Below are 144,179 nucleotides of genomic sequence, written 5' to 3' on the forward strand. Positions count from 1 at the left end.
CCCTTCATTTTCTATATGCTCTCCATAGACACAAAGCAGACACTGCATCAGAACAGATGGAGCTCTGATGTGACCAAGAAGAGCCTTCTGGAAGTGTGGCTTTTTTTCCTTGCCATCAATTTCATTGTTAAAAATAGCGCTAAATACTTATTTGTCCAGAACTAATAAAATAAAACAGACAGGAAAATGTCATGTCCAGCAGTTTGGGTTTAAGGGGAGTAGGAAAGTGCGTAATAATAATAATACCAGCTGTGCAGTCAGGAACAGTTTACAGGCTACAGTAATGTGCAGGAAGAAAAGAGCCCCATAATATTACGTATTCAATATCATCATTTTACAAATTGGTTCAAATGGCCAACTGTTGATCTGGTGCATTGAAGTGTTGGAACAAGAGAGAAAAAAAACAGTCTAATTAATGCTTTTCTAATTAAAACTATTTCTAAAGTGTTAGACTTTGATTTTAGATTTGTTCTAGGATTCTTTCACCTTTTTAGGTCTGAATTTTCGGCCCAATTTTTTGCTTGAAATGTTTCGGTGCCATATATTAAAAAAATAATTAACTGATGTTAACTATATGCTTGTCTTATGCTAGCTCACTCGTACATACACTGATACATTTGATGTCATAATAATGCACACAAAGCATTTTCCTTCGAGTGTGACAAAAAGCAAAAACGTGATAGCGCTTCACGAGTCTAGACAAGAGCATGCAAGATTGGAAGGAGGAAAGGGGACTGTCTGTGAGTCTGTAGCGTCACTTCCAGTTAGATCGGGAAAGAAAATACACTCTTTTGGTGTATTTTTGAATGATAATTCATACTAGAATTCTCTGATATTAAATTTCGGCGCTTCGTTTAGGAGATAAAGGATGTCAGATCTGCTAAAATTATGTAATGAGAGTAAACCTCTCTACATATCCAACCAGTGGATTATTGTGTACTGTTTTATCAGTCAAGCTTAAGATATGATAAGGTTCGGACATTTGGTGGCTTGTAAAGCATCTACTCACTCATTTAGGCAGCTAAGAAGCCACACACAAGGAAAAGACATCATATCACATCATCAAATTTCTTTTTTAAGCTACCAATGAACAGGTTTTAGATATCAGGTAGTCATGCTGGAAACTCTGAATTCTTCTTCAGTAACTCTCACACAGTACTTTCTCTTAGTCAGGGTCATGATGGACCTGGAGTCTATCCCAGGAACACTGGGTATGAATTGGGAATACACCCTGAATGGGATACCATTCCAGCTCAGGGCATCAATACATACACACATTCATTTACACCTCAGGGTAATTTAGAGGGTAATATCTGCCTACTGGTGTATTTTGGGAGGTGGAGCAAACCAGAGAACCAGAAGGAAAACCCATGCCCAGACACAACAACTTAACACAGACACAACAGTAACCTGAGCTCAGGATCAAAACAGTGACCCAGGAGCCTTGAAGTGGCAGCACAACCCACTACACCAGTGTGTTACCCCTCACATTTACATGTACCTTTTTTTACTTTTCAGTTTACTGTTTAACATTTTGCAGAATCACATTTAACTCTTTTTACCCGAAGGCAAAAAATGGAATTTGCTCCTTTTTTCAGCATTGAATTTCTTTGTCCTGTCAGTCTCCACAGCGGTGCTTTCCTGTTTTTGGCTAGCCAATATTTTCATAGGAATAGTTTCAAAAAGTTTTTTTACATAAATATATTGATATCTTTAAAATATGTGGTGATATCGAACCCATTTCGGCTCTCTGAGATCCCTTGAGTGCTTGTTCATAAATAAAAACTGAAGGTGTTATCTTCAACCACTAAAATTCTGTGTAAGGTTATTCCAACAGAGGTAAAAAAAAAAAAAAAAACATCTCGCACTGAAAGCCAACAGGAAGCCTGACTCATTTTATATCAGACCCACACCAACAGAATAATACATTTCTTTATACTGATTGAAATTGTCCAATAAGTCGTTATAATATCACTGACAGGTCATATTTGTGCCGGTGTACTGTTCAAAAAAGGTTAATGATATGATGAAATGTTTGCTAGTTAGATAAGTAAAAACATCAACCAGTTGACTACAAGTCTAAAGCGCTTCATTACTTCATTACTTAACCAAACAGCGTTGATTCTGCTTTACACCAATTTACTGTCAGTTCAATAATTCACGGCTAGATGAGTTTATGGCCCTGTCTGGGCAAGCTGCTAAATCTGAATGGCCAAATAACAAGATTTTAGCGACGGGCTTCTAAATTACCCTGGGATTTGTCGCTGCCTGTTTGTCAGTTGGCTTGTGCTCCAGGTCATCGGTGGCATTTGCTTGTGTGTCCCCTAATTGCTGAGTTGCACACAGACAGATGAGTGTTGATGCCTGATGTGGTGGACGATGGAAGCACTAATAATGTGCTGTTATCGGTGCAGGAAAAGGGAGCGCTAGGTTGCAGAGTCACACACTTTGAGTTTCCTCCACTTTTAACAAAGCATGGAATGGAAATATCAGCTGTACAGATTGTGTGTAAGCTGACCAGTGTACTGTGATTAGTTAATGTTACAAAAGGAAGTCAGTTTTGTGGTTTTCAGAGAACAAACAGTCAAAGAGAGAAAATGAATTCTTTTTTTTTTTACATGTCAATATGCGTTGTGTTTAATGTCGCCAAATCTGAAGACGCTTATAAACAGATATTGATATTTCTATCAGGGCACTTCTTAAACCTGGTCAAAAGGTGATCAGCAGCTCTGATTCACACATTCAAATACAATGTTGTTTCTATAGTAACACTGAGGCTGGAATAGTGGATAATTGTTGATACGGTGATGCTTTCTGTAACAAGATGTTTATTTGACATTTATATGAATAGTCTTCACTGTGAGTGATTTGTAATGAGTCTTCAAGACAGGACTTTTTGAATTCTGAGGAATCTCAGTAACAAGACGTGGGTTTTCAACAATTTTGAGGAATCTCAGTAATAAGATGTGGGTTTTCAAAAATTTTGAGGAATCTCAGTAATAAGACGAAGATATTCGACCACTTTTACTGAAATTATTTACTGATAAATTGTAAGATGTGATGTTCTGTCATTTAAAAGAAATAACTGTTGGGAAATTGCCGTAATGTAAGAGGAATAAAACACTCCAGAGCATCCTGCTATATGAAAATAATCTGTTCTGCACTGGGCAGTTGTGATTTGTGACTTACACATCAACAACTGTAATGAATATTATACCAGGAATGTTTAAACCCTGTTTCCTCTAGTGTGTCCGATCTTAGTGCTCGCTGATTGAAACCATATCAATTCTGTTACTTTGCACTTGTTTCCATTTCAGCTGGTAAAATCGACATGCTTTCAAATGTGGTTAGTGGTTTATATTAAAGATAATATATGCATCTGCTTACAAATCACATTATTTCCACATAGTATAGAACCTTGATCCTAATTTCAGGAAGTGAGAAACTGGAGATGTGAGATGGAAGGAAGCCTTGTTCATCCATTAACATCACACCAACAAAGCTACGGTTCAATTTTTTAACAATATTCCCTCAATCATTTCCCAACTAATGAAGCAGCAAATAGGATAACAAGGCCCTGTAGATTTGTAGGCCGTCACTGGAAATTAACACATTTACGAGCTCTGTCTATATTAAACAAATCATTGATTTTATGTATGGGCGTTATAACACCATATCCTGGTGCTTACTCCTGATTGGACGTTCCAGCTGTTCAGTCTCCGCCCACCCTCCTATGATCGCATCTCTTTCATAGAGAGGAGGAAGAAGAGAGGTACCTGGCAGACCACCATGGCGAGGAAATGAAACCATTGCTCCTCAAACGGCATGGCCCCCCTTGGCTGGACTGTAACACACACACTTTAGTTATATATGAAAGCTTGGTGTGTGTGTGTATGTAGTTGGGGTGGTGGGGTGTCTGGCAGGATTCTGCCATTTTTAGAGCCCCTTCCACTTCTTGCTGTTTGATCATGTTGCACTGCCTCACTTAGAGATGGCTTCTACTCTGCTCACTTTCTCTCTCCATCCTGTCTGTGTTCTATTCTGAGCCCCCCTGCTCAGGCAGACACACACAGCTGGATGGTGCAGCAGACCTTGGCGTGCTGCTGGGAACGCTGTGTGTCTTTGGGTCTGAGACTAAGATAAGACGGGAAGCCCTTAATGTAATTTCAGCGGAGGAGGGCGATCTGCCCCATGCAGCTCCCACGCTGGGCCGGGGTTCCTTTAATGTAAGGCGGCCTCTAAAGTGCACTATCACATCAGACAGGTGGCGGGAGGGAGAGACAGAAAGCGAGAAAAGAGAGCTGGAGAGAGAAAGTACAAGTAAATGAGTCACAATAGAGACTCCCACTTGGACATACTCATTAAATCTTTCTCTCTCCCACTCTGTTACACGGACTCCATCCATTTCTCCTGACTTTTGCGCTTTCCTTTTCAGCCGTTAAACGGAAATATTTCATTTAAGTATCCATCAGAATTTTTTTTGATGCCAAATCACATCACATTGACTTCACATTCCAAGACTTGTGGTCAGTTGGTCACACTAACATTTCCACCACGGTCGAATAGTGTTTTTATTCTTCTGTGCAGGAATACACCATTTCATTTAACACGTCTTACCACCCTGTACGCTTCCACCGCTAAGTGACAGAAATGAATAGCCGTGCAAGACATGCATCTGACAGACAATAATAAAGAGACATTCGTCATCCCCCAGCACTGCTGTATCACAGGGGCCATCTTTTCTCTGACTCCTCTAGGCCCGGAGCTGCAAAAGTAATAATTAAGACACGAGTGATGGGTTGAAATAATGTCTCTGTTATTAAAGGTGCCAACTACTTCTAAACAATGTCTTGCTCAATTATTGTGTGACCCTTCATTATCTGGACATTTCAGGAAGTCAAATAAATTGGTGACATGTGTGACTCTTTTGAGTGGTGGGAATTTTGATGGCTTGCTTTGGCTTTTAGTCGCTTTTGTGCTGGTGTTAAGTGAACATGGAAACAGATATTCAAGGGTGGGTGTTGCTGAATACAAGAAGGATAACATGTTAACAACTTTAAAAGGGTTGTCACGTTTGATTGACTGTTTTACAGGCCTGATGCTACATGTCCAATGTAGATAGATAGATAGATAGATAGATAGATAGATAGATAGATAGATAGATAGATAGATAGATAGATAGATAGATAGATCTAGATATAAATATATCTATATACAAACAACAGAAGCTCCGGCCCAATAGAATAGACATTTTCCCAATCTGCAAAAGATAAGGAAAGACATCAGTCCAATAGACAATAACATCAAACAAATGATCATACTTTGTTTCTTGGTTTTATTACACTGAATCCCTATGCTACTTCATCGATCTAATGAGCTGTTAGCACATGAATGGTGAAGTGAGAAGAGACTATTTGCAGATGAATGAGTCCCTCCAGCTACTGCAACTCAACTTTAAATTTCCAGCGCTCTTACCTTGCTTGTAATGGAGCCATCTTAGCGTGTTTGTTATCTGATAGAGTCTGGAGAGAATGTAAAAATGCTCTAAATCAAATGAGAGAGAGGGAGAAAGGGAGTATGTCTGCTTAAGCCTGGGTAAAGGGAGCAGCCTGCCAGCCCTCACCAGTCCATTTAGAAAGAATGTTTAAGAGACTGAGGCCTGAAATTTGATTTTGAATGGAAAGGGACCTGAGCTGTGGATGGCCTTTTTCCTCCTCATGCTCCTGCCGAGGGCATTAACAACACAAGGGAGTGCTAATGGTTAGAGGCCTGTGTGTATATCTGCAGCATTTTAGCATCACCATGTACAAAAATTCCTGCCAGCGGCTAAATTTCACCTGTGTAAAGAGGTTTATAAAAGGCCAAACCCATAATTAGGTTACATGGTAAGTTGCATGCTTTGAATGTGACTAAACTGCAGTGTAGTTCAACCTGTTTCCAGCAGGTGGATGAGATTGATGAGGGAGTTGATTTAGGAAACTCCCTCATCCCAATCCACACTAGGGTACTAAACAGTGTGTCAAAATAAAACAGCTCCACAGATGGCTAAATAATTTTGACATCTTGCTCTCAGACGTGGGAGTACAATGAGCTGAATCAGGCTCAGCTCTTTTGGTTGACCATTGGATATAGTGTATTTATTTTTTTTTTTATTAAAGAATTTATTATTAATTCAGATTTGTACAGTTATAGAATACAGGATATGTAAATGTGTATGTCTTGCACAGCATATCCATGTGATTCAGTGAGAGAAGCGCCTAATGATATCTAAACATTAGGACGCAAACATTCGGAAATTATTAAATAAATACAACAAAAACAACAACAACAAAGACATTACATGCTTTAGCTCTTACAGTATGCATCTCTATACAGTTTTGCAGATGATTATTCGAACAAGTGATTTTCGCGTCTAGCTCATGTGCAAGTGGTCAAATAAGCACCAACAATAACGTTATGTTATTTGCAAGACAAAAAAACCCCAAAGTGTCCACAGTGTCGAAGCGTAGATGCTCGGCCCACGCGCTGCACTAGCGCACACTAGCTTTGAAGCACACTTACCCGCTTCCATGTGCACTCCGCGCGCCATTGCGCACTTTAATTTCTTCCCGGACTTTATTTCACACATAGTGTCTTCAGCGTCGAGGTTTCAGAGAGAACCTAATTCGCCCCCAAACGGCCCCGAAATCCCCTCGGGGAACACGGTGAAAGGAAGGAAGGGGGGTCGGTCTGATGGGGGGAGTGTTGAGAGAAGAGGAGAAGCAGGTCAGTCAGTGAGCGGATCGGGCGCTGAGCGGCAGCACTGCACCTCCGACACAGCGCGCCAGGACCGTTAACACATCCACCTCCCTCTCTCTCTCTCTCTCTCTCTCTCTCTCTCTCTCTCTCTCCGTCTCTGTGTGTCCGTGCAGTTTACCCCCTCATCGATACGTGCAACTGATACTACCCGGGAAAACTCGACCTCACACGGCGGTCGTCTTGGCTGTGTGCGCGCGCCGCAAACTTTTTCCTCGCATGCTCCTCGGCTCTCCCTGCGCCTGGCACGGACCACGAAAAAAAAAGTTTCGCTTGTGCGGGATAAAAGGACGCCCAGGACCTGCCAAGGAATTACTTTATACACCGTAAGTGCTCTTAAATGCTTTGATAGAAATGTTTTGCCCTCGACACGGATTGTTTTGGCGATCTTGCGGTGTGTGTATGTGTGTTTGTGTGTGTGTGTGTGTGTGCGTGTGTGTGTTTGTGTGTGTGATTCTCAGTGAACTCGCGCTCGCCGAAGTGTCGCGTGTCTGTGTGGAGTTTAACGCGAGTGAGATTAGTGAGTTTAACGCTAACGCAGCACTGATAAAAAGAAGTTATTACCCATCTCTGAACATTCAGAGACGTCTTAATAGGTTTCTAATAAACATCTGTATGCTTAACATCTGTGCCATGCTAATTATACCTTTTATCGGATATCCTTTTCATTCGCGTAAAGAGACTCGCTTATGTCCTTGATTACATTTTAATCAATGCTTTGATTAAGGACCAATCCCTGATTTACTGTGACAGTTAAACACTAATATATTTAAACAAACAAATAAACACACACACAAAACATAGTAATGGAGTGAGTTTAAAACTCTCAATCTGTTTTTTGGTTTTTTTTGAAAGACCCAAAAAATTGAGCAACACCTGCACGGCCTCCTCTGCCATGAACTGACCGCAGCATGGAATAAGTTTACTCATCCATATGTAGCATTTCCCCCTGTGTAAAGTAAAGTAAAGTAAAGTAAAGTAAAGTAAAGTTCAAGATACAGAATAACAAAAGTACCCAAAAGAGCAATTTATCACCCCGAGTTATTTAAAAATAAAATGTATTTTTCCCGGAGTAGCTGCTAACAAGTAAGTCATGTGTGCTGGAAGACGCGTCAACTTTGTTTTTGCGGTACTTTTTTAAATACAAAACCGCGCTTGCTTGCGCCCACACGCACTAACACATCAGTATTCCGTCTCGTAATGTTTAAGAGTCTTAATCTCTATAATTATCCAGAAACAACGCACAGTGCCATTTTGATGAGAGATAGTGGACGGGAGAAGCAGTGATCTTTTTTTATTACTGACTTTACCTCTCAGGTAATTAAGGCGCACAACAAAAATGATTTAAATAATTAAATAACTAATTTTTTACCCTAGGTCTTAGCGCCACAACGCGCGCGCGCACACACAAACACACACACACACACACACTCGTAACCATATACAGTCATAAGACTTTTAACTTCCTTAACTTCACCCTGTAACGGATTCTTGAGTTTGGATGCGCGCTTCATTAGGACAGTAGGTTTAGCGCAAAGATGGAAAACCAAGTCAAGTGCTAGTCAGCGTCAGGAAACACCTGTTTAAATAAACAGGATAATTACTAGCATTTACATCCTGCTCACCAAAAACGAAAATAACAAATTACACGCTTTCTGTCTTTGTAATCAACGATTAGTTTCTCACAGCACATCCACACACAGAAACTAAATCGCCTCCTCAGATCTAAATTCGATAAAAATTGGTGTAGGATTTTAAAATGATTTTTACCAAAGTGATTATGTGTATTTAATATGTCTGAAGAACAAAGTATACTGATTTAAATGGGCCTGTGCATAGCCAAAGGGCAAGATTATTTGGATTATTTTTAGTGTATGTAATAAAAGAATATCTTTTCGAAGTTTTTTTTAAGTACATAGCAAGCAAATTAAACTACAACTGTTTTTTTTTATTTCCATCCAAGTAGCCTGCATATTTTTCATCTCCTAGACAACTGCATATTAATGAAGTTTATTAGTGATCTCTCAGCACACACAAAGATTTAATAATAGTTACAAACAAACAAACAAGCAAAAGAAGGACCGGGGTATTTTATTATAAATATACTCTCTTACATATAATGTGATTATGAATATATTATAACAATATTAGCTATGAATGCACGTGTTCAAATAAGGCTTATTAAACCAATTAAAAGTACACACGTGTTTAATATTTATTCCTGATTATTATTATTTATTTTTTTTTAAATCATTCTGTTTACTTATCCTGTGTGATTTAATAATGTTCGCAACAATGCCTTGCCACATCATTTTCTCCCCTTCTTGTAATTTCTGTTTGTGGTGCGCTTCATAAATCTTAATGATCCGCATGGAAATGTTTATAGACCGTACCGAATAACGTCGCTTCAATATTTCCCGCTATCCTACACGTCCTGTTGGCTGTTTAATCTCAGATAAATTGAATAATGAAATTATGACACTCCAAGATTAATGTGTTTATTGACACTTGCCGCACTGGTCAGAGCTGAATTATGTGATAAATATTGGAAGATGAACTTTGCCTTGGAGAATAGTGCACAATCAATTTTTTGTGTGTGTATTTTAATGCATAAAGTCTGCGCGTTATTAATTGCAATTCAATTTACACATGCGCAATCGGTACAAGTATCACTGAACTTACGCATTTACGCACTAACGCAGGCTGCTGGCCAAAGCGAACTTTGATTACACAGATAAAATAGACATACTCATTCCTTGTAAACTCGTGCTCTTTTTTTTTATCTCTCTCTCTCACTCTTTCTCGTTTTTTTCACCCAAAGCTTGTGCGCGTAATTTTAATGACATACTTTCCCGAATGTATTTAATGTTATTTTCCTTCACCGGCATATCTTTAAGCATGGACAGGCAGGAGAGAGACTACACGCATGCGGACAGGGAGAAAGTTTATTTATGCGCGTTAGGATTTTCAGCCGCGCTTCTTTCTTTTCCTTTTTTTTTGTTTGCATTGATCCGAAGTGCGAGCTGAAGTAAAATAAATGCCGGTTCCAGTGTCCCGATCGATGCGTCAAGAGTTTATTTTAATCTGGATTTGTGGGATTTAAAAAAAAGAAAGAAAGAAAGAAAAAGGAAAAAAATGGCGTAATGAAGAGCATCCATTCCTGTTCACACAAGGATGAAAAAGAGAAAACAATCAAGCAGAAGCCACAGTGGCAGAGAAGTGTAGGAATCTTTGCGCGAATATATTATAGACTTGGTGCAGGAGTGACAAAGACAAATCCATCTGTAGCGGAAAGTAAATTAAGCGCAGATTACTCAAATGTACCGGCTTCATTAGTTCTCATCGACAAGCTCGGCTTCTTTTTTCTCTCATATATTAAAAGCAGACAACAGCCCCGACTCTTACACAGCCGCGCATGTTTGCGTGTTTTCCTGTGCTAATAAACACACAGCATTAAATGAATGTCGTTTGCCTGCAGATGGTGGCATGATTACAATTCATTTCCTACAGATCATTAGAATTTGGTCATAGTACACAAACAGGCACAGAAAAGGTTATTTAAAACTGCTTAAATTAACTGGAAATAAAATCAAAAGTGAGAAAGATGATGGTGCCAAACTCATCTGACCTGATGTTTAATAAATGAATAAATCTCTCCCAGGATGCGTCCAGGTTCGGACATTCTACCAAAACCACTAAATAGTTTGTAAATAAAAATATATATGTATATATATATTCATGTTATAGCTAGACAAAATATTAGGAAAGGGGAACAAAAATCACCGTAGAGGCCAAATTAGTACGCTGTGTTCTCATGGGTCTGCGCTGGTACTGAATACTATTTAGTAAGGTAATGTGCGGTTTGGGACACAGCCTATAACTCGCCCTAATTTGTCTCTTATTATTTTGGAGCTCACAGACACGCCTGATCCGTGTAGCTTTTCATTTCTTTGCCAAGCGGAACATTTCAAATTTTATGGTGCTGAAGAGCACTTTGTTTGCTTACAACGGGCGTCTGTACCGCACTCATTCTCATGCTTTAGTTCTGGGAAATACTTTCATTATTGATTTTTGGTCCTTTTTATTTATTTTGCAATTTATAAAGACGATTTAAAATGATTTAATAGAATTCAAAATTTTGTTTGATATGCATATGTATTATTTTATAATAATAATAATAATAATAATAATAATAATAATAATAATAATTTATTGACTGTATTATTCGTTAATCAAGAAATCAAGAAATGCGCGTTCACCTAAAATACAAAGCGCATTTCCCCCCTGACCAAATAATACGTGAATGAATAGCTCCTTTTCTTAATTCGTAAGTCCTTTGCATTTTGCAGACGATAAAATATTGCTTAAAACAACTTAGTGCAATTGCAGAACACGATAAAAAAAATGTAATATCCATAAACATGTCCCGTCTTTTGATTTGTAAGAGTCATTATGATCAGTAACTGAATGCTGGAAAATATTTCTCTCCAGAAATGTTTCCAGTGAAATCGAAAATCATCATGTCCAAAATCCTAAATTCGTTTTCACAATGAAGGACTTATGTAGCTTTATGTCTTTCATAAGACGCTAAATTGAAACACTTTGTTGTCACATATTGGATTCAGTCAGGCAGTGAGAGCACATCAGGTTTTTGGAGCGAGTAAGTGTTTTGCTTTCCCCTCTCCTCTAGTCTCCTAGTGATGTGAATGTGAGTTTCAGTGCTGGAGAATAAGTTAATTTTGCGCTCTCTCCCCTAAGGCATTAGCAGTGCATTTGGCCGAGATCGATCAGAGGCAGATATCTATCAACTTCTTCTTCTTCTGCTTATGACCCTCCCAGAAAGCCTGGGACTGGCCTGTCTTGCCAATGGACACGTTTGCAATGTCATTTACTCTACTTCATCCAGTATATCGTCTACATCTTATATTTAAACCACATCCTGTATATATATGGGTGCATCTCGCTGAAAGTTACGAGCTGGATTGGAGTGAATAGTTATGGTTGCAATTGCTTTAACAACTATCACTGCAATGTTGAAAAGCTGTAACACTTTGCTGAATCACCAGATCTCTGATTCTACACATAATTAATCATTAATATTGGCTGAATGTTTATGTTAATAGGAAATGATTGGCTCTCTCATTATGCATGTGTTATGGAGAAGGTTTCAGTAGAGAGCTAGATCAGTGTAAAATCTCTCTCTCTCTCTCTCTCTCTCTCTCTCTCTCTCTCTCTCTCTCTCTCTGTGTGTGTGTGTGTGTGTGTAACACATTCATGCAGCAGTGGCCAGTGGTAGGGGTGGGTGGGGTGACTTCTTTGTAGTCCAGTGCTGGCTCAGAGCACAGAGGAGCCAGACACCTTGCAAATAATCTGGGCTTAGTGAGGAATTAGTTGGCTCAGGTGGGTGGGATGAGACAAACAGTCCGCCGTCCGCTAAAACGAATAGCCGAGGCAGGACAGGAAACTTTGAAAATCATTTTGTTCACAATGAATCAATGTTGCCCAGCGAGCCAAGCGCAAAGCTTTATTTGAAAAAGCAAATCCAAGCTCAGCTCCAGCCTCATGTCACTTCTGCTTTGTCACTCGCTGAGTAAACTGTGCAAATTTTGCGAGCAGAGGAATAATAAAAAAAAAGAGTCAAACTTCAGAGCCCCACTTGTGCTTATGCACATGGCAAGATCCAATAAAGGAGTGATTGATTACTGCTATTTATCGCCAGCTTTTATTGTGTGTCATACACTGGGGGGAATTTATTTGTTGATAGTGAAGTGGAGTGGTGAGGCGCAGCTTGCACGACCAGTATTGATCTAGTTTGCTGGTTGTCCAAGTGTCATTATCTTTCGCCCGCGCGCGCGCGCTCTGACATTAAATCTCACTTTCATGTCTGCCGAATGCAGGTGGCGTTTTTCCTCTTCTTCGTCTTTTATTTTATTTCTCATTCTGCAGCTGAGACACATTATCGAATTGTCCCGTTTTAGATTTCATACTGAAAGGGGGGGAAGGTCTGATTCCAATTCTGCAGGATGTACGAGCTGCGTGCTTCTGACTGGCAGCCTGAGCTGTGTTTTCAATAGCATCGACTGCGTTCTGTCCTTCGCTGCCTGTTACTCGTGATGCACAGCTTTTCCCGCATGCATCTCTCACTGCAAATATTTGAAGCTGACAGAATTGAAGCCAGCATGCTGGAACAGGCGGGCGAGCTCCATTTCAAGTGTCTCTGTTAAGTAGCAGCTCGAGTGCGGGCTGTGGGAAAACACCAGTTTACTCAGCAAGGTGATTAAAGAGCACGATGTGCTGGAGAGCCGTTAGATAGTCAAGACAAGTTTTCAAGAGCAAAGCAGTTTGCTTAAAATGTGCTGCCTCGCGCTGGTATCGTTTCCTGCTACATTGCTTAAGAGCTCTCCATTTCAGCTGCCAGGGTTTGCGTAAAGCTTCCAAAGCCCAGTTTTTTTTTAGTGTGATGGAAATATTCACATTGTTATATTTTGCTTTTAATATGCTATGACTTGAAAATAAAAATACTATTTGGGGGGTAATAGAGCATGTTTGGATCTGCGGTGTTGCTAAACATTGTCCAGTAATTGGCGTGAAATCTGTTGGTCATGCGCATGCTTCGGCCCCGTTGCCTGTTTTGTCTTTTTTTTCTCATCTCCTTGGAGACTGGGAAACAGTGAGTGTGTATGTGTTCCAGAGGGAGAGTGACTTGAGTGTGTGTGTGTGTGTGACGGTTTTTTTTTTTTGCTGGGTATTGAATGACAGTGTCTGCCCTGTCCTGTAATAAAATGTAAGAGTGGCGCTTTCACGCTTGACAACAATCGCTAAACATACTGACAGACAGGCAGCCATGGTCTGAATGACATTCCTCAAGTAAAACCCACATTCTGGATCCTGGCATGTCGTCAAAAGCAGGCAAACGTTTGTTTTCGATGAAATTGAATTCATCTTCTCTGCTCTCCAGAGCGCACGGAGGAAATCTATTCTTGACGTCTTCCTACTTATCTTTATTGTGTCTTCTGAGCCGCTTTTGTCTTCTGAGTGGAATATATATATATATATATATATATATATATATATATATATATATATATTACATTTTATATATCACCAGGGATGACACTGCACTGTAGGAACAATAGTGTTTAAAAAGATACCCAGGATTCATGTGTGAAATGTTGTGAGAGTTTTACACATTTTATTTTCAGAGCTCTGTTAGAGTAACCTGTCCAGTATGAAACACTGGTAGTGTGAGGGTTTGGGACATGCATGATGATAATGATTAGAATAAATTACGAATGGAAATGAATAGGAAGAATTGAAATGATGTCGGTGTTGTTGTTGGGATCTGACAGTCTGAAATATGTTTGGAAAGAATGAAAAAGAAAGGGAAAGGGTCAAGAAAAGCTGGCCAAGACTCTCTCTCTCTCTCTCTCTCTCTCTCACACACACACACACACACACTCTGTCTGGCGTGTCAGTGTGTGTCAGGCTGACTCACCACTCCCTCTGGTTGTTCTGGGACACTGGGCTTCTGTGTGTGTGTGTGTGTGTGTGGCCGGGGTACCAGGCAGACAGACCAGTCGCACTGCTGCTGCAGAAAATGATTAGCACATCTGTACAACACTTAGCCTACTTATTACCCCCCATCTCTCTCTTTCTCTCTCTCTCTCTCTCTCTCTCTCTCTCTCTCTCTCTCTGTCCTGCCATTGGGGGATATCACATGTCCGTTTATTGGATTGTCAGTTTCACACTGCCTGGCTGCACTGATGGTAATGATAATAAAATTGAAATATCCAGGTACTTACCACTGTATTACCTCGCTATCAACACCCAGACACACTCATTTTTTAGCACTCTTTCCGATAGGAGAGATTCGATACAGTGACAAACACGTGGTGAGAAGCGAGAGAGAAAGAGTGTGAGGAACAAGGGGTTTGATAGCGATGCATTTTCAAGGTGCCGGTTAGATTGGGCAAAAAGACAGCGGGTAATGTGATTCTTGGGCATCCAGCCAACCCCGAGCGGTGTAGTATAACCCATTTTCCACAGACCGGAAAAGGAGCACATTCCCCTGCCATGTATGTGATAATGTAAAGCTCTTTACAGGACCACAGTGTGTGTGTGTGTATGCATGTGCTAGAAGATTTGCAGATGTTCAGATCAGGTTATAAAATTGATTAGAATGAGTGTTCTGGACAGCTGATATGTGTAAAAATGCCCCAGTGAACTCCCCAGGAGCTTCTTTGATGCCGCCTGATTTCATAGTTTTGAAGTAGCAGAGCAGTGAGACAAGACTAAAGGCATGTCTACGTGAATTACAACACAACACGGAACACATTTTCCAGATGGATCACCTCTCATATCAAGTGTTACTTTTCTTCCTACTTTTTGCGCGGCTCTTAAGTTCGCAGAGCCTTCAATACATTTCCGCAAACTGCTCCCTGAATTATTAATTGGCAAAATATCTCTTGTGTTATCATCGCTGTAGTGCATAAGCTCACCTTTGTAATTAATGTATAGTGCAGTCTTAGTATTCAGCCTTTAGAATAATCAATTCATGGTAGTCAAGCAGTGCATTGGGTTTGGATAATTACAATCAATTACCAATTCCGTGTAATTCCATTCCCTGGCTACCTTGTAATAGTAGATCACCTTCAAGTCACCCCATGGGGATTTGGAATAGCATACATTGCTCACACACACACACACACACACACACAAATGGGCAGGATTTCTAAAAAAAAAAAAAAAAAAGTTCTTTTGACTCATTAAATCCACTCACACTTCGGCCAGTCGGCTCATCTAATCCTCACAGGGCTCTTGGGCCGTTAGACAGCACCAAGGGTCAAGGGGTGAAGTGCGACTAATTTATTCATTCAGTCAGATTTCCTGTGCAGATGGCAGGCAGATATGCTATCACTATGAGAATCCCATTGGTGGGGAGAGGCCTGCTTCTCTTATCTGATCTGAGCGGCGAGGACTTATCAGCCTCAGACGCTGCTCCGCTCCACCGCTGCTGAGATGGAGGAATAAGAGGCTTATATGTGATTCGGCCGTAGATCTGCGGGAGGAAAAAAGTTTTCGGCGGTAGAAAGTTTATTTTTGAGAGGCTGTCAGTCATTCAGGTCATCTGTGTGGATGTCAGTACAAGGTCAGAGCAAAAGGACGTAGGACACGTTGTGACACACTTTATGTTCAGTCCATTCACTTTTATTTATTAAGTGTCATTATTTTGTTTGTCTTTAAATTGTGAGAGTTTGTACTTACCACGTGTTACTCTCTTTCACAGGACGAGCCCTGTCGAGCTTGAATTGCCAGCAAGAGGCACCCATTCTAAGTATAAAGGACGGACCCAATCGGCACCATACTCCCCATACCATTCCCCCCCGCTCTTTTCTCTCCACCCCTCCCCCCTGCCCCACTGAGCTCTCCGCTCACCCCTCCTCCTCCTCAACCGACACCCCCGGCCAAGATGGACCTTCACCACCGAGCCGCCTTCAAGATGGAGAGCTCATCGTATCTCCCTGGTCCATTGGCGTCTCCAGCTCTCATGGTGCTGGCGTCAACAGCCGACGCAAGTCGCGATGCCTCGGCCCCGTGTCAGCAGCCGCGGCCGTTTGGCGCACCAGTGTCTGTCTCCGACAAGGACGTGCACCTACCTTTCGCCAACGGCTCCTACGCCTTCGCCTCCGTCTACCACCGGCAGCCTGGCTTTGGTGGCCGTGACTTTGCTCCATCTCTCCTGCACCTGCACCACCAGTTTGCACCACCTGGCCTAGACTGTCCACCATCCATCAGTGTGCTTAACCACGGTGCTGTTGGAGCCTTCCGGCCCTTTGCTTCACCACCAGAAGAACGTGATGCAGCCTCAGGGGCCTACCAATCAGCTTTCACTCCAGCAAAGCGCCTCAAGGGCTGCCTGGAGGCAGAAGCGTCTCCACACCTGCGCTACTCAGACGCTGAGGGTAAAGAGTATGACTACGGTGGCGCCCACGTGCCCTCAGGCTCACCCGGTGCCCTCAAGGCTGTGGAGGATGCCGGAAAGAAAATCTTCGCCGTCTCTGGCCTGCTGTCCGACCGCGAGGCCTCATCCAGCCCAGAGGACCGCACTGAACGCTGTGAGTAGCTGCTTTCCTCTTCGCCCTTCTACCCCACAGTAGCAATGTTCCATCATTCTCAGAGAGGGATTTTTTTTAGATTTTTAATGTACACATGCTTTAAATTGCCATTTATATTTAAAAATGTTTTACAGCATTGGAAGCTGTTAAACTCTTAGATAATTAAGAATGCATTACAAATTACACAATAAACTACAAAAAATGGAAATATATTATTAAAACAAGATTACTACTACTACTACTACTACTACTAGTAATAATAATATTAATAATACTTTAAGGCAAATCCTATCACACAATGTATTTCAGTGCTTTTTTAAACCTCAATGAATCCAATATTAAGTCAAATCTGGGTTGATTTTTGTGCAGATTTCTCAGACAATGCTTTTAACAGCAATCAGCTCTGAGCACCTCAGTTTGTTCATATGACACATTAGAGCAGGATTGTATTGAGACCGTGTCCGTGTCACAGCCAGAGTGGTGCTAATGTTTGGACAGGGAGCCCTGGTGCTCCTCCACCTCAGATCAATCCCAGAGATACAACTCATAAATGAAATGGAGGGGTTTTGTGTGTGTGTGTGTGTGTGTGTGTGTGCACGTGTGTGTAAAAGAGAGGATGAGTGAGATGAGAAATGAAATATGAAATAGGGGCTGTGTGTGTGTGTGTGTACATTTCAATCCATAAGGGATCTACAGGAAGGGAGTTCAGTGGTATTACTGAAGGCAATCCGTCTTTACTTCTCTTACTCAAATACATTAGGAATTACAGTGAAAACACACTTGCTGAGGTGCACACACACACACACACACACCACGTAATTCTATCATGGCGGCTTATTACCACTTTTAGTTTTGGAGAAAAAATGGGGACCAGGTCAGAACTGTCATAGATTCTTATAATTATGTGGGATTTTATACCTCACACACACACACACACACACACACGCACACACACACACACACACACTTTCCTTAGTAACTACCCCTGCCCACGTTTAGCTCACCTGCTGACAGAAAGAATGTCAGTGTGTATTTAAGTGTGTGTGTGTGTGTGTGTGTGAGAGTGTAAGTAAAAGCCTTGTCTCATTATTGCTTGCTGTCCTTTTTTCTCCCCTGCTACTCTTTTGCTATTTTTTTGTCAATTTTTTTCTGCTTCCTTTTTCTCTCACTCTATATTTCTCCGTCACAATGTTCCTGAACTCCTACTAATTTCAATCATTTTACTTTAGGGTGTGTTTACAGTTTACACACACCTCCTCTGCGACAGGCAGGCAGGTCAAGGGATGCAACAGAGAAAGAGAAAGAGAGAGAGAGAGGGAGAGATGGAAACACCCTTGATCGAACAGATGAGAGACAGAGGCAGTGAGCTGAGACTGATCGGATAAAGAGGCTGGCATGCAGGCAGGCAGGGATGTGAATGACACCCAACGACCGAAGTAGACAGGAAGGAGAAAGAGAGAGAAGAGAAACAGACAAAAGGAAGTGTCTCATCTAGGATTTCTCCTCTGAGAGGGTCTTGTTTGATTGAAGGCGTGTTTTAGCTGGTGTAGTTGCTGTACAGAACGTTTTTTTCCCCCGGACATGTCCGTTTGGGTGGTGGGATTATGACGCCTCAGCCTGGGCTCAGATTAACTGTGAGATAGCTGCTAATTCCGGCCTGTATTAATCTGATGCTCAGAGTATGCGATAAGGGGCAACACGAGAGGGGATTAAGGAGGGAGTAGAAGAGGCACACAGCCCTTCTCCCTTCCCCGACTTGGGAATACGGCCGAGGAGAAAATGAGTATGAGACTAAAACTAGTGCTCTCGCCTCACTCTGTGCTTCTCTGTCACACACACACATGCGTGCACACACACTATTTTTGTGCTGTATCTAATTAGATTAAACCTCAGACCCACCAAGGGCCCTAATGCAATTGAGTTTCTAGAACCCGGAGTCGAAGAAACTTAAATTGGGTTCCCCTTGACTGGGTAACTTGCTGCTCCTTGTCACATTGTGAGTGGTATCCTCTCACATGCCGTGTGTGTGTGTGTGTTTGTGTGAGAGAGAGAGAGAGAGAGAGAGACTGAATCTTCAAATCTTTCCACCAGAGAGCACAATGAATAAGCCTCTCTACTGTGAACCAGGAAACCTTGCTATAAAACCCCATCATGGCAACACCACAGCTGATAAAGACTAACGTGACAGGCTTATCTTCGCTCTTCGATTGAGCATTTAGAATACTGTACTAGAATATTTACTTCAAAAGTGAACTTTTCTCTTTGCTTTTCGGTTTGGGTTTTATATGGATTCCTATTCTATACAGCACATACTGTATGTGTGTTCTATGTGCTTCTGGTGTGTGTGTGTGTGAGTGACAGCTGGCCCTTGTTTGTTTGCCTTTCCCTCCCCGCACGCATTTACACCACAGAACAGAGCATTGAACCTGACCCAGACCCATTGGTCCACTTCCAAATCTCCATCCTCATGTCTGAGAATAAAAAAACAGAAAAGTGAGAAACTCAGACGGAAACATAGAAGAGAGGGAGCGCAAAAGGTATGGAGAGAGGATGATAACACAAAGAGATAAAAATGAAAGAGCGGAGGGGGGACAGGCAAAGGGAACGAGCGATGAGCTGAAAGGCAGACAGCAGCTGCCTTCCTGAGCAGTCGAAATAAAACGAGGGGGGGGGGGGTCTAGAGAAAAATCCTTAAGACAACAGTGCGCAGCCACGCAGGCTTCCTTCCTGACGTGACCAGGCCGGGAGCTGTGTGGGCCTGTCGCTATAAATCCCCTGCTGATTTACGGGGTAGCTCCACACTTAACCCCCAGTGCTCCATCCAGACTGGATTTATTTCCACCTGAAATCTGAGTGATTGTATTAAAAAACAAAGAAACGCTCATTTTTTTATTATTTTGGGGCATCACACACATTGTAGTTAGTAAGTAAGCCAGCAGGGTCGTGATGCACAAGCATGGAGATGCATTTCTGTACTTATTTCTGCACATCGTCTCTCTGCCACTTGCGGTCGTCCGTCAGCCGCTGGCTTTGAGCCTTTAATTATCTGCTGTTGCTCTCCTCTCTCTTGCCTCTCTTTCTTTCTCTCTCTCCTGCTCTTTCTCTCTCTCTCTTTCTGCCTCCTCAGTTGCGGTGATTGATTCCTGTTTTCATGTTTTTCGATTCGCCGGCGTATATCTTTTTGGAGAGCGTGTGGTTATTCTGCTGTCTTCTTCTTCCCTTTTTCTAACGCTCTGAAGAGCAACATGCGCTGACAGCTGTTAAAACACACTACTTTATTTATTTCTTTTTAGATATCTTCCCCCTTTTTTTCCTGTCTCTGTCAAACAACAGATTGCACCGGGGTATTTGTGTTTCCTTTGGATGCATTAAAAAAAGCTAAGGGAAGGGCTCGCGTTCGCAGGCAGGAGTGATAAAAGTGATCAGAAAAGATGAAAGAAAAAAAATCCCAGTGAAGGAAAAATGATGTTGCTGTATGTCTTTGGCTGTTAAAGAGTTGGACCTGTGTGGAGTTAAACATAGTCATCCCTGCAAAGTTCTTTCTCCCTCTCTTTTCCTCTCTCGCTCCCCTGTCACGGTCTAGTGGTGAGGTTAAGTTCAGTAAGTTCAGTTCTAATAATTAAGCAGCGCTGCCTGTGCTTTCCCAGATGTTAAAAGGCTTGTCCTCACATGTAGTCTCCCCATCAGCTCCTCATTCCTCCTCTCCTCTCATCCCTCTATTCTTTCCTTGTCATCTTCTCCACCCCCTTTCTCTCTCTCTTTTTTTTGCCCTCAGCTTCATCTACCATCAGTGATGGACACAATCAGGGGCTCTGTGACTTTGTTTATCTCTCCATCTGTCCCTTTAGCCCACTCACATTCCCTCTTTCAGATAGAATGAATTGAAATTGGACAGAGCAAAGTCCGGTTTCATTTCTTTTTGTTTTACAAGTACAGCAGTTTTCTCGTGGCAGCTCTCGAGACAGAGATGTAAGCTACTGGGGGGTTTCTGTTACTCTATCTGTGTCTTCGCCGCTCTGGGTGGCAGGGGACAGCAGGTGTCAGTGCAGTGGCCCATAGCTGTGTGTGTGTGTGTGTGTGTGTGAGAGAGTGTGTGTGAGTGTGAGGATCATTGGACTGTGCCATTGTTGCAGCATGACGCAGATCAAGGATTAGCGCTTCCTGCCTGTGCTTTGTTGGCTGCTACACTCGAATTGGACACAGCCACCGTTTGGGAAATTAACAGGGGAAAATGAGATGATCACATGCGTCCTCGCTGGAGAAACAGCTGGGTCCTCCACACAAATACAGTAACACACACACACACACTTTCGGCACACAAACATTTCAAATGAAACCAGGGTATAATTTGTTACTGACACTGTTGCTGCATTAGGAATTATACCGAAGAGTTCTTTAGCGCTTTTACATATGAGCCGAGCCGAAATGGTGTGTAGTGTGTATGGAGGGGATGTACACACACACACACACACACACACACATGCTGCTCTCCCAGACCTTGGATCAGCCTTGTGCTTTCCCATGATCCACATTTTGGGATCTCCAGCAATGTCAGTGAGGTCTTATAAAAGTGTCCACCGGGTCCAGTAGAAACCTCGCAGCTGGTATCACTTCCGTTCTGTTGCTGTTTCCCGGGTCACGGTGTCATAGTGTCATGGTGCCATGGTGTGGGTTCAGGGTTCTGGGCCACTGACAGGCTCAGGGACGGGCCTCAGCATCAACAACCCTGTAGCTGGTGGTTTTCCTCAGGAGAACACCCTTCCCTAGCGTTATTTCCCTCTCTCTAATGCAGATGTGTTGAAAATCCTGTTCCCCTAGAGTGCCTTAAAGAGGCAGGAGATGAAAAACCTCACTCACTGCTAACTGCTCCACCACCCAGAGCTGAGCACACAGACTCACACCACACCATCTCCCTCTCTCTCTCATTCTCTCCATTCATCTCTTCCTCGTTACCTTTCTCTCTCTCTCTCTCTCTCTCTCTCTCTCTCTCCCCACCTCTCCACACACCCGTAATCTAATCTTCTCTCCGTTTGCGAGCGCAGTCTTCTGTGACAGACTTTTTTTTTTTTTCCAGAAAAGCCGGCTCGGCTAAAGGACACAAACATATTATATATATTTATTACTTCCCTTAAAAACATGAATTATTTAATGGAAGTGATTACCGAGTGCAAACCTCAAGGAGCGTTTAGAGGCTGAATGTTGTCCCTTTTTTTTTTAAAAAAAAAACAAAACAACACAGTGCACGTCTCTCCGCTTGAGAGATCAGGTTATGGTGTATAGATGAGCCGTATTAGCAAGCAGAAGCGTCTCTAAACTCGTACACCTGTAGATACGTGAGCCTGAATGCTTCCTAAGAACACGCTCCATTATTTTTAAGCAGTGCATTATTACCAGTGTAGGAAAAAAGAGGCCCAGGAGGATCTATATGAAGTTCCTTTCTCAGAATGCCAATGGCCTGCACGCGCATTGGAAAGTGTTGCCACTTCACTGTCACTCTCTGTTGAGGTGCTCGCAGCAGCCTGATTAATTATTTAGCTGCATGTATCATCTATTTACCTTAGTAATCCATCTGTCAGCACGCTTATTGATCCAATCCTGCATTCTAATTGTGCATCCTCTCAGCGCGGCTAGCTCATATTTAAATGCAGCGCCTGTCACTGCACCTGTCTGTTTCTGGGTGCCGGTAGCTGTTACACTGCCTGTTAGCTGTTGGAAAGAGTGGCATTGAGCTACAGCTGGCTTGTAGAAACGAGAACGTGTGGGAGTTTTCTCTCTCTCTCTCTTTCTCTCTCTCTCTGTTTCTCCCTGTCTGTTTCTCACTCTGTCACTCTCAGGTGTGACCGCATTGTAACTTCTGCCACGGTGCATGTGGAGATGTCGCTCTATTCTGAGTGACTGCGGTTCGGAGCGAAACAGAGACATGGAGGGAAGAGAGGGAAGAAGTGAAAGTCAGGAGAAAGTATGAATGAGGGCATCTGTGTGTTTATTTAGGTGCATGTGCACTGTTTTTCTTCTCTTTTGCTTCCCTGTTTCAGTCCTGCTTCTTGTTTTCAAGTCCCTGCTAACTTTTAACTGAGCAGGAGTCTCTCTCTCTCTCTCTCTCTCTCTCTGTTAAGAGAGTGGTAGCAGCCTATTGCTGTGATTGACAGGTGTGAGACGGCAGGCAGTTAAGAACCCAAAGCTGCTACTTTTTATGAGGGCTGTTTTGTGTGTGTGTGTGTGTGTGTGTGTGCATGCGTGAGCTGAGGTACTTAAGAAGCCCCCACTCCTAGTCCGCTGGCTCAGTTGTCTTCTAACAAAGCTTTTGACATAATTGAATACAGCACCTCATGTGGTGAAGAGATAAGTGTATAAGTGTGTGATTATGTTTGTGTGTGTGTGTGTGTGTGTTCACGTTTATAGTAAGCGACCCTTCTTTTCAAGTGCAGTATGTACATGTGTGTATCTCTACGTGCGTAGTTAAAGATGTGGGAGCTCACCCACTAAGTTGATGAGCCCATTCCTCCCTGGGTCTAATCAGAGAGGACACGTGAGCTCCCAGCGTGAGCCGACGTGCAAATGCAGCGATCAGTAAACACTCACTGAGTTAATGACATCAATCAATGGCCTTTTAAAACTGCAATTTGATAATTACAATCATCAATGCCTGCCACCGTATACATTACAGGCTCTCTTCTCGGCCGTTCCCTCTCTCCCCCTTTTTACTCTCGCTTTTATTTCATGAGAATGGATCTGAGGCCCTATTATCCTGTCAGCGGAGAATGTGTTGGAATCGAACTCCTTGCATGTAGGCTATCATTTTACAAGAGCTGCTGCATTCGTCAATACTTAACGTCTTAATATGGCAAGAATTTAAGTGAAAATGGGCTTTAGGACTAAAATGGAACAATTTGTAATATGGAATATGGTTTCAGCTGTTATTATTGTTATTCTGCCCCTGTATTAACAATTACTTTTGTAACTTTAATATAAATCTAGAGGGAAAGGCGGATGGGGAAAGAAAACAATTTAACCTATTCATTTTAAACATCAGAATTCCAAATGACACTTTACTTATTATCCTGACGGTTATTGTTTTCTGCTGCCGGTGGGTCCTTTCTGCCTGGGTGGTGTAATAGAGGCAGTTGTTAGGACTGCCGTCTGATCTGTATGTCTGCCTTTTTTCTATTTCTGTCTCAGTCTTTTTCAGCTCCTTCTGATTGGCCGAGCCATGCTCAAAGTTTATTTTCACCACACATCAAAGACGGTGTCCACAGCCTGACCACATTGCTTTGCAGGGGGCGTAAAATCTTCTTAACCAGAGACTCCCCCTGCCCCACTTTAGCCCTATCAAAGCCCTTAACTGCCTCTTTTCAGTCGGCCATTTTCAGCCTCTGAGGCCCCGGGGCCTGCTGACCCGATCGGAGATGATTTCATAGCCGCAGAGCTGAAAATTGCCGGCGTCAAAAAAATGACACCTAAACGTGGTAAATGGGGGGCTAATCTGGAATTCTGCTTTATTGGACGCAATCCTCCCTCTCTTCTTCCTCGATCGCATGACCTCTCTGTGTCGGTGAGTTGTTGGGAGTTAAGCTGCCTTTCACACTTGCTCGCGCTGCTCTGCAGGTGCTGTTTGGATATGGGCTGTTTAATATCACACCCCCGCACCAGAATGCACGGCATCCTCTCCTTGTCCCTACAGAGCAGAAGAGTGCAAATCTGCCACTTCTCCCAACACAGATACCCCTCTGACCCCCATTCAGAGATATATTGATTTTTCAAAGCTCGGTCTAACACTGAGCAGATGAAGGGGAGGGGGGGTGTAGTAATGGTGGACGCTTGTGCTAGGCACACAGCATGATGCTCCTCTCTGTGAATTTAACACATCTCCCGCATGCTACTCACACTGACATCAAACAAGCACAAATAATCAAAAGGCACCTGGATCATCTGTAGACCTTTAAAGACACTCTTGCTGTCTCTGCATGAAACACAATTCAAGTGCATTGAGCTGATGTGTGGGTCAAACAGAGTTGGCTTGTTTGTCATATGTTGCAACTATATACTGTGTGTGTGTGTGTGTGTGTGTGGGCCCAGTTTGCTTTGTAGGGGTTTTAAGGTGGCCTGATCCGCACCCTTGATGCATGACTCTTTTAACTCGTGTTTACTAGGGAGCTCTCAGAGCCAAAGGAAAGATCCATGGAGCAGAGAGAAGCAAAATAAAGTGAGCGCGTACAAACAAACTGCGTCGAGGGAGCGTGGCCTAGGTCTCACTGCGTGAGACCATCCTTCAGTGCGCTGTCCTAAGCCCTGCTCTTACCTCTGAGAAAGAGAGAGAGAGAGAGAGAGAGAGAGAGAGGGCGGCTGGAATGGAAGCTTGTTTTCTCAGTCAGACTTACCAAGTTGAACTTCACAGAGGAATGTTTCAGTTCGTTTGCTCATGTGTTTGCATTTCATGCAGTGATGCACAAGAGGGAGATGGGATTTGTCTATTTCTTTGCCAGCAAGCAAGTTCTTCCCCATCTTCCTTCTCTTGAGAGTTTTGTTTTTGTAATTATTATTGTGCTATCAGATGATCAGATCAGATCAGACCACAAAGATGTGAGAAAATCTCTCTTTTTGCTCATTGGCCAGACACAGCTGCTACTATACAGTAAAGTCCAGGAACAGCAGAAATAGCACATACAGTAACCCGTGACAGTTCTGCAGTGTCACCAGAGCAGCTGCAGGCATGTTACAGGCTGGTTGAAAAACTTAGTTTAGTGTTAAATCAACCAAAAGCCAGGCGTCTGTGTTCTTGGGGGCCTGAGGTTTGCTCAGGAGTGCAATGATAGGATCAGAGTCACAGGGCAACCTGGGGCTGTGAGAACAGGACTGAAGTGACCTCCACCTTCTCACACAGGCTTCTTAGATTCTGTGGTGTGAGGACTTCAACCTAGAAAAGAGCAAGAGAAGCACATGTGCAGGTGAAAATGGAGTTCACACTCAGTGTGTGTCTAATACATGATATATATTTTGGAGTGAAATAAAATAACACAAGGTTTAGAGTTAGGTATGTCCTGCTCTGTTTCTTTCTAAATTCATAAATTATATCTAGAGGGTACAAAGAAATGTAGTGTATGGCCAACTTTATATAGTTATGTCATCTATAATGAGGACTTTATCCTCTGCACAGAATGTTTAACACTAGGAAGCTGGAATTGTGGCACATTTGACACAATGGAGGATTACAGAATGCTGACATAGGGCTTGCAAACAACTGCAGAAAAATTTACTCATGTTATCCTTCATGCAGGTTTGAGACCCATTATCAATCTCGTAGGCAAAGGAAATTGAACCCTATTTTTTTCTTTTTCCGTTTTGTTTTGCACTAGAAAACATGCTCATGCTTTTAATGTGTGCTCAAGGTATGTCTAACCTCAGGGGGTCTTTCTCCTATAGGGTTCTGGCCTACTGTGTGTTAATAATATTCTGTCGATAGTGTGACGTGATGAGCGGGCCTGTCTGCTCTGGACTGTCCTGCCCTGTCCTCACACATCCATCAACCCAGGGCTCTATGTCAATAACCAAAGCCCATGCTAATGGTGGCATTTAAGCAGTGGCCCTGACAAATGAACCAGCGCTGTTCTACAAGGGTTAAATATTCATCATGCTCATCGAATAGTGGAGGTTCTGTCTGCATGTGCTGCACTGGCCTCGTGATGGTGATTCGCCTCTGGATGTGTCGCTGGAGCTCAGAGCTCTGCACACTACATCGCTCACTCTGACCCCTGTATCGCCCCGGAGCACTGGGGTTAAACATACTGTCTGCTTATGGCAAGACAAATGTGATACAGGGCTTTTTTTCTTCTTGTGTCCCTTTTAAAGGTGATCTTCTTGAAGGCAGCATGTAAACACCCACGTAGATGCTTGCCCTTGTGATCTGACTGAAGGGTTTTTTACAGTCCAGGACCTCAGCTTGCTTCAGTACATGGTGCATGTCTGTGTGTGCAACGTGAAAGCCCCCGGCTTTCTTCTGACCACCATTCCACTCGATTTCAGTGCCCCCACCTCAGCTTGTCTCTCTTCCCTTCCTCCTTTTCTCCTTCTTTCTTATTCAAACTGTCCATCAGTAGCCTTATAAATAATTCATTGCTCTCTCCCCGATGCCTTGTCACCTTGCCTTCTTATTTGCCACCTTGTCTCCCTCCTCTCACTTCCCCTGCACTGGCCGCAGCGTAGCGGAACACCCCAGGAGCCGACGAGCCTCAGACCACACACACACACACACACACACACACTATCTCTCCCTCTCTCTTTCTTTCTCCTGCTCCTCCTCTCTCACCCCGGTACACCCCTGGCCCAGTCAATGGTCATTGAATCAGAAAGAGCTTCCTCTCTGTTCTCCGTTTATACCTCGCTAATTAATAGTTTGTCCTTTTAAACCGTCCCGTTCCTTTTAGGTCGGTGCAGTCGCTGGAAACGCTTTGGCAAAACCCAGACAAGGAACTGTGCATACCTCCCTCTCACAGACTTTGTCTTTTCTTTCCTTCTCCTAAGATTGAAAGGCAGAGATTTTATGTAAAAAAAAAATTTCAATGTTAGCCAGTGCTGGGTAGCTTCCGCTTTTAACTTTCTCTTGAGTTTTGATTTAATATGGTCTGTTACATAGATGAGAGCAATCAAATGACATGGGTCTCAAGAGAGCTGTGCAGAGGGCAAAGCTGGCATAAGAGCATGAAACATGCTTCAGCTCAGGACAGGAACAGGCCTTGACCTGGGTTTCGACATCCCTGCTACAGAGACAGAGAAATGCAGCTTGTCTTCTTCTTTCTGTGTGTTCTTTACTAATTCAAATCTGATGTGTATGTTTTGTGAAGCAAAAAAACTACCAGCATAGAAAAATTATATGCTATTCTAACCTATTCATTATTTGAGTGCAATACAAATAAATTTCAGTAGGGCAAAGAAATAATTATGACAAATGCTTTTTTTCTTCTTGGGTTATGTTTAGGGAATTGCCGATATTGAAGGCAGATTATTATGATCAATTCAAAGAAATTCTTATGATAAAAAAGCAGGAAGCTCACTCATGCATGGTGTGTGTGTGTGTGAGTGAACAGATATTGGAATTCAGCAAAGAGTGTTGTATTCATGAGCAACAGCCCTTTGGAGACTTTCAGTCCATACAGAGTAAACATGCTCTCTCTCTCTCTCTCTCTCTCTCTCTCTCTTTCTCTCCCTCTCTCTCTCTTTACACACACACACACACACACACTGTCTGCACAGAGCTGTCTTGAGCAGTGAGGGCTCTGTCTGTTGCACGATTAATACGTATCAAAAAATGTCCCCTCCACTTTCGCAGGCTGCTCTCCACTGGACTGCAGAATCAGCAGCGGCTCCTCAGCCCAATGAGAAAAAGATCAATCAGGCAGCTCTGTGATGAATTAGAGACATCAGCAGCCAGAAGGGAGGCAAGATCCAGCTGGCAGAGTTCAGGAATATAGGGCTAGGCCATCGTCATACACTCCCAACACACACACACCCTCCCACACACACACACACACAGTGATTGTTTCTATGTACTCATATTCACTTAAAAATAAGGCTAGATGACAGAGTTTATACTTATATATGTTTATCACGTCTTAGGTCTTGGATATTTCTTTAGTTACATTCAAGACATACATTTCAGGATAAAATGTCTTAGCCTTCAATACCCTTGCTCTTCACATAGGGTGATTTTTGCTTTTAACTCCAATTTTTTGTATGGTTTGCTTTGGTTTCATACTGTTCTGGCTGAATGTACTACATCCACTATCTCTCTCTGTCTCTCTCTCTCTCTCACTCTCTCTCTCTCTCTCTCTCTCTCTCTCTCTCTCCTCCGATAAATTCATTGTAACAATGACAGCTCCCAGTTCCTGGGCCACCCGCCTCATCTCACGGTGACTCAAGTGACAGCTTTAAGGCTTGTTTTATTTAAGGCCGCCTGTAATTACACGAGTTTTTTAGCATATGTACGGAGAGAGATATGATTCATCTGCCAAGTGGGAGCTGGTAAAACAGAGAGGGAGGGCGAGGGAGAAGAGATACGCTTCAGCAAATAAAAAAGGAGCATGTGTTGCTACAAAACGTTTCCCTTATTATGTCTCATTAGAGGCAGAGCCAAGATAAGGGTAACACAGGCTGTGAATGAGATCTATTGCCTCGTGAGCTGAAAGCCTGTGACTGAAGAAAAGCCGATATCTCCAACCCAGTGTGGGGGGCCGTTATTGTACACGTTTGAACCGGGGCAAGAAAAATGGCTGCCCTCTTTTCCGGTTCGACCCTGCGGTGTGAGAGAGAACAGATAGTGCTTAGCAATAGCGAAGGCCCCCGTGCTAATTGGAGGTGCTTTTATCGGGAAGATGTGTGGCGAGTTGGGTGAAAAAACTGACAAGCCCGTTAATCCAGGCCTATTGTTGGCGCTACGGGAGAGCCGTGTTGGACAAATCACCCGGGGAGAGTGCCATAAAACTGTGCCTCGGCCACGCAGGGTAATGGGTTATGAGCTACAGCGCCACTCACCACGCGAAGGAAAGCCACCATCTCCCTGCCGAATAAATCAACAGCAATTAGGCGCGTGCACTCACGCGGGAGGCGCGAATAATCATTAGCTGTAATTATCTGGAGTGCTAAATTACTACCTGTAGTCTGTGTTTGGTAACCGAGGAAGAGAGAGGTGATCTGAAGAGAAGCTACCGATGGTGGCTGTTATAACACTTCATTTCCAGTTTCTTTATGACACCAACAGGTGATTTCTAATGTCTGATTATATATGATCCTGTTTAATCATTTACTACAGAAGTTGATATGAACTGTTTGAGAATCCGCTCACAGAGACACGTGGCTACGAGCACACAACACAGTGTTTTAGGTTGGAGTTTCTGTCTGAAGATCATAGTAAGATATTGGAAAGCATTGTTAGATGGAGTAGGCCAGGCAGAGACATACATCTGTTATTCTGTTTGTTACACTGAGACCAGCAGGAAAGCCTCTTATACATTCAGAATCTCGTTTTGTTTCATCGTCACCATATCAGAGCCTTTGGTTCATGGGATGAAGCTGCATAAGTAGCAGCACCCGTGTTATACACTTAGCCTACTGACTATACACATTCGATTAGTGCATGTGAAACCCCTGAAGCATGTGCACAAACCTGAGCTCTGACAAACAACTCGTTGGCCAAATGATTTAAAAGGGTGGCCTTCTGCCACCTGGTAATTTGGTGAAATTAAAGCTTAATCAAGCATAGTGGAGGACAACTCGTGAATAATTTAGCAGGGCGGAGAGACAGAGAGCTCGAGGGACACCAGAGAAAGAGAGACAGATCCAGTGAGTTGAAACTGTGAAGAGATCACGCCTGCTCTGCTGGGTCCTTTTTTTTCCTGCCTTTGGAATCGATGGATCTGACATCTCGTCACAAGCACTGGTGGAATTAATACTCAGATTCAGAGTGAATGAAACAAGGGCACTAAGTGGCTCGTTTTTCCAGTACTACAGCTGAAGATGGCACAGATTTATGCATTTCCTAACAATGAATGGATCCAATACAGCTCCAAAAATACGAGAGAGAGAGAGAGAGAGAGAATACGTAAACACAGGGCAGGCCAAGAGTGACAGTCACGAGGACAGGATTTGATTTTCGCTGCTTAATAACTGCTTATATTTCCAAGCGATTTTCAGGTGCAACCACTTTGCCTGTATAACTTTTAATATCTTGTTTCAATTTCCCCCGCTTTGATTTATTTCTCGTCTCTGCAAAGTGTTTCATTAACACAAAAGCCATTAGTCATTTGTAATGAAACACATATTTGCACTTTTTTTTTCTTTCTTTCTTTTTTTTTACAAATTGAATTTTTAATCGGGCAATGATGGGATGGATAAAGTAAACACTATTTGTCTTTGAGCTCTTTGCAGACGGGCAAGGTGAGATAGCCCCTGGGTCAGAATTAAGATAGAGTCCTGCGGGTAGGAAAATGATCATTATTTGGCGATACAGAAGTGACAAAAGGACAAAAGGACAGAATGACATCACTTTGTCCTTAAGATGGACTTGTGCTTGTTAGTAATGATCAGCTTATCTCTCTGTAAGTTAGAGTCAAGTATGTCTTGGCTGGATGTGCAGCATGGTTGTGGTTTTCCCCTCTTCATGGACCCCTCTCTCTCTCTTCTGCTCTCTCTCTCTACCTCTCTCTCTTTCTCTTTCTGTTCGACCCCGTACTTGGGCAAAAGTGCTAGAATGAACTGCAGGCTCCGGGCGAGAGTGTGAGAGTTGGGAGGCCTCTAATGGAAATGAACGCCGCGCCGCGTCGCGCCTTTTGTGGCGGCCCGCGGACTCAGATTTTATTAAGTACTCTTTAGAGAGAGAGGGAAACACAAGAGGGGAAAAGTCACTGCACCGCATGTTAATTAGGGACGCTGGAGGAGCTGGCGAAGAGAGGAGAGTTTGTTAGAGGAGAAAAGGGAAAGGGGGGGGGGGCTTTGTCCACTGCGCTTTTAAGAGGAGGGGAAGACTTTTTGCGTGCAAACAAAAAACAGATTTGCTCGACTGGGCTTTCAGAGGGAGAGAGCGAGAGAAAGAGAGAGAGAGAGAGAGAGAGAGAGTTGTTTCACCATGTGCTTACCTCACTGGCCCCTAAGACACTTTGTCACTCAGTGCACACACATCCTGCTTACATCACATCACATTTAAATAGAGAGACTTGATGTCCATTCAGTGAAGTACAGATGCCAGAATGTGACATACCATTATTCTGTATTAAAGCTCTTGCACAGCCTTGCTCACTTTGCCAACTTTAGCGCCTCAGATGGAGCTCAAATCACTTTTTGGAGCTGGTCTGGGTAAAGAGGTTGCTGAGTGTATTATGTTTTTGTGTGTGTGTGTGTGTGTGTGTCTGTGAGGTGTTTTGGGGGTCGGGGTGAGCTGGTGGGCGAGCAGCAGGGAGGACGGAGGGGGTGGCTCTAGACTGAAGGGCTGAAAGGGAGTGTGATGGCTGTTCAATGGCACCACCCAGCCTGCCGTGAAATCAGAGAGCTCGGCCAACAAGCCAGCCCCTGCCACAGCTCTGCTCGGTGTGTGTGTGTGTGTGTGTGTTTATGTCTCACAGGGGGTCGAAAGGGAGAAAGCAGTCATGCAACATGGTCCCACTCTCCTCCACCCTCTCCACTCTCATCACTCTCTCCATCCACTTTCCCTGTTTCCTCCTCCTCCATGGCGAACACGCAGATCGCGTACTGTAAAACTACAGCGAGTGGCCTTGCTGAGCAGTTTAAAAGTAGTTAGAGGTAGATTGTGGACATGCTTTACTGATCAGGCCACGAGGTGCTTTAATCTGGTAATGGCTACCGTTCAGGGTGCTTTTAAAACCTTTCGCGCACTCATCCATTAAAAGCTGTTTTGTTTACCTCGTTCTCTCTCTCTCTCTCTCTCTCTCTCTCTCTCTCTCTCCATTCACCTTGTTGCCAGCTGTTCATAATGAAGTTTACTGTTTACAACAGCAGTTCTTTGGGGTGGGACACACACATAAAGTTCTTAGCGTTTGTATCAGTCAGCGTCTGCTTTTTTTTCTCTAGCCCATTCCCCTGACTTTACAACTCTCTACTCATAATCAGCATGGGGCTCTTGGATGTTTGAGTTTATGAGAGACTCTGTCTGAGCGCAAGTGCTAATTTTCCATGGGCACAGCAAAGGAAAGTGAGAAGGAGAGGCAGAGTGCGTGGCGGTGGGGGGTCCTGTCAATTCGGGTTAACTCAGGCCAGGATGAAGATCCTGGGAGGTCAAGAGACTAGCAGTGACACCCCTTCTCACTCTCCCCTTCCCCCTGTCCCAGGCCATCCTCCGTTCTCACCCATTAACTGTATTGTTCAGCCTGAGAAATTTAGTGCTGGGCAAACGCTCTTGCTCTGTGAGGCACCTTGGTTTCTTCCCCAAATGCTCACTTCATCACGCAGCTCATTGCAGAAGTGGAAAATGGAGTACTGTGCCATTTAACGGGCAGATAATGTCATCCCTTTATTTGGAGGGGGGGAGGTGTGGTTAACAACTCTTGGGAAACAATTTCTCTGCCTAAGACTTTGGTTGTAGGTTCGATTATCTAAGCACACATGCTTGCCTCAGGATCATAAACCTAAAATGTGCAGAATTCTTGGCCCACATAAAGAAATGTATCACGTTAGCTTATATTTAAACTGTTAAGAGTTGTAATAAAAATAATATTTTAAATTAAAAACACTCAATATTTTATTAGCTGCTTAGGAAAACATTTAGGCCTGAAGATCAAAGAGAACATTTTGCACAGCATTTTCATAAAACTAAAAAGAACTGCTTGCAAATGATGTGCTGTGGGTTTTACGGATCAGCAACGTGTCCCTGAACCCAGGGTCTAAAGATAGATGGCTCTAAAAGTAAGTCCTGCAATCAAATGTGAGAGATAAATCCAGTCTATGCACATAATAAAAAAAGTTCCATCTTGTTTCCAGTGCGGTCATTTTGTCCTCCGGCTGCTTTGATCGAACGTTGCTCCAAGCTCTTAACGCCAACATTAGTTCCTCGAATTTAGCTTCACACTATAAAACACAGTGCGAAAGTGTGTGTCCGCCCCACTTCCACTCGTTAACCTTGGGTGATACCTGCTCGAATTGGGCCATAAAGTTGTAGTTTTAATGGACACAAATCAACGCCTTGCCGTGAGTTCATTTAATTAAACTGTTCGGCATCTGTCCAGTACTGGAGCTGATATCTCACATTGATTTTACTTTATGGTTGCAAAAAGTCATTAATCGTTGGGTTTTTAAAATATTTGTTACTGTGGGTAATAAATGACGTTCGGAAAGTTCATCGTTAGGTTTGAAACTCATGGTATAGCTTTATACATGCCTCTTATTATGGGTTTGCTTTTGTACAACATATTTGATATAATAATAATAATAATAATAATAGTAATAATAATAATAATAATAATAATAATAATAATAATATTATTATTATTATTATTATTATTATTATTATTATTATTATTATTATTATTATTATATCAAATATGTTGTAGTAATGGCACCAATCTAATATTCAAGGATATTTATAAGGCCAAAATAAGTAAAAATTATAGATCAGATTTTAGGAGAAAAAATTATCATTTGATGTAATCCTAAAACAAATTGAAAATTTTGGAATTGGGGTTGAAAAATATTTATTTAAATTCTAAATGCAAAGAGACCTGAGCTTTTTTTTTTTTTTTTGTGGCACTGTTATTTTTATTATACTGATACTTTACTGATGTACTTTATTATATTTGTAAATGTAAGTGCTTTAAAGCTGCAGTTTTGTGCAAGTCATTTTGTCATATTTTCTGGATTTGTTTAAGTGCTATAGCTATAAATCATTTGAAATCACTTGAAAAGAATAGGGTGGTTTTCGATATCATCTAATGGCGATGATGATGTTGATGATTATAATAATAATAATAATAATAATAATAATAATAATAATAATAATAATATAATAAATAGATAGCTAAATAAATAAATAGATAAATACATTATTATTATTATTATTATTATTATTATTATTATTATTTAAAAAAGTCAAACTCCTGGCACGGTGAATGGTTCTATAATATTTCTGTGACTCATCTCAATATAGAACAAAAGCTCCCTCATTAACATCCACGTGAATTAAGCTTAATGCTAATGAATATGACTAGAGCGCCATGCCGAAATGAAGCAGACCCGGGGTAGAAGATTACTAATGCACAATTATCTCATGCTAATTGGTGTTTATGAATAAAGAAAAGCGCTTTAATTAATTGACATGGGTCGCGTGTGGATGAACCGGGCGCTCGCTCGCGCTCTGGCGTGTGTGTGTGTGTGTGAAATTCTTTTCAAGTAAAATGTTCCTTTTAAAAATGCTGATAATATGCGCTTTTTATTCGTTTTCAGAACTTTTTTTTTAAGAATAGTTCATACCTACTTAACTATTCATCATAAAATACTTTAAGAAATTACAAAAAATAAAAAATAACACAGACTGAAGAATACCAGTACTAAAAAATGTATACAACAATGTATAGGTTCACTTGTAAATTGTGCGCAAATAATGCGCTTTGTGCGCAAAAAAGGTTGACTGCGTTTATTTCAAGATGAGAATTCATTTTATTAAATAATTTTGCATGGTTTTTTTTTGGTTCACTTTAATTCAGTGCATGTAAAGGGAGTAAAATATAGTAAAATATCCAAATAGCACAAAAAAGCATTGATGGATGTAGAAGTTTTATCCAATTACGCAATAAAGGATATTTCCTCACGTGTAAACTGTATTTTTTTCAGCTCTTTATTTCACATGTATTTGTTTATGGTCTTTTTTTTTTAAGTTACAGATTGCTTTTTGGCCGCTTAGTGAAGAAAGAGAAAAGCTGCGCTAAAGACACTCATCCATTTCAAATCACAGATGGTCTTTTGAAAGGCCAGTCTCTTGTGTTTGTGCTGGCTGGGGGGGGCGGTGGCTAGTGGGCTCCTCTTTCTCCGTGTCCTTGCATTTTGCTCTTCGGTGTTTCTTTGTGTCTAACTTTCTTTTTTTCCAGCGCTTTTGTAAAAAGTCGTCCCCTCCCTCCATCCCTCCATCTCTCCCTCCTGCCTTCTTTAGCTCATCTGCCCCGTTTTTCACCCTCCAGCTCCTCTGAGCTCTGCTACTCCGGCTGCGCTTCTTCTCCGCGCAGACACATTAGCATCAAGCACAACTGCCTTTCCAATCTACTGTTTATACGCGTAAAAGATCTTTAAAAAATGATGGAAGCACTGTTCTGATATTATAAATAAATAAATAAATAAATAAATAAATAAATAAGATCACGAGAAGTACGGAAAAAAGAGAAATTGCGACAAAAGCTTACTTACCAAACAAGTATTTATTTATTTATTTATCTATCTATCTATCTATCTATCTATCTATCTATCTATCTATCTATCTATCTATCTATCTATCTATCTATCTATCTATTAAATCGTTTCTTTTTTGTTTGTTAATTGCCAATAATTGAAGTTTTATTTTAGTTTTTTATTTTCTTGCCATCATATTGACCTTCTGAAATAATTAAGAGATCTATCTATCTATCTATCTATCTATCTATCTATCTATCTATCTATCTATCTATCTATCTATCTATCTATCTATCTATCTATCTATCTATCTATCTATCTAGTGGTTTTAATGATAGTTGTCTTAAATACTGAAGCCATTTTTTGTCTATATTTTGTATATATTATTTATATTTTATTTTCCCTAAGATAAATCTATTATTATATTTGAGCAAAAAGCAAACTTGTAGTCTATTAGATCCCTGGTGAGAGTAGCTTGATAAATTCTGTAATAAAACGCAACCCTGTGCACCTGTACTACCTTTCCTAATGTTTTTTTTTTTTTACCCCCTTGTTTGAAAATGAACTTTGCTCATGAAATTTATTCATAACCTGCTTAATATTTAACCCCTGGATTCATTTGGTCTAGTACTCTAAAAAAAAAAAAGACCCCCCCCCCAACACCCTTAATGTTATTTGGGATGTAACTTTAAGGGAATACTGTCTTTTGTTTCATAACCTACTGCATTTTGTCAAATGGCACATTTGCTGCTCAGGAGAAATTTTGAAGGTTAAAGTCGGGTCATGTTGAGTTGTCTAATAGCTGCTGGTGGCTTTCGCCTGGAAATGAGTCATTGGTGTAAGGATTTGCTGTTGGAATAGAGTTTTAAGGCAGCACTGTGGGCATGGGTTAGATAAACGAAATCATTCAATGCTCAATCCCTCCCTCTTCCTCTGTCTCTGTCTCTCTCTCTCCTTCTGCTGTCCTAGATGTAATAAACTTCATGCCTGTCTCTGTCAGTGGCAAGTTCTGGCTTACTTAAGCCCAAGTCACTGCTCTTTTTATGGAAGCCCCTTTTCAGTGCATTGTTGGGGAGTATAACCATGTTAATGTCTTGTACCGTAAAAATTGGTGCTGCCATGCTTATTAGGTGCGTAGCAGGACTACAGGGCAGCCAAGAAGAGATGAAGCCCACACTACAAAGGGGCGGCAGAGGCGGCCGCCGGCATCAAATGCAGCGATAATTGCATTGCTGTGAAGGGTTAGGCTTTTCGCCCTTCTCTCCATTTTTTTCTCCCTGCCTTTTTTTTTTGGTGAGTGCGATTTGTCTCTTAAGCCAGCGTGACGTCTCGGACGCGGCTGCAGAATGTGCAGAGCAAATTGGAGGTTGAGCGTGAACAATGCAACATGGAACACTGCTGTGGCGTTCTTTAGGGAAGGAGGGGAAAAAACACCCCTACTAGATGAAGAGGAATAGCGACAGACAGAGAAAGTGGAGCTGAAAAATAGTTTATTCTAATAAATATGTCTTTTATCAAATTCTTTCAGTAGTAAACATTCCAAATGACTTCCCTCTTTTCTAAATCCACTGTGCCATAGTCTTTGGAGTTTACTTTTACAGAAAAAAAAACAACAAAAACAAAGTTCCGCAGCTGTGCAGCCATGCCGAGCTGATGCAGAAACAGGCTGTGATTGTGAATATATCGTTGGCTGAAAGTAAACAGATTAGGCGAGAGGAAGCTTAGCTATTTGGGGCCTCTTTTTGATGTTGAAGAGCCTAATTTGATTTTTTCACCTCCTATTGTTTCAATGTTTTGCTCCTCTAATCCACTTTAAAGTTGAAACAGCTTTCATCCTAGCAGGGGGGTGAAGAGGGGGTGAAGAGGGGAGAAAGGTTTGTCACAGGCTACTGTTCTCTTTCTCCTCTTTTTCCAACTTACACTAGCAAAAAAGGAGAGATGTAGAGACAGTGTTTGATAGGCAAAGCACTTTTGACACATTTCTGCTGAGACCGTAATTTGTGCTGCTGATGTCTGAAGATGTACAGGAGAAGGAGAAGCACAGACACAGGAACGAAGGATAGCAGTAGTAAGATCTAGAATTTGCCAGCAGTGAAATGATCAGCCTGATGGTGCCGCTTTAGCATGCCCTCCTCAGTGACCCTGAAAGCACACACACACACACACACACACAAAACAGAGGACGGACGCGAGCGCTCTAAACAGACCTGAAAAGAGCTGTGCTCCAGCCGGCCTATTGTGCTGTGCAGCACCCCCGTACAGAAACCACTGACTGCTGTGCTTCACTTCAATCTGTTGAATTAGACAGAGAGAGAGAGAGAGAGAGAGAGAGAGAGATTTGGAATCTGGTATTCTAAACCATCTGTGACTAAGTTTACATTCATTGGACCGGCAAAAAAAGCTTGTGGCTTTATTGTGAGTCTCAAGAATGAAAAGTGTTACTGAAAGATGTATTTTATGCAATACTGGCAAATTGTATTAGATTTTTAAAATTCTCATAGCATGATTAGTTTTTAAAATGAAAAGAAATCATCTTATCATATCATCTTATCAGAGAAAACTTACTTGTACAAGTATTTTACGAATTTCACTCTACAAATCACTTTCTGTTGTCCTCTTTTCTTGATGTGTGTGTGTGTGTTTGGGTGGGTGGATAGGTGGCTGAGAGAAAGAAATCAGGATATATATTATGACTCCAGTATTGCACAGTTGGACACACAATACAAATGCTGACAGAAAGGAAGACTGTAATAAATAAATCAATGAAGAGAAAAATAATGAAACATATAAAAATGAAAATATGCTGAAAGTTTCAGGCGATGGATTTGAGGAATAACACTCACAGAAATGTTTACAGTACTAGTTTTTTTCATTCTTTCTGGTCTGGTGCACCACTATCACTTGATATCTCTTATTCAGAAAAGTAAAAATGGCATTGAGATGGTTATTAGTGCTTAGTGACAGCAGAGTAAATCACTTTGCCCCCAGCTATGAGAGCAATGGCATAAATGCATGTATATAATACATTTTTGTAACTTGTAAAGACAAAATTGTCGCAGTAATCCGCTTTATGGTTGTGTGGCACGTCCTTTAAACTATCCTTTACTCATCACTCTCTAGATAAATGCAGGTTTCTACTGTCAAATCTTCCACCATAGTGGTTCATGGGTCATAAAAACTCACTATATTTGAGCAGGAACTAAAATGTGCTTCCTACTTCCACTGGTTCATGACTTCTTGAAAGAGTTCCTACTTCCACTGGTTCATGACTTCTTGAAAGAGTTCCTACTTCCACTGGTTCATGACTTCTTGAAAGAGTTCCTACTTCCACTGGTTCATGACTTCTTAAAGAGTTCCTGGTTTCCTAAGAAAGCTGCTGAGGTAAAAGTTATACTCTTGTTGGCTGTTAAACTCGATTCTAAAGTCGGCAAACCCAAGGAGATGAAAGAAGGCAAACCTCTGCTTCCAGATGATGTCATCGTCTCTTCTCTCCTTCATTGCCCCTGCACACAAGCTGCTTTTCTCAGCCTTCCCACCCCACCATAAACTCCCTAACACCCTTTCCTCCACACTGTTTGCATCAGTACTCCCAAAATACTCCCTTAGACCACACCTGCACCTTCCTCTAGCCGGGCCTGCTGCAAGCCACCTGTCGCTCTTTTCCATAGAAATACATCTACTGTCCAAGATAAAGGTAGACATTCTAATACAATGACATTTGACCCACAAATTATAAATATATTCATTCAACAGACATTTGCTTGTTATTTGCTACTGTTCCCATTTTAGCTCTGTTCAGACTGTATTTTTCCCAGGTAAGAACTTAATTTTATGTGAATCTAAAAATAAATGAATAAAGCCAGAAATCTCATGCTGGTGTTTGGATACTTAACCCTTTTTACCAGTACTCTGGTGTTGCATTATGCTAATAGGACATTTTCTATCAGTATAATCAAAAGAATTATTTTACTGCCACAAGTCTGATATAAAATGAGTCAGGACACTGTTGGTTTTCAGTGTGAGATGTTTTTAACTCTGGTGGGATAACCTTATACAGAATTTTAGATGCTTATGAACAAGCACTTGGGGCATCTCAGAGAGCAGAAAAGTATCTAAGAATTACTAAAGCCTTTTTAATAAGGAAGAAAGTTTAGCACAATCTTCAAGGCTGAAGGTTTCTGTGACTTTTTTTCTTCTTCTTCTTCTTCTTTTTTTTTTACAAATTGGCAAGTCAAAAACATGACAAGAGTGTATTTTGTACACATTCCTAGTTGCATGCTACTTATGGCAAATAAACCTTGAAGCATGAAATTGCATCACCTCCAAGTCGCACAGTTTGTGTCACGACTGTTAATTTCCATAATTGTCATGGTTCCTGCACTGTGATTTAGGAACCGTGCAGTTCTCATTTATGATTGTTCCAGAACTTATTAGTTCCTCAAAAGGTTCCAGAGCCAAAACCCACACATCCATACCCCCCCCCCCCAACACACACACACACATGCACAAACAGACCAATTTGCACCACTATCTTGCATACTTTCATGGCCACTTCCTTTTCGATTCAATACACAATGTGAGCATCATTTAGGACCCCAAACCGCCTGTCAGGGTCTTTAAAAGGCCAAGGAGCGGATGGGTCTGAAGAATGATAGGGCCCTGGTCCCTCTCTTTTCTACTAAAGTCTCAAGACAGAAGAGAGCGAGAGTGAGAGGGGCGTCAAGCTTTAACAATCCTTGTGCTTCAACCTGGCCCTGATGGAGCAAAAGTGGGCGTAGATTATAGGGCTGGGAGAAGGGGGCGTGCTGCGAGAGAGCGACAGCCACTGACATGATGGAAGCCTAATGGCAATAATTGGCGGCAGTTTTGACAGGGCTTGTATGATAGCACACAATAAACACCCTGTGTTTTTCCCAGCCAAATTTGAGCCAAATTGCCGCGCCAGCCGCTGAAACCGGCTGTTTCCCCTGCCCCCGTTCTCTCCGGCCTGCCACGCTCTCTGATTTACTCAGTCAAAAGCCAGCATTTTTTTTAATCCATGATAACCAGAGGACTGAAACATCTCAGGGCTTGACAGGTATAAAAAAGAAAGCTAGTTAAGCAGGATTTTTTTTTCTCCTCGCTTTTTCATGTCACGCCTCACTTTCTTGGATAGACATTTAAAAAAAGTTTTGCCAAGCAGCATTAATTTGTCACCTTAAATCACTTGAGCATGAATGACAACAAAAAAAAGATGCACATTCCATCTGAGTCTCTGAAACTAAAAGACATGTCTTTATTTGTTATTTCAGGTTGCTGAATATCTATGGAATCTTCAGCACCGTAACTCTCGTTGGCTGAGCTTTTACGACGCCACTACTCAAGCCATCGACATTTATTTCATAGCTTCCTGATAAGTTAGAGCCCCCTCCGTTGAGGAAAGGGGGGAAAAGAGATCTTTCTCATTCTTGTTTAAATCCCTTGAAAGTGGCCTCGCTTATGTTTTCCTGTGTGCTGCTTGGGGATACCAAGTGACCCCCCCCCCATCCTGCAGCAGACCCTCTGGACTCATGTTCCCAAACTGTCCTCCCTTTGGTCTCTTTGTCCGAGTAATTGTGTGGCCCTGGGTGAAAGAAATCCAAGTGGACTGTAATGGTTTGGAAGGTTAGGGGGCCAGGAGTTTGAAGAAGGTGCAGGGAGGGGAGCAGAGGGGACGAGAAGTCAAGACAGAAGGGAGGCTGCATTATTAAAACAACAGACCACTCGAAAGGAGACTGGCCCTGCACCTGATCGACCGGCGCAGTGTGTGCCAAAACGCTTCCCTCTGATCTCAGTTCAAAGACGGCAGGGAAGAGACTCAAAGCGTTTGGCTTGGGGATGGAGGAGGGGACACGTGCTTGCTGGCTTTCTGCAAAAAGGCACATCCTTGCTCCCTGGAGTCCACAAATCATACGAGCAAATAGCAAGCTGGGAGACATGAAGGGTTAAAGCAGTACTCAAATACAGAGGTGACCTGCTATGGAGCTCTGGCCATGCTATGGCCTTTTCACCCACTGCTAACTCTGCACATATGTTACTATTCTTTTGCCAAAGCAGTATGTCCCTGTCTGAGTGTGTGTGTGTGTGTCTTTGTGCATTGCCTACGTGCACACATCTGTCAATGTGAGCTGATGTCAGAAGACCGCCACTCTTGATTGAAGTTCTTGCGTGGGAGTGCATGCTTATGCATGTTACCTGTGTGTTTTTCTATATGTGTGTGTATGTGTGTGTGTGTGTTTAAGCACGTAAATGAGTGTGAGAGCCAAGGTGCCGGTGGCCTGTCCTTGAGCTGCGTGTTTTTCAATATAGGAAGCATACTTTAAGGCCAGTGAATACAGCCTACAGGCTGATTACCTTACCAGTAAAACTAATAGAAGAGCCGCCCTAGGCTGTGCTTGCGCTCTGTTAAGGAAACAAGCTGTGTTTAAAGTCTCAAATTCTGTCTCAGTTCCCAAAAGGCTGAGTGTCGTTCAGCTAAAGGAAATTCTCAACTCAGTGTTGAAAAGTTCAAAAGCTTAAAATACAGTGCTGATCTAGATAATGAACATTAGGCAGCTATGGACTAAAATCATAAATATGTTATTTTCCCCGTTCTCCTTGGCAGTTAAGTTCTGAATGCTTTGGGAGTGTTTGGAGGGAAAAAGGAAACATTTATATAAATGAATGTCCCGGTTTGGCAGGAGACAGAGTAAGAGAATGTTTTATGGCTAAGTCTCAGACACGGGAATGCACTTTCACGCTGTTTCCATAATTCCCCTGTGATGTGGCTGCAGTGTAATCGTAGTCTTGCTGTGACACCAGCACCGCAACATTGCTGAACCCCTCCAAAGCGTGTTTGTAGGAGAACCGATTAAAGGATACTTTCCGCTGAACTCTGTTGGCCAAAGCCAAGACAAAGGCTGAGGTCACCTCTAAGAAACCGGCCCAGAACATTTACGGGAAATGCATTTTGCTGCAATACTTTTCCATGTAAGCAAGCCACATTCTTTAGTCTGATTTACAAGGTTCCTAAGAAATCAGCTAAAGGTGATGACAGTGATGAAGCTTTTACACACACACACACACCCACACACACACACACTTAGTATCACAGCACCTGTATTCCCACTTACACACCTCATGTATTTTCTTGATTGTGAAAGGGAGGAGGTGTTTAGGATGCTCTTGTTGACCCCAGCGGAACACCTTCCTGTTTGACCTGTCCCACATGGGAATGTTTTGACTCTTGCGTTCTCCATGGCACTTTGTGCTGTCCGGTCTAATGAGTCGTAGTGCCGCGGTTAAGGGTCAGTTCCAAATGATCCTTCTGGTTTGTCTCAACTTACAGATACACACTCAGCTTAAGCGTTAAGCGCATACTACTGTCCGCTTTCAAAATCCTTCCTTTCCTTTGACCTTCCTCTTCAACCCTCCACCTTTCTTTGTTGCTCGCTTCCATTTCCAGGCTGTGTTTATGAAGAGGGATTTATTGGTCTGAGTGGGACTGTTAGGTGATGGTGGGCTTCGCTGCTCAAGTGTTCTGGGACTCGAGGCCTGACCATGTGTGTTTGCCTGTGTGTGTGTTGAAGTAGCAGAGCATACCCCAGTGAGCAGAGGGTTCCATCAACCTCCGCCACCTCTGACTCCCTCCTCTGCCATACTGGGAGGTCGAACAAAGGGACTTCCTCTCGCTAAGATGGCGTGACCTTACTGCAGATGTAATGTTTAGGATTAGGCCCAGTTCAATGGGAATGTAATCTGTCTTTGCCCTCAAATAATGTCTGGTTATGGAGGAAGGGCCAGTCATTCTGAACAGCTTTTAGCCTTCTTCTTACTCAACCTGGCGGAAATGTGACAAGAAGATGCCAAGACCCAGAGTAGCTCCTTTCTGCCGGTAAGGGCGCATGTGATTGTTGTTTCTCCTGACCAGGATTGGCTAGTCTCTCATTCATGGCCAGCCAGGTGCATACAGCTGATGGCTTGTCCGGAGTAATTAGCAGACTAAGCAGTAAAACCCCATTACAACCCGGAAGAACACAAAGTTTTTATGAAGAACACAGGGGGAAGGCAGCGGAAATAGGTGGGCTGGGAGAGATCCTCCCATCCCTGGAGCATGTCTGGAAATTCATAGCACTACTGGGAAAGAAAAAACGGAGAAGAAAAGACTGATATTCAAGGGGAAATGGAAAAACTGATTTGCAGCAGATTTTAATCATTTAAACACATTTGGGTAATTTATGTGCATAATTTATACTCTGAAATATTATTTAGGTGTTTTGCTACAGTGTTAATCAGATTACCGTGTTCTCATTTCTTAGTTTATCATCAGTGGTAGATTGCTATTGTGTAAGCATGTCAGTGTTCACATTATGCTTAAACAGATCACTCTGCAGAAATGTCTCAGCTGCACTCGGTATGTCTGCTGTAAAATCCAGATCTTGAGTAAAAACAGACAACAGCACTGGACTTGCTAACGTCTCACTAGTTTCTCTTTTAGCCCAGCAGAATTGATTTTTTCACCATCTCCTGTATCTGTTCTCACTTTCTGCTTCTCTCTCTCTCTCACACACACACACACTTCACACACAGATTCATTACTTGCACCAGGAGGTCTTCGATATTTCATCTGAGCATTGTAATCACATTACATGGTTCAACGTGTTGTAGATAGCGAATTATTGGCACAAATATGCCACATGATTGCTTGTGGTGATGTACAGAGGTCACAAAGACAGAAGGACTGAGGAGAAAATGATGAAAAAAACCACTGTCTGTATTCCCTTTTACCAAGCCAAATGTCATGTGTCAGAGAGTAAAAGAGAGAGATGGAAAGAAGTGTGTATCTAGGTTATGTGTGTGTGTATGGGTGTGCATGTGAGTGAGAGAGAGAGAGAGAGAGAGAGAGACAGAGAGAGAGAGAGAGAGAGAGAGAGAGGGAGAACGAGCAGGAGATTGCTGATAAAGATCCGTGTTAACCTTGCGTAGCGGCAGGCTGAATGGAGGGGAAAATTAGGCCTGATATAATACTCATGCATGAGGCTCTCAGACAGAGAGGGAGGTGTGTGTCACCAGCCATGCACAGAGAACATTTAAGGCCCCGAAACAAAACTCTTTCCTCGTTCCTCCGCCCTTGTCTGACTTGCGTTGCGAGATATATATTTCAAAGTGACACAGACATGCTGCACATTATTAAAAGCCATGTTCGTCATGTTTCCTTTCGCAGCAGTGTCAAATCCTGCATCGGAGGAAAAGCAGCCGGGATCTATTGCGTATTTATTCCAAAAATTATTCAACATGAAAATAACCTAATTTCCACTGCTCCAGCATCTGCAGTCTTATTAGCGAGCAGACACTTGAAGAAAGCCTAATGCCGCTGTCTCCAGAAAGCAGATTTGTTGCAGCAGAATTGTTACACTTCCCAGCTGAGCTGTCCTCTCCTTTGTGTGTGTGTTTGTGTGTGTGTGTTTGTGTGTGTGTGTGTGCCCATAGTAGACAGTGGTTAAGGGATTTAGCTCAGGTTAATGGGCCTTTTGGAACGGCTTAGCCTGTATGGCAGTGAGAATGGGAGAGAATGACTGTGGTGGGGAGATTGATTCTCTGGTTAAAGAAAGCCTAGTGACAGGGGCTATTAGCCTGCTGTGGGGAGAGTGAGAGGACAGCAAGGGCTTTTTTCAAGACCCCTTACCCCTGAGTGAGGATGAGAAGAAATACTACATGAAGATTTATACGTTAAACAAGGCAAGCTCGACATCCAGTCATAAGTATAATTCGAGAAAACGTGTATGCTATTTAATTTAATTAAATTTTTTAATCTTCACACTTACAGAAGTGTTTTGAGAGAAATGTAAGCGATCTTTATATTCAAACCCATGTTGATAAAGACAAAGTGGCTTTATTATTTTTCCCCTCAAAATTTCATATTCACATCTACACCTGTGAGTGAAATTTGAGCATTGTAAATCATTCCATGTGTTTTTTATTTCTTTTACAAATCAAACAAGGATAGATGTCTTTTCCACATCTTTCTTACACACTCTTCAAATATCGTTTTGGATTGAAGCATGCTGTACATCTGGGATAAACTTTTTTATAACAAATTTTATAAGTCAGGGATCCTAAATCAAGCTGTTATTCATTCCCCACCAACACACCGGAGAATAGAATTTGTTTGTGGTAAATAACCAAATTACAGAAAAACTATTGTTAATCTACTACTTCTAGTGGTAAATTTGGAGGAGTCTCTATGTGATTCATTACAAATAATTAGTGTGGCTTTGTGTGTGTGCGTGTGTGTGTGTGTGTGTCCCACTAATACATCATCTCTTATTACTGAGCTAAGTTGAGCAACAAACCCAGAATAGTGGCCTTCAATGGCAGAGAGAGAATAGAGAGAAATGGCACAGCATGTCTGAAAACACACTTTATATCTGACTGTTTTCTAGTCTGTCTAACTCCAATTTCACACACACACACACACACATGCAAGCACATCTTATCACCTGTCTATGCTTGAGAGGGTGTTCGCTGGACAAAAGACCTGAAACCAGGGAAAGGTGGTGGGGGGTGTATAAAGAGAGACAGATAAAAAGAGAGAGTCAGTTTAAAGGCAGAGAGACTGAGCTAGTTGTCTCGTTAGACAAGCTAACTGTGCAGAATAACACGATGATTTGCCGTCCAGGGGTAGCTGGTATTCAGGTTCCCCATCAGGGATCATGTGTATGTGTGTGTGTGTGTGTATATGTGTGTGAAGGTCTCACCTGCCCATTACCACCCCCCAAACCAACACACACACACACAAATACTGACACTCATGACTGTATGATTGTATGTGATTGTGTGTGTGTATGTATTCTAGCACAGCTCTTGCAGTGAGGTGCTCAAACCACTGTGGTGATAAATCAGGCACTGTGTTAATTGGTATGAAAACAACACTTTGGCAGTATATAATGTTTTATGTGTCTTTCATGTCCTTTATTGTAATACTAATGAGGGGCTGTATATCCGGGAAGGAGGAGGGGGGTGGTGGTGGTGGTGGTGGTGTCTCTCCTCTCTCCTCGCTGTGCTGGATAAGCTCCTTAGTGGAATCATCGGAATATTCCGCCCGCCAGGCGACGCAGGCGGAACACAATCGCCCCCTCCTTCATTTGCAATCGGTAATTAGTATGCAAATGAGCCCAGGGGACCACACAAGTACTAGTGTATTACAAGAGTCTGATTATGACTCCTCAGGCTTCTCAGCGATGAGTGTGGAGTGCTGGAAGAGCTCCTCACCTCCCTACGCTCCACTGGGCTCTGAGTGCCACCCGCTCCCTGAGCCCTCTGATTGGTGCAGGGCCCTGTCAGTCATCACTTTTGCCTTATCTGCCACTGCTTAATTAGTATGGCATGTTTGTCATGATCCCATTTGCATATGGGATTATGTTCTCCTGTTTATGAGTTAGTACTCTGTTCTGTTAAGCATGCTGAAGGCAGTCAATGAAGTGTCACACTTGTTCCATATGACTTTTTATGAGATCAGAAAAAAAATTAATGTTAGAAATGACACAAGCATGCCACGCCTGTTAGCATCTTAGTCTGGCAATGGGCAGTTGGTTTTCTATAATGGATTGAATGACCTTTGAACTTTTGGCTTAAGATTGTCAGTCTGAATCAGGTTCCTTTCTAAAGCACAGCCCTGGATCCTGGTTTTCCCCATGACCTGGCTTAAGGAAGAACAGAGAGCATCAGGATCTATATCACCTCAGCTGCCCCCCCTCTCTTTGTTCTCACAGCCTGGTGGGCTGGTGGTATTGGTGGGAGAGATTACTGGCATATTGACGGCTTAAAATGAAGCTCGGGAGATAGGCCTGAGGCTTCTGCTAGGGTGAGATCAGGCCATGGCATCTCGCTATAGCATAGGAGGGTACAATCCTGGTGGTGTCAAGTGGCATAGGGAGCTCAGATCCTGGATATGTTGTATGGTCCAAGAAACTAGGCTGTGTTGGGTAGGGTTGATTTTTTTTCACTGTACTCGATTGGTCAGTTGATCTAGGCTGCTCATTTCTGAGCTAGCTGAAAATCATGAGAGAAGTGGGAAATGGTTGTCTACTCTCTCACTGATTCCAGTAGCTTAGGAGCTCACGGAGCAATGCCCCATGATTTTGAGATGGCTGGGAAGCATGAACTTCTGTGCTTCTATCAGCCCTCCATGATCTTCATGTCTGTAGTGTGCATTCAAACATACTTTGCAGTAATGTCTTGTAGCAGTTTGAATATGACAGCATGGATGTTCCTGCAGGCCAAATGCACCACAGGGGGCTCATTCCATAAAGCAAATATTATTGCACACCAAAATAATTTATGAGTAGCAACACTACCCTCCGCCGCTGCCCCACACCTGCCTGCTTTCCCCCACCTGCACTGAAGCTCCCTTTCCGATAGCTCTCATAGAGGCAGTATTTATGATGGAGGGCTTGTTCCCTTCTTCCATATTTCACGAAAAAAAGAGGGGGGTGGGGTTGTAATGAAACACACTGTGCACAGAGGTTTGTGTTGTGACAGCTGTAATTGTGGAGCACATTAAAAGCCAGTGAAGGAACCCTCCACCTTATTTCTTCTGAAAGCACAATGTGACAGAAGGAATGGCGGGTGGGGGAATAGGCATTCCACTGAGTGGAGTGAGGGGTTTGATTAGTGCTGTTGCATTCAGGGTGAAAGTCTTTTTGATGGCGTGATTATAGGTGTTGGCTGAAACTGCCTTAGAAGACGGTAGCCTGGTTTTAATGGGTGGTCCGTGATGTCCCTTGGCATATCCACACAGGGAGACTTAATATGCATGTACACCCTAAATTTGCTTTCCAGAATCTGGGTTGTTAGGTCAACACAAATGCCACATGAATGTCAATTAATCACCTCCTCTATTGGTTGCAGGTGCTTTTGGTCAAGAAGGGTCAAGCAACCACCAATTTTTTACTCAATTAGTGGCAAGATGCATGCATGCTATAGCCTGTGGAGACCAGCTTGAAGATGGTTGGTATTTATTTTAACCTCTTTATTAGTTGGGTCTAGCTCTCATACATACTTCACAGAATTTGTCTGAGAGTCTCTTGTTGGCCAAACCCTATCATATGCTGGCCCAAAACTGTGACCCAGCAGTAAATCTGTGAGCATTATTTGTTGTGCTATCTGCATGCAGGCACACAGTGAGGTTAGTGGAGCTTAATGATGCTATTCTGCCAGCCTGTGTCAAGTCAATGGTGCTCCATTTCAAGGTGGATGGCTACCGTAAAAGGGTTAAAGCCCATGGAGCAAGGCGCATACCCCTTGGGAGACTCCACCAACCCCCAGGGAGGAGGCTTTGTCTCCTTGGGCAAACATTCCCACAGAAAAAGGGGAAAAAGCCATTTGGCTCCCCCAGCTTGTGCTCCTTTCAGTGGCTGAGGAGGTCTTCCCTAGTCAACAGCTGGACATGACGTGACAAATTGGGGGCTTTGTCTTTCTGGGGAAGCAGAGGGGGTGGCAGAGGAGAAAATGTTGTGAAAGGGTTTGGGGGGTGTGGGGGGCACCGTGGACATTGAAAGGATGCAGGGGAGCCATAGAATGCATTGTGAATCATGGAGACACAATGCAAATTGCACAGTTTAAAGGGGAAATATGTCGGGGCTTTGTTTCAAATTGAAACGGTCTAGCTTATCGAGGGGAAAAGTGAAGTACCAATTTTGCACGGGTCAGACAGGGATGGTTAGCCAAGCAGTCAAGATGACAGGCAACTCAGAACAGACAATTTCCACCTGAATTCATTTTTATAAAAGTTGATTCGATTACAAATGAGTATCACCAAATCTTGTAAACTAACTTGGAATAAAAAATCATCTCATTGCTGTAATTATCTTCTGTAATCAGAAAGCCCATAAAAGACCATTTGAATTGAGCTTTTACAGGTTACAGTGGAGCAGTAAGATAAATGAACTTTGAAACCTTGTACAAAAAAGGAAAGGCATAAACAAAAAAAGTGAGGCTTCTGAGTTGCAAAGTCATGGTGGGCTCCAAAGCCCTTCAGCAGCCATTTTATGAAGCTGCTCCTCTCTCAGAATGAGAAAAGAGATCCCCCACGAATGACCCCCGGGTGAAAAAGCTCCGTATTTGACAGAGTCCGCCTCTTAACTTGTTAACTTGCTAATTGCCCGGCAGTCACTTCATGAGCTGAACAATGGACTGCTAGCTGAGCGATGGGGCTCTCTCTTTGAGAGGCCGGCCGAGGGGGCCAGGTGGCCATTCTGGGGGAGCAGAAAGGGGCCGGCTAGCCTCAAGTGTTGTGTGTGAGGTCTGGCTTGGTTGCCAAGGGGATGGCAGCCTGATATATTATCTGGAGGAGTATTGGGCTGACCCAAGGAGATGGAGGGGCAGATGGGGCACGACTGTGCCCCACAAACCTGACTACTACACTACCACCCCCACTCAGCTCTTCTCTGCATTCTCTGTGTAGTCTCCATCCTCACTTTGTGTTTGCCCAGTGGAGGCCTGGTAGTGTGTGTGTGTGTTAGCAGGGGATCTAAGTGTTAACCGGGATTCAGACTCAGAACATGTTAGGTAATTAGGAAGAGCTTACAGGGCCATTTCCATGACAGCTGCTCCTACTGCAAACACAGCATTGGCCAGAGGGAGCCAGCGCATTGTGATCTGTTTTGTGGGAATGACATTGCCAAATACAATAGTCCAGCATGTGTGCTGGGCAGTAGTCAAAGTGCCAGGAGCCTGAAACTGGTCTGTCTGTTGCTACACAAACAGGCATTACTACAGTCACTGAAGAATCAACAGCATCCAGAGGATTTGACCACTCTGTTGGCCTTGCACAGTTGTCTTATTGTGGGATTGAGGTAGCAGGAGAGTTTTGAAGACGTTCCATTTTGCAGCTTATTGTAGTCATCGTACATATGGCCAACATGTTTAGAAGCAAGATCCTCTGTGACCTAGGGTTAAAATGAGCTTCTATGGCAGAAAATATGGCGATAAAACAAAGCCCAGCTTTTAGTGTGCTAGACAGAAACCGTATTAGTACTGTCCAGGCCTCAGTCTTATACAGGACTCAGTTGGAGAGCTGAAGTTAAACGATTGGCTGTAGCACTTGTTCCCATGTGTTAACCATGTTAGAATAACAGTCCTAGCATGGTCTGTGATTCCAGGTCTCCGGGTGACACCATGGGGCCGAGGGCAAGTGGACTCATGCCTAACTGAGTGTTCGTTCTATATGCTGGTTTTGGTGAAATCCAGGTCTTTCTTCAGGCCTTGTATATTTTCCTGGCTCCTCTGTGTTTATCCGCAGCCACTCTGTTTGGCGTCCTATCAGAGGTAACTTATTCTCTTACTCGCTCATACCACAAACCGCCAAGATTGCAAGAAAAGGGAGGTGTAAGATTTTTCCCAGGCCTGTTTATCCCAGCCTTTCTGACTTGTAGCACAAAGAGCTTGAAACAGTGTCTGCATGTGTGTGTGAGCTCATGTATGTCAGTCACCTCATTTCCAGCTCTCTGAAGTGTGTACACTTGTCTGCTCAGATCAGATATACAGATGTGGCCATTGTTGTCAAGTTTTTTGGCAATATATCGTATCCCTGTACCCATCCTGGCTATTCTGACTATGGTTATCTGTGCAGGAATAAATTGTCCTTAAGCCAAAGCAGCCGTTTATGCGGTTGAAGTAACAGAGCATGTCCTAAGTCTTATATAAAACCCCTTCATTAAAGATGCCTAGCTCATCAATGTTCCCTGGTAGGTTCCCTCTATGTACTGCTGTGCTCTGTACTTGCCTCCTAACAAGCCACTATTATTTTACCGTACCTCCTTAAATGCACCATCGGTAAATCATTGTTTCTATGAGCCAGCATCATCTAAAAAGGGGTGCAATTAAGTCACTGTAACCTGAAAATCAATGTTTTTAAGAAATCTGGCACATATAAACAGCAATATCATTACTTGTGCACACACGTGCACAAACACACACATGCACAAACCTCCTGGAGAGTGAGCGGCACTCCCCTATGCCACAGCAGATGTTTTTCATGTGGTTCTTTGCTCTCCCTAATAGCCTTCCTGGTCTGTGGCCTTGATGCCGTGTGTGTGTTTTCCTAGCCAGAGCCAGGCAGGGGAGTTTGTGTGTGTGTGTGTGTCGGCAGAAGTAGAATAAGAATTCCTTCAGGCCTCAGTGTCAAACAATACAAACATGATCTCTATATTTGGAGAGAAGCTGCGCACCACTTGATGTGGGCCAAAAAGGGTGCTCACCATGCTATCATTTAGAAGCACGGACTTGGAATGATAAATTAAAAACCTCTCAGTGTCTTGCCTTTCCTCTCAGTCATGTTCATTAGAGCATGGGTCATGGGTACCTCATTTCTCCTGGCTTGGTCCTGCCATGTGTGTGTGGAGGGCTTGCACTTGATGGCTTCTGGCTATGCCCCCCACCCCTTTTCTCTCTCTTTCTCCGTGCTCCCCACGCCCTCCCCTGGCTGCCCTTCTGCTTGGCATCTGTTAAGCTGCTAAAGAGAAAGCTGTGTGGTGAAACCGGTGCGTCTTGCTGGGTGGATTTGAACAAGCACATGCCTGTTCTACCTCGGTGGCCTATGAAATGAGAAAATCAGCCACTGTGATGCCGACGGGAGCAGGGCTTGGGTGATAAATCTGTGAGGAGGACTTTTTGCATGTGTGTGTGTGTGGGTGTGTGTCTTGTATGTGCATACTTGTATGTGTGTCTGTGTGTGTGTGTGTGTGTGAGAGAGAGAGAGAGAGAGAAAGAGAGAGAGAGAGATGCAGAGAAGCAGTTCCAAGATTTAAGGATTTGATTTCACACCAGCAAAGATCTGCATCTGGAAAGCCATCACCCTAAATGCACATCACATTAAAACATGTATGAGTTCATTCTTCCTCCTTGATCATCTGCCTTTCTGTCGTTCTTCAAATATTCAATAATTCATTACCTCCTGTGAAACAGAGAGGGTCAATTCACACATGCAAAATACTTGAATTCTGTCGCAGTGCCTTGACACTAAGAACAAAAAGATTTTCAAGTTTTCCAAAGTGTTCACAAGCACACAATCTCTATTAGATCAGTGAGATGTCAAGATCTGTATCTGTGCTTTAATGTTGCTGTTTAGACTGGGAGGTAATTCAATCTCCTCCTTTGACATTGTTGTCTTTACGGGGAGAGCATTCCGCTGGTTAATGACACCCACAGCAGCTGACCTCGGTTTGGTGCGTCAGTCTGATGGAGGAAGACCAAACCATGATATCAGCCCTCTTATTGAAGATGGCTACTGTTAAATGTCATGGTAGGGCTGATAGGATCTGATCTGTGGATAGGGGAAAAGGAAGAGAGGTTCTTTCATCTTCTTGCATCTGCTATCATCCTCAAAACAGCGGGGGCTGAAGCAGGGGGGAACACCTGTGTATGTAGTGCACTTTCTGCATCCTTTAGGTCCAAACATGAGGGTAAATGAAGGAGATGTGTGTGTGTGTGTGTGTGTGTGTGTGTGTGTGGACACTTAGTTAAAGAGATAGAATGCTAGAGAATTGTTAGATGACAGGATTTCACCATGAACTGTTCTCAGTTCTTTTACTATGTGTAAAGGTAAAAAATAGTCAACCATTCTCAATAACAAAAAGCCAAAGGTCACAGGCAGAAATGATCTCTCCTGCGCGTGTTTGTCCCTACAGTGGATAGGTTTATGATGTGTCGCTGGCTTCCTGCTCTCCACATTGTTAACCTCCAGCAGATAGGGCTTAACTGTCACGAGGCTTAAAGCATGTGCTCCCACCTACTTTCTTACAGTGGCATACAAATCACGGTTTGATCTGAACCTTGATCCTGTCTTAGCACACAAAAATGAGAGCTTATCTAAATTTATATCTGTAATGAAAACAGATAGATAAATAAATAAGCATCTATGGTCACAGCTGCATGAAAAGGATTAAAACCCTCAGAGGTGCTGTAAGTCATGCTCGGAACCCACACGTGCAGGAATGGGAGCTGTTTTAAGAGACTCGACCTTCCTGTTGCCCCTTACTCATGTGTATTAGCCAGAAGTCTGAGGAAGCACGACTTCCCAATATGCCTCATTCATAGGCCTTGTGGGAGCCTGAACAAATCTAGGATGGGTAACCTCTGTCTAAACAGCCTGACATCAGCTATGGCCTGATCTCCAGTCCTGCATCCATTCATCCCTGCTTCCCGCTTCCTCTTCCTGGCGCCCTCGTGTTGTGACTCACGACAAATCCTCCAATTTGCTCAGCTGTGTGAAAAGCCAAGGGGGCATCGATATCATGCCATTTCCAACTGATCAGTCCCCGCTCTCGGGTTTCACAGGGCTGGAGAGGAGTGCGGAAGAGAACAGTTTCACACTCCTGCTGTACACCAATCCTATCCTGCTTATTGATCTAGGTCTGACTAACACTTGTCTACCAGTGAGTGGCTAGTGTGTAGATGCGTATGCAATAATACTTATTTTCCTCAATAATTAGTGAGGATTGAAAGAATTGTTTTGAGTCTATTAACAGTATGATAACATTTAATAGAAATATTAAGAGCCTGGCATTGCCAATATACTGAAATGCAAGAGACTCCACCCTTAATCAATGTGAGGAGAGAAGAGGATGCTGTCTCAGCAGGAAGGGGATCTTACCATTGATTAGTTGAACTTCCTAGGTTAGCTCTCATGGCTTGGTGACAGGTGCAGCAGGAAGGCCTAACACACCACACACACACTTACAGAAACACCTACAAACTGGTTTCCTTAAAATTCACCAGTATGATCTGCTTGACTCGGTATTACAGCATCACAATACTCTCTCAATGGTTTTCTAGAAGACCATGGAAAACATGCACCATCCTCCCATTTAAAAGTTCTCCAGTCACCCCTGTCCTTTTAAATAAAGCTTCACCATTCCCACCATGGTGGATCCCTTAAAACCTGATCCTTGCTGATTTTCAGGCCTGCCTGATCGATTTCCCTGGGTGAAAATAAGAGGATACGAAAGCATGTTAGACTCTCTGGAATCAGATCCAATCCATTAGAGGGATCAATACGCTGAAGGCAAAAGGGAGAAAAAAGAGCCCTGAGTGTTGACAAAACCAAATAAATATAGATGCGCGAGAGAGCAGAAATTAGATTACTGTCAAAGAATCTAAGCACAACACTTTTAACCCCTAACCTAACAATCTGTGTTTACACCACAGTGCAAGGGCACGGGAGGGCACGCGGTAACAGACACAAACACGCAGGCAGTGTGCGGCCTCACACAGTGAAAACACACAGAGCAGGGCTTCAATAACTGAAACCACACAGCGGTGCTAGCCATTGACTGCACAATAGGAAAAAATGCATTGTATTTTTTTTTCAGCTGTTACAGTCTGTTAAATATATTGGTACATTGTATGATATCTTAAAAGTTTTTTATACGCTGTTTTATCTAAACCACAAAATCTTTTTCAAAATGCAATTTCAAAACCCACATACTAACATGTTTTCTCTTTTTCTTTTTCCATGCTTGGCTCATCCTACCATCACGGTTCTCTGCTTTTAGGTAAGTAAAGTTTTTAACACGATTTTTCACAAGCATAGGCTTATACATGTTTTAGTGCAGATATTAAAGCAGACTGTAAAGCAGTACCCCACCCCCAGCCAGCCTTTTCATAAATATGAGGAGATTAATCAAACACAGCAGGTTCATTATTTTGCTGGTTGTTTCCGTGTCCAGACCACATGCTTTCACTGACATTCCACTGGCTCCACGTGCTTGGTGAAGCAGATCTGCCAATTATTACCACGCTGGCGACAGCCACACATAGCTACAGCATGTAACATTTTTAAAGTGTTAGCAGTGGCAGAGAAAGCGACCTGTTGGAATGCAGACACTCTACCCACACCCCACAACTCCCATAATCCCCCTCATAATGGACTGGCAGCAATGCCCAGGGTCTGCTCTCCAGATGGAGCCCCTGTATGGTAAAGAACTGGCACTAGCCCTGCCCAAACCCCCACCACTCTCGCACTCCCAGACACATCCGCCCACAGATGGGACACACACACACACAGACATATGTATACACAAACATACCCACCCACCTCCACCTCAGCCCCTATTTATAATAAAAGTGGTTACAACATCTTAGTTAAGATCAGGAATCCTGGCCAGCTTGCCGCAATGCATGAAACAGGTTATACGCTTTCTCTCACCTCGCCACCTAATGCTTTCTTTGCCCTTCACCTTCTAGCCAGGGAGAAGCTTCTCCATGCTGCCTCTTTTCCTCCTCCTCCTCCTCCTTCCCGGCTCTTTCTGGCTCTCCCCCTGATGCGGAGGAGGCCGATGTGCCACTCAGGTGATTCCCATTGATTTCCGCTCCACGATCGTGTCCTCTCCAGGTGTAAACGTGGCGGGTTGAGTCGATGGCACTTGACTGATCAGACATCTGTGGCAGCAGGACCACTCAATAGCCCTTTCTACAGAGGAAGGCTAGAGATCCATGGCTGTAAAAGAATGAAAGATTAGAATGAATGAAGAGGCCTTTCGCATTTGCAACATAGGTCCACTTAGCAATGTGAATGGAATCTCTTTTTTGGCAATATCCTTGTAAAGCTTTCTTTACGTCATTTGAATAGCAATCATTCGTTCGATTTGCTTTAGTCCAAGTGTTCTAGTCAGTTGCTTCACAAGTATCAAAGTTATTCTTTTATTTTCTTCAGTTATTTTCCAAAAGCATTTTTTGTACTTTTACTCAATAACATGCAATTTATGGTTTTCTTCTAGCGTTTCAAAACCAAAAAGATCACTTCCCCCAAACAATAGTTGTAAAAAAGCTAAATCTCCAAAATATATACATTCTCTAATTACATGCTTAAAATCTTACAGTCCTGTGAAGAGATGTGTGCTTTTCTAGAGCGTGCAAGCATATAGACCCATGAACCTGGCAATGGGCTCCAGCATCATGCCATGAGCTTCGGCTGCACTCATGCACTCTTTTAACTGCTAATTGGCGTGAGCAAAACTCACGAGAATGAATAAAGGTGGGAGGCTATTCAGCGTTCGATAATCATTGAGCCAAGTAATAGTTCTCAGTGTTTTAGGAGCAATATTATTACCATGTAACGAACGGACTGATTACTTTATTAGACCCTTCAAATCATTCTGCTATCGCTTACCAAACCGACCTCAGAGACCCTACCCTCAGCATCACCCCTCTCGTGGTGCACCCCATGAAGAAATCAAATTATGGGCACTGCATGTTTAAATCATGGACCCTGTACCCTGAGTGACATAAAAAATGACTACGGGGGGGTTACACAGAGTTCAGGTCGGATAATGAAACGGCCATGGAGGTAATAGAGAGAGAAGAGGTGTTCTGAATGTGGGGGGAGGCAGCAGGAGGGGTTAATAAAGGGGGTTCATTTAGAGGGTATCTCCTTACTATGACCCGCTTCGTATCCTCTCCATTTTAGCTTCTCTTCTCATTCAGAGTCCCACTTTTCCCAGTGACGGACTGCCCCAATGGATTGAAAGTATACTTTTATTTAAGTCATCATTGTCAAGGCATGCACTGAGCTAGATCCCATAAATTCAACATTATTTACCAGCTGTTCGTTGTCTGCGAATCAAAAAAGGTCCTCCTCCTTCTTCTGTTCTCCTAATCCATGTTGTTAGCAACATAATACTTGTAATTTGACAGCTTCATCCTGCTTGCTCTTGTTGGCATAGTTAGCTGCTGCTGACTGAGATTAAGCTAACTCTGATCAGATGGTCCGTTTCCGAAGAGACTAATTCAAGTGTCAGTTTCAGTCATAACAGGCGTGCCTGAGTTTGGCTTTTGGAGACAGTTAATTCAGTCTGAATTCCTGCCACGGGAAAACGCAGATGGTGGTGGAGGTTTCGCAGGTGCACTTCCCCATCTGACACCTGTCAAATGTTTACGGCTCAATCCAGCATGTTCCACAGCAAGCTTCCTTCTCATTACTAAATACCTCTGCCCTCTGTCTCCGGTTGTTCGTCCCACAGAAAGCAAGAATATATCACCTTTGACCTTAGGTCTGTCACCCTACTACCTGTTTGCATTAACCTCATTTTCTGGCCAAAAGGAAGGTCAAAACTGCAGGACTACCTCAGTGTGTTTGACATGACACAAATATTTTCGTAATTTGAATTAGGCAGAATGTCATTTTTAAATATCTTATGTACAAAAAGCATAGCATAATTATTATTATCTTATTAACTATCTATCCTCAAATATGTTTTCATGTGTTATTTAGTGATTGAAAGCCAAAATAGCCATTTTTACTAACTTGCACCACTTCAGAACATCATTTGTCATTTCAATCACTCAGTCCTTTTGACCTTGAGCCTCACATCCCCCAAACAAAAAAACAAGGGTTTAAATTCTTCCAGCCTCTGTGACCAAGTGAGAAATAAAAAGCGGATTACAGACGCTTCCAGCAAGCCGTTGTTGACCGTCTTTTACGAAGAATGCCACTGATGTCTTCATTTAGAGCCCATCCCTGTGGCGTAGCTCTACTGGGGAGTCAGCAGCCCAAGCAGCAGCCGGGTGATTAGTAGTAAAATTTTAATGGGGATCCATACATATGTCTAGCTGTCATTTTTATGAGGACGTTTATACAGCAGCCTCCGTCATCATCGGGCCCAGTCGGCCAAGACCCGGGAGCAAGGCTGAGCACTGAGCACGCATCCTACTGACACACACATCTTATGGCCTGTCCTGGAGGGAGTAGGAAAGGGTGGAAGACAGAGTAGGGGAGGGGAAGGGCCTGTTTTATGCCGTTAAAGAGCAGCCCTAGCTTTTAGAGTAATGGGATAGCAGGGATTTGGGTGCAGTTGGAGCCAGTCTGATATGATATTTATTGGCTCTGGTCCACTGGGAACACTGAGCTTAATGTGGCTCCCATAAGAGGGGTCCAAGGTTCCCTCCTCAGAAGTATTTACAGTAGGTCCCCAAGCCATTGCAATTAATACACTTAATCATGTAACCAACCCTTGGCTTTTTTAACATGTCCTATTATGGCTCGTGGTGAAAAAGCATTGGCGTGGCTCTGAACAACTATTCAAACATGCAGTATCAAAGATTTTGGCATCCTAGAACCACATCATTAGTCACTGTGTGATAACAGTCTCATCTAGAAGAACAAGTGGTCTTACAGGGTCTGTGGTGATTATATCAGTATTGGCACGTGTTCACTACTGATCAGAGATGGGATGAAGAGGGAAAGTCCGTAAGTGTAGACCATAAAGACCTTAAGTTCATGCCTTAACTGGCATGGGTGGATGCTATCTGAGCTCAAGTGTAGGGTCTCGCACCGTATCCCCTTATAGAGTAAATAAATACAGTCAGGAGGTCAGAAAGGCAAAGGGCTTAGAAAGGTGAGGCTACTAGGGGGATCGATACATAGGCAGGCTGAGGGGTGAACATTTCCTCCACTAACAAGTGTGCTAACATAGTTAGAGGCTGGTCACACCTGCGCCGGGCTGAGGAGTTGACTAATGTTGTATAACGAGAAAGGACGAGACCGAGGAGAGTCCTTTATCCCAACCAGAGAAGCAGACCTACCCATTACAAGGCTTCCATTTTGGCCCCTAACACAATTAACACCACTGAGTGAGGGGTTAAGACAAGGTTGCTGCTGGTGTAGCTACAGCCCGGGGCCCGGGCATCGAAGGAGGAAAATCGGCCTGGAATTGAATCACATGAGGGGACAGAGGTGATGGTTCCCTGAGGAGAACTGAGTACATGGAACTAGAGTAAGACAGGCTAGGTCATCGCAAGAAACACTTGCTGGACTTCTATCCGAACACACCGTACACTAATACACATAGTCTCATCATAATTTACTGACTGCACTTAAATCCACATACATCAACTAACAGAGGCCTCAACTGGATTTAGAAGCATCCTATTAGTACAGCATATATATATATATATAGTAAGTCAAGCTAACTGGACATTCAAATTGACTTGAATGATTTGAAACATTTAAAAATATAGTTTTCATATCCTCGATATAGCCACAACAGGGAGCCATACTTGGGAAGGTGACAGATGTAGTAATTGTCATGATTGGCTTTTCTTTCAACTGGATTACAGTAAAAACGGCATAGTAGATGATCAGATGGTGCATTCAATACAACCCCCCTGCTATTACCCAATAATTCTTATCGCCACACTTCTCGAGCAGAGTCTTCACTGTGATAAGTGAACATTGGTCTGCTTTATGGCTGATAATCTCAGACAGCCAGATATGATCAGAGGCTTTGGGGGCCACTGACCACTTATACCAGGCAAGGCCCTTTCAGCGGCGTAATAACCAGCAATTGCGCAGCTCGCATCTATCAGCGCACATATCGACCTGGCACGGCTCTGGCCACAGATGCTGGGCCTATTAGCCCCCTTTTGTTTGTTTTGAATGAGAATAGAAAAGGAATTGGCTCATTTTTGATCTTATTGTCGGTAACTCGACCTCCCTGGTGGCCAAGACCAAAACCAATTCTAATCTGGTTAGGGAGGCATAGCTAGCTTTTCTAAGGCTTTTTAAGAGACAAAAATATGGTGACAGATAATAACATAAACGGGGAAAGCTTTTGGGCCTGCCAACCGCAGCTATAGATCCCCCCTCCATACCTCTGTGGCTCCATCCAGGGCATTAGAGCAACTAGGATTGGATTGGAATTTATGGCAGACGTAAGTGCGTTTGATTGATAGGACTGTTTAAGAGCAGTCTACATGGCCATTTATTTAATTTCTAAAGAGCAAATGAGTAGATCCGGAAACCTGCTGCATACAGCTACAGACTTGGTGACGGAAAACCGACAGCTCCTCTTTCCTGCCAGAATGGACAGAAAGACAAATAAGCAGTAAATACAACTTTGTGTTATTCCCCAGTATAGGGCTGTTTGTTGGTAATGTTGGTAGGCAATTTAATGTAAAATTATATTTTTAAATCTGATAATCTGTTTTTTCTGTTCTGAATTGTTTACCGGGACTATTTGTTTATGCGGGAATGTGTGTGTGTGTGTGTGTGTGTGAGTGCGTGTGTGTGTGAGTGATGTGTGTGAGGCCAGTGCACAAGTGTACTCCAGCCTGTGGCTAGGAGAGAAACTCAATCTGCTTATAGCTACATCCTGTGTCCTTCATAACCCCAGTGAAACGAGGTGCTTTGACCTCTGTAATATCACTGGACTCCGATGACAGCTATGAGTGTGTGTGTGTACATTCTTCTGCTGTGCCCCAAATATGCAGCTATATATTATGCTATGCAATGTATTATTTCACCTTCAGTTTGGCTCACTTAGTCACACACACACATACACATACCCACACACACACACACACACACACACAGTATGTGATAAGTACCTATGAGTAATAGCCTCACTCTGGCAGGCAGCTGCTGGCTCTTGTTTACATGCTAAGTGATTACCCTAATTTTGCAAGCAGTCTGATAAATAGTCTGCCCCTGTGACAGCCTCCATGAGAACCATGGCGATAAATACCGTCTTGATTATTCAATAAATAACCCATAATTCGACATTGATTGGGCTGTGAATGTGATGTTGGGGGGGTGTATTGACCTTTGTGGTCAGTACTATACTGACCACTGGTCACTAAGGTCAGATCTTTCCACTCGATGTCCACTCCGGTCCCTGCTGATTTGATTTGTAAAGAATGCACTCTTTCGGTCTCTCATTTATTGGCGAATCCAAGCGGACCCCACTCCATCCCCCCAATGACTGCTACTTAATAACTTTTACAATTATCCCGTGGCTAGCAATGAGCATATTAGGGTGGTGGGCTTAGCATGAGGTGTATTGAAATCAATGCAAACGGCTTTGTTGGCCTCTTGAATAATGTTCATTTTTGGAAGCCGCACTCATTGAGGCTGAGCCCTGATCCACTTAGCATGGTTAGTCCTTTTCCAATTGTGTATCATTTTTCCCTCTCATAGCCATCGGTGGCCACTGATGCAGTTATTGGAGTCTTCCTGCTCTAGTTATTGGACTATTGATCCTCGAATGTTTTGCCTTCTGTCCGTTTGCTTTTCATTTATATGCAGATGCCCTTGCACAGGGCAGCTTGGAGTCCTCCCTTTTCCAGCTGTCTGTCAAACTCTCACTCCTCCTCCTTTGTGACATCACTCATCTGTGATGGGTCAGCCATGGGTGTCTGTGAGAAAGAGACAGACTCATCTATCTATAAGAAAAACCTGGGCTGAAAAAAGGCTCCTTTTTCAGCAAGCTGGCAAATGGGTTTTCCCCCAGCAGATACATTGCTGCGCTGGCTTTTGCCTATTAAATACCTAGCCTCAATTGCCCATTATTTCCCCCAATAAAACTGCTGCAGACTGTGCGATTTCTGTTCCCCCTGCCGCTCCCCTCCTCGTCTTTTGTTTCGGAAAACATGCTTCAGATGCGACTAAAAAAGGGGCCCTTAATGAAGTGAACCGTTTGATGTTTCGAAATAAGAAGCAGACCTGGGGCCTCCATGCTCGGCTCAGCAAACGCGGCGGTTGATCATAGGTGTGGAAAGCCAATCTTTAAAAAAGGCTGGAGGGAAAAAATGTTGCTTGTCCTGCCAACTGGACCTAGTTGCCCCAACACCACTGCTACCACCCCTCCGCCCTTACCCCGGGCTATTGGCAGCACTTGTATTATTCAATTACTGAGAGCTACAGGAAACACAGGATCACTTTGTGAGTTTCATGCCCCAATAAATAAGATTATATGGACAGAAAAGAAGTAAACCTGTGTTAGGGATCTCCTAACTGGTCAGACTGAAAGGAGTGTGCACTCGTTCCAAATAGGGTATAGCTAGCATGTATCTGTAATTCACAGGCTTATGTTAACTCATACAGGTGTAACTGAGTGGAAGAGCAATAGACACACTCTGCTGCTTCCTGTCTCTTTGGGAAGGAGAAGAAAAGCTGATGTAGAAAAAAAGAGATGAGAGAGAGAGAGAGAGAGGGAGCAAACGTAGCTTGAGAGGGGGTCAAAATGATGATTTAGGACCATGGTCATTATGCCTCACTTTTGTGTGTTAGGAGAAAATCATTCTATTCATAATTCATTCCCTCAATTACTATTAATAAAGAGGTATTTCAGCAAGGGAGAATGGCAGAGGACAATTACATGTAACATGGCATTAGCGTTTCTATTTGAACACTGCCAACCCCAATTCCTCACCCGAGCAATAAGAGGGGATGATCCCACTGGACTTTTTCATGGAATTATTGTATGTATATGATATTCTAATTTATTAGCCTCTGTGTAATGTATTCGCTCGGTTAATTGAGCACATTGGAGAGTAAAGACCAAGGGACGGAAAATGGAGGAAGGGCTGACACTATTTAGAGTGCAAGTTATGAACGAGAGGCTGGATGTGAGTTGATGGGGATGAGAATATGTGTGGGAGTAATAATTACTGATCATGATGGGCTCCTTCATAAGTCAAGGAGAAGATGGTTGTCTCTGCTCCTAAGAGGGAGAGAAAGAGAGAGACAGGCTGTATTTCACAGCACTCATTTCCCAGTTCCTGGCTTGCTAAAGGACTGGTACACTTGGCACACCTTGTAGAGCTCCATTACATGCACACACACATGCACACACACCTGGCTGCTCTGCCTGCACCTGGGCGTTCGGTCCCACCTCAGGGAGCCACCTCATTACAATAGTGCCAGGCCTTCTGAAAGGCTGCTGGCCTAGCGAGGGTGGAGAGGCATACCTCTTTCACAAAGAGTGATAATTGATTAAAGAAAGAAGGAGATTGTAAAGAGCTTGTAAAAGCGCTCAGCGTTTCAGACACCGCTGAGATTATCAGGTATGGCGCCACGTGCCTTTTCTCAAGGCTACAACTCTAATAGGTGGTTTGCTCAAGCTTCTCCTTTTTCTAGGGAAAGGTTTTATAGCCTCTTTGTATAAAAAGAAGAAGAAAACATATCACATGCCCATAAAAGTCTCCAGATTGACAGCTTTGTATACTACACCAGAGATGAGATTAAAAAAAATAATAATAATAATCATAATAAAGACGTTAATGATCTCAATCTACTGCCAATGTATACTACATCCAGCAGCTCAGGCTTACGTCTTCATGCCAGCCATACTCACTTCACTCGCTCTTTCAACTCTCACTGAGATGTAATTTCCACTGACCATGATATAACTCCTGCTGTATTTCAAAGATCACAAAAACAGTTTACACACTCAGTAAATTTTAGTCCATATATGAACACCCATTTCCATTTCTGATCAGTTATCCAATCACAGCCCTCTCTCTCTCTCTCTCTCTCTCTCTCTCTTTCTCTCTTGCTCTCTTTCTCTCTCTTGTTCTCTTGCTGGCGTTTAGGCTTGCCAAAAAGGAGCTTATAAAAGCTGACTTCAATGAATGAAGCCACGGCAGGGAGGTTTTGTGCAGTACCCGCATATCTGGTTCGATTTTGAACAAAATGGCTGAATTCCTGACTTTGGAAAGCACTGTGGAACATGCTGGAGTGCTATTAAAATGTGGGTGGGGTTGGGCTGGGGTTTGGGGTACACCTACTCACCTAAAGACTGGGAGTAAACAACAGTGACCATCCTGGATACACAGACATATAAAAATACACAGCAAATACACATCTATCCGTAAGCAAGATTCCTATTCTGCTCTATTTTAAATACACACCTTCAAACTTTCCAACCTCTGAAGTTCCTAATTCATCCTAATTCAGTAATGACCTGCTAGAGCATGTCATAGCCAGGTTATTACCATCATCACTGTAACATTATAAACTGACGCACATCTCACCCCTTTAATGTGTGTGAGTCAGAACCGAGGGTCCAGAAAGTCCTGGCATGGGAACGTTTATATGACACATACCAAGCCAAAGTTCTCTCGCTGTCTCATTCACCAGCGCTTTGAGTCGCATGCAATATTTTTAAGTGCTGCTTTACAAGACTTCTTGTATTCAGCCAGTTGGCAGAGATGGGTGTGGCGTGTGGCGATCTCATAACAATAGCGGAATAAAGAACGAGCTTCTCCGGAACGGACCTGAAATGTCGGGACACATTTGAAGTAGTGGAATGTATTTTCTTACACGGCACAGCCTTTTATTTGGCTAATTTGTACATGTGTAAGTGCAGACCATTCATCCTCCGTGGACAGGTTTCATTGGGATTTGGCTGCTTTGACCGTGATATAAAGCTGTCATAATTTATTTGAAATACTAAAGCAGAAGACCAACATTAATCACTCTTTCTTGTTTATTAAAGCAATAAAGATTTCACGAAGTGCTTTATCACCTTGTGCCAGATTGAGAAAAGACGGGCCTTTTGTATGGAGCTCACAAAGACAAGAGGCCATTACACCATCTAAGAGAGAGAGAGCGAGAGAGAGAGAGAGAGCAGGACAGGAAGGCTCACTCAGACAGAATCTTTATTGTGTTGTCAGGATGTATGACATCATGCTGACCTCTCACCTTGGGCGCCGCATAGTGCTGATTGGACAAGTCCCTCTCTATTGACTGCTCATGAACTGCTGATGTAAGGAAGCATTACACCTGAGCTGACATGCACAGCCACTCTCAGATCAACTGAACACGTGTCATGCCATTCTTATACACTACATCTGCCCTTCAGCTTCAGGCTATGAAACATCATAAGCCTGATGATACCCTCGCTCTGTGTGCTCCCTTATCTCCACACAACAGCTCCATCAGGTGATCAATAATGTGATTAAGAATTAGGTGATCACTGCCATCTCTTGTGTTGTTGGTTTATGTAAATATGGCCACCGGGATCGCTGGAGTCAAGGACAAAGAGGCACTCTGGAAGAAAGAGTACCTTTGACTTTGAAGAGTATATTATAAGTGAAGCTTTCAGTGTGCGGATGGATGCTGCCAGACAGTGAATGAGACACACGACGAGTATCTCTGGAACTGTAAAAATCCAATCCGGTTCATGTCCAGCTCCCATTATGACAACGTGTTTCCTTACCCTTTATGCCCAAGACAGTCATAAATTTCCCAGAACCTCAGTTTGGCTTTGAATAATATAATCTTAATTATTATTTTTGGCCTGTATAACATAATTCTTGGGTGTAATGATTTTTTATGCTCTTGACATATTGTTTGGAGGGTGACATAAAACTCAGATGACATGTGACATTTGGAAAAGGTCACCCCGCCCATCTTGGATCATGTCTGTCTTCATAACGCTGGCACTTGTCATATTGAAACTGGCATCGGCAATCTATGTCTTGCGCAGGAAACCCGTCCTGCTTTTTTTCTTTCTCTTTTCTTTTCCTTTTTTTGCTTCTGCTGTTGCAGGGCACTTTTGTGGATGTTTTCTCTTTTTTTTTTACATAGCAGGGGAGTAGAAGAAGAAAATTGTCACTGTAGGGGAAAATGAGCCAGATCACACCGCCCTTGGGGGTCCTAAGGGGCCTAGGAATGCGTGCGGGATCCACAGAATGACAGAGACAGAGACTCATACTAATGTGATAAATACGTCAGAAATGACTTAGAGGGCTCAGGACTACGGTTAGGTGCGTTCAGTTGGATGACAGAAACATGGAGGATTTGACAAGGGCTGATCTGCTGGAATTAAATGAAATTGCGTGGCAGGGGTTTTTTTGTGGTTGTTTTTTTGGGCAGCTGGTGAGAGGCTGTCAGCACGATTCATCCCAATCCGATCTGAGACCCACTTATGAAAATGGAAAAGACTGTTGGCAGCATTCAGATGCGGCTTGAGTTGGATCTCTAACCTATCCACTTGTTAACTGTGCTGATAGCTGTGGCTCATGCGTTTCAAAGGAAATGTAGAACAAAACTAACACTGGAGAAAGTCTTGTCTTTGCATCCAAAAAAAATAGAGAGAATAAAGTCTTAAAGTTTTTCATTGCTCTTGTCAGTTTGGTATTTTCCAGCTTTCAGCTCTGTGTGCTTACCTTTAATTCACAATTAAACTCAATTAAACTCTGATCCTATTCATTTCAGGCAGAAAAGAGTTGCATTACCAAGGATTTGATTAATTAATATCGCTTGATGCTTGTGCAAATTCAGATAAGAAACATTATTATCCAAATTGTTCATAGAGTCTGTGACAGGGGGTCCAGTAATATAAATTATGACCCACTATTATCAACGTTGTTATTCCCAAACAGGAATCTAATGACAATTTAAATAATAATGGGTAAGATCTGGGCTGGTTGTGTGGTCATGACAGCAACAGCACCATGGCTGCCTGTGTGTGTGTGTGTGTGTGTGTGTGTGTGAATTTAAACACACAGTCCGTTTTCGCTATGACAGCTCAAATGCTGATGGCCATATTATAGAAAGTGCAAATGGAGTAAAAATCCTGCTTTATAGGGATCACTATGACAGAAGCAAAACACAAGAACAGCATGTGTGTGTGTATGTGTGTGTGTGTGTGAGAGAGAGATGTGTGAGTTTGCAGCAGTGTTAGATTCAGTATGAGTGTGCGTATGTGTGCACAAACAGAGTGTGTGGGCTAATGAAGAACAGCTGCTGACTAATGAATCAGGATGAGTTTAATGACGGCTGCTTAAAGCTAATGCTCCATCTGAGGAAGCTCTTGCAGCTCACAGCAGTCTCGCCCCAGACTGACATATTTTGTGGTATCTGTCTTCCGCACCCGTTCTGTTATCTAATCCTGCTTTCTGGGACAGATGCCGATCTCGAAGACACATCTCAGCGTTCATGTAATGTGTATGGTGTCCTAACCTCAGTTTCCTGTGAAAGCTCGCCGTACCATTCTCCCAGGTCACTGGAGAAGCTGGCTGGCTGTTACAGTGAGGAAGGGGCCCGCGATGGTGTGGTTAGCTAACGGCTTTAACACGCGACACACACAGTCCTGCTTCATCCTGTTACACAACTCCCACCTGTCTTTGTCACACGCCTTCTCACAGACCCGTCTCAAGTCATTTAGCAGCTCACATAACTTATACAATCAAACTCGTTGTCACAAATCTGTCTCACTCACATTACACACAATCTCAATTACTGACACACTCACGTTCATTCACACTCACAGAGCTGCCTCACTCACACTCATACTCACTCCAACAGACCCGGTGGACCTGGTGCTTGGGTTCGCTTCAGGACCCAAGTGAACCGTTTAAAATACCAGCTCACATTTCCACCAGTTTTTCACTAATGCACTGCCACTGACTTAGGGGACATTTTCAGTTTAAAGTAAATCCGTATAAAGAAATGAATTGTTTTATCTCTGTAAGTCTGATATAAAATTTGTCGGGACTCTGTTGGCTTTCAGTGTGAGACGTTTTTAGCCTTTGTTGGCTAATTTTAGATGCCTATGAACGAACACTCGGGGCATCTCAGAGAGCAGAAATGGGTTCGATATCACCATTTAATTTGAAACCTTTTTTTAACTTCTTTCATTGGAGCCACTAACCTCTACTATAGCGGGTGACATGACAAAAAAAAAATCCATTGCCGAACATGGACACAACAAAACAAGTTATGTCAACTTCGGACAATAAAAATGATAGACACCATAATCGGTCTTTTTTTAGTTGATTGCTAATATTCTTACAAAAATATTGAATATAATTTCATTCATGTATGCACATAAAAATGAAATCAAATACCCACAAATTTGCATATTAAGTAAAACAATCAACTTTTTGGCTGTTGCTAGAAATAAAAAAAATAAATTTAATTTATTTCAGTTACCATTATGTGAATTATATAAAGCTTAAATTGTTGTCCTGGTAATGAAATGATGCCACACCCTAAACTAGTCACCAGTTCTCGATTCCAGACCAGCAACAGTCCAAGTCAAATTTTGCTGGTTAATGTCCATGTCCTTATAAACAACCGGTAAGGAAGAGAGTTTAAGTATCTGCACCTCATCCTGACAAGTACATTCTCATTCTTTTGAGATCGGTGTCACTCAGACACATTCACCTACACGATTAGCCATCTAAACAAGATCACTCACCTCAAGAACCAGACTTTGATGTTGGCACCAAAACAAACATTTGGGTTTTTTTTCTTTCAGACAGACATATAGACAGACAGGCATGCAGACATGCAGATTTGCCCTTCTCTCCTGGCCTTTCAAATATACTTGAGTTACAAGTGACAGTTGCTGGAAAGCCTGAACCTCCTCTGATTTTATGCGTTCTAATATTTCCCTGGCCTTTTCCCCCATTATCCCTGACCTTCAGTGGCGCAGCATGCCAGTTGTTGACGCACATGTCAGGGAGCATTGTGGAGAAATGTCATCAGGAAAATGTCCCATCGACTGCTGAAACTGCACACATGCCACACACCTCCCTCATAAAAAAAGCCTCTGACATAGGAATTTAGCAGAATAAAGTTGAATTAAATCTTCTTTTGGTATATTTGGTTTTGAGGCTTTACTTCTTGACATACTTTTTAAAAGTGTAGGATTTTGGTAAATCACTACATATATTTAGCCCATTTTTTTTTGCAATGTCATAAATAACACCACAAATATTATAAATATAAAAATATAATATAAAAAAACTAAATAAAAAAGATAATTAAAAATATAAAATTCAGCATGATTTCTACTCTGGTGCATTCCAGCGACGATGGTGGCTGCGGGAGCCATTAATGTGGCATGATTGAAGGCTTAACGGCGTTTAGACCAACAAGTCTCTCTCTGTCAACACACTGAGCACTTGAGCCTGCATTAGTCTCCGTCTGTAAATAAACACGTTTACAGATTTGTGCTTCAGGTCTGTCTGACTCTCACGCCTCTGATTCGTGCTGTGCTTAAGAATCTCCCTTCTTTATTTCTGTAGATCAGTAGATGAGCTGTGAAAAAGGCATGTGTAATAATCTGCTGTACTGCTTTGATGGCTTACTTGACATTCAGGGAGCCCGAAACTTTGCGTAAAATTTAAATGGAAAGAGCAAAACTGCATGCATTCCCAGTATAAATGTGTTATAAGTTCAAGTGCTGGCTGTGAAGAGATGAAACGACATAGTCCAAGATCCCCCCCCCCTCCTTTTTTTCTGAGGAGAGGAAACTGTCAGCTTGTCGGAGCCACTGCTGATAAGCACCCACTGATTGATTTTTTGATTCTGTCCTGACGTCTAGTGTACCCTTCGCTGCACTTCTTCATCTACGATAAAAACGGTGGCTGCGCTCTTTTGTTTGTGCAGACAGGGCTGGAGCCTGACTTGTATTATTTGCTAATTTAACACAGCAGACTAGGATTTTTTTTTTTTTACTATAGATTGGGAACACAGCAGATCATGGTGTTAGAACAGACATGAATTTTGTTTAATGGGAACATATTAAATATGTTTGTGCTGAAATGTTTAAGGAATATGGTACTGATTAGCTGGTTGGTGCTGTACCAGGTCTCATGGTGTTTAAATAGGAAGAAAAAAGCTTTTAGTGGTCTCAGACATCAGGATTATGGTGTTTACTTCTAAACAAGCGCAAGTGCAATTTATCACAAGTAGAAGTATTGGGCTCAATCAAATAATTGTCACACTGATGCTGAGCTATGAAAAAAACCCCCACAAGGTTGATGATCTGTTTGAGCTGGACAGTCTAAAGGACTAAAGCTCTGCCGCATTGCCGGCTTTACTGAAAAGAAGAAAGAGCGAAAATCCACTTGCATCTCTATCCGCTGTAGGAAGCGTATGAAAAGTTTAACAAAGTTTTAAATGAGTGATATTTCGATAAAAGCGGTTTAAACCAAGAAATCCTAATAAATATTGAATGAATTTTAAAAATGAATATGTAAGTTGAGACAATTTCATGAAATTTGATTCCAGTTATAGGAAAAAGGTGTGTGTGCTCACTAAAATGAGTAGATTGTACATTGTACAGTGGTATGTTAAAATTGTGACTAACTCCATGTCACTGGTACAACATGGTAACACCCATCTACACCTGTACACATGTACATATTACATACATACCTATCTATCTTTAACATGCCCTTGGTGTGCTTCATGATAAAGTCAGTAAAATTATGTGTTTCTTAAACACAGTCAGGAAACACTCACCAGTCTGCTACGCCATCATCATCATCATAATCCACAAGTGCACTGGCAATGCTAAACACACTTAGTATTAAACTAGGGATTCTTAAAAATGGAAATTTGCTAATAAAGTATGTGTAGTAGGCAGGTGAGTGGCCTTATCAGCACTGTTAGAGCGCCAGGAGTCAGGAGGTGGAATAACCCTCGCCCCTGCTCCTAATCATGTTTGCTATTGCTAAATGAGCTGTTCTGGCTAGGTGTGTTAACGACTAATGAATTTATGGCCTGATATGAGGAGGCCCAAAACACTGGCGAGTGGTCATAAAAGAGGAAGGGAAAGAAAAACAGTCATTAACGTTTATTAGGACGGCTTGTCATCTATGGTGGTTGGTAGGCGAGTATGGATAGTATTGCACTGATCAATTAATTTTTAATCATCTCAAGAGAGATTATGGAGACTCCCGATGAACTCCAGACTGGCTGGAGTCTGTCAATAAACAGGGCATGGGTCACACTGCAGTGTGACACACACACACACACACACAGGCTCCAAACTTAGCAACTGTTATTACACCCATTACCTCTCCTTTATTAACCACCAAGCCACAGGAAACTGACACAAGATATGACACAAGCACTAAACCGGCTGTGCAGTTTGGAACTTAATATTTCAACACTTTTTTTTTCTTGTTTGAAACAAAGCCACACAAAAACATCTAACAAGACACTCTTTACTGTCACGCAATTCCCCCAAAAGTGTAGCCACTGTGCTATTTAAAATCTCAGATTCTTTCTGTAGGAAGCAATCATTGTTGAACATGGTGACACGCACACTTTCCTCCTCACCATAATCTCCTAAGAGCCTGATGGGTAATGGATACTAGCTTAACACCCGCAGAAAAGATGGATGGGTACAGGGAGGAAAAGTTGCACCTGACGTATGGACTGGTACCCGGGGGATATGTTTTTGGCAGACAGCTCTCATGCCAAGCAGTAGGCGCTGGTTAAAAGTTAATAATTTTATGGCTGGAGAGGAGCTCATCCATCACAGGGAGTTTGTTTAGGCAGTGTGGTCAGTGCTGGGCGTGTACTGATAAATGGTGATTATAGGGAGGGTTCTGTACAAGGTGGCTCTGCATGTTTAGTGTGTGTGTGTGTGTGTGTGTGTGTGTGTAAGTGCCACTGTACACACATATTGTGGCTAGCAGTGCTATCATAATTCACAGGGAAGTGATCTTTGAAGACTAATCTAAGAATTATTATATTCATGGTACGGTTTGTCACAGAAAATGAAACAGATTTTTCTTTTCTTTTTTTTTTAAATTTTTTTCTTTCCAGGTAATTGATTGGTTTAGTAGCAGGGAGGTGAGCTGACTGAATTGGTGGGATAGAATTTTTGGTAAAATTATATTCGTAAAAAGACATTACATCTGAGGTGCTTAATCAAGTGGATTCGGAAGTCGATTTGATTTATAAGGATTATATATTGTTGATTTATTTGGGATTTATTCCCATATTTTCTTCTTATAGAAAGAGGTGACCAGCAGGAGAAGCCAGATTGTGTTGTAGATGCCAGTTTTTTCAACAGTTTTCATTAAACTCTCTCTCTCTATCACTCTCTTTCTCTCTCTCTCTCTCTCTCTCTCTCTCTCTCTCTCTCTCTCTCTCTCTCTCTCTCTGTGTATATGTGTGGTGTATGTAAGCCTGTATTGGAGGTGGGGTTGAGGTTCTCTCAGGGCTGTAAAGGAGCTGCCTCGTCTGGAGGGTTGGAGTGTTAATGACTCAAGGTCAGACGAGTAAACTGAATGAGGAAGAGAGAGGGAGTGAGAGAGAGAGAGAGAGAGAGAAGATCATGTATGTTAACCCTAATGTCATGTTGAACTGCAACAAAACACTAATATAACATAAGTCATAGCCCTGTACCACACCTCTCTACCACACTTTAATAGTTCACTGCACCCTTGATATTTATATTAATCCTGTTATACAAATGCTTCACTGTGGCCACAAACTCAACCCAGCGATTTGTTCAGCTTGCGCTCCCTCTAGGCACGTACCTGTAACTACGTCCCCATATCATTCGCCATGATCATATGAGGTGAAGGTCACAGAGTGTTCCCCCGTCACCCTGCCACCACCCGCCACCAGCAGGCCGTGCCACCCGCTGCCACACAATTGACCCTTTGACCATGCAGCACAGAGACACAAAGGGCTTTCTGACCTCCTTGAGTCCAACACAAGGTCATTTTTCATCCTGAGCGACTGCATAGAGAACCTGCTGGACAGTTGGACATCCCTAAACATTGTGCGATTACAGGAAAGCAGACTTCATGAAGAGTCATGGCTGAAAGCAGCTACATTGTTTAGAGGAGGTTCTACACCTGCAATGAAAAATGAGGCATGTGCGGTCTGTCAGATTTACGACAAATATTACGTCTAACACATTTACATACACATTTAATTTAGGCAAGTCTCTGATCAGTAGATTGAATGATGTAGAGTGAGCGTGATCAATTTACGTAGTAAACCAGTTGTATTGTGAAATATGAGGATGCTGGCACTGATGGGATCTACAGTATAACTATAGTGTTAAATTTAGGCGTTTAAAACATATAAGGCAGTGGGAATGTGTTGTGGCTTTGATTTACAGCCCAGTTTAGAGCTCAGTGTTCAGAGATTTGAATAAACCTGATCAAATCATGTTGCATGTATGAAAGCGAATTGTGTTAATGTTACTCAATTCAATCACGTGGAACTGATGTATGCATTCGAATTGAGTAATTAAGTGCTAAGTAAGCTTCTTTTTCCTCAGAGTTCAAACTTGTGTGTTCAGTGAGGTAGAATGAGGTGACGTTTCACTGCAGTATGACTGAGTATGCAGTTATAGGAAATTACTCAATGATAGGGTGGTGTGATGCAAACTCTAGATACTGCTTCCACCCTGAAGTTGATTATTTTCTAATTATAGCATGTTTCCCGAAGTTTCTTATTCATCTTACAGCACAGCAGCTTGAAATCATGTTTTTTTTTTTTTTTAAACAAAATGTAGTTACTTAAAAGTTAGGTCCTGTTATCACTTGTTATTATTGTAGTTATAAAATTCATTCCTTCTCTGTTTTCTCTTTTTTTATGTTTCTCTTTTTTATGTTAATTTGCAGTGTAGTAAAATATATGGTATTTAATTTATGAATTGTATAAAGTATAAAGCGACTTTTAGGTTAGGAGAGGCTGAAATGGCTGGAATGTTCCTGTAGGTATCTGCAAAATGATTTGAAGAGCTTTCTAAATGGCAAGTAAAGGCATAATTGTACTTCTTCATGTCTATACAATGTACGTAAGATTTATCTGTGTCAAGAAATAGTTTCAATAGAGAAAGAAAAATGAGTTGAGGTCAGCACTACAACATTTTCATATGTCAGAGAGTATATGCATTTGCACACATGTATTTGTGTGTGTGTGTGTTTGTGTGTGTGTTGTTGTTTTTCCAGCCGAGCGCTCTGTAATTCAGGCTCGGTGAACTCCCACTGGCCACTGCTGGTTGCTAGACCTGTTGATGGGACGCCTCTGTCACAGCGCCGCGGGAGTGATAAATGTCCCTTATCGGCGTCGTCATTGTAATGGCTCCACAACGGGCCGCTGACGGGCCAATGGGCCCGAGTTATCACCCTGCTCCTGCTGGGGAAGAATACACATCAAGCTGCCAATCAGCCACTCTGAAAATTGCTCTGAGATTTGAGTCCCAAGACAGCAAGCTGACATCCAAAGCTCCCTTCTCTCTCTCTCTCTCTCTCTCTCTCTCGGCCATTACATCGCACTGATGCTTTCTCAAACCTCTTTTTTTTAGCACTGAAACTCCTAAACACTGCTGTTCCCCTGTCAGTTGACACATGTGGGTTTTTTTCACAGGGGAAATAGGCTTGTTTTGGACATAGCATGTTATAGAAGTGAGGGACATCTAAAGCGAGGGAAAAAGACAGTGTGAGAGTGTAAAAAAAGAGAAAGAGAGATGATAGGGGAGCTGGGAGGTTAATGTGTGAGCATCAGAAGAGCCATTCCAGGCTCTTTGATTTGTATTGATCGTCATGTTCCTGGTCTAAAGGGAGAATTGGGAGTGATGTGTGTTGAAGCAGAGGTTCTCCCCTTCCTTCTGTCACCTCCCTCCTTCCTCCTGTGCTCCTCTTCTGCTCCACTTCGCTCCCCCCTGCCTCCAGGGCAAACTGACACTGTGTGAATAATGTCCATAATCTGAGAGGTTAAACAGGCAGCCTGCCACACACGTGCACACACACACACACGCGCGCGCATTGCATCCAAAGTGTAACATCCCCCTCTACTGTTGGAATGCATAAACCACTCATGAAGAGAGAGAGACATCCAAAAGAGAGATAAGTAGAACGGATTGAGGTTGTCAGACCCAGGAGGCACATGGATAAGATCACAACGATGTCCGATGATGACGTGCGATGCAATCGCGGCATGTCCGATCACGCGCCATCTCCATCTCGTTTTTCGCCGGCCCACGAGAACCCTCAGGCCCTGTTTTTATCGGTGCTTGTTGTAAAACCCACTTCTCCTGATAGGCATCTCCCACCCAAGCTCCACTCTCCAGCCTTTATTAAGCTCTCACTGCTACATAGCAAGACACAGAGCCCGAGTGGAGCATATATGACAGCTAAAGCTCCAGATACGCTGCTGCAGTGGAAGGATTAAGTGAGCGTCTCTGCTGTGTGATAGCAGCCCAAGAGCTCTAATAGACAGGAAAAGGGTGAAAAATGAGAGAGGAAAGAAATGAATGGAAAGATTGCATAGCTAGAGTATGTGTGCATCCTTTTTTTTTTTTTTTTAAATGAAACCCCCAAAAATAGAATCAGCCAAATACTCCAGATATAAACATTTTAAACATGGAAAAAAAGACACAATGAAGAGGAGAAATTAATTGAAACAAAAGTAAAGGCATATAGAGAAAGTAGAGAGAGCTCTCTTCTCTTCTCTTCTCTTCTCTTCTCTTCTCTTCTCTTCTCTTCTCTTCTCTTCTCTTCTCTTCTCTTCTCTTCTCTTCTCTTCCCTTCCCTTCCCTTCCCTTCCCTTCCCTTCCCTTCCCTTCCCTTCCCTTCCCTTCCCTTCCCTTCATTTCCTTTCCTTTCCTTTCTCTCCTCTCCTCTCCTCTCCTCTCCTTCAGTATAACTACGCCAGATTTGTGGCTTTAGCTCTGGTTGTTAGTTAAGAATAAATCACAGCCCATTGTAGTAAGAGATGTCGAAGCAGTGGCGTACTGATTATTCCCCCTGCTCTGCTGTGCTGACCTTTCAGGTCATATTTTTGAGGCTCAGTGCCTCTGACACACACCTTCTGATGGACGCGAACACACACTCAGTCACAAAGCATTTGTGTCAGGTGCTAAGCAGTAGGGCTGCGTGATATATTGTATGTTAATCGTTATTGCAATATTGACCTTTTGCGATGCAGGAGTCCTCAGTATGCAAATGAGCCTTATAACAAGACCCAATTTAGTGGCTATTCCGTCCTTCCGATACGGATGTTTTAATAAATCATGGCACCTGTGTTGATACAGGATAACCCGAGCAATAATATGAGACTAATCCTGTGTGCTAAACAACAGGAAAGAGATTTCTCCTCTAAAGTACACTGCAAGACAGGTGCTGTGTTAACACCTCCAAAAACAGGAGAAAGAGAGTGAGAGAGAGAGGGTAAAGGGTGAAGGGAGGAGGTTTAGGCTGTAAATGCTTTGTGCAGTGGAGGTGTTAGCCAGTGTCAGCTCACTCCAGAAGCTGACAGATGAGCAGTGGCTAGGAACAGGAAGTCCCTGGCCCTGTAGCCCAGAGGGGGCAAGCACACACGCGCATGTGTGCGTGTGTGTGTGTGTGTGGTGTGTGTGACGGATGTTGTACTGCAGAGCCAGGCAGCAGCAGGCGAGCAGACACAGGAGAGTCTCCAGTGACGAATCAATCAGTAGCTCACTTTCTCTTTCCCCCACCTCCTCCTCCCTCTCGGCCTACACCGGAGCTGTGAGAAGACAGATCGCTTTTACCCTGCGTGACACTTCAGCATGACTTTGAGCCTTAATCTCGGGGACAGAGACAAAGCGAGCGCTCCCACCGGAGTGGACGCAACTCCATAATTCTGACTGAGCATGATGGCAAACTGTGTGTTAAACAGGACTTGTGAAGGAAAGAAATCAATGTAGGTTTATGCAAAGTGCAGATTTGCATTAAAACAGAGAGAAGCAAAGCCAGAAGTGACTGCAGCTAATCGCGTATTGTTATGCCTCTGCAGCTTTTGATTTATTAGAAATAAATAAGAACTTGCCTATGTTACAACCCTCCAGGTCTCAAAATAGGGCAGATTGATCCCAGTTTAATGGTGCAAAAGACACAGAGGAGCTGTTCTTGTTTCATGAGATTTCAAAAGTGTAAATATCACTCAAGAAATTCAAGACAAAGAATTTTTGTGCTTCTTTCAGGGCTGAATTAAATGATTACAGCTAAAATGGTCATCATGATGCTTTCAATTAGTATGAAAATCATGATTATAAACCACAATTATTCATCTAATGTTTTAGATCTATGGAAAACAGAGAAAACTCTCACGGGTTTTTCGATAAGCCATATATTTATTCAAACGTAAATCAGTAAATGACAGTAACTCTGTGCCAGTTATTACAACTTTAGACACAATTAGAATCTAACTTAAGAAATATGCCAATAAGAATATAACAAAGCAAATTGGGTGACAAAAATGATAATCAAAATCATAATCAAAAAAGTTTCATTGTGTATATTTAGCTATTGGAGAAATACACATTTGAATGTAATATTTTACACAACATAGTATTTATACAACATTTACTTTACTGTAATTTTCATCTCACAATCTATTTTAATCAAACATTTCTTTCTGTAGAATTAACCACCTGAAAGATCTATAGATGTAATCTATTAGATATCTGATGAAAAGGATTACCTTTTGTTCATGTTATAAGCAAATGATTTGAAATCATTTAGAGAATGCACATCTTCTGCACAGCGAACGTCTGGTCCACATCCCAAAGGACCTTTGGGTTCACACCTGCATCACAGGACATGTCTCAGGAGGTCAACCATTACACACATTACACACACGTTGTCACATTCCCCATGTATGCGTATGTCACTGCACACTAAGCGTGAGGCCAGAAGCCAGACCATTTGGCTGCGCTAGATATGATTGATCACCATCCGCAACAGCACTTTCTCTTGTAACTTTCAAATGATTAAGCCTTTAGAGTGTCCCCGTGGGTTTTTATGGCTCGCTGCTGTAGCGGGATGTGTTCGACGTTATAGTCGTTCATTTAGTCATTGGCACTGTGTGACTAACTGAGACGACAGACCGGAATTAGCAGAGCGAAAGATTAGCATCTCTGTAAAGCGGTTCCGAAGAGACAGCGAGAGCAATGCGAGAAGACAGGTCCTTTGTGAATACATTTGCTAACCGTGTGTATGTGTGTGTGTGTGTGTGGTGTTAACCCAGGCCCAGGCAGGGGCCCCAGTCGGTGATGACAGCTCTGAGCTGCTCTGTTTAGACGGACCTGCAGCTCTCTCCTCCACATCGCCGTCTGAATTCAATTAACTCCACTGGCTGCTGTTCTGTTGCCATTAGTGCTAATTAGTTAAAACATCAGAGTATAAACAGCAAATTGGCTCTGGTAATTAATTCCCACTCTCCAGCATATGAGAACGAGGAGAGAGAGAGAAAACGAGAGAGGGGGCGGAGGGGAGAGTAATGGGGCTGGGCTTTTGCAAAAGGAACCTTGCAGAGGTTATCTGTGGCTTTGTGCTATCAATTATGGTTAGGCGTTATTTGGGAAACAGTGTTTATGTATGTCAGAGAAAGAGATCCCACTAATGGACAGGCAGAAGCCAGCAGCACTTAGTATCGCTTACAGGCTGGAACAAACTGCACTCGGAAACTTAATTGACATTAGCTGCAGATTTGGTTTCTTCACTCTTTTTTTGTCATAAATCTCCACTTTTCTAGGGCAATGTTCAAACCGATTGAGCCGTCCAAGCTTGAGAGTCCAGTAAAGTATAATTAGCTCTGTTCTATAAGTGGGAGGGATGACATTACTCTCCGTCATGTCAATCCATTCTGTCTAGCATGTCAGTTAGCCCTGATGGTTTATTTGCTGTATCTCCTGCATCTGATTTCCTGCTTCACAAAGTTCTCACATGTAACTCTTCTCGCAGCTACGGTCACTTCACTAGTGTCCAGTTACAGATTTTACTCTTATTCTGACATTCAAGGCTATTAACTCTTTTCACCAGAGGTAAAAAGAGGTTTTAGTGGTGTCTAGTGGTGCTTAAAGGTTCATATGAAAGTAGACACTCAGGGATTTAAGCGTTTATAGTAATGTGTATGTCTTATAAGTTTTGTAAGTCATGTGTGTCAAATTTTTCTGGTTTTAACCTAGCCTGCTAGGGCAATATATTCATAGAATAAATAACGGGTAGTTTTTGAATGTGCTTGAAATTTGAACCACTAAAAGTCTGTTTAATGTTATCCTAACAGAAATAAACCATCTCACATTAAAAGCCAACAAAGTCTTGATTAATTTTATATCAGACTTAGACACAAAATAATTTACTCGTTTATACTGATCGAAAATGTCTGATGAGTTGTTTTCTGATCCACCTACTGACACTAACACCATAGTATTAGAAAAAAGGGTATTTACAATCCCTTTTATTTTTGAAATAGTTTTTTGTATGGGCTTGCATTATTCTCCTGACTTTAAGGTTCTGAATCATTACACATTGTCCATTGTTGCACTCTCAGCTGTTTGCAAGTCACTCTGGACAAGAGTCTTGACTCTCAAATGACTAAATGTAAATGTGGATGTCAGGAGTCAGAGTACGTGCTCTCCTCTAAGACTAGACTGTAGGAAAATCCCCCGCAAAAAACCCTAATTGTGTTGAGTCATTAGTATGGCACTTATTTATTCCACATTGAATGATGGCCTGCCTGAGAGTTTTTGCCAACATGGCAGGATCTCAGCAGTGCTCCCTTGCTCTGGGTTGTGACCCTACTCCTGTCTGGCCACTAGTCTGAACAGGTTTTCGTCGAAATGTTTCTCTGAGCCTCCCAAATCCATCCATATTTAAGTAGGCCTGATGCCCTCTCCTGCTCCAGCCGGCCTGGCAGGGAGTGTGATTCGTAATGGCTCTTTCCCCCAGGGACGAGCTGAGAGCCAGGACCAAGACACACACCACAGCTGGGACTACTGTGTCTGAGTGTGTGTGTGTGTGTGTGAGAGAGAGAGAGAGAGAGAGTGAGAGGAAGGGAAGCAGGCTAAGCTGGCAGATCTAACCCAGTAGTGTCAGACTCATTTCCTGGGTCAGCGGCTGGGTAATGCTCTATTAATTTGCTCCATTCTCCCTGTGAGGCAAAACTCAATCTCCAGCCTCAGCAAACTGCTGTACCAAGCGCGAGGTGATTGATTGAATAAACAGCTGTCACTACTGTGAGCACCCACACCCTCCAAACACAAGCACTCATCTCAACACCACCCCCTCAGTCCACATGCACACTGAATACAACCTCCTGAGACAGCACTTGGACACTTCTAGGAGTGCTTCGCTGCAAAAGTCCTCCCTGTTATTTTCATTTTTCTACATAACGCCGTCTCGTCCCTTCCGTTAACCTGCTACATATGCACCGATGATTCTTGCACCGGAGTAGTGTCACTCTGCCGTAAAAGGAGAGCCTTGTGCCGATTACAGGGATCACACACACATCATCTTTAGCAAAACACTCCGCCCCTCACATTCACGGCTCTGTCCATGCTCGCCTCCTCACTCGCTGCTGCATGATTGCATCTGCCTATTTAAACGTGTGAGAGAACATGTGTGATCAGCTTGGAGCCAGGGTGTGTGCGGCTGTTATTAAACAGCACAATGCATCACTGTCAGCAGCACGTGGCCTCACTAGACCTGATGCTAACGCAGGCGCTCACTGGGCACAACATGAGGTCGACCTCGTTCCATTTCATCAGACGTTCTCTGGAAGGAGGAATGATGCCTTATTCCTCTACTTTTATACCCTTTTCTCATCCTTCCTTCTTTTTCTCCATTCCACTTGTCCCCTATTTCCCCTTGTTACCAATCATCCCTTTCCACTCTTCCCCACTTCCCCTCACTTTTCCTTTCCTATTTTTCCATAATTCCTTTATTTCCTTTCTCCTCTCTTTCCTTTCACTTCCTTTTCTCTTTCCTTTCTCTACTCTACTCTACTCTCTACTGTACTCTTTCCTTTCCATTTTTATATTTACCCGAACCCTAACCCTTTTGCCCTATTTCTCTTTTACATATGTCCCTTTTGTCTAAAATAAATCATTTTATTTCTCTTATTTACTGTTTCTGCTTTTTCCTCCTTCTCTTTTTCCTCTTCATTCCTCATCCTTTCTCTCCAATACCAGCAACTCAGTATCCTCAGAGTCCAACCTGTTTAATCTCTACAGCTCAAAATAAAGAGAATTTCTTCCTCTCACTTTCACACACACACACACACACACACACATACACACACACACACACACGCTCTAATTCCCTTCCTTTTGTGCCAAGCATTCTTATTTGGCGTTATGGAGATGACTCGTGGCGTCTCACCTTGAGTTGATTTAAGAAGGTGCCAAGCCAAAGAATGAAGGTTGACAGGCCCGCTGGATTTATTTGATTGTGCATATGAAGCAGTGTCATTTTAGCAGCAGAAGATGAGAGTAGAGAGGAGAAGGAGGAGGGTGTACAGCCTGAGGTAAGAAGAAGAAGAAGAAGAAAGGCGGGGGTTCTCTGAAGGAGAGAAAAAAAGAAAGAAAGAAGAAGAAGATGGCCATTCACGAATCAAATCAAATTGCTCTTATCGGGCGTTATTTGAAGACGTTATCGGGCAGGGTAATGCGGTTACGTTCGGTAAGGGGCTGAGAGATTTCACTGTTTACTGATGTTGGCATGTTTAGGGGCGGAGGAGAGGGAGGAAGGGAGCGAGAGAGGGAGGGAGGGATGAGTGGAGACAGGCAGGGAGGTGTAAACGCTGTATGCATGTCAGGAAAACCTATTTAGGATGAATAGAAAGCAGAAAGGAGATGCAACAGGGTACACAAAGAAGACACCGGCTTTTTCAAGGACACAGGCAAGTGTTCAGGTGTGCAAATGTGATCAGTGATAAAGCAGCGTCAACTCACGTCTAAGAGACCAGTCCTACAAATGTATCTTATAGCATCAGAATTAAATAAATGTAGCATCCATAGAAGCATTCTAGCAGTTCTGAGGCAGTTCGGAAAAATCCCTACAAACCTCCAACTGCTGTGATGAGCTTAAAGTATTTTTGGAATGTTACTGGACGTTAGTGTATTATTTTAACTCTTTTTTTCCAGCAACACCTTTTCTTTTTTAACTCGCACAGAGTTAGGCTTGATTTCATTTTCTTAATATGCAGTACACACATCTTTAATTCATCAGGTTTTTTTATGGGCACTTTTTACTATTCAGGGCTTTAAAACCCTTTTTACCAGCACACTGGTGTTCCATTAATTTTCATTTTGTATCAGTAGAAACAAATGAATTATTTTATTGCTATAAGTTTGATATAAAATGAGTCAGGACTTTCAGTGGCTTTCAGTGTAAGATGTTTTTTCCCCCCTCCTTTGGGATACAAGTGGATGAAAATAACACCTTCACATTTTAGATGCTTATGAACAAACAGAAATGGGTTTGATATCAACATTTACTTCTATTGAAGATAGAAACATATGGGCAAGAAAAAATAGCTGTTTTCTATCAATATATTGCCCCAAGGTAAAAACAGAAATTCTTTTCTTAAACCATTAACCATCACTGTATAGTATGACATGACAAAGCAGTTCGATGCTACACATGGGCTTCTGGTAACAAGAGTTAAGGCCACTATCTCAGTTTTGTTCAGTTAGTGTTTGCTAATAAAAGACAAGACCAAAAAAAGTGCAAAAGCCTCATCTCTCCGTGAACACACCGCCATTTTATTTGATCACACACATTCACCTATTACTACATTGCATCTATTACGCCTTCTATGTTGATAGCTTGTTTGATTGACAGCCTACAAATTGGTAGAACTCAAGCAGCACTTCTGAAATAATAAAAAATAAAAGCTCAGTGATTAGACACAAAGTATGATTAGTGTTTGTTGAGACAGGACTAAGCTTTAAGAAAGTATAAAACTACAATCCTAGTATGAGGCTTTTACTCTGTGAAGTTACATAAATCCCTTGGAATGATACTAGCAGGGAGTGTGTAGGTATGTGTGTGTGTGTGTGTGTGTGTGTGTGTGCGTGTGTGTGTGTATGTGTGCTTGCCTGCACATGTGCACCTACCCCAGCACAGCCACACTGTTAACACAGAAAGATTTCAAAAGGCTCCTGCAACTCCCTCTGTGCCCATTAGCAGAGGCTTTGTTCTCTTGCCAGTGCGTTAAGAGTACCACTCGATTCTGCTTAGTGAACACACACCTGGCACATACACATACACACACACACACACACACACACACACACTGCAAGCTCTTGCAAACAACCAAACCAGACGACAGCAGTAAAGCTATTGAACGAATGAATTCACCGCATGTTATAAGCCTGCTATTTTAAAAGGCCATTAGCATCATCCAAAGACTGAGCAAGAGCCATGAGATATTTTCTAAATTATAAAATTACTGTATACCTTCTGTTCTCCAACACCGCACTCTTCCACTGGTCTACAAGTTTTTCTTTTAAATCAATTTTTCATCAAAACAGACAGTTTCGATCTACAGCGCACATTTTTTATGGACAGATATATTAGTGTATTTTTTTAAACAAACGGTTCGAGTTATGCTGCTAAATGAGCGTAGAGACAGACCGCTTACAGGCCCAGAGCTACTCGTGGCTGGCTGCCAGCCGCCTAGGAAGAGTGTGTTTGATTCAGCTTCTGTCAAGCAAGATTTTTTTTTCTTAACACAGCGGCTCATAAAACAACTTGTAAGGAGTGTAAGAGTGAGCTGGAGAGAAGTGCTACGTCGTAGAACAGCTGGCAGCTGCTGGACGCCGCACTTCCATCCAAGAGAACTAAAGCTTGCATAGCCAGAGAGAATATTAGCCAGCCAAGAATATTAGCATACACTACATTGCTCGTCCAGTATGTAATTGTGCTTGGAGCGAGGTTACAGAGAGGTCAGTGGTGATGAAAGTGCTTTTAATAATTAGGGAACATCTAAGGCTGAAAGCTGCGAGGCCCGTTCTGACCCTCATTAGCTGCGCTATCCGACTCGAGGTCTGGGTGAAGAGACCCGATAAAGGGTCCCGATAAAGTCTCACCATAGCCGAGATTAAAAAGAGAGACACTGCAAGGCAGTGGGAGACAGAGAGCAAGAGAGCAAGAGATGAGATGATCCATCTTGGCGCATTAGAGAATATCAGGCCTGCACTCAGTCACAGCTGTCAAAATCACGTCTCTCTCTCTCGTTTTCTGTCACTGTGTCTCTCCCAACTGCTCTGTCTCTCTCCCTCAGCATGGCATTTAGGTGAGGAATCTCAGCACTAAAAAGTTCTGTCAGTCCTATTTCCTTGTTATTGGCCCTCTCTACACGCCGGTCCCGGCGGTCCCACAGATTAAACGGAGGCCCTGCCGCCATGCCGCGCAGGAGGGCATCCCACATTAATCATCTTTAAAGCGCTGACAAGCGCCGTGCGCCAGAATCCCCTCCTCTATTTCTCCGTCCGCCGGATTTATCTCTCTGTCTGCTACCGGCCATCAGTCACCGGGGAGAGAGAAAGAGAGAGAAAGAGCAAGTGAGAGAGGGAAAGGTAGCATGTCTGGTGAGGAGGAAGAATGATTAAAAGAAAGGGACAGGAGAAAAAAAACAGAAGCAAGAGAAACAGAATGTTTTATCCTCAGAGGAACAGCTTCAGCAGCTGTATGCTAGTCTGGTGCTAGCTAGCACTAATAACAAATCTATGACTGTGTGTCCTAACTGACATCATAAAAACTGTTTACTGGCTCAAATCTCACATATTTTTTATGTGCCAGATCCTAGCTAATTGTTTGCTAATGCTAGCTTGCATGTAGCATGTAATAGGCTAGCAACCTGAACAACAAGGGATTTTCATTTTAGTCTGTTAGCTAGTCAGCTAGCTAAGTCTAAGGGGATGTTAAAGGGGTAGCTAGCATGAGAGCTAGCAATACTGTAGCTTTAAAATGTAGTTTTTTGATGTAGTTTTCTTGGAGGTCACCACGTGAAAAATCAGCAGTTTGGGTTAGTAAGTGGAAGTGAGGCTGTTTTGTGTGTGTGTGTGTATGTGTGTGTGTTTTAACCTAATGCTTTTCCTATATACAGAGGTATTATGTGTGTGCTGCTGGTGATCACAGCCTCCCCTGAGAGGATTGACTAATAGAGACAGCGAATGATTAATCATTTCTCCCCTGTGAGAAGCACACACACACACACACCTAACCCTTCCAAAAGAGTATGCAGACCCACGTACTTTGCCACACACGCACCATTAGTCTGCGGCTGACATTTCATCAGTCTGTGTATTGATGGATAAGTGAGTCAGCATATTTCTCCTTTACTGAAGTGTTCTGATATCAGATTTGCCAGCTGTGTGTCCTGACATACACTCCTGTGTTCCTAAACATACTCACTAATAATCACTACAGCCTCTGGATTTCGACTAGGGGTCAACATATAACACACAAATATCAAACCAATTCAATGAAATGTTCTTACTCGTTGTATAATCTATTCCTATATTATCATAGAGAGCTTCCTGTCAAAAATTAGTCCTGCTTAAAATAATAAATAAATGTCTAATCAAGCCAACGTTGTGTGTAATCAAACAGACAATGTGAATATGAAACAAAAGTCAATTAAAGACTGATCAAACTTAATCTAAGCTTATCAGTAACACAGGAATGGTATTAACCATGGAGACCAAAAATAAATAAATAAATAAAAAAATCATGTTCAGAATAAAAATTAATTTTAATTTTGCAGCCCTGTTCTGGATGGAATTCGACTAGAGCGTAGCTAGTACTCCATTTCAATTCAATTAAATTTTATTTGTATAGCGCAGTTAACAGTAGACAATGTCACATGGCAGCACTTTGTGTCTTCAGTAGCTTGTAACAATGCAAAGGACCATCAAACATTGGTTCTCAGGTAGTGTATATAGCATGTGTGTGTGTGTGTGTGTGTGTGTGTGTGCGTGTGTGTGTTCAGGGTGATGAGTGTGACAGTTGCTCAACCAAGCTATCAGGACTCCATTACTGAGCCTATTGATTATGTACGGATGAATTAACGAAAGGAGGCATACCTTCATCGCCTTCACACACACACACACACACACACACACACACACACACACACACATATACACGTTAACTGGTTACTCCACAAATTTCTATGGGTTCATCAAGCTGCCTGTTATATCCTCAGAAGTAAAAGAGATCACAGATCACAGTCTGTACAGCCCTTTTGTCCAAGTGTAAAAATATATCATATGCCCAGAGTGAGAGAGAGAGAGAGAGAGCACGTTTGACCTCCTCTCCAGAATGTAAAAAACTTCATCAGCTGCTGAGTTAGATTGGGCCTAGCCTTGTTTATTCTTGCAGACGGTGATTGCTTTGGCACGACTCACATTATCTTGTCAGGGCAATAAAGCTGACCGCTGTGGAGCCTGGACATGAAACAAGAGGAGAGTCGAAGAAACGGTGACATCCAGAGCCAAATGGGGAGAGAGAGAGAGAGAGAGAGAGAGAGGTGACAAAGACTGTACAAGATAAAAGGATCATGCACACATAAAAGCTGGGCAACTAAATGGGACGATCTGGCATTCAGAAAAGAACGAGGAGTTCAGAACTAGAAGAAGAGGCAACACTTTATAAAGGGATACAGAAAGAAGAGAGAAGATTAGAAATAGATGTGTGGGGATACTGCAGGATGGAGCAAGAGAGAGAAAGAGAGTGAGGGAAGGAGAGTGAGGAGAAAGGCAAAAACAGAGGTGCATGGGATTGTAATCGATTACCTATTTTTCAAAGTCACTTAAAGTGTCCAGAGCACAGGGCTGTTAAGTAGTAGTGCCGGGGAATAGGGTTTGAGTATGCGGCAGCACGACTGGGAAGCGCAGAGGGAGGGAGAGACTGAGAAAGAGAGAGAGAGACAGAGAGAAACGGAGAGAGAGAGAGAGAGAGAGAGAGAGAGAGAAGGAGGAGGAGGGGAAGAATATCGGGGCAAGTTGGCATGCTAACATTGACCCTGCTTGCTTCTCACTGATGGATCTGTGCTCTTGCAGGAAGTAGTTCTGACAGTCCAATATGTGTGCGGGGATATGTGCCCCCCAGAGGCGGCCTGCCACGCATCTACGTGTCTGTGTGTGTGTGTGGAAGTGTGTGTATATGGAAGTGTGGGCGTGTGGGAGGGGAGTGTTACTGATCCATCACCCACTCAAACAGTAAACACATCATGTGAAGACAAACACAACAATGCCCTCTGAAGTCAAGGACACGTTCAGACTGAGCCCTGGGCTTTATATAGAGAGTGGTTGGATTACAGATACTCACCGTGGGGGTGTGTGTGTGTGTGTGTGCCCGTGCCCATGTGTGTGTGTGTCTGTCGGTCTGTGTGTGAGAGAGAGAGAGAGAGAGAGAGATAGAGAGAGAGAAAACGAGACAACTCCTCTCCTGGGTTATCTAATCATTTGAATAAAAAGTGACCTCTTTAACTGATAGCCCTGATAGACGATAAGCTTTCTGCTCCTCTAGATTACACACTTTACTTGGCATTCACACACACACACACACACACACACTTTCCATGGGCACGTGCCATTTTATATTACATTTATCATTTTACACTGATGCACTCTGTGAAAGCAAGCACTGTATATTTCACGGCTGTTATCTTAATATCCATTATAAACAAAGACGTATCGTGATCTGAGCTGGATCCAGACAAACACAATTAACTCCAACCTTTCCGGTTATTCCATTGATTTATAGTGTGCATGTGAGCTGCAGGTGGCCACGAAAAAACAAGTCCTTTACTTCCTGTTTGTGGTTACGCAGGGTGTGTATGGGATGAGGTAAGCACCTATCTGGATAGTACACTGTAGTCTGTTCATAATGTCCAGTCCATCCAGGATATCCTGTTTTGGGGGCAGATCCATTGTCCAGGCGGCTAAAAATAGCCGCTCTGATTGGCCGAGTCCAGACACAAGAGGAGCGAGAGACAGCCGAGTGGGACCGGAACTCTCAGAGTCATGCTAAAGGCTTTGGGGTTTATTTTTACACTTTGAGATCATGAACTGAGTTTTATATACAAGGTGTGAGTTCATACAGTGCACATCATCTCCATGCCAAGCTTATACAGGTGGCTACTACAGTGTTTCTTTTATAGATTTGAGCTTTTTAAATAAAATAAAAAAAAAATAAAAGTGTAGCTTTGGTAGCATCTTTTATATATATATATATTTTTTTATAATTCTATCATTCATTCATTCATTCATTCATTCATATCCAGGACCCACACTGTCCTGATCAGTTACAGTGCTTTAAAACATTAAAAAAAAAAAATAAAAATGCGTCCCCGTTTTTATTACGTATTTTGATTTATTAATCTTTTCTTAATTTCTTGGTTTCAGGTTTCGTTTCACTTCATTACAGTGACTGTAATTCTCTTAATGCGTGTGCTGCAGGTGCACATTCAAGTTTTTTTAATTTTTTTCTGAATGATTTTTTGGCACTGTCTCAGCATATTATTAGAAAACAGGAATGTAGGCCTTCGTTAAAATCAAAATATTCCCACATCGCATCCCCCTTCCTGCCAGCTGCTCGTTTCCACAATAAATCGTATGTCGAATCTGCCTAGAAAAAATGAAAGCGGAAATTAGTTCACATCTGCTTTACATTTTTTAATTTCAGGCTTATTTTTTTTTCCAATAACTTCAATAACTCTGGTCTATATGCGCTTACACATACAGGCATACTATGTGAAGAAAAGAAAAACGTTATATATTTATGATTTGTTGTTATCCATTGCTGATGTTTTATAAGTCTTTACTAAACACCTTACATGTGTATATGACGGTAAATAAAGTATATATAGTATAGTGTGAATAAAGTGCATTCTTTTAGCTTGTATTGTGCTGGAGTGGAAGTTATCAAAAACTGAGCTTATGAAGTGAAGTGGAGATGCTGTAGAGAGTTGGTGAGGTGCAGTAAGTTAGCAGCTCCTCTCGGGCTGCTGGGCTGACTGAGCTCGCCTCTGCTCTAATGAGGGAACTGGAGACAGGAGGCCGAGGGTGACGGATTCTCCTGCTACTGAAATCCGAGCCACTTAATCCACGAGCTACACACACACACACACACACACTACCCTGAGCAAGCCACAGCGCTCACCCCTGCCCTTCACCATATACCCACACACACACACACACACACAGAACTCTCACTTACACTTTTCCTCATCCTCAGTCTCCCTGTTGTGCAAATCAGATTCAAATACCGTCCTGCTTGACTGGTTTGGCAATGGAAAGAACATTTCGAATATGTTTGAGAAGTTTTCATGTAGGTCACTTCCCTATTGTTGGATTTCACTGTTGACGCTCTCTCTCTCTCTCTCTCTCTCTCTCTCTCTCTCTCTCTCTCTCTCTCTCTTAGGCAAGAAGAAGGTGTCTCTGTATGACAGCCAGGCTCCCATCTGCCCTATCTGCCAGGTTCTTCTGCGTCCTGGAGAGCTGCAGGAACACATGGAGCAGGAGATGGAAAGGCTCACCCATTTGCACATCAGGTAGACACTCATCTCCCAGACAGTATGTTCTCCTACCATGTTAGCTTTCAGAGCTGCCAGTGAGATCCCACCTGCTCTTGACCTAATGGCCCAGTCTTTCCTCAGCTAGTTTTGAAGCCCGTCTGTCATAAATCAGCCCTGGTGCTGTCATGGCTTTGGAGCTGGCCAGGTTAAGCATGTGGAGTGGATCAGAGAGATCCATACAGTGTGCCATCACTCACCGTGGTTGCCTCTTTGACACAACATGGCAGCCGACAACATATAACGCTTCAGCTTACAATGAACTCAGTCTTGAACACAATCTGCGCTTCCTATGCAGCTGCTAGTACTTCCCTTTCTGCATGAATCCTTCTTTGTTAAACAGGAAACAGACACAATATAAACAATATAGATATGTTGCATTCCTAGTTAAGCCTGTATTGTTACAGATCAGCAACATTTCTGTGTATGAGCGCTCTCTCTCTCTCTCTCTCTCTCTCTCTCTCCTGCATGAGTGTTAGTTATCCATCACATGCCAGCAAAGAGGTAAAGAATAATAATTTATAAAGGTCAGCATGTTGCCATCAATGTTGCCAATTTGGACAGCAGGGGTTATTTTTGAGAAATGGCATCATAACTCTTCGTTCATCAAAGGCAGAAACTGCAGAGTGATTTAGTCTAACTTGCTCTGCTCTTCAGGTCATTTCTTTTCAATGGTTTTATGTATCTTATCATATTTACCATTTACAGATTCCACAAAGTCAGTTTTACCCTGATTTCATCCCTTTTGCCAGGCACTAGCAGTTCTTCCATATTGCATAACAGATTAAAAGTCAAAGATGACGCATTCTGCCTTTAAGATATGTGAAGCAAGGTGCTTTATCTTTTTCAAACTGATGCTTATGCACCGCTTTAGGAAAGATTTATTATCTGGTGTCACTCAGGTTCCTTTTGAGTCTGGTTCCTCTCAAGGTTTCTTCCTCATATCGTCTCAGGAAGTTTTTTCCTCGCTATTGTTGCCTCTGGCTTGCTGAATAGGGGTAAATATAAATTAAGATTTTCTGTTGTTAAAAGTGATATACAAATAAAATTGAAAGAGACGTATATCCATGGCATTCAGTAACTATCAGGATTATGGGATTCTTATGTTCTCTCTTTTTTTTATTCCAATGACGTGACTATTTTCAACAGAAGCCCATATGAATTAGAAAGAACTATTTGAAAATAATATTATAAACACAATAGAAGCTGCGGCTGGTTGTGGTAAGTTTGCCGACTTTTCTTTCTTAAGCCATACAATTATCATTACTCTTCGTATTCGTTATTTTGGTTGGAGGATTTTAAGGAATAGGGTAATTTATATGAGCTTGTAGATTAGGATATACCATATAACTGGGCACAGAGATCTTTTCGCATGTCGATCCAGAGCAGCAGCCGCCTTGTCCTCCTTCTCCTCTTCGATTCCAGCAAGGCGAGCCTGTGCTACACACACACACACACACACACACACACATATATACACACACACTCACACAGATCATTGAAAGTGACATGGCAAATTTATGGCAATTTGTAGTAAATCTCCCTTTAATGATACCGTTTCATTCAGCAGCAAATGAGAATGGAGTGCATGTAAAATGGAGAAGGCTATTTAAGATGTAGCATTAGGCAGATGTCTGGATGGATGTGGGTGAGCGTGTCTGAGATTGGGACTGCCAGCTTTCTCTGTCTCTCTCTCTCTCTCTCTCTCCTCCCTCCCTTTCATTGCATTACTTCTCTCTTTCCTTAGCGTGTCCTCCGCTTCCTCGCGTATGGAAATGGGAATCCATCATGCCCTTTACACATCCGCCTGCACACAGCAATCTACATTACCCCTCACCCTCCCACACCCACATCCCAGATGCTCCCAAACCCCTCCACCTAATCAATTTGCCACCAACCGAGCGAGGGAGAGCAGGGTGGCAAACGGTACCAAAAGCAATCTTTATCTCTAGTGTACAACCCCCCCTCAGTCTTCGACTGGTATTTATTCAATTTTCAACATCTCCCTTGCGCACTCAAGCCTCGTCTTCCTCTCTCGTCTTCTTCCTCTCTCTCTCTCTCTCTCTCTCGCTCTCTCTTTCTCTCTCTCTCTCTCTCTCTTTCTCTCTCTCTCTCTCTCTCTCTCTTCTCTGACAGTCAAAGCATGCGCTTGGTTCATCCAGAAAGTGTTTTCTTGAGATCTAGTAGCCTGGAATTAATTCTTGGCTATGACTGTGGCACTGATAAAAGAAAACCTCCTTCTTATAGCTTTGTCATCTCCCCACTCCTGAACCTTTCATAACCGCAGACCGTAAAGCCGTAGCTGGGGTTCCTTTTTCCTTTTCCTTATTTTCATCTTTGTTCTGGTGTCTCGTTAGCGAAAGCCAACTCAACCTCTATATGTCTCCTCTGTTCCTTCTGTCCCTGGCTTTGTCAGTCATATCAAAATGGGCTGACAGGACAGACTGAAAGCTTGCGCTGATGTGTTCGCACGACATTCCCTCCGACGCGCCGCCGTGACGCGGGAAAAAGTGTCTCCAGCCCTCCTTCTGCATCTCCCCATCTGTCTGTCTCTGTGTCTCCTTTCATCTTTTCTCTATGCTGTTCCCTCCAAGCCCCTTCTCTCTCTCTCTCTCTCTCTCTCTTGCTGTCTCTCTCTCACATAGCTGTCACTTTGACAACAGGGCCTCAACATTGCCTCTCCTTGTTTTCTCTCTCTGGCAGTGATGGCTGCCTCTTCAAAAGTCATTCTCTCTCATTGTCACCCTGCATGGTGAAGCAGTAAAGAACAAGGAATAAAAATCTCTCGCACATGACACAGACCGTACCCCCACTGCCCCTGTTGTTTTTGAAGAGGTGTGAGACAGAGCCCGATGCCCTTGTTGTGTCTATAAACTTGCCTTTTAGCTACACAAATTCATCATTTCAATACATTGCAGCAAAGTAAAAGAGTGTGTAGATGATGTACTACTTAGAAAAAAAGGCCTTAGGAGAGTTAAGCATTCTTACTGTTGCTTCGGAGTTTGTTTCGGAACTACTTTTGCTTGAAAATAAACACTTTTAAGGATTTCTCTTAAGAGCGTATGAAGCAGTGAATGCTTTTCGGAAAGAGGAGACAGGAGAGAGGTTATCTCTGGCACCAGTGAAGTCTGCATCTCTAAATTTGCAGTTGTTAATGAATTGTTTTATTACTAAGTCACATGCCTGAACAAAAAAGTGTATTATTCACTTATTTTTTTGTATAGTTGAGCTTTCCTAGCTTCTCAAACCATTTGAGAAACCTAAAGCCAAGATGTTTTTTAGCATGATGTATAGAATTTGCTGGTTAAATTTAAAGGAAACTCACATGTAAGTTGATAAAAAAAACTGTCGGATAAATGCACTGTTGGGGGTATAATACATTTCTGATATTAGATATAGATATTTAGCATTGTGAGCAGTCTCACAATCTGAAACATACAGTAGTTAACACTATTATTTAGTCTATTACCCTCATGAGAATCAGACCAAAAGCAAAAAGGTTGGATTTTATGAGATCACCAAAATCACCCAAATGAAAGAAGTAGCACTAATTAAACCACAGCATCCTGCATGGACTACATTCTTTGTCTTCTCCTTTTATTTTGAAGTTTTGGTTCGTAAACTGCACAAACTGCGAGCTTCCTATGGTGACGAGTCTCATCACTGGTATTTAAGAGTGGAAGATTTCACAGTGTGAGTGTTGTGAGGTAAATGTTGTGCAGTTTAAGGATACCTCCCGAGGGACAAACTGAAGAGTCTTTAGTGTGCGAGATGAATCCTTTTTACCATGCTTTTCAACTTGCCGGTGTAGTACACTTATGGTGTGTGTGTATGGGAGTGAGTAAGGGCCAGTGAGATCCATTGTGCCATAGTGGTGGATTTATGATGCCGGGGGAGTGTGTTTATTATCTCACAACCAGTGCACTGCCTCCGATGGGGCAATTCATCCTCTTTCAAGGCCCTGTCCTGATTTGTGTTGTCTCTTTCACTTCCTCTCTCTGTCTCTCTCTCTATCTCTTTGCTCGGGTCTTGTAAGATCAATCACGTTAACTGCCCAAGAGGCAGGCATGAAGCTTATTACCTGCATGAGGGTGGAGCTAACTGCTGACTCCACCCTTACCTGTCATTCATGGTAGTTAGCTTTAATTCTCCTTTTTCACTAACCAGTATAACATATTAAATATATCAGACTGATGAAATCCCTTTTTTAAAAAAAAAAAAAGGACTCTCACACTCACATCCATCCCATTTTGCTTAGTGCTCCTCCTTCTCTGGTTGTAAGTGGCAGAGATGAGTAGACTTGCCAAATCGTGTTTCTGGATTAGGAGCTTGGGCAGATTAAATTTCAGTGCTTCAGCAGCGAACAAGGGACCCAAAGTGATATGACAAGGGTGATGTTTTCCCCCTCTGTCAGTGCAGCTGACCTCATCATTTCTCAGCATTAGAAATAACACAGCTGGACACAGCCATTACAGGACTAGTTCAAGGAAGAGGATATAAGGGTCATTATACTGTTGCATTTATGTATAGAAAAGAAGTACCTAGTTTGAATAACTGACTGCACAGACGGAAGGAAAATATATCCCAAATAAGAAAAAAACAGATGCGCCAGTGTGTGTGCAGGTGTGTGCGAGACAGAGAGATGAGGAAGAGAAGATAGAATAAGAGATATTAATGTTTCAGGCAGAGATCTGATTTGATGTGTCTGTCCCTATTGTCAGTGGATGCTTTAGCCGGCTCGTTTAATATTTCCTGCTTTCTAATCAGTCATCTTCAATCGGCTGTGTCCACGAGGCGGTGATTCAATGGAGACCCCCCCTCTCCCGTCGACCCCTCCCCCGCAGGCCGCACTTGAAAGAAATGGGGGGGGGTCTTCTGCCTCTTCACCCCCCCCCCACACACACACACACTCCCCTCCGCTTCTTTCTGCCTCCTTAATACAATGTTTACAAGCCGGCGCATTGTCCTCGACATATTTCAAAGTCCTAAGTGCCCAAGGCGCTTCACTGACAAATCAAATAATGGCAAAATCATTTATTTCCTCCTGCCTCAGCCAAACTGTGTGTGTGTGTGTGTGCATGTGTGTGTGTGTGTGTGTGAGAGAGAGAGAGAGAGAGAGCGAGTGAGACAGAGAGAAACAGAGAGAGAGTAGAAGAAGAGAGGGTATGAACGACTGGATGAGCACATCCATGAGAATGATTACTTCAATAAAAAAATTATAACCCAAATCTGCTTAGCCGAGGTACTTTTGGACAGTAATTGTTTCAAATACAGCATGGCCCTGGGCTGCCAGGATTGAGTGGCACAGAGGGCACGGCTGCAGCAGCGAAAAACCGTTTTTTCATCTCCACATGATTAAAACTGTGATTTGTGTTGCTTCATGGACTTTTGTCTCAGCTGTCCTTTTAAATGCTTATTTAGGTTCTAAGCGAGGCGCCTCTGAGACTTGATCCTGAGCCGAAGTGAGAGCTGACGCATGGTGGACGAAAACAAGCTCTAAAAAAAATGGAAAAACACATTGAAATGTCCAGGAGATCATGTCTGCATGAAACATTATGTACTTCTTTCAAAGCTAGTCCCTATAAATCTATATAAGTCCAGGTTTGGGCTCATGCTGTTGCTGAATGCCATTCTGTCATATTTATGATGATTTTTAAAATATTTCCCTTCTTTCTGCAGTAAGAACCCATCACCGAAGGATCTCAGCACAGCGCCTGGCACGCCCAAGGTAAGGTGGTCTTTTTGGTTCGAATGCCGTTAACAGCAATAAGAGCTCTTCTCCATTCTATTAAGCAGTACGAAGAGCCCCACTTAGCTATGAGAGAGGAATTATAGAATTATGCTCCTTTATTTCCTGCAGTAATGTATTTATGGAAAAGTGAGAGCTTAAGATGCTTTCCTGCTTAGCCTCATTAACAATCATATGGTAACTATGCCAGTGAGGGTTTATTGTTCTCTTCAGTCTAAATAGGAAGAGAGAGGATCGTGTTTGGCCTTATCTTCCACTCGGAATTTTTCTAAAGCTACTCTTCATACATCAATATGTTATTGACACGGTAGGGAGAGGGAGAGAAAAGGGAAAGAGTGAAAGTGAGATAAAGGAGAAAAAGAAGGAGAGATATGACATTTCATATCACTGGAGTCTTGCCAAATATGCAGGCCCAATTGGCACAAAAGTCTGCTCTTATCGCCGACTTCTGTAAAAGAGATTTACTGGTTCACATGTCACACGTAAACGATTAGATAGGGCTTTTAATATCAACTTAAACTAACATCAAGCCATACATGTAAAACTGACACTTTGAGCTCACTGAGCTCTATTTTACACTATATCTCTTTTCAAATGCCAGCTCAGAGAACGGTCTTATCTGAAGGAAGAAACCTTTAAACAGTGCAATGATTTTGATCGATGGGGCTTATAAGAGCAATTCACATCATTATTCCAGTCTGGATGAGACCTGTGCCAGCGGCAAAGGGAAATGAGGTTCCGACCCATGCTTATGCAAAATCGGGCGCCTTAGAAAAAGTGGGCAAGGAAGTGGGCGAGGGGTAGAGTGCAGACGTGACCGAGCATTCCACAGCTAGCGTTTAGTATTCCTCAGCAGTGTGTGGAAAATGAAGAGGCCAACAGGGACTGGGGGTCCGCGCTAGCTGACGGATCGGGCCTGGCATGCTAGTTCTAAAGGGGATTAACCCCGTTCTGGCCCGATCTGCTTTTCACACTCCTCTTGAGCGCCCATTGCCATAGCGACTCCATGCCAGCCCAGGCTGGCACTAATCCAGCGGGTCAGAGACCAAGTCCGTCGCCAAATTCCTCCGTTCCCATCGGCCTGAAATGAACAACTCGAATCGGCAAAACAGCAACTGATGTCATGTTCAGATGTCATTATTTGCGACTATTCCTGCACTGCAAGCTGCGAACGATTAGAAATTTCTATATTGCAAGGCAGCTTTTCCATTTTTCATACTCAATATACTGCACAGCCACATAAATGGTTTACACACACATATACGCACATTAATTCTCTCTCTTTCTCTGTCTCCCTCTCTTCCAATATTCCCTAAGCTCCAAAGGCTTTGAGTTGGCAAATAAATTGTTTCCTGACCTTGCAATTCAAAAGCATAAGAAGCCATGCATAATGTCTAATTTACTGTCCCCGTGGAGCGAGCCTGCCATTTTTCACATATTAATATTAGATTACAGTTGTCACCCACTAAAGCCGCTACCCCTCCTCTCGCTTTGATTAATTGGAGAGGATTGTAAATACAAATATTTTATAGCGGGCTCATAAAAGGCTAGCCAGAGATCAAGACTCCTAGTAAAGAAAGTCGAGTTTACGCTCCTGCCTTCCTTCAGCCATAGAACAAATGAAAACGCTTGCTTCTTTTTTTTTTTTTTTTATCAGAGAGACTTGTAATGAAAGTAGACCAAGTGGATCCTATGATGCTACCCAGTGTGGCGTCTTTATAGCCTTCTGGCTAACCTAAACCTAGTGCCCTTAAAACTGGTTCTATAGCATGGAGCGGCCCGTCAGAAATGATGAACTGGGCTGCGGGTGACATATTTATCCTGTGCATGACTGCAGACTGTTCATCTCTCAATGTCTCCTTCTTTCCTCAGTCTCTCCTGCTGTCAGTGCACATCAAGCGTGAGGGAGAGTCTCCAGTAATCTCACCGCTGTCCTCCGACGACCCGCACCATTCTGACAGATACCAGGTGAGCCAGGCAAAGAACCTGTTCAAAGAATGGCAATGACATACAGAACCAAAGCAGTGCTTTTACACACTCATGGATATATGAACCCATTTATTTAAGTTAGATTTATGGCTTCAGGGAAGCTTAAGATAGTGAATGACAACTGCTCCTTACCAAAACAAAAGCAAAGATCTTGTAGATTAAAGGGCAATTAAGTGCAATGTCAAAGTAAGGATAGATTAGATATATGTGCTGCTGTGTCTACATGCGCTTTGCCATTTCCTCCTCTCATAATATCCTCCATCTTATCCCTGAATGGATCTGACTGCTGGCCACATTAACAGGGACAGAGATCTCTTCTCCCAATCTCCAGCTGCAGATTTGCTCAGGCCGTAATGTGTGCCCTGCTCTGATATGTAATCATGCATGGTTTAACCCCAGGCTAATCTCCACTGGCCTCCACACACCATCCCGCCACGCCGATGTCCTTGAAATGTTTGTTTCTTGCCTTCTTCTATGGAGTTGTGGCTGGAAGAAATCGGGCCTCACCTTGACTGTCTCTCACTCTCAAACTGAGGGAGGATCTTCTCTGCTCAGACCAGAAGTCTAATATACACTGACTTAAAAAATGTTCTTCCTCTATGCTGGATTCTTATTAAACCGCAAACAAAACTATAAACAGTCACATAAAGCTGATTAATCTAAGTATGTGAACTATCATGTTTTCATTATGATAATGCACCATAACATGATGAAAAAAATGACACTTTCAAAAGAAATGGTTCTACACAGAATCTATAATGGTTCTATCACTTGCTTCATATATGGAAAAAGGTTCTTTATGTCAAATTATTTTGAAGGGTTCATTGAAAAGACCCCTGTAGGGGGGTGGGGGCGGGGGTGTGTGTTAAATATAAGTTATATTCTTTTCAAGTTCTTTTTAAAATCATTTAGGGCTTCTGTGATAGTGATAATAATAATAATAATAATAAATAATAATAATAATAATAATAATAATAATAATAATAATTATTATTATTATTATTATTATTAAAAAAAATTAGACTAGAAAATATACAAAGTATAAAATTGTATATATTGATTAACTTATACCTCTTATTTGTGTTTAACAAATATAATAATCTATTTGATCTTTTCTAATATATATAATTCCAAGACATGTCCTTTCAACACGTCTCAGATCAGTATCTATATAGTGAGATAATATAAAAAAAGTTCTTTGCTCTCTAAGGGTTCTACATCAAACCATTTTCGGTAAAAAAAAAAAAATTCTATTGTCCAAATACATAACCCAAAGGTTCGATATAAAACCATAAGGAACCTCTTATTTATTTATTTATTTATTTATTTATTTTTAAAGATTGTACTTAAAAGCAACTAGAAAAGTAGTAATGTAATATGCTACACATTAGAATTATGTGAAAAACTGATATGATATTTCTATGAATTGACATTATTTTCTGTATTGTTAATGTTAAGCTTCTCTAAAGTTCTACTCTTATGTGTTTATCATCACAAAGCAAAACACTAATGAAAGTTATGTATTATATTATATTATATTATATTATATTATATTAGAATTACAGTTGAATGAAACTCTATTCACCGCGCTATTAAACCCCAGTAGACTCGCGCTTTGTCTCCCCCTAGCGGCGCGCTCTGGAACCTCACCTCTGCGTCGCCCGACCTTTGACTGTGACGCACGCTGGCCACGTGACTCATGGCCAAGATGGCGCTTGTTCGCTGAATCGAGCCGCTTGTTACTATAGTAATGTTTCCCCCCAAATCCTTTCGCATCCTTTTTTAAACTGAAAACGCAGGCCTTTGCCGGCTTCTGAGGAATGCCACACACACCTCATCGTCCATTTAGCGACATGCGTTTTTGGACTTTCGGTGCGTTATCGCGGGAGCGGTAGAAATGGAAGAGGAGGTGAAAACAAATGGCAAAAGAGAAGTAAGGGCTCCAGTTTGCTGTTGAATAAATTGTTGCACAATCCGGTGCCATCCGGCTTTAATACGCTTCAGCGCGTGGAAGCGGACTCATTTCACAAAAAGTTGGCACTCTGACTTTTTTAACTGATGTTTTCTTTTTTCTTTCTCACCTGCAGACATTTTTGCGAGTGCGGGCAAACAGACAAACACGACTGAATGGTACGTAATGTTCCCATCACCACCTCTAATGTGCTGCTGTCGCCTAATTAACATATCTAACTAATTATGTATCTAGCTATTAGTCCATTAGCCTCCCTATACACTAATTACTTCATGTCCAGTGAGTACCAGTTTTCATTTGGACTTGGAGCTGAGGAGTTTATTGAACTTTAGGTTGGAATCAATTAGAAACAAGAGACCATGAATCATGGTGGTATGAATCGACGCTTTAAGAAACACACACATGATGGAAAAACCTTTGTTGCGTCCTTCACAGATATACATGTCAGCCATAATATTATGACCACCTGCCTAATATTTTGTACATCTCTACATCAAGTGTCACTAAAACAGCTCTGACTCATCCAGGCTTGGACTCCACGAGATCCCTGAAGGTGTGCACCAAGACGTTAGCAGCAGACCCCTTATGGGGGGAGTGGTAGCTTAGTGCTGATCGGACGGTTGTGATTTCGGACCCCAGGACCACCAAGCTGCCACTGTTGGGACCCTCAAACAGACCCTTAACACTAAAACAGCTCTGACTCCAGAAGATCCCTGAAGGTGTGCTGTGGTATCTGGCTAGCAGCAGACCCTTTATGGGGGATATGGTAGCTTAGTATTTAGTGTTTGCCCCTGAGCAAGGCCCCTAACCCTCAAACAGGCCCTTAACACTAACACAGCTCTGACTTGTCCATGCTTGGTAGCATGCTTAGTGTTTAAGGTGTTGGACCACTGATTGACGACTGAAGGTTGTCGCTCTGGATAAAGGGCGTCTGACAAATGCTAGAAATGTAAATGTTTATGTCCTGTAAGTTGTGAGGTTGCGTCACTATGGATGGACTTGTTTGTTCAGAACATTCCAGATGCGCTTGATCAGAGCGAATCAACACCTATCAAGTGTTTCAGGTTGTTTCAAGTGTGACAGTTTTCTTTAAAACACTGTTGCTGTGAAGGGGTAGAGTATGGTATGTGTCAAAGTAATATCCACATGAAAACCAGGACCTGGTCAGAGCATCACACTGCCTATTCTAGCTTGCCATATTGCTCATAGTGCATCTTGGGGCTATTTCTTCCCCAGTTAAGGGACGCACACACACTCAGCCATCATCATGCAACAGAAAACATGATGCATCAGACCAGGCCACTTATTCCATTCTATGGTCCAGTTCTGATGCCCACACGGCCATCATCATAGACATTCTGACCAGTCTACAGCTACGCAGTCCCATACACAGCAGGCTGGGATGCACTGATTACGCATCTGTGTGATGTGCTGGATAAAATAAAATGTTCAATGGAGGCCTCAACTTAAAGGATCTGCTGTTAACTTGTTGGTGCCAGATACCACAGCACACCTTCAGAGGGCTTGTGTAGTCCATGCCTTGATGGATCAGAGCAGTTTTGGTGGCACAAGGAGAACCTACACAGTATAAGGCAGGTGGTTTTAATGTTATGGCTGATTGGTGTATGCTACAGTTACACAACCTGTTATTATCAGCTCCATCATATTTATTAGCGAGTTCAAGAATAAAACACTATATGCCGTTTACTTAAAGAAAATATGTGATGTGTTAAAGTAAATATTGTACTTTTCTTCAAGGAAGAGTTTACTTTTTAATAAACACATAAAACATACACATAAAAGCTTTCCAGATGCTTGGTTACACACGTGAAATATTTCATCAGATTATTTTGTGGTAGTTAAACTGCCAGAAATGTGTTTAGATCCAAATATTGGTTGTAAAAACAGCAGGTAAATCAGACTGCGTTTTAATTACTTAAGCTGTCATTTCTGTTGGATATTCAGCCAATCGCTTCATTACTCGTTTAGAAAGCTGTGAGCTGCATTCAGTATCTTTCTGGAAAGAGGCAGTGACCTATTCTAGAAACGTAAATTACTAAAATCCATTTTTTTTATAAACACTAATAAATGCAGTTTATCCCAATTGTTCATTTCAATCAAGTACCCCCATTCACAAGCATTTCAATTTTAATTCAAGTTTGAATTAAACACCAATATAACTATAAATAAAGTCACACAGAAGTCTATTAGATCACTGAAACACTTCTAGACTATGCGATTGGGATTTCTGGAAGTGATGATCATGGTGATTTTTTTTTTTCCCCCTCAATATAAAAATTACAATTGGCAATAAACCAGTTTAGGAACAACATTATTTCACTTCACGTCCATCATTTTCCCATTTTAAATGGATGAACGGACTTTTTGTCTGCATTGTGTACAATATCCATGCATTTGCATCAGCTGAAGCTGTCTCTTAGTATATAATAATGATTACAGTTATATAGAAATTCAATTAAAATGCTATAGCTATGCTATTAGCAAAGCTTCCCAGGAAGTGAAAAATCATACTTCTGATTAGATTAGAAGGTCAGTATTCTCCACTAGCATTATCTGAACATGTCTTGTTGGTCCGTATACGAGTGCAGTAGTGATTAGGTGAAGCTGGTCCTGTCTTGTACATGTTTCTGTGCAGTTCCCTTGTCTGTAGCGCCTGCCCGAGCAGAGGATCTCTTTAACCCTTCGCTTCTTGATATGTCAACAGTCGGTGACCTCTGCTGGCGCAGGCGTTACGGCAAGGATGTGCCCCGAGACGTGCCCCTAGCTCCCTACTGCCTACACGACGGTGAGAATTCCCCCAATCCCACACACTCCTTCTAGCCCAGCTGTGTAGTGGCTAATGGAGCTGTCTTTATTTAAACCGTGGCCCCTCACGCCGTATTTCACCTCTCATCTGAGACGCTAGCTGGGAAAACTCCTGCCCTTCCTAATTAATCTGCCTCTTTTTCTTCCTGTTTAATGATGCCCAGCGGCCCCCTCTATTACCGTCCGCTGCGAGATTGAGACGGAGACCATATCTTGCTCATCTCCCTTTCTCTCTCTCTCTCTCTCTCTCTCTCTCAGCTAGTCTCCCTCCCCCTGAAATCATCACACATGCTCCCTCTTTTTCCCTCAAGTCTCCCTCAACCTCTCTGGCAATCACAGCCACCTAAAAATTAATGTCCCCGCACGCCATTTGCAGTTAAGGAAAAGCGACAGAGACTTACGGCGCAATGGGCTCTGTTCTGCTACGTTAAATTTCTAATTACACGCGCACTGGTAGAGAACCCCCACCCCCAACCCCACCCCATTTCCCACCCTCTTCCTCTTGCATGCGTCACACAGATTAGTGGCATGGCATGTTATCAGGGTCTACACCACCAGCTCTTTAGCATGACCAGCCTCTGTACTCTGTTGAACACATTTGATCAGATCTGCTCAGGGAACCTCCTAGTTTGTCCTCAGAGCTCTTGTCGAGCAATCTGTTCTCAGTGGTCCTGCCAATACAGTGTTGGAGGAGTTTGTGGGGAATTTGTTCATGTATTCATGCAGATCCCAGTTTGGCTTCTTTGTGGGATCAAGAATATTCCATGTCATAACACAAATGTTCATGTCTCTCATGATCTCATGATTATTTCTAACTCGGTTTAATAGAATCAGACTCGGCTGTTCGGGTCAGATCAAATCACATGATGGTACCATATTGACGATATATGACGATAACCATGCTCTCCCTTCTGTCTTCCTTTCTGTCTCCTGCAGCTCGGATCGGCAAGCTGAAGCGGCGGAAGCCAGAGGATGGACAGGTATGTCCACTGTGCAGCGCTCCGCTGGAAGGAACAGTTGAGGAAATGAATAGGCATGTGGAAGAGTGTCTGTTAAAGGTAGCCTCTCAAACCCGGGCCTTGCAGAGCCTCTGAATCTCTAGAGTTCACACTGTCTCTTCCTTGCCTGCTCCTTTCCCTGGACGTCAGCCTCTGCAACAATATTACACATGCACAGAAAAGCATCATGTCTGATGCAAACTATACATGAAGTAGCAGTCACATGACCGTGTCCAGGGGAAGTCGTACGGCGACCATTCTTTCCTGAAAGGAGTCTTCTACTTTCTGCACTACTTACTCATGTAGAATATCTGAACGGCTTGGCGAGGTTGGCTTCCTGAACCCGCTTAAGAGATTTTCTCCTGTTCTTTTCTTGAAGTAGGCCAATGTGTTTTGGTAGCTTCTTTTTTTCCTCCCCAATATCAAGTGGTTCAGGATGCAGCACCCACCCATCCATTCTTCTCTAATCCAGTAGCTCTAGCATTATTAATGCACTCTTGGTGTTAGGGTTTGGTGCATTGCATGTGTTTTGCCTCTTATTCATCTTAGATCTAATAGATATTAGAAGTGTGATGTAGACATGTGAACAAAAAGCATTTATTCTCCTCGCTGTGTGGCTGTAGACTTAAGATACTAGTAAAAGCACAGTGGAATGTATATGCACAATTTCTCATGGCTTTGTTTTCTCAGAGGGAGGGCGGCATGGAGGATGACCAGGCCGATATGGAAGGCGAGAACGGCACCCGCTTTGAAGAGTACGAGTGGTGCGGCCAGAAGAGGATCCGAGCGACCTCCCTGCTGGAGGGAGGCTTCAGAGGTGAGCACTGAGGGTTTAGCCGCTGAACATTTACAAGAAAAATATCTATGCAAGGAGTATTGAACATTGTGACTTTACATCAGTGTAAGTTGAGGTCCGTTAAAGCTTGACTAGCTCACTAAATTTGTGTTTTGCACATGATCATCAGATCACCTTGCTGTCACAACAGGACAAATTTGTTGATTTAAAAAATTACTTGGACTAATTTTCAAATACTAACAAAATGCCATCCCAGTATCTCGAATGAGCATTAAAAAGTCTTGTGCTTATTTATACTCAAATGTATATTTTGAACATGGTTTATGATGAAGATAATTTGTTAAAATATATTTTGAAATTGTATTGCTTCAAAATTCAAAAATATTGCCATGCTCAATAGGACATCATTGTTGTTTTGAAGCATTGGTCCAGACAGTTGGCTGTGGCAAGGTCTGTTAAGTTTGGTAAAGAGCCGTTAGAAAACACGTTCAGATGTGCAATTGACCCACACAGCACTGTGGGAGAAAAATGGGGCGGTGACCTGCAGTCCAACATTGTGTAGTCATGCAATTATAGCTCCCAGCCTACCTCTGCTCACCTGGGAAAAGGAGCCACACACACACACACACACATACAAACGCTTTACTGCATACTCAGAGTCTACACTTTAAGTCTTAGAAAGTTTTTAAAGAATCCAGCTTAGTTCATAAAAAATTCACCACTCTTGATGAGTTTCTAAGTCAAGAGTAGTGCACTCCTCTTATCCTCTTGTCTCTTAAGAGGTAGTTTGTTGTAGTGGTGTTCAGTATAGTGTTGAAGTAGTTTAAAAGCCAACTCTGTGTTCAGTGCTTCAAGTTACGCTTTTAAAACATGCACAGCTTAGTTACGGTGCATGGATTGTGCTTTGTTTACCTCAGCATCTAAACCCCAATACTGCTTTATCCTCATGGACACACTTGGTGAAGAGCCTCTCCTTCTCCTCAGGGGCCTTTTGTAAACTTCAGTGCTCTTAACAGAGGCAAGATGCTTCGATCGCAAGTGGAAGGAACTGAATAACAAAGCTGTGAGTGTGGATAGATGGGAAAACAGCTTAGCATCTCCTCTTAGTCCCAGCTAGACAGCCAGTGTGGCCGAATCAATTGGGAATGTGACCAGCTCAGGCTCTGTGCTGAAGATTTTCAGCCTTTGAAATGACAGCGATAGAGAGCTGGAGCCATGCAGAGAGAGAGAGAGAGAGAGGGAGAGCTCACTGGCCTCCAGAACACTTGAAAGTCCCCTGTATTTACCTTGAAAGCCCTGAGCTAAAGTCCTCATGCGGCCAGCAAACCCAAGTGGCGGAATCCCTCCAGCCCTCCAGAGAGGACAGGGAGAGGAAAATGGGGAGGAGAGAAAGCAGATAGAGGGGTATGAAGAGAGCCATCAATGGGATAAGAGGCCTCTCAGCTCTGAACCTCCAGCTCCAATGTCTCTATCTCTCTGAAGGTTCAGGAAGAAAGCCAAGGGGAAGCACTTTCAACTGAACAAAAGGTGAAAGGGAGGAGAGAAATCGAAGCGGATCAGTTTTGGGCGCTGGAGCTCCAGGCCTCCTGTGTCCCAGGCTTAGGAGAGCTGTAAGGCAGATGAACAGATAGAGACGGCAGTCACAGAGGACGGAGGGATAGATGTGCTGAGGGAGATAGAGGTTTAGTGCAAAGCACATGGGACGATTTAAGCCTTTGTAAATTATTTCTTTAAAGATAGGCTTTGTACTCCCCCTTCCCTTTTTCTAGTGGGACATGCTAAATGCCATTCTGATTACGTGAACTTTGACCTCTGCTCCAAACAGAGAGGGGTTGTGCAAGGCTGTGTTATTTTTAGTTGTTTCTTTTAGTCCTTTTTTTGTCATCTCCTGCAGAGGCATATGTAGATTAGCATGGAATGTCAGCTATGACATATGTAGAATAGCATGTAATATTCATTTGAGTAGAGCTACAACAGAGAAGGAGCATGTATTATGCATTTTACAGGTGCCACTCATGATGCTAAGCCACTGACATTTGAGCTTTGTCTTGCATCTGTGTTTATCGTGGCGCTCCAGAGCTTATTTGACGTACCTCTATGCTAGTAGTGGACTGCGTTAACCAGTAAAGCTACATGTTATGTGTGGATGAGCTGTTTTATTGATTGGGTGTGTGTTGACTGGGTGGGAGGAAAATTCTGTCCCTGGGGGGGGTGGAGGGGATTGTGGTGGGGGTGGGCGGTGCGGCAGCGTGCATAATGCGGCTGAAAGGCAGTTAGAGCGCCACTGACCTTTTCAGCACAGATTAGATTGCCTGCCAGGTCCAGTTAGTAGCAAGCCAGCGACTCTTCCAACACCTCTCAGGTACAGAGGCCTGCACTGCTCATGCAGACTTGTGTGTAGTGTTTGCATTGGCATGCTTTTAATGCACATCCAAGATTTGTAAACGTGCACCTGAGAGGAAATTCATTGAGTGTTTGAGCCAGAAATGTTGGTCGGTCTATAGAAAGGGTTCAGAAAAACTAGAATCTACATTTTTTAAAAAACACAAAACGTTCCACCACTTTTTGTTTATTTGACTTATCTTTATGTTATGGATGGATTTTATACGTCTTTGGAACATATTGTGCCTAACATCTTTCTGCTTTATGTGGAAATACTGTTGGTGTTTATTGGCAAGTTTTATTATTATTATTATTTTTAATATGGGAGCGTAGATGGGGTGTTTTTTGTACCAAGAGTCACCATAAAAAAAAAAAAGCAATTTCCTAATGTATTTTGTTCACTCAAAAAAAAAATGTAATTTAACTCTCACAGATAAACTCTCATCATAACCTTGCAGTAGAAGCTTACAGAGTGTCCTGGTCATTGTGAGCATGCAGGTATTGGATCTGTATTGACTTGCCTGACACAGATAGTAGTATTGCCTTGAAAATCTTGCATTTGCAAACACACCTAGTTACATGTGCTTGCATTTGCACCATTCCTTATCAGGGTGTGTACAGGCTGAAAATGTCTTTAAAAACTTTGTGTGGTCATTCCAGGTTATAGTGAAGCAAAAATACTAAAGACACTTGTTCTCAAACTGGCTCTTGCTGCATAGTGTCCACTGGATCTGTAGTGCTTCTACACCATGGCCTGATCCGTGTATTAGTAACAACCATGTCGGATCCACAGTTTAATCAATTGATTGGATTAACAAAGATTTTTTTTTGGCTCCTTATGGCCTGCTACATCTTCTGCAGGCCTCTCTACCATTAGTGGTCAGGACAATCTATTTATTTGTCTGTTTTCCCCTTTTCGCTTGTTCTTGTTCCCACATCTTCAGTGTATTAACGGTTCAGCGTCATTTGCAGGTTATTGTGGGTGGGAGGGTGGAGCAGTACACAATAGAGCATGTCACAGTTTCAGATGCAGAAGGAGAGAAGGTTTCTTACAAGTTGTTTGGTCCCCTCCAAGCAATGGGTTTGGAATAGGGAGATTTATTCATCTAAGGTAATGTTCACATATGCTAGCACAGCCATGGGGACCAAATAAAATTTAAAAGCTTCATTTTATTTGATCGCTAAAAACCGTCACCATGTTGTTAAAGAAAAAAAAATAGGGAGCGCTTGCAGCACGTTTTATCCCCTCTCTGTCCCATCGGGCTCCCTTTAGAGAGCTGTAGAGGGAGGGGGCGTGCGCTCTACTCCTGCCGCTCCTTACTTTCATTCTCCAGCACCGCAGAATGGAGATCACTCCAGCATCACTCAGTGGGATGAGAGGAGGCAGCAGTCCCCTTTTTTTTTTCACTCGCACACTCAACACACACAAGCACACACACACAAAGCACAGCACCTTTGAACCTGTCAGGATGTTCTGGGAGCTTCCCCTATCCTAACTGGAGCTGAAGGCGGCGGCTAGAGTTTGTGTGTGCGCTCATCACCAGGTTTATAGAGGTGCCAGTCAGGTGCTGCGCTCCACTGCACCAGACTTCTGTGTGTGACGGGTGCCTCACTCCAGCTGGGACACTGGAGAGTGGAGCCACAGCCCTGTCACCTTCAATCAGTTGCTGCTGGGGCTTTTAATTGATATAGCTCTGGCCACTATAATGAGACTGGACTGAAAAAGTGGACATGGACTCACTGTAGGTTAGAAGCTATATGGCAGGGCTTCCATGTTTAGATATTATATAATGCACTGAGTTAGAGATGATTTTGAATTTTTTAATACTTTAAAAAAAAAAAAAGAAATTTAAGAAATGATACACGGAGTCAAATAATGTTTAAGGAGCTTAATATTACAAAGTCAGACAATACTGGCTGGTTTAACATCATGTGAACAAAAACACGGCAAACAAGGTTTTACTGATACGATCGCCAACTGAAAACAGCAATATAAATATGATCCTAATATTTGTAACACATCTGTGAAGGGACATCAAAAACATGCAGCTCACAGAAAAAAAAATTAAAAAGCAGATTGCCTGGAGGCAAAACTAACATTGTACTCCAAAATCAAGAGATTACTTTTTCAAATCCTGCTTAGTGCACAGCCATCCAAGAACATGATGTATAATTTAACCTTGCAAGTGAATTCCCAGACAAATAACTTTCTGCCAGTTACTGAATTTTGTTTGGTAGCTGCCCGAAATAGCACATTTTTGCATTTAAACAGATGTTTCTGGTGTTGCATCTGTGTGGGACCTTAATATCAACTTTATATCTTCAACATATCTTCTTTATGCCAAAAGAAAGATGTTAACATTAAAAATGGAGAATGATTCACAATTGAAACAAAACATGTCTGTGTTTGTAACAGGTACAGGCTTCGCCATGTGCAGTACAAAAGAGAGCCATGACAGCGATGCCGACCTGGACGTGGACGGAGACGACACACTGGAGTACGGCAAAGCACAGTATCCTTCCTAAACCTCACTCAACTCAAGGGCATTCACAGAATTGGGTGTGTAACGATGGAGCTGAACAGTCGTGGGCTGATTTCCTTAACCTAGCATTTGCAGATACACTGAAGCAGATATCATTCCCTGTTCCGGAGAGGACCAAGGGGAGACCAAAGAACGTGAGGCACTCCGTGGAGCCGTCTTAAAGTATGTGCTCTCTGTCTTTGGCCATTGTCTCTGTCTACTGCATGTTGGTCATCTTGTAAGCTCTTCCTGTGCTAATCTCAGTGATTTGAATGATTTTAAATGTCTTTGTTCCATTAACAGTGGAGGCATGCCGTCCAACAGGATAACGCCGGAGTTCTCCAAGTGGGCTAGCGATGGTGAGTATCACTGTGATTGTGGTACTTGTTTATGAAGTGTGCCTTTGATATGGATCGGACCCATGGTGCATAACAAACAAGAGATGCTCTTGTATATGACATGTCATCATGAGCATGCACAAGTTTCTTCCTCAGTTTAACTCATTATGTGTTTGTCTGCAGAAATGCCGTCCACCAGCAACGGTGAGAGCAGCAAGCAGGAGGCCAGCTCCGCATCGACGTCCACTGTGCCCAGGACCTGCAAAAACAGTGAGATTGAGAAGTAAGTGTGGCCTTAAGTACAAATACACACACACACACACAAGCATGGACAGTCCTGTCCCTTTGAGGCCTGACAGTAGCTGTTGTAGCTTGGGGTGAGATGAGTTTGTGTTAGAGGTGATGGGTCATAAATGATGCATTTTATGTGCTCATCTCTCTAGTGCAGTCTTGATCACAGGGAGGAGTTCTTGCTATTGATCCTGGGTTGTCCCTACTACCAAGATACCCTGGGAATGCTAATGCAACAGTTTTCCAGTGCTTATACAACAGCTGTTATTAGTTGTAGGGGGCATGAGGTAGCGGTGGAGGAGGAGGCTAAAAATGAGCTTGTCTAGAAAAAAGAGGGAGAGATTCAGTGAGCTCAGTTTATAGAAAAGTTTGGAGAAACATGCAGCAATTTAACAATTTCCTGACTGATTTCAGATTGCTGCTGATGTTTAGTGAGTTTTACAGCACTTTACATACAGTACCTTCCCAGCTTGTGGTCCTGAATTTTAAAAGTGTGGCAAGGTAGAGAATAATTGAAGTGAGTAGGGACTTGAGTTTGGATTGGACATTAGCCACAGATTCCCATGCCTTAGAGAGATTGCGACAGGGCCTAGGTGGGCTAGAAAGCTGCCCAGAGCTGAAGATGAATTTGAATAACCTGGCTCGTGTGAAAAGGCCAGCCCCTTTAATTCCCTCATCTCCATGTCCTCATCCATATTCCTTGACAAGTGCGCCCGCAAAACAATTTCCCTCTGCTAGTGGCTGAGAGCGCCACCCTGTCTGCATGGGTAATTGGGGTCAGAGCACAACTGTGTGTGTCTGTGTATATGAGATGTAGTGTGTATATTTGTTTCTTCTTGTCCCTATTTTTTTACATTCTTAAAACCTGTGTGTATATGTATGTATGTGTGTGTGTGTGTGTATGTATGTATGTATATGTATATATATATATATATATATATATATATATATATATATATATATATATCTCTATATATATCTTCATATCTTCTCTGTACCTGACCACTTCTTACCATCTCTGTGCAGTGCGTCAAAATGTAAAATCATATGTCTGTTAAAATCGTAATCTACAACCATGTTATGGTTGCACAACTTACAATACATTAATATTACAATAGTAATAAACCCATTACAGCACATATGGAGTGTTTGGTCATTTTCATACCAAGAACATATTTGTAAGTTTCACACTTATTTGCATCTTATCCATAACTGCAACTGCAATTTCCTCCACTTTGTAGCTCTAAGAGAGAAGTCCGGTCCTTGTAGAGTCATAAATTAGATTGCTGAGCTATCCTTATACACATAATTTTTCCTTCCTTACACTCGTACTCTTCTTTCCTTTCATTATTTTGTTCGTACTCTCCCCCCACTCTTTTGCTTTCTCGTTCCGACTGCTCTTCTCATGGGAGAGCTGTCCAGTACGGCTGAATCAATCTGCCGTGCGTGGCTGCCCATCTCTGAGCCCCATATTAAATATCAGAGCTGAGAACTGGTGAATAGGCAGAGCAAAGCCAGCACAATTGATTTCTCCCATCAGCGCGCTGGAAGCACGTCCTTCCCTCGTGTGTGTGTGTGTGTGTGTGTGGAGAGAGAATGTTTTTATCTGATGCACATCTTCCGTGACAGTTGCAGAATGCACGTTTAACTATGTTTGCCATTTGGGAAGAGCTGTTGAAGCTTTGCATTTTGGAGGGAAATTGTATATTATGCATGTTCAATATGACAGACACTATCTGTGGACATGAATGTGTTAGTGAGCATGGTTGAGATCACTGTTCTCCAGTTGTATGTGGGAGAGAGAGAGAGAGAGGACGAGAGTGAGTGAGTGTGCGTATGTGAGTGGGAGGATGAAGATGGACAGAACACTGTTCCTAAGTGGTGCAGCAGAAGCGTGACAGCTTAGATTGATTCATCACTTTCTCCACCGAGACCCTTTTGCTCTCTTTCGCACACACAACAGCCAGACGTTTAAGCTAGACCGAGCGTGTGTGTTTGGGGGGAGCATTAAGTGTTTTATCCTGCTTGAGTATGAATCACTGCAGCTGTTTGAAGTTAAGGCAGAGGAGGAAGCAGAGAGCAGCCCTCCTCCAGTAACCTTTCTCTATTAGTTTAGCGCATAGCTCCAGACACACACACACGTGTTTATTTAATATCTCCCACAATATTTCTTTATGGCTGCGCCTTGTCCCCATCTATCTATCTCTGTGACAGTGAGCATCTCTACACGGTGCTTCCTCAGTCTTGGTGCACCAGCTGTTATACCATATCACATTATGGAAGGCGCAGCACACACAACTCTGTGATGATGATGTCATTAATCAAGCACTGAGAGGTCATAAGAAGGGGGGTGTTCAGCAGAAAGATCAGGGGATGCTTTTGCTTTTACTTTAGCATGGCTGTAATTGGTGTTTTTGGGTTTGTGATGTATTTCCTAGAGTAATAGAAGCGATTATTCCTAGATTGAGATTTATACGAAACATTGCCTTGATTAAAGATGAAAGGATAGAGAACGCGTTTCCGAAAACTTTTCTTGCTTTGTTACGAAATTCTCCACATCCTAAGAGCTGGCCTCAAGCCCCGAATTCAAACATATGGGCAAAGCCATGCAATGATGTTATTTCCAATTTCCTAAAGTGAAGGGCCTTAATCTGAGTGCACTTTAAAGATGCCAGACAAGGAGCTGAATGATTCCACTCCAGCAGAGAACGCAAAAAAAAAAACAATTCCCCTCCCTACACTGTTTGTGAGATGCATGCTTTTCAATCTGCAATGAAAATGAGATTTGTCGAGTTTAGTTATAGTGATTCATGTGAATGGTTACGAGAGGGAGAGAAGAAGTGTGCCTGGTTTTACATGGTGGGATTGTGTAGTGTGTGTGTGTGTGTGTGTGATGATTACGGGTCAGACAGGGATATGTGATGAATTCTGTGCCTGCAGTGTCTCAGATTTATACAACTGGCCTGCTACTGCATTAAATGCAACCGTATTCTTCTTTCAGGCTTCCAAAGCCTTCAGAAGGTTAGCACCATTTCCCAGTTGTAAGGTGTTGGCATCAGTGGATCTGTTTTAAATCAAGTACCCTGTAAAGTGTTCAACCGTTTTAGTGAACGAACAGTCCAGGCTTTAGAAGTCAATTTTAGTCTGTTCACAGTTCAAGCACTTCTGAGGGCTAGCATTCAGAACTATATAGAGTTGACCAGTCTCTGTACATAATTGCTCTACTATTGTAAAGGTAATTCCAATTATGGACATAATCTAAATTCTATCATGTCCTTTTTCATTTGGTCTAATTTTGAAGTACATTTGAATACATTTTGATCAGACATGCACGTTGCCATGAGATAAACCGAGGCATGTCTCGCTCTCAGTGCTTCCTGGTATAGGTCCTGGATCCCTAGTGACCCCAACCCCACAGGATAAAACAGTACCTGAACATGAACAGATGTATAAATGACTTCAATCATATGTGAATATTACATTTCCTTTATTGCAAGTTCTAAAGGTACAATTGCTTCCTGTAGATTGAGTTTACCTCTTATTCCCCAAGACATGAACATGATGGTTATACTCTTGTACACCACTGTGGAATAAATCTCGTAGGTCTGTGTTAAGTGTATTGTCTGGTAAGTGCCTGTTTAATGTCACCGTTCAGACCCCCTCTTACATTTTGCTTACCTGCAGGGGGCACTTTTTCCTGCCTCTATGAGTGAGCTCATCCTGACCCGTTTTTCGGGTTTTCGTCTGCACTTAGACTAAAGTTGTGCTCACTGCTCCATCTGCTCCACCTCTCTGCACATAAAGAAGGATTAAAACCTTTTATTGCCCAGAGGAATTAAATAACTTTTAAAATGTGGTTTTCTATAAATCTCATCTAAATGAATATTCATGGTGTTGTGGCCCCGTGTGAGAGGGGTTGTACTTTATTGGGGGGAAAAAGTTCTGCACAGCCGCAGCGATTTACAAAGCTGTTAAGGAAAACAGTGGGCATGGAGTGCGGCTCATACACAGTCCTCTATCTGCTTTATAAGCAAGCACGCTAATCAAGGCTAAATGCTTTTTTACAAGCTGCCCACCAGTAAGAGGAGATTTTAAAGCTTTATGGTCCCTGTGCTGATTGTAGGTTAGTGAGTAGCTGACCGCCGGTCTGTCCGGCCTGCCAGATGTACAGCTGGCTCTCCTTGCTCAAGGTCTTCATACAGCCCTAGTGATTGTTGAGACTGATCTAGGCATGTGTTAATACAATGAACATTTTACAACCTCCCCAGAAAGATATTGTTTTTAAAAGAGCAAGCTGAGTGATTTGCTTAAGTAGCCACTAAATATGACTGACTGTTAGATAGATAGTTAAATATAACCATTTAACCTTTTATGAATCCACAAACCTGACTGATCTATTGATCACAACTATTGATCACACAGCTGATGTATTTGTTAAATACATTTTGTTAAAAGTTACAGGACTTACAGGAGTTTTTCTTGCTGACAAGGATGCAGTGCTGTTTTCAGGATTGTGCTGTAGGTAGTTATCTTCATCATATTATGGGTCATAGTGGGATGTTTGTTGTTGTATCTTTATTTATCTTACATGGTACACACTGGTGTAACGATCACTTTGGTTTTCAAACAATTAACCCAGAAAGCCTCATTAAGGAATCGATTCTAGTTGAGAGATTATTGTTAAGCTGTTTATATCACTGTCACCTTAAAACATTTGGCAAGCAGATGTTAACCATGGCATACTGGCCACTTCCACAAACAGACATTTTATTTTTGCATTTTTTTTTTGTTGATTTGGTTGAAACCCAGTCTCAAGTGGTGTTGAGGAACCCGATGATTCCTTCCACCTGCATAAGCATCACTCTTTCCATTTAGCCATGTGAAGAGCTGCAGGCCATAATTGTTCTTTCCGCTCTTACTGCCCCTCACCTGATTTACATCTTGTATACCTTGTTTGTGTGGAAGGTGGACAAGTCCTCACTGAGGGCTGAAGCAGACACGTAATAAATGGCGCTATTGGAAAAGCGGCAGAACGGAACAGGCACTAATCGGAGGGAGAGTGCCGGGGAGAACGCCAGAGTGATCGATACCGTAGATCAGCGCTCCATCTGGCTGGAAAATGAGCGGATCACCATAAACATCCCACCAAGCAAGGCGTCGCCCAATCAATGGCACCCATATCGATTTAGTTATTGCGAGTTCATATGCTACGGACAGTGTTAAATGTACATTCACCAGCCCATGGGCATTCATGAGTAGTTAGGGTTGAGATGGAGGAGGGGTGTTAGTGGATTAAGACTCTACATAACCATGTGATCATACAGTGACAACTGATACAGACATGATTTAAGGAAATTCTGGAAAATCTGCAAAATGGACATATTTAGAAAATTAAAATACATTAAAACATTTTTTTTGCTTTAAGTTTTGAAGTGTATTTCCTAGATTTCATGGCTTTAAAGTTTGCTCAGTATTGGATAGTCTTACATGTGTTTAGTTTGGCAGCTGGATTGACCGCAAGCTTTGTGTTTTTTCTCTCCACAGAATCACAGAGGATTCCACAGGCACCACACTGGAAGCTCTGAAGGCTCGCATCCGAGAACTGGAGAAGCAGATCCTTAGAGGAGACAGATACAAGTGTCTGATTTGCATGGTATGAACACGCTGCATGTTAGACATCACATGGCAAAGCATCTATGCCAAAGTGAGAGAGGCATGAAAGCACACTGATAGAGACTGTATTTCCCGATCATAGTTCTTAAAGCTCCATTGACTCCGTAAAAGTCATGTTTACAGATATATTGGCAAGATAAAGATTTGTAGCCTCAAAGGTTTGCTGCAGAGCCTGGTAAAATAGATCATACTCTGTGGCACTCTGCTGAGTGTTTTTCGTCTTTTCTGTCCACATGTATATCCATTTTTATTCTTTCCTGTACGCTTGCGAAGATGGTGCTTCTCCAAACCATCAGGACAGAGTACATATTGATGGGTCTTAAGCACTTGAGTGGTACTGACATGATTTGCCATCATCTCTGCCCATCACGCATTGTTCTGAATAAGCTGGAGCAATTATGCATTTTCATTCACGCTTTACAAGTCTTCAGTCCTCCAGCTGGATTCTTGTATTCTTAATGACTCTCAGTGGTGGTTATCAGTGGAGGTCTACTGCCACCTGCTGCTCAAGTCGACTAAAACAGACCTCCCTGCTTGTTCCACCTCTTTGATCACTGTTCAAGTAATTATGGGGTGCGGTTTACTAATATGGAATAAACATGTGTTTAAAGAGCCTTTCTGATAATTGTCTGTCCAGACCCTGAATTGCTGCTTGATTCTGTGTCTTTGGGTGGCACATGTGCTTTTTAGAGTACCAGAGTACTAGAATTGTTTCTCTGTAGATACTAATGTTTTCAATTAGTATAAATAAAAATAGATTTTACAGGATCTTTTTTTTTTTTTTTTTTTTTGCAGGATTCCTACACAGCGCCCCTCACCTCCATCCAGTGTTGGCATGTCCACTGTGAAGAATGCTGGCTTAGGACTCTGGTGAGAATCTCTAGCCTTGTAATACACTTCTTGTTACCCAGTAGCACACATCATAGCTGTAACCTAGACCCTTCCATTGCCTTTGGTTCCACTTTCAGATTAAGAAAATGAATAGTGAACAGTCACTGAATAATGTTGCTGGTTGTCTGATTGATGGAACTCATTAATTTGTACACACACACACATGCACACACATCTCTCCAGTGCTTTCAGCAGCTCCCCTCATGAGTCCATCAGCGTGTTCCACTGCTACACCAGGAAGCAATTAATAAATGCTTCCCAGCCACAGCCTTTTTTCCAATACACATTGTATTAAATCAGCCCTTTCTCCTGCCTGCTTTCCTCACAAGGCCCTCTGTGTCCACCACACTGATGAAGGCAAAGAGTGAGGGATCAGAGAAGTGTGTGCGCGGTGAGCCCACTCTGCCACAGAGGCTTGTTACTAATGCAGGCATTAAAACCGCTGCCTTAAGGCTGCAATAAAAGGCAGCACGCTGGGGCTCCTTGCGTCTCGATCAAAGTAAATGTGTATAATTTGGTTACAGACAGGGCTAACCGAGGAGCCCACGCCTCACACACACACTCGTTAAATACAGGTAACCCCTGCCTAGCTAGAACAAAGGAACCAAATTAAACATGCAGTACCCTGTGGTTCTGGGGGATGTGGACGAATCAGGTTTATACTGGAACTGCTATCAAGAAGGAGGTCTTTGACTGTGGCGCTGTTGCTGTGGTTGGAGTACAAGTACCCTGGCTTTGTAACAGCTGATGACAGCACTCCATAATTGGACTATATAAAGTGGAACGAGTGCCAGCGCTTTTGGTGGAAAGTACAAAACTGCATTTTTAGTTGAAAGACGAAGAAACCAGGTGAGGTGTTGGATAGAGTATGGATGTTTTTGCCATACACAGAGAAGTAGGTCCTTTTTACACACTTGAAAGTCATCGGGAGCGTGACGCTCGTGAGATGGCATGCACTGCTTCCAGACACCTGTGTTTGCTCACAGCAGTGTGTTCTCTCGCCTGGGCTAGAACTCTGCGCAGCTTCTTCTCATCTGATCTTGTCTGTCCACTGCAGAAATGTTAAACCTCTGGCTGTGACACAGATGTGTGAAGTCTTTGTATGGATGCTAGAAGTAGTGGTGTAGAGATTATAGAAATTCCTCACTCTTACGCTAGTGTGTGCACATCCGTCTCCCTCGCCTGTTCCCGGTTTTGTAAAATGATGGCACAAAACAACACTAGGCTGTCTCATGTTTCGTCTGTGGCAATCTAGCACTTTACCTCGGCTGGTCTTCATAAGGCATACTGACTGTGTGTCTGTGTGTTGTTTAAACTTGACTCATGCAGTCTTTATTAGTGCTGGAGACTTTGTGTGTTGTAGGGTTTTTTTTGGGGGGCGGGGGGAGGGCTGGGAATGCTTAACTGAAGTAGGTGATATCCCCCTGCTGTGTTTCCTTTACTGCCTGATGTGTAATGGGTGAGATTCAGAGTGCTTGGTGACATGAGTGTATGTGCACTTTGTAGCAACATGGGTTGTCTTTTAGGAGGGCTTCTTATATTGTAAAGAAAGTCTGGATTTCCTCTCCATTTCTTCAACCTTCACATCATTATACCATTTAATATTTATTCAGCCGTCTCATTTAGACAAACAACTGACCGTTTTCTCTACTTTTTTCTCTTTAACAGGGAAATAAGAAACTGTGTCCACAGTGCAACACGATCACATCACCAGGAGACCTCCGACGCGTGTACTTGTGAACAAGTCACCATCAGTGTCCAGATTCTTCCCCCTTTTTCCTTTTTTGTCTATTCTGTTCCGGTGGATTTAAGTTTCCTCTTCCAGACTGAGAGTCTTGTGCCGATATTAACAAGGAGCTTCTGATGTAGCAGCAAACTGCACAGGGACTTGTAAGGACTATGTATAGACTCAGTATTTCCCTGTGAGTGAGAAGCTCCTCCCACTTCTTGCCCAGCCTCTGACTCTGCCCCCTTGTGGTGCTCCATGTTACGGTGCAGGTCCATAACGCTGCCGCCCGCTTCCCCGCTTCGCTTTGACACACACCCTCTGTCTGCTACGATGGAGTGTGTGTTCGTGTGTGTCTGTGTGTGCATGTTGGTGGGATCTCTCTCAGCAAGGTCACTGAGCTTGTCTTCAGCTGGGAGCTTCAGCCCCTCCATCCCGGCAGGGACAAAAAAAACAAAAAAAAAAAACATCAACAAAAAAACAAAACGAAAGAAACTGATGATAGTTTAGCCTTCACCCTTCTGTCCCTTCCATCCTTTTCTTCAAACTGTCATTGTGTTTTTTCTCCCACTCTGCCAACAACCCCCCCCCAATTTTCACTTCTTTTGTGGTGTTCTAGTGATGTCAACCAAATTCAATGAATCAGTGCAAGCACATGTATTATAGTCTTGTATGTTTACGGTGTTGTGAGTAAATGACATAGAGAACACACTTGTATACACATGCATAACATGCGCACACACTCAAAAAAAAATGACACACAAGTATATATTGCAGTTTTAGTTGGGGCCGGGGGTCGGGTGGGTGGGTGAGGGAGGGGCTGATGTTTCAATCTTTGTGGAAAAAGAAATCCCTCTGTATTTTTAAACGGATGTTGTTGTCTTGAGGTTGAAGTTGTATTTCATTGTACAGGAAGAAATTTAATAATATTAATAATGAAGTACTCAAACTAGGCTTTAAAGGTTTAGGCTGTACATTTTTGTTTTTCCAACTCTGATATACGGTATATACTGTAGATTCAAATCTAAAGCAAGCGAGCTCATCTTTATTTTTTCTTTCTCTTTTTCTTTTTTTAAATATCGGAAAGACTGATTTTAAACTGTTAACCACCCTGATGATCCTTTCAAGTGACAACGGAAATTGAGGATTAAACAACTTTGATCATTGTCATTTGGCGTAAGTTTGCTGCAAGCAGATATCTGCGAAAGGGTGTGATTCTGTTCTTCCTTTCCAAGATGGGTTATAAAACAGGTTCAGTCATATTCAGCCCTCTAATGGAAGACAACGATGCTTTTCCTTTCTTCCTACAAGAAGGATCAGATAGGATTGGATGATTGGAAGATGGCTTGGTGCCTCCGCTCTCTCCAGGAGTGAGATGGTGTACTTTTGTATTTGTACAACTATATATTGTGACTTTTCTTTTCTGTATTGATGTAAACAAGGGGTGGAAAAAGGATTCAAGAAAAGAAAGCAAATTGCTGATCCCAGTCCCACAATAAATGGTCAAATGTTGCTTTTCTTTCTTTCTTTCTTTCTTTTTTTTTTAAATTTTCTATTATTATTTGCACCATTAGCGAGATTAATGGCTGTCTCCTTCAATTCTGTAAATAAACCAGTTTTCGAATTTTCAACACTTGGAGTTGCCAAGCTTCATAGAAGACAAGAGGCTGTCCATATCAGTTTAAATGTATGAGATTATCAATCAGAGATGATAAGCCCTTTTTAAATTTCTTGTTTGGAGAAAAAAAGGTTCTGTCCCAGTGATGATGATGATAAAAAAAAATAATTTGCACAAGACAATTGTGTGAGCTGATTGTGTCCTTGTATAATTCTTGGAAATGGTACGTGTCTTACCCGTTTGTAAACTTCATTTGACAGTAATTAAATGATTGTACATCTGAAACAATTGTCCTGTGCTGGCCTCCTTCCCAGTTTTACTGGTTGCTAATGTTTTCACCCAAACTGAGCCAAGCACCTGGACAAACTCTTGTTCTTTTAGAAGTATCTGTTTCATTTGTGTTCAGATTTTCAAAAAGGTGCTAAAAATGGTGTTAATTCTAATTAATGATCATTTATTAGCCAGACAGTGCATGGTGGTACATCAGGTTGTGTTCCAGTTTCACATCTCCAATGACCGTGGTTCAGTTCTGAGCAGTGTGGAGTTCTCCGCAGTCCAGGTTTCTTCTCAATTCACGAAAACATCCTGGCTTTGCTAGGCTAAATTGTCTCTAGGTGAGAATGAGTGTGTGAACATCTGTGCAGGTTCATGATTGACAGCAACCCTGACCAGGGCTAACTTAAATATGTATAAATAGTTGCCGAGATGCAAGAAGATTTTAAAACACACTCTAGGCACTAAATGTGTGATATCACTAACAAAAAAGTGCAGCATATCTAACCTGCAAGCCATTTCTCCATGCTTCTATTCTTGGACATCCAAGTCCAAGCGTCCACTTCTTCATTTACTTCCTCCGCTGTTATATCTATAATCTAATACTTCTCAAACAGTGTTAAAGAAACAATAAGACCAGCAGTAAATCAAGCTCAACTTTAAGCAAACTGTCTGCAGCACAAATACCTCTGCTGTTCTGACAGATCAACTGAATACTTTATTATCCTCTCCATCTTTTCCTCCCAATGTTCTAAGCGACAAAAGGTCAATTTGGTTAGCATTGACCTGTGGATGCTCTCTGGCAAGCATTGGGAGATGTAGCGGTTACACCAGCGCGAAGTGGGATCAGCTGGCGTTAATGTATCAGGCATGCTTGTGGGTGAATGTAGGAAGGCTTGCGTCATCCTAACCTCTCGACCAACCAGCCTAGACCTCAAAGTGTGGTGGTCCAGACAGATCCATAGAGTACATTAAGCGCGGCTGTGGGTCCGCTCTCGGGTTACCAGACGCCCGAGAGGCGCTGGATCCAAGAGGAGGTCCTGCTGAGTGCAAGCTGATCTATAGAAATCGCTTTTGGAGGTCAAAGTCTTCTCTGGCTGGGGAAGGGAAAGTGCGAGGGTGTTATTGCTAGTTTACAAACATCTCTATGGGTGGATCGATAGGACAGGCCTCCTCTGGTGCACTGGGTAATTCCTCGATCGTTCCGGCTATCTGAACTGATGGTAATTTACACCTACATGGGGGAATTTGACTTGCTCTTACTCCACTTTTCCACTCTGACTCCAGTGTCCACTTCCTTCTCCTCACCTCAGTTTGAAGTGCTACTACAACTCATTCAATTAGGAAGCTCTCCCTTCTCAGCCTCTTTGCATGATCGATTCGGTTGAGGCGCTTAATAGAAAAGGAGCTTTGCTGTTTAAAGGCGAGTTAAACTCACCTCTATGGTGTTTTGCAGCCACTGGAGTATATAGTGAAATGTATTTCTTCACACATTATGACATTTTAAGTCTGTGCATTAATATGTATGCTTTTGTCTACAAGTAAGTAAAACATTTTGCTGTTCAGTACAGATTTGTGCGTTATTGTGAATTTTTACTGAGTATTCTAGCATTTCATGGAACATTTCTAGAGGAACGAGAGTGGTAAAGCTGTCAGTGTTTTGCAAGCCTCCTTCTGTAGCTAATCTCATGATTACAGCCTTGCTAAATTGCTTTCATATCCACCAATGCTTAATGACATTATAATCACACAATGGCACTGGGAGGATTTTGCTCTTCAGTAACAATAACAAGGTGTAGTAAAATTGTGTGTTTATGCAAGTGTTTGTGTGTGTGTGTCTGTGTGCATGTGTGTGTGTGCATGATCACTGGATTTCTACCTCTCTGTGAGTGATGAGATATTATCTGTGAGACGCTTGTAAGGCATAGTAGTCTTTTCTTCTTTTCCAGTAATCCCCAACTGAAATCTATTCATTTCAACAAGCGATCAAATATTAATATCCACTTTCTCAAACGCTATCAGTACCAAAACAACTATTTGGATTTATATTTTTCTTATACTCTGATTGACTTCATCCAATCACATCACACTCCGGATACAAGAGTGAACCTGAATCAATACTTCATTAAGTAAGGAGTAAAACCCAACAAGTGTATGCTGTTACTACCAAAATGGATTATTTTCCTATAAAGGGAGAAGCTAAAATGGAAGGCTAAGTGTAAAATATTTCAAATCGCGTAATAAATAAATCAAATATAGTGTACTTCCACCTTTGGCGGGTTACAAGGGCTAGGTAGCTGTTTCATATAGAAGATAATGGTGAGTTTAAATTGATCAAAAAAAGGGACTATATTAATGACTTGAGTGTAGTTTGGGAAGCGTGAGCATAGATGTAACATCCAAAATCCAGCACAGGTAGAACCACTGTTGAAGGAAAAACATACCTTATTGTTTATACAGAAATTCAGTTCTGGATGGTTAAGGGAAGACTAAAAGGAGTCAGAAACTGACTGTAGAGACATAACAGTGTGATCTAGTATCAATTCAGCCGACTACACAATTGTATCATTTAGCATAAAAGTGAAAACCTGAGTGATCTGTAATACTGCTAGCGGTCAGAGGATTGATGAGGTGAATAACAACTGGCTTAAGATAAACCATTACAGATGATATGGATTGTTGTGTGATTTGAAACCATCCATCCCAGTAAGAACTTATCCAAACCCATAAGAGACAAATTGTCCATTCAAGCCAACAAGCATGAAATGTTTTTGAGAGGTGAAGAAAGAGTGCTGTGGTCTGCTGGGGCTGAAGAATTTTTATACAGGTGATGACAGCACGTAACTGTGAAATAACTAAGACGCTAATATTTTAGCTAACGAAGCTAAGGGAGCTTAGAAATGAGGGGAGAGTAATCATTTCATCACCACCTTAATGGAGTAGCATGATGAGTAGTTTTCTTCTTCTTAAAGGACAAGTTTACTTTCAGAACAAAAATGTACAAATAATTTCCTCACCCCCTCGTCATCCAAGATGTTCATGTCTTTCTTTCTTCATTCGTAAAGAAATGATGTTTTTTGAGGAAAACTTTTCAGGATTTTTCTCGATATAGTGGACTTCAGTGGTGCCTGTGAGTTTGACCTTCCAAAATACAGTTTAAATGCAGCTTCAGCGGGCTCTAAACCATCCCAGCCCAGGATGAAGGCTCTTATCTAGCAAAACAATCGGTCATTTTCTTAGAAAAATAAAAACATTTTTAACCACAAAAGCTCATTTAGCACTAGCCCTGGGAAGCATGTCCGAGACACTACATACTATGTAATCACGTCGAAAGGTCACGTGTGACGTACACGGAACTACAGACCCAGTGTTTACAAAATGGATGTGCAAAGACCAAGGAGGTGCAAATAAATCAAACGCTCTTTACTAACAAAAAGGTACATATACATTTGTGTCATTCCACATGCAACAACTTCGGCACGGTCCTCCTTCTCCACACTAGTAGACACTGGGTCTATAGTTCCGCCTATGTCATCTGTGTCCTTCCGACGTGATTACGGACACACTGAAGAAAGAAAGACATGAACATCTTGGATGACAAGGGGGTGAGTAAATTATTGGTCATTTTTTGTTCTGGAAGTGAACTTGATGAAACAAATATTAAATGAAATTAAATGCAATAATATCAAACTGAGTAGTGTCACTTTTAGTATAGTCTTCTTTCTTCATGGCCTGGAGTTGAGAAGAGGACGGTAACATTCCTTGGAGATTCCTACTCCATGTTTATCTGATTATGATATAACTGCTGCAGATTTTTCAGCTGCACATTCAAGCTGTGAATCTCCTGTTGTACCACATCCCTAAACAAGGAGCTCTGATGTCTTCAGTGCTGGTGATTGGAGATGCCACTGAAGAACACTGGTCTCACTGTTGTGTTCATGGAATCAGTCAGAGAAAGCTTTGCGACATGAAAAATCATGCTAGATGTGATCATTAGCAGATGAGAAATCAGTAGCACACAGTCGGAAATTATATTCAGATAAGCTCTAAGATTCAAACAATGATTAATTGGAATTAAGGGTAGCAAGGTGGCCCAGGAACAGGGTTTCTCACACCCTTACACCTCCTCCATCATCATCTGAAGTGTTGACACAATCCAGGATGGGGCTATTCATGCTGTTGACCCCCAAAACTGACCAGACTAGTGCCTCACATGGATGATAGTAATGGAACTTGACCTCTTCTTCTGCTTTTGTAGCTCAGTTAAGGTTCAATTTGAGACGCATTTCTGCTCAGCATGTTTGTAGAGTGGTTATTTGAGTTACCCAAGCCTGTGCGTTCTCCTCTAACCTTAAGATTTGGCTGAAGTTTGTGAATAAAGATATCAGTCTGATTTAAGGCAAACTGATGAGACTATATTACAGGCTACATGTAAACATGTAATCAAATTTGATGTCATTTTTGAACACAGCCGGTTTTCCTCAGCTGTCGCCTGATATGACAAACATACCTAGATTTACGGATTCATGACCTAAAATGACATAACCTGCAGACTTTTCTAAAACACCAATACCATGCCACGTGTGAAAAAATAGTCTCTGCTTTGAAGTCTGCTGAAGTTGAAACGGATGCAAATTTTGTGTATGGAGGGTATGTCAGTCAAACTAGAGCACCCTCCAGAATTAGCTGAAATAAGCATGCTGGATAATATTCACTTTGTTATTCAAATACCTTATGTTGTGGGAGCGTTTCTCAGGGAAAGGTTCACTCTATTAGTTTCAACAGACTGTAAACTATTTATTTAAGAAACCTTTTATCAGTTACAGATACTTAGGGATCGTTCTAAGGAAATGTGTCTGGTGAGGAGGGAAAGTATTAAATGATGTGAAAGGATCTCTCGGAAACCTTACATGGGTCATTTGTCCTCACTTCCTTGTGGATTTTACTCTTTAGTTTATTTCTAGGTTTAATCGAAACATGTGGATGAGAGATTTGCAATGATCATTGGAAAAGGTCTTATCAGTCTGGCAGCAACACAACCACACAATGTGTGATTAATTTCTCGGGTCGACGAGTTTCAGTTATTGACCTTGAGAAACGACCAAGCCCAAAAATTCAATCTCAGAGCAAAACCCATTTAATGTTACAATGTACTTCGGTATTTCTTATACCAAGTTAACTCTTGTAATGGTTCATATAAAATTAGACAATCAGGGCTTTAAGGATTTTATAAATAATTCCCCAGCCTACTAAAGGCAATATATTCATAGAAACGTTGCAGTGATAAAATAATTTATTTGTTTATACTGATGAGAATGTCTGATAAGGTGATTTCCATTCTGGATGCTGGTCATTAAGATGTTTAAGACTGTGTGGTACAAGTGTAATGTTTTACTATTTACATTTAGATTTTAAGGCTTTATAACAATTAAAAAAACAACATACACCAATCAGGCATAACATTATGACCACCTGCCTAATACTGTGTTGGTCCCCCTTTTGCTGCCACAGCAGCCCTGACCCGCTGAGGCATGGACTCCACTAGATCCCTGAAGGTGTGCTGTGGTATCTGGCACCAAAATGTTAGCAGCAGATCCTTTAAGTCCTCTAAGTTACAAGGTGGGGCCTCCATGGATGGGACTTGTTTGTCCAGTACATCCCACAGATGCTCGATTGGATTGATGTCTGGGGAATTTGGAGGCCAAGTCAACACCCCGGTGTTGTGCTCATCAAACCATTCCTCAACCATTTTTGCTTTGTGACACGGTGCATTGTCCTGCTGAAAGAGGACAGAGCCATCAGGGATTACTGTTTCCAGGTAAGGGTGTACATGGTCTGCAAAAATGCTTAGGTAGGTGGTATGTGTCAAAGTAACATCCACATATATGGCAGGACCCAAGGTTTCCCAGCAGAACATTGTCCAAAGAATGACACTACCTCTGCTGGCTCACCTTCTTCCCATAGTGCATCCTGGTGCCATGTGTTCTCCAGGTAAGGTGCCATGTGTTCTCCAAGTAACACATACTCACCCATCCATTTGATTTAAAAGAAAACATGATTCATCAGACCAGGCCACCTTCTTCCATTGCTCCGTGGTCCAGTTCTGATGTTCACGTGCCCATTGTTGGTCGGGGGGGCACAGGGGTCAGCATGGGCACCCTGACTGGTCTGCAGCTATGCAGCCCCATATGCAACAAACTGCGATGCACTGTGTATTCTGACACCTTTCTATCAGAACCAGCATTAACTTCTTCAGCAGTTTGAGCAACAGTAGCTCATCTTAAGGATCGGATCACACGGGCCAGCCTTCACTCACCATGTACATCAAAGACCCTTGGCCGCCCATGACCCTGTCGCCAGTTCACCACTGCACCAGTTGGACCACTTCTGATAGATACTGACCACTGCAGACCGGGAACACCCCACAAGAGCTGCAGTTTTGGAGATGCTCTGATCCAGTGGTCTAGCCATCACAATTTGGCCCTTGTCAAACTCGCTCAAATCCTTACACTGGCCCATTTTTCCTGCTTCTAACACATCAACTTTTAGGACAAAATGTTCACTTGCTGCCTAATATATCCCACCCACTAACAGGAGCCATGATGAGGAGATCATCAGTGTTATTCACTTCACCTCTCAGTGTTCATAATGTTATTCTTGAGCAGTTTATACGACTATAACGTACAGATGCATGTTGATTTAATACATTCTTAGAAAATGGGTTCATCCAGAGGCCAGGGGTTCTTTATATAGTTAAAAGTTTCTAGTTCAGAGCTCTGTCTGAAACACTGGCTGTGTCTCAGTTAGCTCTCTAGTTCAGTAGTCAGGGCACTGATTAAGGTGTCGCCATTTTAAGGCATGTCTCTCTTCCAATTGCAAAATCCTTCCAGTGCACTGGAGTGTTTGATTCCTAAAGAAATCCCATATGTACCACAAAATCCAGGGAGCATCACTGCTTAATTTGTTCTCTCATTAGAAATGACATCAAATATTTTCTAAAGCCTCTCAACTTGAAAAAAATGGCGGATGAATTCTTCAGCTTGTTGTTGTTGTATTACTTACATTAGCGATTTTTAACTTTTTTGAGGTTCTATGTGCAGTTTGTTGCTTGTATAAGGATCCTTACTAGTGATAGAACTCAGGTACATGAAATACTGATAATAAAATATAATAAAAATGCTTCTATTTTGCTTTACAAATATAAATCATAATGCTTATTTACAAATGGTATATCAGAATATTTACCTGAATTTCGATGGAAAGTTTTTATTTGCTATGTCGCCTTTTTTGCTTTATGACACACACTCCACAGGTTTGTGTGAAACCTTATGTATCATGTTAGATCAAAACCATGTGAGGGTCAACCGAACATCTGCCTTAATAGAAGACATCAGAAAATCTGACCTCAAAGCAGTCAACATGGTCAGTATTGTGAATCTGCTTGCATTCAAAAGATTTGTATAATTTACTTTTGTTTTAAAACAAAAATATTTTTTGGACCTTTTGACCAAACAATATACTTAAAGCATCACAGAAGAGTATGTGGATGGACTCATAGTAAGAAAATTAAACAGGAAGTCATATAAAAGTGTCAATTATACCCTGCTTAATACACTCTAGTGCTAGGGCATGAGAACGTGTAGGGTTGAGAGCTACAGTTGCAGTACTGGACATCTACCACACGGTGTCGCTCAGTACCAAGTGAAATTCAAGAAAAACAGGTGGCATTTTTTGAAATTGGAAAAGATAAATTGTAGAGGATGAGATTAACAATGATGTATAGAATACATGTATTTGAATACAATCTTCAATAATGGTAAATAATATAATATCTATATATCCCTAGCTTCATATATGAGGTAAAAGGAAAAAGAAAAAGAAAAAAAACCCCACAATTATTCTGGAGCAAAATATTAACTGGGATGCATAATTCATTATTCATACTTGTGAACTTTAATCCTCTTGCACATACACATCCCATTCAGACAACTGGTGCATTTCACCCCTGCAACCTGCTCTCACCATTATACAAGCTGCTTCATCTAGACCACTCATCACCTCACCTTTCATCTTTTCTCTGCCCCAGGCCACGCACTAATCCTTTGTGTGTGTGTGTGTGTGTGATATGCCTTTAGCCTTATCGCTCCCCTCCTTTTAGATCTCATGGGTGAAAGTGAGGGGGTGGGGGTAGTTCTTGTTGCCAATGTCACCTGTTAGACTCATCAACTCTGACAAGCAGGAATCAGGAGATATTACACAAGTCGAATATTTCATTAGGCAAACACTAACTATTTCAAATGTTGTGCCTTAAGGAGATCATGTGTACATACTTGCATTCTCTCACAGTACCAGAGCACTAATATTGTTCTATCCAAATCACTAGTCTTCTGCTTTTCTTACTGTAAACACACACACACACACAGCTGTTCACATCAACTGTCATTGATGCACATTAAAAAAAAACCCTTTTCTTCTTATTTGCCGTTATTTAAAAGCACGCCAGTTAATGTAGCCTAAACCACTTGAAGTGACTCAAAGTGACATTTTCTTCCTTTTCTTCCCTCTTTCCAGAAGTGTTTACATACTGAATTCATCTGGGCCTCTTAATTTAGCTCGAGTCGGGATATTCCAGCCTAATTGAGCTATTATGCCCCTTCTTGGCTACGCTAATCTGCTCTCACAGGTGGACTTTGGTGTGTTTAAGGGGTAGAGTCTATGAACAGTACTGTGAAGGAGATTTTTAGAACTGTGAGCAAACATCATATGTATGCCACAACAAACAGCAGCACAATGTGTAGTTAAAAGGGGCTTTGACCTACACTGGTCATAACACTAAACCAACAGAGCGAGAAGAGCTCCTCGTTATGTTAAAGCAGTGTAAACACATAAACACCATAAGCTTGTAATGAGCGCATACAAACGACTCTACAAACAGCTCAGAGAATTGACTGACAGCTTGGTGAGTTTTAGAGGTGTTTGGCTACTTATGCAGAGGTTGGGTCATCATAAGAATGGGTCTTGAGCTCTAGACTGTTAATCTACTTCCACTTGGCTGTGTTTCTTAGCCCCCTGGGTATAGAAATAAGCCAAGTCAACCAATGTCTTATGTTGCTTAGATGTGAACATCTTAAATAAATATAAATAATAGACTCAGATGTTGCCAGGCTGAGCACAATCCTGACACTTCCACCTTTCAGTAGGACGACTGTAGGGTAAGTGATTCAAATCTGTGTAGTTTGGGTTCGACAGCCATGATGAAACACAAGGTCTGCTTTGACAAAATCACTGGACACCAAATTTATGTCCACCAAGACGGTGGAAGAGTGGGCTTAAATTGACAGGCTTGGGGCTATAATCAGGAAAGATTGGGGGACACATTAAACATAAAACAGATCCGTTTTAGTTCAAAAATTTTATTTGAGTGATTGAGTATTGATTTCTTTAAATGCAATGGAGTTTGGGGTTCAATAATGATACAGTTGAGCATTTCCGAATGTTTGAAGTTCTTTATTAATTGTTTCCAGGCAGAATTGTAACGTCTAATATACAGTTCATCTTTATACTCAACAGCATGATCATGAAAAGCATTTCTGTCTTATAGACAGATAAGGACAAAAAAAGGAACCTCTCTTGACTGATTCCACTATAACTGCTACTGACATAATAAATGGTGTGTCTTTTTGCTTGATACTCGATCCTAATGATCATCTAACATCAGATTCCTTCAGACAGTAGTTAAACTAAGGAGAGAGAAAAAAGAGCTGGGTGAAGGACAAAGTAACTGTTGGGTCTTGAGACAGGCCCGGGGGACTGTGGATAAGGACAGAAGGATGTAGGCTTGTTCAGCTCTCTGTTATCACAGACAACAGAGAGCTGATCCCTACAGTCAATACAGTATGAGCAGGAAGGTGTTGACTCTCACTCTAATCCATCATGCCTGCTACACGAGCCATTGTTACCAGTGATGTATCACATAGTTTTACTATCTGCTCTCACATATGCAAATTTGTTGTAATTTTGTGTATGTTTCAGTTTATACAGTTTTGCCTCTGGGATACAGCTGATATTGTAGCCTCAACCCATGATGTAAACTATACTGTAAATTACAGGACTTTCTAATCATTGGTATCAGTGTCCACACTTACGGAAAGGCTGTTTCTGTACAGAAAATATAAGATGCAAATCACTTCCAAATCACTTGTGAGAACATATGCTGCAATTTAACATAAATCATTGCAATCATCGTTCTCTCATGTGACTTTAACAAACATATTAGCTTCTTTGCTTCTGTCTTAAATGACAATTCTGAACTACACCAAGAATGCCTTGAAATATTTATCCATCCATCCATCCATCCATCCATCCATCCATATATATTTTATTCCACATATCTTACACAGGGTATCATGGAACCTGGAGAGTCTCCCTGTGGACTCATCATGTCATGGGATGCAACTGCAAACACACTACAGCTTCAACTCTTCTAGGAAGGTTTAAGAGTGTATTTTTGGGAAATTTAGACCATTCCTCTAGCAGTGCATTTGTGAGGTCAGGCACTGAAGCTGGATGAGTCTGTCTCATAGACTCCATTCTAATTCATCCCAAAGGTGTTCTCTCGGGTTGAGGTCGGGTAGGTCAGTCAAGTTCCTCCACACCAAACCTGCTCATCCATGTCTTTATGGACCTTGCTTTGTGCACTGGTGTACAGTCATGTTGGAACAGGAAGGGGTCATCCCCAAACTATTCCCACAAAGTTGGGATCATGAAATTGTCCAAAATGTCCAAAAAGGGTTCCTTTCACTGGAACTAAGGGGCCAAGCCCAACCCCTGAAAACAACACCTGAATTCAGTGATTTGGAGGGGTGTCCCAAAACCTTTGGCAATATAGTGTATGTATGTATGTATGTATGTATGTATGTATAGATAGATAGATAGATAGATAGATAATTTTGGCGAACTACTGTATGAACAACATTGACTAAAGTGTCCACAGGTATTGCTCTGCATGATACTTCAATCCTTTAGCGTTGTAGTGAGGTAGTAGTGAGGTGGTGCGCCATCTTGCTGAAAGTAAAATTGCTCATCCTCGTAAACCACATGAATGGCTATAAAATGGCTGAGGTACACGGGACCTGTTGAAGTGTGTATACATCTTTTTGGACCTCTCTCTCTCCCTATATATATATATATATATATATATATATATATATATATATATATATATATATATATATATATATATATATATTTCAGGTATAAGGTTTGATCCTTTTCTTTACTCTTTGTACCCTATACACATGGGCAGTCCATTTACTATGGCATTTAACAGTGATAAATGACATGCAATTTAACAACCACGATAGCAACAAAAACAACCTGAATATGATTTTAAATAATTCATGCATGACAGGACTAGTTAAACCTTAAACGCTAGAATTAGCACACATTACCCAGCAATGTTGTCTTTTCAAGCAGTTCTGCCCCAAGCAAAAAACACAAAAATCCACGTGAAGGCCGTGACTTTTTCTTTAAGAAACATTGCTGCTGAAAAGTGCTCTGTAACTAGGTCTGCTTTCTGTCCACCAGAGGGAAGTAGACCCCGAGCGGTTTGTGTAACATGAGGCTGGATCTGTTCTTTTTTTTTAGTTTCTGAATTACAAATAATTAGGGTGTTGTTCTAGTAACTATTAACTGTAACTGTCCCATCACCACTTCATAATGCATGTCAATCTAATGCATGTCAGTGCTTCTACTTTTGCTTTGCAGTTTCCCGTTACTACCATGCAGCGGCAGGCAGTTGTGAAAATCATTTCCAGCTCCCCACATCCCCCCTTTTTTACAAACTAAAAAGAAAATATAGAGCGGTGTGTGATGCCAGAGGCGAGTGAGACTCACCTGTGCAAACAGATCTGCAGGACCGGTTTTAAATCCGTCATACTTTTTCTCTTCAACTGACTCCCTCCTATCTCCAGTGCTGCCTCTTCGTCTGAACAACTTTCCTCTTAGAATAATCCAACTCCATAGCATTTTTAAAGTGAATTTAACAATGGACAAAGCAGCTTTATAAAAAGATATCAATTCGGAATATAAAATTGTAAAAAAAATATATCTCTATATCTCTATATCTATATCTCAAGTCAGAGGCAATGATGAGAAAGAAAAACTCACTGTACTATATAGCCACTTGTATAACCAGGAAATTCATTCTAGTTTTAACACTGACGTCTATTTTGTTGAAATTATCAACCAGTCACTCATGTAGACAAAACAGATTGTAATTGCAGTTCTAAAACTTGTTATCATAGTCATTCTAGTAAGCCATTATTGTAAAATGTCTCCTATTAATTGCAGTCCAACGCTTACTACATCTCATCTTTAACTATATAATAACACTTCTCATTGGTTATTCTATCCCTAAGCTCATGGATACTGACATACTGACATGCTAGTCAATATAATCTATGTCATTCGATAAGAATAGTCAGTATCACACTGCATAAATAAAACATTCTCTGCATTTGTGTTTTCATTGCAGGGTAAATATAGGAACTTCTGAACATGGAAATGCTACAAGACCAGGATGTAAAACAGGGAACCGCTGTATCCGCTTTTTTATTGGTTTGTTTGTTTAATTCTCTGCCAGCAGACTATATTTCCAAGTCAATTTTCACCTACACTGTCAATAATCACAGGTGCATTCTTCTTTTTTTCATGACTAGTATTATAAAGGTACCACATGTACCATAGCGTAGTTGAATTCTCAGATCAGCTGTCATTTTTACAGTAGCAGCTTCTTCACAGGAACTTGTAGGGTAGATGCTTCATATAGTCTAAAATATCTGTTGCTGTTTAACAAAAGTAAACCTTATAGTTGTTGATATGGTGAATCATTCTGTAAGCAGATGTTTGTTTAACGTTTATGGAAGGATTTGCTAGAAGATAACAAAAAGCCTTTACCTTTGTCACATATACATTGCAGCACAGTGAAATCCTTTTCTTCGCATATCCCAGCTTTAACAAGTTGGGGGTCAAAGTGCAGGGTCAGCAATTAGACAATGCCCCTGGAGCAGAGAGGGTTAAGGGCCTTGCTTGAGGGCCCAACAGCAGCAGATTGGTGGTCAAGAACCTGCTGATTAACAATCCAGAGCCTTATCCACTTGTGTACTTTGTAACAGTAGGATTTCTGCTAGAAAAGAGTTATCAGAGTACTTTACACTTGCTGGTGATAAGCTGCATTATAAGCTGTTTTTTTGTTGTATTAATTTCATAAGACAGAAAGGGGTTCAAAATATGTTAATGAAATGGGTTTACTGTATGTATATATATATATATATATATATATATATATATATATATATATATATATATATATATATATATATACATATATACACTATATTGCCAAAAGTATTCGCTCACCTGCCTTGACTCGCATAAGAAATTAAGTGACATCCCATTCCTAATCCATAGGGTTCAATATGACGTCGGTCCACCCTTTGCAGCTATAACAGCTTCAACTCTTCTGGGAAGGCTGTCCACAAGGTTTAGGAGTGTGTTTATGGGAATTTTTGACCATTCTTCCAGAAGCGCATTTGTGAGGTCACACACTGATGTTGGACGAGAAGGCCTGGCTCTCAGTCTCCGCTCTAATTCATCCCAAAGGTGTTCTATTGGGTTGAGGTCAGGACTCTGTGCAGGCCAGTCAAGTTCATCCACACCAGACTCTGTCATCCATGTCTTTATGGACCTTGCTTTGTGCACTGGTGCACAGTCATGTTGGAAGAGGAAGGGGCCAGCTCCAAACTGTTCCCATAAAGTTGGGAGCATGGAATTGTCCAAAATGTCTTGGCATGCTGAAGCATTCAGAGTTCCTTTCACTGGAACTAAGGGGCCAAGCCCAGCTCCTGAAAAACAACCCCACACCATAATCCCCCCTCCACCAAACTTTACACTTGGCACAATGCAGTCAGACAAGTACCGTTCTCCTGGCAACCGCCAAACCCAGACTCGTCCATCAGATTGCCAGATGGAGAAGCGCGATTCGTCACTCCAGAGAACGCGTCTCCACTGCTCTAGAGTCCAGTGGCGGCGTGCTTTACACCACTGCATCCGACGCTTTGCATTGCACTTGGTGATGTATGGCTTGGATGCAGCTGCTCGGCCATGGAAACCCATTCCATGAAGCTCTCTGCGCACTGTTCTTGAGCTAATCTGAAGGCCACATGAAGTTTGGAGGTCTGTAGTGATTGACTCTGCAGAAAGTTGGCGACCTCTTCGCACTATGCGCCTCAGCATCCGCTGACCCCGCTCCGTCAGTTTACGTGGCCTACCACTTCGTGGCTGAGTTGCTGTCGTTCCCAAACACTTCCACGTTCTTATAATACAGCTGACAGTTGACTGTGGAATATTTAGGAGCGAGGAAATTTCACGACTGGATTTGTTGCACAGGTGGCATCCTATCACAGTTCCACGCTGGAATTCACTGAGCTCCTGAGAGCGACCCATTCTTTCACAAATGTTTGTAAAAACAGTCTGCATGCCTAGGTGCTTGATTTTATACACCTGTGGCCATGGAAGTGATTGGAACACCTGATTCTGATTATTTGGATGGGTGAGCAAATACTTTTGGCAATATAGTGTATATAAATCAAGAAATTTCCCTATCATTAAATGTAACTATAGATGGATAAAATGAAAAAGTATGGCAGACCTTTCTTTATTAAATAAAGAGGCAAAAAACACTGGAAAATCACACTACTCACATTTTTGATTTTCCTACCCATCATATTTTTGTCATATTTTACCAATTACCCATCATATTTTGTCCTTACATTTGTCCTCATACAACATACAACACTATTTCTTATGCATTATATTTCACCTGATCACACTGAAGCTTAGCAGGAATGACTTTTTACTGTATTCCTTCATTGTGGAAAAGCTGGACAAAACTATGCAAAAGAAGCTTTAGTTGAGGCTCTCATGTCCTCTAATGTCTATTTCATCATTATACCTTTATTGTTTACATGTTATGATTGTAATTTTCATATTTATCTTTGGTCAGCAGCGGCCGTTAAATGTAACATTTGCCAGTTTAGTCAATTTAGAGTAAACAAGGCTTCTGTTGCTGGAGAAAGATAGAGAACAGGTTTCAGTATTCCTGTAACTGTTTGCCGTCCCTGCAGCACATTCTCTTCATATAAGGTATCTTCAAAATCATTGGTGCACAGTTCTGTGTTTACGCTGTTATTTCTAGTTTTACACAAATGATGCTGCTATTGAACAAAGCTGAAAGCTCCTGCAGTATTTTTAACGCATTCAAATGTCATCCTTTTGATCCAAAGGTTAAGGAAACTTGTTTTTATCTATAATGGTTTCTCGCTTCAGTGGAATGAGGAACACAGCCTGAAACTCAGCCTGGCTCTTTATACCGTGTGTGTGTGTGGAAGATTTTGATGTGGTCGTGGACAATGGGCGATTTAGAGATTTCCTGTCGTAGAGTGTCATATGAATTGTCCTCGGGCCATGTTGCTTAAGAAGTCTTTGTCGCCGCTTCACTGTGCTGGAAACTATACTTCCCATAGCTCCTTTGTGCCACCTGTTGAATGCTGGGATTGCTAGCCTTTTGTGTCATGATTTACACAGGTAGCGTTCAGGCTCCGGTGACCTATGCTTGATGTGCGCAAAGTCACCTGTGCATTGGATATGGCCGAACTCGCTTTTAGTGTTTCTCCCTGACAAGGAAGTGTGCATTGTGAAGGACAGGACCTTTTGTCTGCTACCACAAAGAGTAAATTTCAAACATCCATTTACGTTTCTGGTGTGACTTAAAGGGCAAGGACATAAAATTACAGCAGAAAGAATGCGATTGGACAAACGTCTTTCCAAAACCAGTCCTATTTGCCTGCTCATAAAAGACTGGAGCTATTAAAGGAGCACGGTTAAGGGCTATATTAAGTAGGGCACACAAAAGGGCAATGATGGCAGGAGCATAAGCCAAAAGGCTGCAGGCAAAGTTCTCTAGTTAATCAGGGAGACAGAGATGTGAATGAGATGTGTGGTATGTTCTCATGGTTTGTTGTTATGTTCTGTACTTCAGGCATGCTGTTTATTTCCTGCATGTCTGTATCCTGGTTCTCGCTTGAGTGGATTAGACATGACAGCAGATGAGCAAAAGTGACATTGAATATGGCACCTTGATATTCCAGCACAGTGCAGTTTGTAGTGTGTGTGTGTGTGTGTGTGTGTGTGTATGGATAATAAAGTAAGGCTGAAAGGCCTTACTTTAGAAAGAAAGAAAGAAAGAAAGAAAGATGCATGAGAAAAACAAGGCCCATTGAGAAGACTTCAAACAGCACTCTCGGGCCTTGTGTCCTGCAGAACTGGTTTTCTACACTTAATCCTTTTCAATAGCTGCTGCAGCTCAAACCTAACCACAGCACCACACTAGTCTGCTCAACACTGTCATTCTAGAATCAGACTTTACCCACTTACACATGCAATTATCATCATGCTATCATCACGCTCTTGGTCTTCTAAAAAAAAAAAAAAAAAAAGAAAAAACCTGTAAGGTTTCTCTGTAAGCTTCCTTTCATTTTCATATGGCCGCACAGGGTGGCCCTGAGACCTCCTCCAGGTTAGCTGGGTGCTGTATTTGATGTGGGAGTTCTGCTCGCATTGGTAAGGACCCTGGAAGTGCTCTCCGTTCTCTCCTCGTATTCACAAAGCCTGCCCTTCTTCTGTAGGGTCGAGTCAGTAACACAATCCCAGAGTTTGTGTTAGTGATATGGTCTGATCATGTATTACAGCAATGACAGACTTTGGAAGCTACCTGAGGAAAGATTTGTCATTATCAGAGGCAAACTGTGGAGCAAAGGCATTACAGGGGGAATAAGTGTAGGGTACATCATTTCAGTGTTTCATAGTAAGCTTAGAGGGGGAGAGGGGTGGGGTTTCCAAGATGTCAGTTAATATTATACGGTCCAACACACCTCCACAAATCTTTTCAGATTTTGAAAAACATTTTATAAAGAAGATCCTTTTTTGTCCTTTTGAATGATAACTTGTACTGCCATACTCCTACTCTGTTGCAAAATGCATGCATATTGGCAAAAAGTATTTTAATAAAAACAAATCAGTAGGCCAGTGTTTACCTCTCATTTACCAGAAGCCAAAAAATGTTTTTTTGTGTCTGTTTTGTTGTGTCCATGTTCAGCGTTGAATGTCTTTGCCATATCACACACTATTAATATTAAAGTAGACACTCAGTGCTTTAAGAAATTGTAGTTTTTCACAAGTATTACTGTTTTAGCCTAGCCTATTAGGAGAAATAAATTTATAGAAATGTTACAAAAGCATTGATATTAAAATAATTTAACATACATGTTTTTGGAATGTGGGAGGAAATCAGAGTATACCCACAAGGAGAACATGCAAACTCCACACAGAAAGGCCCCTGCCTGTTCAAACCTGGGATTCAAACCCCGGCCCTTCCTGCTGTGAGGCAACAGCGCTAACCACTTAGCCACTGTGCTGCCTGTAAGGTTAGCCAACAGTGGGAAAAACATCTCACACTGAAAACCAACATGTCCTGACTAATTTTACATCAGACTTGTGGCAATAAAATGATTCATTTGTTTATACTGATTGTAAATGTCCCATAAGTCATCGACTAACATCCGCTATCAGAATTGAACACCAGTATACTGGTAAAAAGGTTTGGACTTGTTGTTGGCAAGTTATGAGTTCAAATCCGAAGCTGCCACTGCTGGGCTCTTGAGCAAAGCCCTTAACCCTCAACTCCCCCGTTAAATAAATGAGATAAGAGTGTCTTGTAAATGTAAACAACAGTTAAGCAAAGTTGAGAGATGGTGCTAGCAGTGGGGAAGGGCTAAAGTTCTCAAAAAACTGGTGACAAACATCATATCCAGGGGCTTGTGAGCATTAAATGCTGGTTTAAATAAGGGACAATACATGTGAGCTGCATTATTCAGGGTGATAAACTTGTTTACACGCCTCTTCTATTTCATTTATCACAGTTCCTCAGACTTACAGTAGTCTAGATTATTGTTGTTGTTGTTTGCTATAGAACTGCACCTGAATTTAAAGGTAATACTGGTTATACTGTCACTGTTAGCTAGATCAAGGAATAATGAATGACTTTTTTATTATTGTGTAGGTTTGATTCTAATGTTTACTCTTCATGCCAAATATACTCATAAAGTACACTTGCATGTCAAATCAAGTGGCTTTTATTGTCATTCCTCCATTTAACCTGAATACATTGGAATGAATTGTCGGTTGTTTCTCGTTTCTTAAGAACTGACACAGTGCAGTGTCACGCGACACAGGTCGACATAAAGTGCAAATACACACCACTATGTGAGATAAACACTCGGGACATTAAATTCGCAGGAAGTGTGCACTGCATCACAGCAAGAGAATTGCACTGAATGGAAGAAAAACAAGTGCAAACAATTGTCTATGAACTGTAGACTCTACAGTATCATGTAATTGAATTAGACACAGTTCCAGCAGGTTGGGAACAAAATGTAAAAAGGAAGAACAGTGGTAAATAGCTGGATAATTATACTGTCTTTGAGGCCAGAGTTCAGCTCATGAGTTAACGCTCTAATTTTAACGTGCACTTGGCTGACTTCAACATTTAATATTTAAGGAAAAAAACACTTCTGGACATGCTGTTCCCAGAAAATATTCAATGCCTAGGTGACCATCTTGAAGTGGATTATTTCCGCATAACAGCACACGATGTCTAAATCCTCTTACACCACAATGATTTGCCAACGATTACAATTGCACATTTTTTTACATCCGTATATTATATTTATATTGTGAAGTTAGTTCCTGTTTTCACTGACTTTAGAGCAATAAAACAAACAAAAACAAAACACAGCTTGTCATGTAACCGAGAACCGGATGGCACAAACTTCTCAATCCTAACGAATTTCGCATGATTTTTTTTCCAAAAAACCTTACATAACCCTCTGTTAACAGAAAACTGCACAATATCAATGACTAAACTTGCTCTTACTAGATAAGATTATTAGATTATGATGTGTGATGTATGTCAATAAGTGACAGAAGTAAACTCAGAGCCATGCTGGTAGAGAAAATGTATCATTACCATCAACGGTGCTGTGCTATAAAGCTCACTATTCTCCTATGTTATAAAATAGTATTTAAACAATATTTATATAGTGAGATGATATCGCTAGATTAATCACCGTCACCTAGGTGGTGGAATAAATTTCTCCTAGATGTCCGAACAGCTGCGTCATTGGCTGTCTTCAGACAACATCTAAAGACCTTCTTCTTCCTGAAATACTTAAACTATCCCTTTTTTGTGCTCTTCTTGCTCTGCTGCCTTCCAACAGAGCTTTCGACTGATGGTATTATTAGTCCATGACCTAGCGAAGCAGTATTGATGTATTCATTGATACAGAGTTCAAAAGCACTTCTGTAAGACGCTCAGGATAACAGCATCTGCCAAATGCCAAAAATATACATTTTAATCATAAATGAAGATCTAGCAAACAGATCCTTTTTCAAATCCATTATGGGACACATCAGCACCATCTAGCAATGATCAGTGAGGGAAATATGATGCATCCTTCTGTGACAAGGTGTTAAACCTGTAGCGTAAAATCCTCAGAGGGAATGAGGAACACCACGGCTTTGTCTCGCTTGAAGCACGTGTTCATATTTCACTTTTCTCACTATCTTCATTTTCTCTCTCTATTCTCCTGCATTTCTTTCTCACACACAAATAGATAAACCTCAGATCTCACTACATAAGTCTATAAAGTCCTTTCACCCTGAGTTAATATACAGAAAGTATTAAAAACTATTTTTAAAATGATTTTTCATGGCATAATCTATTACTAAAAACCCTGTGCATAGTGTGAATTAAGGTTTTAGGGTTAGTTAAGGATGGCAGTTAGCATGTTTAATGTGATATTAGCTCTGGACCTGAACCTGAAACAAATACAGTATTATGTGCACTGCATTACAGGCAGCTGTAATAACATTGGCTAATTAGCTAGCATAACTTTATCTTCAGGAACTTACTAATGTTATTCAACCCTTTCCTTTTTCTTTTGCTCACTCTTTTTAAAATTCATGCTAAAACAGTGTGAAGTATATTAAACCTCAAGGTTACCTGCAGGAAAATATCTGATAATTAAATGTGTTTACGAGACATTTCTGTAGCGTTAACCTAAATACTTTAGATGCTCGCTTTAGTTCTACACGATGTTAATAATATATATGTAATTAGAAATGAAATTGCGGTTGAGTTCTGAACAAAACACAACACATACTTATGTAGGTAGGTGCAGCAAGCGATCTGCATCATAACGATCATCATGCTCCTATTGCTAATTTTGGAAATTCAGCTACATGGCTGCAGGGGTACTTTTAGCACTTTCACCCTTCGTACTGTACAGAAAGTATTCATTTCTAAAATTATGTTTCAATACTTGATATCTAGATCATTTTGAATAATCTTTTACAGATGGAACAACCCTTTGCATAGTGTTAATTGATATATTGTCCTAAACCTCTAGTGTAAAATATGTTTGCATTAATGGAGCTAACTGTTAGCATTTGGCATGTTTCATGTGTCATTGGTTGTGCTGGACCTGGCACTTGGGAACTGAAATGAAATGAATATAACGTACATTGCATGACTGGTAGCTGTAATAACATTATCAAACTATCTACAGTGATTTAACCCTTTCCGTATTTTTTTGTAAACTGTGGTCAAGGCAATGTGAATTATTTTGAACCTCGATGTTTAGCTGCATTCTAATCGGAAAATCTTGTTTTGAGTTTCGCTGGAGAAATAAAAATGAATGCAATAATTAAAATTAAAACCTAAAAATCAATTAGACCCACAAGATTTAGACACAACCATAAAAAAAGTAAGATCTTCTAGATGACATTTCAAAGCAGATAAAAATAGCACCCCTGCACGAGACGTTTCTATAGTATTTATCTAAATACCTATACCTGAGACGCTCACTTGCGTTCTACAAGCTGTCATTAATATATAATTAGGAGTGTAAAAAAAAAAGTGAAATGACCTTGCGGTTGACAAAGAGCTCTGATCAAAGCAGACGCATACTTATGTAGGGAGGTGCAGCAAACGATCTACACTTCCATCATGCTTTTATTGCTAACTTTGGAATTTCAGCTTCATGGTAGTGAGTCACAGCCTCACTGTTTAGTCTTGCAGAACTGCAGGGGATTGTCACTTCTAGAGCTGTCAGGCGGCTGTGCAAGTCTGGGCCATGACAGGTGCGTGTGAGTGTGTGTGTCTAGCAGGGAGTTCCTGGATAAAGGCAGTCTGTCAGGTTTATCTGTAGCACACCATAATGTGCTTGTTAAACAGAAGGCACTGAGGGGGTCACTCTGCCGCTGTCTGCCCCGAGCCACGAACTCGGTGTTAGAGTAATTGATTGCTGACTTTCTTTCAGCAGACACAGTTCAGAGATAAGGCCTGCTCTTTCCTGTAAAGAATGAGGAGGAACTGACCAATCAATGACGGGGGAAACAGCTCTCTATCTAGCATTTAGCACTGCTATCAGTTATGTACAGTTGGACGCCCAGCTTACTAACTTGCACAGCACTTAATGCATGTAGTAGCTGAAAACTAATACGAGATCGAAATCTAATGCTGCACGGAGGTAACGCCACAGAGGAATTCTTAGATGCTGGTTTCGTCTTTCACGTGATAGTGGTGAGATTTCTGATATGACATCTCTGTCTGAATACCGTGATGTGCCATAGATACTCCGAGGTTTAATATATTTTAAAACACCCCTATGCAAAGTTTCACATTATTGTGGGAATTATTTTGATCGATACAAAAGATACAAAGTGAACGACTGACAAATAAGGGTATTTGTAAGTGAGACTTTTCTTGGCTGATACACCCCATGCTGATATGTTTCTGTGTCATGTTGCTGTGTATTTTGGGGCCTAGTGTGTGTACTCAGGCCTCAGGGCTGTTGGATGGTGAGCCAAGGCCTTGGGGGAGCACTTGGAGGTAATTATATGTGTGATGATGTAGTCAAGCTCAACATTGCTGGGGTACCTGTCTATCCTTCACATACCTGGCTCTCATCCAGACCACTTGCTCTCTCTCTCTCTCTCTCTCTCTTTCTTTTTCAGTCTATGTATCAATTTCCAGCTCAAATATCAATCTAGTGTAGTTTTATAGGCATGAAACAAATATATTAATTGCAAAGTTAACCCAGTATCAGCAACAACAAAAATACTACTACTACTACTGCTACTACTACTACAACTACTACTAATAATTATAATAATAAAAAAGTGAGTTCTCTCAGGGTTCTTAGTTTCAGCATGAGCCGACAGATTGGCGACTCTAAATTGCCCCTAGGTGTGAATGAGTGTGTGAATGAGTGTGTGCATGTGTCTTGCGAAGAACTGGCATCCCATCCAGGGTGTGTCCCTACTTCTTACCCACTGTTCCCAGGATAGGCTCCAGATCCATGTGACCATAACCAGGATAAAGCAGCTACTTGAGATCAGTTAATGAATGATTGATAATGCACCAACAACCTGTATGTTGAGCTTTTTGAAATACTGGGGATTAATAAAGCTGAGTAGAAAAGGCTGTGTGAATTTTCTCACCACTGGTAAGAAACAATGTGCCTCTCTCTCTCAAACTTAAAGATTGATGACACCAACTGTGAGAACTCTAGTCATAGTTATAGGAAAGCTGTGACTTCTAAACACATCCTTAAACCTAACCTCATCTGTTCATAATTTTGTACTAAACATGTACTAAAATATGTTCTCTCTCTCTCTCTCTCTCTCTCTCTCTCCACAACCCACTGCTCATGCTCTGTAAAAGCAATATGCCCACGATCTTATCATTGACAGGTGTTTCTTTATTAAACAAATCGGAGGTCTATCAGGGGCTCAGTATATTGTTGTGTACCTGTCAGATCAGGTAAAACAGCATATGAGGGGCGTGAGGCTTCACACAAACAGTGCAACATTCAACCTATCCCCATCCACCTCTCTAGCATTGCCTAGAGGCTTTGACTTTACGGTTGCATGCTCTTCAAATAAAGAACATTCAGAGGCTAATGAAGCTCTAGCACCTGCTTTAAATGCATGTTTTACAAAACTATATTTCCAGTTAAATGTGACTTTCTTACAGGAAAAAGTTGGATGTTGGTTGTCGGTACTAGTTTATCACTCAGCTTTGTACAGGATCAGAAACAGAAACCTGCCAAATACTAGAATTTCTCTTAATTAACATTCTCAGTGATACATAAGATGCAGTATTGAAGTATGAGTGATGTTGTTTGTTAGTGAAAAAAAAAACAGTTTTGTGGGCTCTTTTTATAGCCAGGGTGCACATCTTAATATTTTTATACTCTATACTTTATATTGAATTATATTTATTCAGGCCAGGTGTTGTGGAGTGTTGAGTGTAGGCTACACCAATCTTGTCCTGAAAGCTAAAAGGAAGAGTTTGGGACATGTTTGGGACAAGAAAATGCTAAAAAAAAAAAAAAGAATGATTGTTCTGAGAAATTTGGGGTGATAAGAGTCAACTCCAGGCCAGAGCAACCCACTCTTTTTTCTATACAAGTATACCATGTATGCTAACAGTGTTGCTGCTCCAGTCCCTGTAACACTGAGCTAGCATTAAGTTCATGTTGCTTTTTAATGTCAACAAGTCTATTTTTCTTTCTCTTTTCAGAGCTGCTCAAACATCTTCAAGTCCTTAAACTCCTGGTTTCACTCACCTGTTCACTTTTCGTCTGGGAAAATCAGAGCTGGAACCCCACAGTGTATTTCTTTACAAGAGGACACACAGAAAGATTCCACTGCAACCACATGACTTGATAATCACTCATGTTTATCTGTTTGTGAACTCACTGGCATCAAGATCTCGATCAGCTCCATGGAAATGTCTGTCTGCGCCGACGGCTTTATCCACTGCTTAAACAACAGCTAACAATGCTAACCAAGCGGTGAATGCTGCCCTTTATCAGCAAGACAAGATGCTACAGGTAGATTACATGAAGCCATCTAGACAATGTCAGCCTGCTATTTGGAGCAAGTTGAATTCTCACTTACACAGGCAAATACTGAATTTCTAGACTGAATGTTGCCAGACTGGATAACCTTTCTTTCTTTCTTTCTTTCTTTCTTTCTTTCTTTCTTTCTTTCTTTCTTTTTTTCGTTCTTCACACATAACATTCATTTACCATGTGTGTATAACAGTATTGCTTCCTGATAAAAAGTATTATTATTGTTCTGTATTGTTGCTTTGTCATTGGAATTTTCTTACACTCAAGTCAAAAATAAGAGACAAACAAATGCACTAGTAGAAAAACTCTGAAAATCAGAATAGTTGTGTAACATAGATCATTAGCAGTGGTGTGTAAGGAAAAAGAAATCCAGACT

The 144,179-nt window shown here is 42.0% G+C and overlaps 1 protein-coding gene across 11 annotated transcripts; it reads left to right on the top strand.

The window, feature by feature from the left end:
* The first annotated feature begins 6,898 nt into the window (after nucleotides 1-6,898).
* rnf220a (ring finger protein 220a) lies at nucleotides 6,899-119,582 on the top strand. 11 transcript variants are annotated; one of them, XM_058395260.1, is made up of 17 exons: nucleotides 6,899-7,121; nucleotides 16,082-16,910; nucleotides 56,025-56,129; nucleotides 89,511-89,640; nucleotides 95,341-95,389; nucleotides 97,283-97,378; nucleotides 99,487-99,529; nucleotides 102,097-102,177; nucleotides 103,134-103,255; nucleotides 103,886-104,012; nucleotides 108,790-108,886; nucleotides 108,989-109,078; nucleotides 109,199-109,254; nucleotides 109,417-109,516; nucleotides 115,069-115,177; nucleotides 115,993-116,067; nucleotides 117,757-119,582. In XM_058395260.1, the coding sequence occupies exons 2-17, from the start codon at nucleotides 16,265-16,267 to the stop codon at nucleotides 117,826-117,828; spliced, it is 1,998 nt and encodes a 665-aa protein (XP_058251243.1). In that variant the 5' UTR covers nucleotides 6,899-7,121; nucleotides 16,082-16,264; the 3' UTR covers nucleotides 117,829-119,582. The 11 variants fall into 11 exon arrangements, with proteins under 11 accessions (XP_058251243.1, XP_058251244.1, XP_058251245.1 ...); XM_058395261.1 differs by having other exon boundaries at nucleotides 108,992-109,078; XM_058395262.1 differs by having other exon boundaries at nucleotides 103,134-103,177.
* Nucleotides 119,583-144,179: the final 24,597 nt, after the last annotated feature.

Source organism: Hemibagrus wyckioides, linkage group LG07 (genome assembly GCF_019097595.1).
Source record: "Hemibagrus wyckioides isolate EC202008001 linkage group LG07, SWU_Hwy_1.0, whole genome shotgun sequence".
NCBI lineage: Eukaryota > Metazoa > Chordata > Actinopteri > Siluriformes > Bagridae > Hemibagrus > Hemibagrus wyckioides.

Excerpts from the sequence above, each read along its gene's own strand:
- rnf220a (XM_058395260.1), top strand. The coding sequence starts at position 16,265 with ATGGACCTTCACCACCGAGCCGCCTTCAAGATGGAGAGCTCATCGTAT. Across the intron at positions 95,390-97,282 it reads CAGCGCCTGGCACGCCCAAG|TCTCTCCTGCTGTCAGTGCA; the intron begins GTAAGGTGGTCT and ends TTCTTTCCTCAG. Across the intron at positions 102,178-103,133 it reads TCCCTACTGCCTACACGACG|CTCGGATCGGCAAGCTGAAG; the intron begins GTGAGAATTCCC and ends TGTCTCCTGCAG.